This window comes from Nycticebus coucang, chromosome 1 (assembly GCF_027406575.1).
Source record: "Nycticebus coucang isolate mNycCou1 chromosome 1, mNycCou1.pri, whole genome shotgun sequence".
NCBI lineage: Eukaryota > Metazoa > Chordata > Mammalia > Primates > Lorisidae > Nycticebus > Nycticebus coucang.
Window position 1 is genome coordinate 30,575,012 of NC_069780.1, and position 133,525 is coordinate 30,708,536.

At 40.3% G+C, this 133,525-nt stretch overlaps 1 protein-coding gene, 1 non-coding gene and 1 pseudogene across 3 annotated transcripts; all 3 read right to left on the minus strand.

Annotated features, from left to right (window-relative positions):
* Positions 1-557: 557 nt before the first annotated feature.
* MANBA (mannosidase beta) lies at positions 558-112,106 on the minus strand. Of its 2 annotated transcripts, XM_053558184.1 has the most exons (19): positions 112,030-112,106; positions 111,259-111,492; positions 92,734-92,828; positions 89,386-89,491; positions 88,395-88,565; positions 81,834-81,957; positions 63,914-64,036; positions 62,928-63,103; positions 60,736-60,846; positions 44,269-44,420; positions 41,855-41,972; positions 40,518-40,604; positions 37,772-37,939; positions 34,458-34,676; positions 28,070-28,234; positions 13,723-13,867; positions 7,468-7,610; positions 6,193-6,450; positions 558-3,074 (listed from the first exon to the last, which is right to left on the minus strand). In XM_053558184.1, exons 2-19 carry the CDS (start codon positions 111,433-111,435, stop codon positions 2,850-2,852), a joined length of 2,763 nt encoding a protein of 920 aa, XP_053414159.1. In that variant the 5' UTR covers positions 111,436-111,492; positions 112,030-112,106; the 3' UTR covers positions 558-2,849. The 2 variants fall into 2 exon arrangements, with proteins under 2 accessions (XP_053414159.1, XP_053414238.1); XM_053558263.1 differs by lacking the exons at positions 63,914-64,036; positions 112,030-112,106 and having other exon boundaries at positions 111,259-111,535.
* Positions 47,545-47,680, minus strand: LOC128593136 (small nucleolar RNA SNORA64/SNORA10 family). Its single transcript, XR_008382268.1, has one exon. It is a non-coding gene; the product is annotated as a small nucleolar RNA SNORA64/SNORA10 family (small nucleolar RNA).
* LOC128563176 (ADP-ribosylation factor 1-like) lies at positions 105,327-107,258 on the minus strand (annotated as a pseudogene).
* Positions 112,107-133,525: the final 21,419 nt, after the last annotated feature.

A 133,525-nucleotide genomic window follows, 5' to 3' on the forward strand; every position in this document is an offset into this window, starting at 1 on the left:
TCCGTGTGTGCCTTAAGACTCTAGTCCCAAGGTGACCTTGGAATCACGAGGTAGGGCTGGCCCAGGCGGTATAAAAGTAAACCACCTTTGTCTCTTTGCCTTTTCCTTGTCACAACAATGGGAGCCCATTTGTTCTCTATGGCGAACATATCCTGCTCTGTAAGCCTGTATCCTGCTCTTACTCTGTAAACCTACCTCTCTCCCAAAAAACTTTTTTTCATGCCTGTCTCACTTTGGGGTGTCTGGTCATTTTTCGACCAAGCATGCTCTAAGAACCAAGGGTCTGGGCAGCTGCCCAAATCCCAATACAACCACCATTGACTCAGAATTTATTTTGTTCCACACCGTATTTTTTTAATCTTCACAACTACCTACCTTTGAAGGTGAGAGATTATTATCTCCATTGTACAAGTATGGCAACCAAAGTTCAGAAGGTCAAATTGTGGTTCAAGTTCACACAGTAATAAGCTTCAGAATCTGGATTTGAATCCAGAGAAGTGTGGCTGGAATACCACTCTCTCCAGAACACCAACTCAGGATTCAGGATGACAAGTCCATTTACAGAGCATTCACTAAGTGCTGGCATAAGACCCAGCCCTTTAGATAAATTATTTTATTTATTCTTCAAAATCAACTTGCATGGTGGGTACTATTAGTTCCATTTTAGCACAGGAAAACTGAACATAAAAGTTAAATAACTTGATTAAGTTTGCAGAGCTAGTAAAGACAGAATTGCAATGTAAATTCCTTCCCATCGGCTATAAAACCCACTTCACAGGGCAACTGGTAAAACATGCCTAAAAAGAAGAGCAGTGTCCTCCCTGTCCCCAGGAATGGTTTTATGAAACAGGATTTTCAATAGTTACAAGAAAATAATATATAACAAGTAAGAATGTTTTGAGTCACATCACTAAGTTCCAATCCTTGATAAAGCTTCGTGTGTAACACATAAAATGAGGAAACTTAAGATGCTGGAGGAGAGGACTGGCTTGTCTGCCTTTATTTTCCTCTTAAGAGTCACTGGAGCCTAATGTTTTTCATTTTTTAAACCAAAACTTTCATTGAATTGAGAGAGAATACCCGGAAAAAGTAAGGTCTAAGAGAACAGAAGTCTTCTCAAGGAGATCCCAAGGATACACCTGTGAGATCCTCCCCATGGTGACTCAGCTTGGAATTTGTAGAAACTTAACTTTCTGGAACCTAGAAACTAAGGCTTGCTTCCGCTTCTATAAAAACCCGAGCCCTGGGACAGGCCTATCTTGTGGTTCTGATGTCACCTTGGGAAGCTTGATTCAAACTGACCAATGAGAACAGTACCATAGGCCAGAACTTTTTGACTAGAGAGCCTGAGCCAATCTGGGAGGGTGTACATTTTGAATTCTTCTGTGCCGTCAAATTCCACCGCTGAAATAAAGCCCTTCCTCTTGTAAACACGGTGTTTCAATGTTGTTTCTCTCCATTGGGCCTCGTCTTCCTTCAACATTTCAACTCAATGTTAAAGCCGACACTCATGGCTGGCCCATTCCATAATCAATTATGCGATCTTTAGAGAAAGCCTCTCAAATATCTTAGTACAGAGTCTTCAAACACTCCCAGTTTATCAAGGAGAATAATAACCAGAGTTAATTGGAAATCAGTGTCCACACAGCAAATGGCCCAACCAAATGTTCATAGAATGGTTAAGCCAAGTTGTCAATGCAGTTTGTGTTACTTTTATTTCAATATGATTTCAAACTGATAGGAAAACTGGAAAAGGAATACGAAAGAAAACTCACATACCTTTACCCAAATTAGCTAGTTATTGACATTCTGCCCCACTTGCTTTATATCAATGTGATTTTATAAATGTGATAATGTATAATAAAATCATTTCCTAGCAATTTATAATAATATAAATGAAGTGATTTAAAGCCAAGCTAAAGGGAATGCCACTTTGCTGCCGAGATCAACAAGTTTAAATCTAATTCACAGGCTTTAAATTAGAAAGCTCATTGGATTTATCTAAATCTGAAGCCGCACACCATCACAGGTGATGACCAATGGCAGGACACCCCCAAAATTTTCAAAATGACCACAGTGACATCCATTTCAATGTGAGCTTATTTGTCAAAGATGGATCACTCTAACAGACTTTTTCTTTTTTTAAAAAAAAGTTGGTATTGTTAAAACAATATTTTGTGAACAGTGCCTGTGGCTCAAAGGAGTAGGGTGCTGGCTCCATATACTGGAGGTGGTGGGTTCAAACCCAGCTCCAGTCAGAAACTGCAAAACACAATATTTTATATATAAAAAAAAGCCTACAAATGAAAAAGAATCATACCCCCAAAGTAATCAAATGCAACACCGATCCCCTCAACTATCAACATGGCTACCACCAAGAAATCTCTATTATGCAATTTGAACCTCCATTCCCTCTAGATATAGTAACAAAGCACTTCCTTTTTAGTATTCAGTATTTCTCCAGTTCAAAATGAAAGGCCTAAATCACCTTGAAAACCTTCCATTTGGTTCCACAGATCCTGCCATGGTCACATTCCTGTGACTCCCTGAGGGGCCACCTGATGACAGTTGGATCCTGTGCCACTAAAGGTGGGAGGTAAAGGGCTAAAAGGCCGTCTGGCACAAATTCAAGGACACCCAGGCTGAGGCTTAAGGACTTCAGCTGCATTAACAGCCCTTCCCTGAGAGTGATCAGGGGACACACTCTTCACCAGAGTGACTGTCTGAGCAGGGCTCCGGCAGATGTTCCTCTCAGCTTCTGCGACTTGCCTCTGGCTGCCTTCCTCGTCAGCCAGGGCCTCGGACAGGGTTTATTCCCAGTGCCCACTGAAAACACAACCTGGATTCCCTCAGTAAATGTCTATCAGGGAAGTCACATGAAAAGATTGCTCCAATTCACTCTTGCTTGTGGGCTTCCAAGGGTAAAATGATATACTTCGAGTCTTCTCAGTCATGAGAAAGCCATTGTCGCTAAATCTCCCTGGGACGCTTCCTACATCCAGCCAAACAAAGGGAGCGACAGCTGAGGTTTCCAGATCAAAAACAAATGTGTCACCTTGCTGAGAGATGACGGCCTAAAAAAACAAAATCACATTAAAGTACACAGCTATGATTTAATAATAAATAAATAAATAAATAAAATTTAAAAAAAAGTAAGTGAAGTGAAGGCTGAGGAGGAGCCCCACCGTCTGTGTGTGATGCCTGTCAGCGTTTGGGGCTTAGTAAGGAGAGAACTGCCTACAACTTTGCTTCCTCAACTGCTAATGTCATATATTCCGTGCACAATTTCAGACACTGAAACAAACATGCAAAATGATTACAGGGTGTGGAAAATTACCAAGTTGTAATCTCAAGCCTAGGAAATAGGAAGCCTCCAATTATTAAGGAGAACATTTCACAAGAAGCTCAAAACGTTCTATCTTTTACAGTTTTTCTCAGAGTGTCATCAAGAGGGGAACATTTTTGCATAAGGACGGGGTAGTGATTTAAATAACTTTCTGAGTATCTGTCTGGACCTAGCTGCAAAGCACAACTGTGAAACTTACATTCCAGTCTCCTGAAAAGATCCAGCACTGTAGAAAGCAGCCTGCTGGGCTTTTACAAAAGCTCTGCTGTTAGAGCTTCTCTCTTCTTACATAGAACAATCAAGTCACATTATTAGCATTTCTAGCCTGTGTGAATTCCACACAGTATCAGCAAAAAGAGAAAGTGAGGTTTAGATCTGTAGTGTCCATTCCACTTAATTAGCTGAGGGGGAGCTGCTCCCTGGGGGAGGCTTTCCCAGCTGTTCCCAGTGGGAGTGAGGAGCTGGGTACCTCCCGCTTTTCCACCCTCTGTGTGGGTCCTATCCCATGGCTCCGACACACAGACACGCCACCTGTTGGGGCTCACATTATACATACACGATGTGAGGTAAAACCGGGCAAATGATGTAAAATAGGGCAACTTTTACTATATATTTATTTAGCCTTACAGACTTGTGTAATTATCATTCAGGTTTCTGAGTTACAAAGAAGTAAACCTAGATTGTTGGAAGGAGAAAAGAAATGTAAGAATGTATTAAGTAGGTTGTAGGTTTTTTTGTTTGTTTGTTTGTTTTTTAGATTGAGTCTTACTTCATCACACCCTGGTGTCATAGCTCACAGTAACCTCAAACTCCTGGGCTCATGTGATCCTCTTGCCTCAGCCTTCCAAGTACCTGGGACTACAGGCACCCGCCACAACGCCCAGCTGTTTTTAGAGACAGGGTCTCACTCTTGCTCAGGCTGGTCTGGAACTCCTGAGCTCAGGCAGTCCACCTACCTGGGCCTCCCAAAGTGCTATGAGCCACCACACCTGGCTTTAACATGGCTCACCCTAGCCAGCAAAGCAGTTTCAGCTACTGCTTCTCCAAGACCAAGGCCAGAAGGGACAGTGGCACCTGCTCACTCTTGTTGCCTTGATGAACTGGAAATCTCATCTCTATACATCTGACTGCAGAGGGTTCAAGTTTGCATACCCCAGCTTCAGGGAGAACAAGTTTCTGGTATCTTTTTTGGGATAGTATACTAAGCCCAAAATAAATGTCAACTGACATTATTATTACTGTTATTATTATTACAATTATATCTCATTAAGAAGGACAAGTATTAATGAAACCCAAATGAGGGAAAACAGGGAAAGAAGTCATAGTTCCCTCTGACCTCCAATTATCTCAAGGTAATGAAGGCCTAATTAAGGGAAAAATTTGTTTTCAGCCAGGTGTGGTGGCTCACACCTCGCACTTTGGGAAGCCAAGGGCAGGAGGATTGCTTAAAGCCAGGAGTTCAAGACCAGCTTGAACAAGAGTAAAACCCTGTCTTCACAAAAAACAGAAAAACTAGCCAGAGCAGGTGGTGTACACCTATAGCCCCAGCTGCTTGGGGTTCTGAGCCAGGAGGGTTGCTCGAGCCCAAGGGTTCGATGTTGTCCTGAGCTACAGTGACACCGCTTCACTCTATCCTGGGAGACAGAGCAAGACCCTTTCTAAAAAAAACCAAAAAATTGTTTATAAAATCGTAAGTTTAGAGACCATAAATATATCTAGTACATTTTTCTGGAAAAAAAAATACACATAAATGTATATTATTTTCTTCCAATCTGTTCTATATCAGTCTTTATAGATTTTATTTGACTACTTCACTATTAATTTGGAAAAAATGTGTGGTTTCAATTGCTGGGGTTCTTTCAATAAAATGCAATGATTAGGTCCTTTAGATAATTATGTCTAAAGTAAATGTAGAAAGTCTTTACCAATACAGTAAAAGTTTAAAACAAATTTTAAACTTGCTAAAAACAGGGAATGAAGCATTCTAGAAAAATATTCCCATCATTATGTGTAGAGGGAAAAGGAAGGAAAGGTTTTCAATCAAGTAGACAAATTCTAAATTCTCCAGCTGCACGGTTTTTACAATTACATGTCCTAATCATCCCATTTTTTTTTTCTTGGTAATCACAAAGAGACTTGGTGATTGAGCTACTTTAAATCGAAAAGAGTAGGACGAATTTTTTTTTTTTTGAGACAGAGTCTCACTGTGTCGCCATTGGTAAGAGTGCCGTGGTGTCACGGCTCACAGCAATCTCAAACTCTTGGGCTAAAGTGATCCTCTAGCCTCAACCGAGAGAGTAGCTGGGATTACAGGCACCTGCCACAATGCCAGTCTATTTTTTAGAGTTGGGGTCTCACTCGTGCTCAGGCTGGTCTCCAGCTAGTGAGCTTACACAATCCACCTGCCTCAGCCTCCCAGAGTGCTAGGATTACAGGCATGAGCCACCGAGCCCAGCCAAGTAGGATGAATATTAATTAATAAGTCCACTTAAATCAAAATTAAGAGTGCTTCATCTGAGCTCCAATGCTTCCTTGCAACAGAACCACAAGCTCATTAATCTCCTAAACTGGCTTTCTCACTTTTAAGACTCGGATTATGATGCTTCAGGGGTGTTGTGAAAATCAGACACTCTGCAGCAAAGGGCCTGAACAGAGCCTGGAATGCAGGGGAGTAGGTGGTGACGCCTGCTGCCTTCTCTCCTGCCACGGCACCAGCCCTCTAGGGAAGGCTGATGGGACAGACAAGTGGCAGAGACTGACAACTCTGACAAATCCTAGGTTAGAAATAAAAACCATCTGGTGTTTGCTTCTAGTGAAAAGATGACCCCCCCATGACCTGTGCTTACAGTGATATGTGCTGGGCGGAGCCCCACAGCCTCCTTCAGTGAGGACAGGAAGTGATGGTTGATTGGGCTCAAGAGTTCAAGGTCATTTGAAAGGTAAAAGGAAACCACACAGCTTTCCCGAGTACAATTCCCACATCTCCTCAGCAATGAGGACACTGGCTCCTTATAGAGGAGGACGGCCTCTCCTGCTCTGATCACAAAACCTTTAGTCACCAGAGAGCACAAGGGCTCCAGGGAGCTCCACGTGTGGACTCTCACCTGGGGAGAAATAAAACAGGATAAAAACAGACATTCTTGGTTACAATTTTTTTTTTTTTTTTTAGAAAATAATAGTAGGAATAATAACAGACAGAATAGCAGAACTGGTTGAGAGACTATGAAACCTAAGTTTTAACCACGGCCCCACAAAGCACTACAGGTGTCCCAAAAGTCCCCAAACGTAGGGAAAATGTGAAATTGTAGCTAAATTAATCACATATTCTCTACATTGTAGGCCACTTCTTTGTAAAATTTTATAATCAATATTTTCCAAATAAAGGTACATTAGATACAAATTTCCCATCTTCCCTAGAAATGGCAACTTTAGGATACCCTGTTGGATACCCTGTAGTTATGCAACTATGTCACTCAACTTCTCAGTCTCCATTTCTTCATATGTAGAATGAGAATAATAACAGCATTCATTTCATAGGCTGTTGTGAGAATTTAAAAATAATCCCTGGAAGGTGCAGTGCCAGGGACACTGTAATTATCCCCTTAAGGTAACCTATATTCAGTGTTATTAGTGTCCTCCAAACTGTGGCCACCAAACACTGTGGGTTTCTACCCTTCCTTTTAAAGTTGTTTCAAATACAAATTTATTTTTCCACACATTCTAAATAGTTTCACCATCTTTCACATTAACATACCATTTTGAACCACGTCTTTTTGCAAACTTTGGACCACTTCCAGCTTCTCATAATTATAAATAACCTTATATTTAAGTGGCACTTTACACTTTAATTTGCTTTTATCTATTCTGTTCACTATGCATAGAAATCTTTTAAGAAGGTAGATCGGTATCATTTTGCAGAGGCAGAAACTCAATCGCCAAGATGTCAAGGGTTTTGTTTACGTCCACATAATGAATAGCAGAGTTCTCACCTGAATCAATATATTCTGGCTGCAAATTAACTCCTCTTTTATTGTTCCCAAATGAAACACAACCAAACAACTAAAGAAATAATCTAAAAGTCTCCCTCTATTGTAGAGAGAAAAAAATCCCAAGTAACTCACAGTGAGCGTCATCCTATGGTCTGAGTGAAGGTCTGACACACCGTAGACGTGGAACGCATTTTGATCCTCAAAGCCAACTGGCAACAGTGGAGCAAAGAAATGACGAGCAAAGTAATGAAGCATCTTCCACTTTCCTCCGTATTCTGAAAATAATCAAGAGCATTAGCCGACTGACAGGGCCAAGCAGTCAGAGTCAGCGTGGCGCAGTTTCGTCTGTGTGCGGCGGGCCATGATTCTAGGGAGTGAGCACATGAGGGGGAGTCAACAGTGGAGCGTACCCAGATGTGTTACGGTCTCCGAGCATATGGATATTATGTCATTCTGCTCTTATAAGGGTGTGGCAAACATTAACAGCCCACTTGGAGGGAGGAAACGGAGGCGGTTAATTCAAACATACTGGAGACAGTATTTTTAACCCAGATCTGACTCCCAACTAGCCTTTCTCATATGCAATTCTGCTTTCTGGAGCTCAATACACCAATGTCCCTTTCTACATGAAGAAGGAACTCAGTAGCAGTAGCTCTGGCAGTGAACACCTGTTACAGATATCCATTCAGAAGAGCTACTTGGAACTCACACTTTCCTTTTCCCGTAGGCAGAAAACCCTCCCAGCAAACCAAAACAACCACCATGCAAATATGGTTGGCAGGGTCAGAGTGGGGGAAAACATGGAAACTAATGACAATAACATCCCACAAAGATAATTAGAAGTTGTCAAGAATTCTGTGTCTTGCTGACCCATCTAGTATGTTAAACCCATTAACTTAAAAATCTTTCCAATCTTCCTTTCTCCTCCGCATTCTTCTATTTCAAAATGAAAAGTACTTCCTAATAGTACTTCTATTTCAAAATGAAAAGTACTGCATCACCAAATAACTTCCCAGACAGAGACAGGAAGAGAAAGAGAGAGAGAGATGTCAGAACAAATACTGCACGGTGTTGAAATAAAGGAATGTAGCGTTGAAGCTCAGATAAATCCTAATTTCTTTCTTTTTTTTTTTTTTTGTAGAGACAGAGTCTCACTTTATTGCCCTCGGTAGAGTGCCGTGGCCTCACACAGCCCACAGCAACCTCCAACTCCTGGGCTTAAGTGATTCTCTTCCCTCAGCCTCCCGAGTAGCTGGGACTACAGGCGCCCACCACAACGCCCGGCTATTTTTTTTTTTTTGGTTGCAGTTCAGCCGGGGCCGGATTTGAACCCACCACCCTCGGTATATGGGGCCGGCGCCCTACCGACTGAGCCACAGGCGCCACCGGATAAATCCTAATTTCTTAAGGATTTTACAAAATTTCAGCTCAGCATTTAAACCCCACTCTTAGTATTTCTTCGTAACAACAACAATAACAGTGGGGGAGTGGTATGCTGTGGTGTTGAGAGGCCTTTCCTTATAAAGTAAACCAGAACTTATATTTGGAAAGTTTTCTCATTAATAGAAGATGGCTCAGCTCTGGGGTGACTTACACATGCTCTTGTGTGATATCCATTATAGGGGAAGCGTATGGTTCCAGAGGTCAAGGCCACAAACCGAATACACTCAGGAGAACAGGAGTTGAAACAGAAGATCTTACTAATCCATACCTGCTTTGGTTTGAATGCCTCCTCCAAAACTCATGTTGAAATTTAATAGCCATTGTGATGGTATCTTTAAGAGGTAGGAGACCATTAACATGCAATTAGGCCATTAGAGATCCACCCTCATGAGAAAGGATTAACGTCCTTATTGCAAGAGCAGATTCATTATAATGAGAGTGGGTTACTATAAACACAAGTTCCACCCTCTCTCTCCCTCTGACTCCAGGCTGTCTTGCCCTCTGCCCTCTGCCCTCTGCAAGGGATAATGCAGTGGGAGGGCCCTCGCCAGATGCCAGCACCATGTTCTTGGACTTCCCAGATTCTAGAACCGTTAGTCAAATACATTTCCGTTCATTGTGAATTAACCAGTCTGTGGTATTCTGTTACAGCAGTGTAAAACAGACTAGGGCACCAACCTAAGTTAGTAATCAGTAACAAAGTTTGGATACCTACATAATATTCTTCATAAAAGGCTAAAAATGCTATGTGATTTCTGGCTTTTCCGTTAGCTCCATAACTGTCCAAGCTTATGAACCAAGCAAAATAAATGCCCAGATGGATTTCTGTATTTGCAAAATTATAACTGTAAGTTTAGACTAATTTTTAAAAATAAAACACTATCATGTGTCACTTAACAACAGGGATACATTCTGGAAAATGTATTGTTAGGCAAAATTTGTTGTTGTGCAAACATAATAGAGTGGGCTATGGCCTATGGCTCCGAGGCTACAAACCCGTACAGCAGGTTACTGTCCTGCAGGCAACTGTAACACAATGGTAGGTCTTTGTGTGCTTAAACATATTTAAAGTAAACTAGAACTTATATTGGGAAAGGTCTACTGTGCTTAAACATATTTGAAGTAAAACGAATGGTATTATAATTCTAGGACGTCACTGTTGTGGACGCAGTCCCGTATTGACGGAAGTGTTGCTGCGCGGCACATTACTGCTACATGTCTAAGAACTTACGGATTCCAAGTAGCTATTGATCTTTAAGTAGCACCATTTCGGGGGATAAGAGATGACACATACCTTCCCCATTTGCATACACTGAACAGTGGATTTATTCGGCCAATTGAACAGAGTTAAATACGGACTCTGAGGTGCCGAGAGCAGGAGTAGATGCGGCATAACTTGTCACAGCTTCTTCCTGGGTCTGCTCTCTAATCCGTACAAGGAGCTGGTAACCCTCCCCATGCAGGCACGGTCCTGCCAGAGTTTAGAAAATAGCTGAACTCTCCATCGGCCATCACACTCATACACACGGGTGTCACGTGGCTGTGACATCATGATACACGTGTTGTCCAGTGTTCCTGTTCGTAACTCTCATGCCCTTGTTGCAATCTTCTGTTATAATGTTAGGGCACTACAGGGCTCAGAAGCAGGCCTCGGAAAACAGAATCTATCTCTCTGAGCTCCTCCTGCCCTCCTTTCACCTGCCCAGGAGAGGATTCTAATCTTCCCCTGCCTTCCTGATTGCACCTCAGAAGAGGTCTTGCCCTACACCCTGAAGGAACAGGAGCTGCACAGAGAGGCGAGCAGAATCCCAACAAACAGGCTTTGCCGTGTCTCTCCACTCAGCCTGTGAGGATCAGATCATACCCTTCTTGTCCAATCCCATTTCCACACAGCTGTCAATCATGTCTCTCCAAGGAAGTCTCTATAGAAGGCCCACAAGGACAGGGTGCAGAAGCTTCCAGACAGGAGGGTAGTGCACCCGAACTGCACAGGGACAGAAGCTGCTGTGCTCAGGACCTCCTAGTCCTCATACTATGCATCTCTTCATCTGGCTTGTTATTTGTATCTTTTAAAATATCATTTGTGATAAACTAAAAACAAAAGTTCTGCGAACCACTCTAGCAAACAAATGGAACCCAAAAAGGGCATCATGGAAAACCCAACTTGAAGCTGGTCAGTCAGAATTCCCACTGGCCCAATCTTGGAACTGGTGTTGGGAAGAGCGGTGCTATCTAATGGGACAGAGCCCTCAACCTGCAAGATCTGACCTGCCAGACTAAGAGGACACACAAGCTGGTGACACAGCAGAACGGCCTGCCTGGTAGTGGGAGAAAGGCTCACATGGCTGGTCTCAGAGCCCTTCTGTGTTGATTTTGGTTGTGGAATGACAGAACAGAAAAGGCACTTTGAGTTTTAGTGTGATTTTCTTCCCCCTACAGATCTACCCTTCTGAAGAACTCATAGTAATAATCTATATGCAATCATTTAAAGATTTATAAAAGTTGGGCCCTCCCATTTCTTGAATCAAACTCAGCTGCAAAAATTCAGTCTCCTCCACAGACGGAAAGCAGGGTCAGTGTCCAAGCGTCTCTGAACATTCTCTCCTGTTCACCTCTCCGGCATCCCGGAGGCTTTTCCCCACAGTCTACCCTGATTCTCAGTCAAGGCTCTTTGATCTGGTTGGTGCTGATGAAGAGTTTGGTCAGAGAAACTGAGCAAAAATCCAATTCACGTGGTACCAGGGAAGCCTGTCTGCAACGAAGGCCTGCAGACTTGCGTTCACAGTCGGTGCAGGAGCCTCACCCAGCAGAATGGCCTTTTTACTTCATGGCCTTTGCCTAATTTTTGACTCAAAACTATTACTGATATTATTTACTGAATCGTGCTTAAAATCGCCTCTACTAAAGGTCAAAAACTCATCATTATTCCTTAAATTTTTAAAATGTAACAAATAGATGGGTTAATTCAAATGCAAGTTCCCTCATACATTGTTGGTGGGACTGCAAACAGACTTTTTGGAAAGAAGTATGAAGAATCCTCAAAGAGCTTAAAGCAGACCTTCCAATTGATCCTGCAATGCTATTATTAGGCATCATCCCAAAAGGAAAAAAATCATTTTACCAGAAGGACATTTGAACTCAAATGTTTACAGTGCCCAATTCATAATTTCAAAGATAGGCTAACTCCAGTAAGATTAGCCCATATCACAAAATCCCCAAGACCAGAGATGTTGGCATGGATGTGGAAAAGGGAACACTTCAACACTGCTGGTGGGAATGCAAATTAATACATTCCTTTTGGAAAGATGTTTGGAGAACACTTAGAGATCTAAAAATAGATCTGCCATTTAATCCCATAATTCCTCTACTAGGCATATACCCAGAAGACCAAAAATCACATCATAACAAAGATATTTGTACCAGAATGTTTATTGCAGCCCAATTCATAATTGCTAAGTCACGGAAAAAGCCCAAGTGCCTATCGATCCACGAATGGATTAATAAATTGTGGTATATGTACACCATGGAATATTATGCAGTCTTAAAGAAAGATGGAGACTTTACCTCTTTCATGTTTACATGGATGGAGCTGGAACATATTCTTCTTAGTAAAGTATCTCAAGAATGGAAGAAAAAGTATCCAATGTACTCAGCCCTACTATGAAAGTAATTTATGGCTTTCACATGAAAGCTATAACCCAGTTATAACCTAAGAATACGGGGGAGAGGGAGCAGAGGGAGAGGGACGGATGTGCGGAGGGAGGGTGATTGGTGGGAGTACACCTGCGGTGCATCTTATAAGGGTACACGTGAAACTTAGTAAATGTAGAATATAAATGTCTTAACACAATAACTAAGAAAATGCCAGGAAGGCTATGTTAACCAGTGTGATGAAAATGTGTCAAACGGTCTATAAAACCAGTGTATGGTGCCCCATGATCGCATTAATATACACAGCTACGATTTAACAATTAAAAAAAAAAAAAGAAAAAGAAAGATATGGAAACAACCTAAATGCCCATCACCCCAGGAATGGATTAACGGACTGTGGTTAATCCATAAAGATGGAGACTTTACCTCTTTTGTATTTACCTGGTTGGTGTTGAAGAACATTTCCTTAGTGAATTATCACAGGAATGGAAAAGCAAGCCTCCCATGTACTCAGCACTAATTTGAAACTAGCATATGAATAACTACAGGCCCACACATGAGGGAAAACACAATCAAATTCCAGTAGGGGGCTGGGAAAGGGGAGATGGTCCAAGGGGTATGTGGCACACTTCCTGGGTGAAGGACTCAGTGACAACTCGGACTTTTCCTAACAAACACAAACAATGTAACCTAATTAATGCACCCTTATATCAATCCAAAATTTTTTTTAAATGCAAGTTCCATGCTGGTCATCGCACCTGTTGCTGGTTGAGCTGGTAACCTTTCCTGTGTGGAGGTCTGACTCTAACACTTCCCCCTCCCAAAGCTAAGTAGGGCACAGTAAAGATGACGTCATGGACTTTAAGGGCAGTCAGAGAAAGGGGCACTTTAACACGAACCAGGCGAACCTTCCACGGGCGTGAATCCTCCCACACAAAGGAAGGGATGCTTGGAGGTCCTAATCCTTTGGCCTGGGAAGTCTTCTTAAATAAATTCAAAATTCTACACAGTGATCACAGGAGACATGATGGAGACCCTTGTATATGGATCTCTCCCCCTCTTGGCCTGCTGTTTATGACTTCGCACCATGCTCATAATTAGATTGTCTCTCGGGCTCATGAAAAGACTATCGAGGGGAGTGGGGCGGCCGTGGTTGTAGGTGGGCTGCGGTGTGCGGGTCTCTTTTGGTTGTGGTTCCTCTTGGGCTGATGTGACCCCTCGGGCTCTGCGCTTTCTCAGCCTGCTCCCCACAGGTCTTGCCTTCACTCACCCTGCAAATGCTGAGACACTTACCCAGAGAGGCCCAGGAAGGGGCCTGCCAGATGTCATTCAGCTGCCAGTAGAGCGCGCCCATGGTGTGCCCCTCCTGGTTCACTAGCTCACTGCGGCTGCGGCGGTAGAATTCCGTTTCTGTTTTGACGCACTGAGCCTGCATCACCTGAGTTGAGGAGAACATTCACACACAGGAGTTACTGTTTGACAGAGGCTGTCTAGATCTGAGAAAATTATAGGCTGGGATTTTTTTTTTTAAAGAAATCCAATAAATGAGAGAATGTGATTAGCACTAGGAATACCATTATTTACTAGATTTTAACTAGCCCCTTAGCATGACAGCAACTGTGTCCATAACAGCAGGTTTGTCTGGAAGGCTTGTGTTTGATTTCTTGTAACAACGAGTGACAAAGGAAATCGGATGGTGTAGTGTAGGCAATGAAAAAAAACAAAGACTAGTATTCCAGTGTTTGACTATATATAAAAAAAGATACTGTTTTTTTCTTTCTTTTTTTTAATTTTAAGACAGAGTCTCACTATGTCACCCTCAGTAAAGTGCCATGGTATCACAGCTCACAACAACCTCAAAGCGATTCTCTTGCCTCAGCCTCCCAAGTAGTTGGGACCTTAGGCACCCACCACAATGCTTGGCTATTTTGTTCTTCTTGTTGTCATTGTCATTTAGCAGGCTCCAGCCAGGTTCAAACCCACCAGCCCTGGTGCATGTGGCTGGCGCCCTAACCACTGAGCAACTGGCACCAAGCCTATCCAGTTTTTTTCAATGATGGATTTTGCTAACATATTCAAAGTTATTTTTTAAAAAACTTCTATTAGAAAAAGATTCGGCAGGAAAAATGACATTATTATTATGAGTCAGATATCCGATCTCTACCTCTCCTTTTCTAGTCAAACAATTGTTTTTATATCATGCTTTTTGATAATGTAAGATTTCTCGTAAATGCAATTCCTTCATTATAGCAGAACAGATGGTAAACTGCAGAAATGAGATAAGAAAATTTAGTTCTTGTTTAAGAAGCACTAAAGAACTTCACGGAGGACTCTTAATTACTGTCATCACCACCGAAAATCAGTCTCTTTTAATTGCTGCTGTTCTGATGCTGCGGGCACCACATGCTCTTAGCTTGGAGTTGGACTTCAGAGGTGCTCATGATGGGTCACTGGGGAGGACCTGGGGAGGTGGTCAGAGATGCAAAGATCTCAGTCAGAGAACAGGATGGCCTCCAAGCAGGGCCTGAGTAGCCAAGAGGAAGAAAAAGAAGGGTGTATATGTGGTCACTGGAAGACGTAGGCCCACATGCTTTCCTTTAAAAGTGAGATGCTCAGATAAAAGTAGAACCTTTAGCTAAAGTGGCTAACTAGTGAGGAAGTCACAGATGAGGTTACAACTTACCTGAGTCAGTCATAAAATTCCAGAAGGGAAGCAAGAAGAAATGGTGGTCATTCAACAAAGACTTAATAAGTACCTGCAGCACAGGTTACATGCTGGCCATGGTGCATGCCCCTCTCAGCAAAGTCAAGATCACCCACCCTCAAGGAGCATATCAGCTTGTGGAGCAGACAAGCCTTAATCAAAGAATCATACAAATAAAAGTAAACTTGAAACGGTAGTGAGTGCTAAGGAGAAGTGTGTGATATTATGAGCTCATCGGGTGGGCCTAGACGAGGAGTGAAGATTGGCTTAGACAGAAGAGGACAGCAGAAAACGGAGCAGAACCTTCCAGCTAGAGAGGGCAAGGAGCAGTGACCAGAAGCTGGTGAGAAACTCAGGGTGGGACCCTGGGGCCACGTGGGGAGCGTAAAAGGTCTTAGCATGCATCCTAAAGGCACCTGGAAATCACAAAAGGCTTTTCAAGACCCAGCGAGGTGGCTCACAGCTGAAATCCTAGCACACTGAGAGGCCAAGACTGGTGGATTGCTTGACCTCAGGAGTTCAAGACCAGCCTGAGCAAGAACAAGACCCGGTCTCTAAAAATAGAAAAACTAACCAGAAGTTGTGGCAGGTGCCTGTGGTCCCAGCTACTCAGGAGGCTGAGGCAAGAGGATCACTTGAACCAAGGAGTTTGAGGTTGTTGTGAGCTGTGATGCCTCTGGCACTCTACCCAGGGTAACAGAGTCAAAACAAAACAAAAACAAAAAGCTTTTCAGCTAAAGGGTGATGTAACCAAATTTGCATTTCCAAAAGGTGATTTGGGAGACCATTTGAATGCTATTAAAAATCTCCCAGGCAAGACTTGGTGGTAGCTATGAGGAGATAAATGCCCTGCTCCTTCAGGTCACAGCAAGGACCAATAGCTGGACAGCTGGGAAAGTGCACTCTAAAGCAAGTAAGATTCTCACACAGCCGCAGGCAGTGGTGCCAACTCAAAATGACTACAGGATACAGATGGAATATGTCACTCTAAAAACTAAGTAAGAGGGAATGAAAAACAGAACTTTTCTTTATGGCAGTGGAGCTAATTAGACTCAGTCTCTAGCCAAGGTCCTTGTAAAAGGACCAGCCTTGTCTGAATTAAGCTAGAGAAGAAAGACACTGATCTACTTCTAGACCTAGATAGCGAGGCACAGAGAACTGAATCCCTTGAGTAAGAATTCACATTTTATTGAGCTATAACTTCTAGAAACTTCAGTGAACATGAGGCAGCTGAAAAGTGAAACCTCAGTATAGATAGATGTGAGGGCTGCAGTTTCAGCCCGATCCCACTAGAGACTTTCACCTCACATCAGCACAGGAAGTGACCTATTTGTTTATCTTAAAGTTCTGATAATATCTGAACTCATTTAAATCACCCTGAGCCTCCAAATAATGCCTCATCAACTAAGCTAAAGGTCGTCTGTGGGCACAATGATCAGCCACAGTAGCCCCTGAGTGCATGTGCGTGCACACACACACACACACACATATACAATGCCCTGAGTAACTAGACATCTCTGTTCTCATCCCGATTCCGTCCTGAAGAATAAGCCATTGCTTTATGGACTACGTGTGACAAGACTGCTGGAGCACAGGCAGAGGAAGTCTTCATTGAGCCAGTGTGTCAAAACAGGGGGTGAGACAGGGCCAGGACAAACATCAACTGCAGCCAGCATGGACAGCCCACATTGGATGCCAGCCCACAATTCTGGAACCCCCGGGGCCCAAAGTATCCCCAAAGCTGGGCCATCCCTTATACCAAAGAGGCCAAAAGAACCTACAACATTTTATATGACCCCTCAGGACCCTGGTCCAGCTTCGACTCATGAGTGGTGTGGAAGGAGGTGAAGCGTTCAAGCCGTTTGGGACTGAGGTTACTTTCCCTGCATCCAGATTTATAAAGAAGAGTGAATAGGAGGAAAGTAAAAACTGGAATTCTGATGCAGGAACAAAATATCAGTGTATACCAGAGTAGGTCATGAAGTCATCTCTTTCAGGCAAAAATGAAAACTTCTAGGACAAAGCCATAGCCTGGGCTTAGCTGGGTCTAATCCAAAAGATGTATGTTACTGAGGGCCTTGGAGAGGCAACCTGCATTTTCTTTCTCTTCATGGTAAATTTAATTTACCACTTTTCGGGGAGAAAAATATCTGGTGAGCACCAAATTGTTTAATCACTCTAAATTCTTTTCCAATCTTTGTAACATATATTCTAGCTCATTGCTTCTCGGCGTTTTGGCTAGTATCAAGTGCATATACTGTAGCTCATATACATTTATGATTTTGTATTCTGCTCTCAATTTTCACAGATGTACATTTGCATACTCTAGCACCTTCTGTATACCTTTGTGCTTGAAATGGTTACATAGTTAGAGCATAGTTTGATAATCATTCTTCAAATATTAAGCATTCGGAAAACTGGTTTCCAGTTTTTTCTCTAAATACAATAGCTGAGAACATTTTCTGTTCATATTATTTCCCTTCCGTGTTTTGTTTGGTAATAGTATTATATATGACAAAGCTTAAAGTCCTGTTGCATGTTGCCATGTTACGTTATCGCCAAGCAAGCATTTGCCAGAAACTGGTAGCCCCTGGGCTGACTTGGCCCCACGCTGGTTTAAACTGCCCCCCCCCCCCAGTGGATGCTTTTTGTTTCTTGTTGATGTGGTGGTTGTCTATTGGGCCATCCATGTACACTCCATTTTACCAGAATCCCAATTAATCATCTCCTCTCTCTCTCTGTCTCATCGATTTAAATTACTTGCGTGGCCCCTATAAATATTTGAGTTTTCAGTCTCTAAATCAGATCAATTTTCAAAACCACCTGGAAATTTTCAAAACTTACCTGAAATTAGCATTAAGGATACTCAAGACTCTTGCGCACTCCTGGCTCCAGCTCAGCATGGTAGATCCCACATACAGATGTGCCAATCACATGTATCTGATCAACCCAAACCAGTGGGTACTAGTCAAGGCGAATAAATGATACCTTTGTTCGTTAAAGTGCAGAAGGCTATTGTCCACTATAGTTTTTTTTAATTGATTATTTTTTGTCCACTGTGCTTTTTAAAGGGATGTTGTACAATCCTAGTTCCCTGGAAAACCTCTAGAAGTTCCCCTTTTCCTTTAAAAACTGTACCTATATTTACATATGCACTCATCCTTTCCTAAAGAGGGCAATCTCTACATATAGGAGGGATAAATGCTTAGTCATTTGCAGGGTTACTCACTATCACTGTTAGCAGACGCATCTTATTTTAGTTTGAAAAATATGCCTATTCTCAGCAGCTTGCTTGATTACACTTATGAAATCAGTCTCCTTAGAGGAACAGAGGGTATGATGAAAAGAAATTGGACCAGGACACCAAGACCTACGTCCCAATTCCAGCTTTGCCACTGGCAGTGGCTAGCTGTCCCCCCAAGCCTGTAGACCCTTCCTCCAGAGGGATGGCGTGGTCACTGAGTCCAGGGCTTGGCTTCACTTCCCTGTTCCCTGCCCTGCAACTATCTTGTCTGTTGTGGAGTTCTCACTGGGCTACCTTTCCCAGAAACACATTGCACCCTTGGAACTAGGAGTAACCATGAGACTAAGTTCCCTAGTATCTATATATTTTACTTACTTCAATTATCCTGACAATAAGAATCTTCAAATTAAGTCATCTTTTAAACTGAGATAAAATTCATATACCATTCAACTCATCCCTTTAGAGGTTATAATTCATTGATTTTAGTATAATCACAAACTCCTGCAATCCTCTTCACTATCTAATTCCAGAATATTTCCGTTACCCCAGAAAGAAACACCACACTAATTAGCAGTCACTCCCGTTCTCCCCTCCCCAGTTTCTGGAAATCACTAAACTATTTCCTATCCCTGTGGATTTGTCTACTCATGACACTGCATATATGTGGTATATGTGACTGGCTTCCTTCACATTTTTCAAGGTTCCTCCAAGCATGTAGCAGATCCTCATTCTTTTTTATGTCTGAAAAATGTATGGACATGATACATTCTGTTTATTCATTTGTCAATTGATAAACATTTGGGGTTGTTTCCACTTTGGGGGCGACTATGAAAATGTGATGAAATCTGTGCACAAGCTTTTGTGTGAACACATTTTCAATTTTCTTGAGTATATATACCTAAGAATAGAACTGCTGGGTCATGGGACAACTCTAACTTTTTAAGGAAATGGCAAACTGTTTTCCACAGCCACCGAACCACTTTGTATTCCCATCAGCAACATATCAGGGTCCAAATTTCTTCTCCTCCTCCTTGCCAATACTCACTAGTTTTCTTTTTTAAAAAGTGGTGGTATCTTGCTGTGGCTTTGATTTGCATTTTAATGATGTTGAGCATCTTTTCAGGTGTTCATTGGCCCTTTCATTTAAAGACATGTCTATTTAAAGCCTTCACCAATGCTTTGAGTTGTTTGTCTTTTTCATTATTGATTTCTAAGAGCTCTTTATATATTCTGCATAGTAGATGCTGATCAGATGTATGATTTATAAATTTTTCCTTCCATTCTGTGGATTATCTTTTCACTTTCTTGAGAGTGCCCTTTGCCATACAAAAGTTTCTACTTGGTCAAGTATAATTTATCTATTTTTTTCTTTGGTAGCTTGTTCTTTAGGTGTCAAATTTAAGAAAACTGTTGCCCAATAAACAATTATAAGATTTATACCTATGTTTTCTACGAGCTTTATATTAATAGTTTTAGCTCTTACATTTAGATCTTTAATCCATTTTGAGTTAATTTTTGTATATGGTAAGAAGCAGTGTTCCCAATTTATTCTTCTGCATGTGAATATACAGTTATTCTAAGGTCCATTTGTTGAAGACACTGTTCTTTCCCCCATTTTATTGTTTTAACCATTGGTAGTGTAAATTACTTCAGCCATTATGGAAACAGTAAAGGTTCCTCAAAAAATTAAAAATAGAACCACTGCACCAATCCCAGTCCAGCAATCCCAGTAGTGGGTATATATCCAAAGGAAAAGAAATCAGTGCTTTGAAGAGATACCTGCACTTCCATGTACCTTGCAGCATTATCCACGATTGCCAAGATGTGGAAACAACCTGAGTGTCCGTCAACAGATGAACAAAGAAATGTGGTCTATATACACGAGAGAATACTATTCAGTCTTAAAAATGAAGGAAATCCTGTCACTTGCAACAACACGGATGAACCTGGAGGACATTATGTTAAGTGAAGTAATCCAGGCACAAGAAGAAAAATACTAGATGATCTCATCTATCTGAACAATCTACAAAAGTCAAACTCATAGAAGGAGAGAACAACAGCTGTTACCAGGAGCTGGAGGTGGGGGTGGGATATGGATAGGGGCTGAGAAAAGGATACAAAATTCAGTTAGACAGGAGAAACAAGTACAGGATGTCTATTATACAAAATGGTGACTATAATTGAAACAATGTATTGTATACTTGAATATTGCTAACGAAGTAGATTTTAACTGTTCTCAACATATACATAAAAAACTATGTGAGGTAATGCATATATTAAATACTCTGAATGAGTCATTCCACAATGTATACATATGTCAAGATATCATGTTGTAGTTTTCATTTGTCAATTAAAAGAAAATAAATACTTAAAATTTTTTTAAAAGAAGAAGAAAAGCAATTGACTGACAATGTATGTGTTTATTTCTAGACTCTCAAATCCTCTGAATCAATCTGTATGTTTAGCTTTTTGTCAGGACCATACTGTCTTGATTACTATAGCTTTGTAGTAAGTTTTGAAATTGAGAATATGTGTTCTCCAATTTTACTCTCCTTTCTCAGGATTGCTCTGACTATTCTGGGTGTCTTGTATTTCCACATAAATTTTAGAATCAGCTCATTCATTTCTGCAAAAAAATTACAGTAGGAATTTTGTTCAAAATTACATTAAATCTATATATCAATTTAGGGAGTTCTGCTATCTTTAGGTCTTCCATTCCATTTTTTTAATTCCCTTCAACAATGTTTCAGTTTTCAGTGTGAAAGTCTTGCACCTCTTTGGTTATGTATTCCTATTTTATTCTATGGTATTGCTTAATTTCATTTTCAGACTGTTCACTGAAAGTGCATAAAAGTTCATTGAAAGTGTCTGTGACTCAGTGGGTAGGGCACCGGTCCCATATACCGAGGATGACAGATTCAAACCCGACCCCAGCCAAACTGCAACAGAAAATAGCCAGGGCATTGTGGCGGGTGCCTGTAGTCCCAGCTACTCGGGAGGCTGAGGCAAGAGAATCGCCTAAGCCCAGGAGTTGGAGGTTGATGTGAGCTGTGACACCACAGCACTCTACCAAGGACGACAAAGTGAAACTCTGTCTCAGAAAAAAAAAAAAAAAGTGCATAAAAGTACAACTGATATTTTTACATTGATTTGATACCTTGGAACCTTATAAAATTCATTTATTAGCTCTAATTATTGTTTGTGAATTCTTTAAGGTTTTCTATATATAAGATCATGTCATCAGCAGGTAGAGGGCCAGACATGGTGGCTCACGCCTGTAATCCTAGCACTCTGGGAGACCGAGGCAGGTGGATTGCTTGAGCTCACGGGTTCGAGACTAGCCTGAGCATCAGTGAGACCCCATCTCTAAAAACAGCCAGGCATTGTGACGAGTGCCCCCAGCAGCCCAGGAAGCTGAGGCAAGAGAATCACTTGAGCCTAAGAGTTTGAGGTTGCTGTGAGCTATGATGCCACAGCACTCTGCTGAGGGTGACAAAGTGAGACCGTCTCAAAAAAAAAAAAAAAAAAAACAGGTGGAGTTTTACTTCTTCCTTTCCAATCTGAATGTCTTTATTTCATTTCTTACCTAATTACCCTGGCTAGAACGTCCAATACAATATTGAATATAATTTGCAAGAGAGGGGATTCACTATTCATTAATAGTGAATTTAATGTGCATTATATTTAATAGCGAACACTAAATTCACTATTAAATATAATGTTACTTGTGAGTTTTTCAAAAATTCCCTTTATCAGTTTGAGGAATATCCCTTCTATTTTTAGTTTGTTGAGTACTTTTTAACTTATGAAAAGATATTGGATTTTGTCAAATGCTTTCTCATCTATTGAGATGACCATGTGGTTATTTTTCCTTTATCCTACTAATATGGTGTATGACATTGATTGACTTTCATATGTTGAACTCATCTAACATTACTGGGATAAATCCCAGTGGCTTATGGAGTATAATCCTTTTTAGATGCTGCTGGCTTTGGCTTGTTAATATTTTATTGAAGATTTTTTTCCACCTGTATTCATAATGGCTATTGGTTTATGAATTGCTTTTCTTGAAATATCTTTCTTTGGTTTGGGGATCAAAGTAATATTGGCTTCACAGAACAAATTAGGAATTATTTCCTCCTCTTCAATTTTTTTTGAAGAGTTAATGAAGAATTTGTGCTAATTATTTAACATCTTTAAAGTTCACTAGTGAAGCTGTCTGTTCCTGGACTTTCCTTTGCATTACTTTGATTACTAACTTAATCCCTTTACTTGTTATAGGTCTATTCAGATTTTCTATTTTTTTCTTGAGTCAGTTTTTATAGGTTGTCTCTCTAGGAATTCATCCATTTCATCTAGGTTATCTGATTTGTTGCCACACGATTGTCCACGGTATTCCCTTATTTCCTTATTTATTTCTGTAAGGTGAGTAACAATATTCCTTCTTTCATTTCTATTTCAGTAATCTGTCTTCACTTTTTTTCTTGGCCAGTGTAGCGAAAGGTTTGTCACTTCATTGATCTTTTCAAAGAAAACCAGGCTTCAATGGTTTCTCCAGTGTTCCAGTAGGGTTTTGACTGAATGTGCCAAATTTCTGATGTTTCCTTTACTTAGTTGCTGAAAGTTAACGTTATACTTCAACCAAACACCTCAGTAGTTATAGAACTTCTCTTAATTGTGAAGTCACAGAATTCTGTAGTTTAATAGGCAGAAACCCCATCCATTGTCCTGAGTCCTTGGGCAAAACATGTATAAGCCTCTGTACCCTCATGTATAAGACAGAAATAGCAATAAAGATGTCTGGAGAAACCATGAGAATTACACGAGAAGGTATACACAGCACCCCATGGCCCAGGGCCAGGCATTTAGCAGACACTGAAGAATACTGATTGTCTGTTTGACGTCATAGACAAAGTATCTATAAGAGCTTCTGATATCTAATATATGATGTTATCAATCACTCCTTCATTCTCCTCCTTCGCCTGCCCTCCCCCATCTTAAAATCTCATGCTTGAATCTTCCACCACATTTGAGTGCTTCTTACCAAGCAGCTAAGTGCTGCTATCCAGGGCAGCAGGTAGCATCAACACCTGGGCCTACAGCACAGCCTGCCTTTTTCCTGAGTCCTTGTGATCAAGTTGTTTGCAGCAGGGGCAGATGAAGTGGGCCCCTAAACAATGTTTCTCAAGGACTTCCTCAAGCAATGATTAGATGCTCCATAAATATGTTAAGAATAAACAAAAGCACTAGAGAGGGCATCAGCTAAGAGGTTAGTAATGAAGGTCATTAGCCTGGCTTCCTAAGTAGCTAATAAGAGGCCCTGCTGGTGGGACAAGTTAGATGTGAGGTCCTGAAACTAGAGTGAGATCTGTGTAACACAGCCTCAGAGAACAAGCCCATGTGTGCAAGTGGTTGGAAATGCACTTCAGTAGGATAAGGGGGAGAGAAGGAAAGGAGAGGCAAGATTATCCTGGAATATAGGAAGAATTAAAGAGGCAGGAACCTAGGATACCTTTGTGGCTATAAGATAAAGAGGAGACGGGAAAGGGTCTAAATATGAAGAAACTTGATGCACAGCTTTGTCAGCCAAGACTTTTCTGCCAGTTGCAAACATTGCTTAATTAATAAACAGCCCAAGAGTGGCACACGGGCCAAGCACTCTGCTCTTTACAGCAATGTGAGAGACTCTGGTGGGAGTGGGGACAGAGATAATGGACCAGAGAGGGGCTTATTTGTAATACATAGACTAAAGGTGATTGTTCTGATACCAAAGCAACAACAACAACAAAATCTTTTGGACCCTAACACTTCCTGTCTGTATTTCAGTTAAGAAGATCTGACACTAAACACAAAAGAAAATAATCATAATTCTGATTTCTTTTTTCACAGATCCCATCCAGTTAGTTTATTAGAAAGTGCCAAGGTAGAAAATTATAAGCCACATAAGGGCAAGTCCAGCAGTTCTGGGCAAAACCGCCAGTGCAAAATTCTCAGACAAAACCCATCACCCCCAAAACTGGTAACGACGAACTCCACATAAATACTCAGCCCTTGGGCGGCGCCTATGGCTCAAAGGAGTAAGGTACCAGCCCCATATGCTGGAGGTGGTGGGTTCAAAACCAGCCCCGGCCAAAAACTGCAAAAATAAAGTAAAATAAAAATAAATACTCAGCCCTTAACTATAGACCTTGAATTCTAACAAGTTCAGGAAAGAAAAATTATTTCTTTCAGTTCTTTTTTTAAGGAAAAAATAAAGTAATAAAATGAACAGCTGGAAAGAAGAAAGCCAGCATGAAAAACAATAGCTGAAAAGGTTCTCACATACAAACCTGCACACAAATGAATGAGAATCAACATATTTACACGAAGCACTTTAAAGAATAGATGTCAACATTACTTTTAACCTGCGTTCTGCTAAGGTCATGAGTTACACACATCACACTGGCAGAACTTTCATAACTTGTAAGATCATGGTTGAAACATTGAAATTCTCAATCATTTCTTCACCTTTTAAAAAAGATTACCCTTTCAGCTTCAGCCTCTATTCAAGAGTTTTTGTTTTCATACAGAAGAAAAGTGATCAAAGTGAGCATGGGGTGGATAAAAACTGGTACATTTTTAAATGCTAAGACAGGAAAAGTTAAATGCGATCGTGTTTAACAAAAACTTGTGACCTTCTTCAGGTCAACTCATCTGCCCAGAGTTAGGCTTCTCCCTTCTCTTCAAGAACTTGAAACAAGTATGGATAAAACATCAGGTAAATAAGCAATGGCTTTAATATAGTTTGGGGTATGTGAGTAGTCACAGGTTCAGGAAATAAAATGGGCCAAAAAAAGTAAAATGGAAGCTTTAAGATGAAAATATTATCTAAAATTCAGTTTGGCAGTTTCTTTAAAAAATGAACATAAATTTGGCATATAGCCCAGCAATTCCATTTAGTGTATGTTCCTACCCTTGATAAGGAAAATATATGTCTATACAGAGATTCAAGTGAATATTCATAGTAGCGTTATTCAAAACAGTCAAAAAGAACTGGAAACAAAATCAAATGTGGATATTCATACAACAGAATACAATTTGGAAAGAAAAAGGAATAAAGTATAGATATGTGCTGTAACCTGGATAAGCCTCAAAATTTTTATGGTAGGTTAAAAAAAAAAAAAAAAAGCCAGATGCAGGCTGGGCATGGTGGCTTATGCCTGCAATCCCAGCACTTTCAGAAGCTGAGGGAGGGAGGATCACCTGAGCCCAGGAGTTCAAGATCAGTCTGGGCAATACAGTGAGACCCTGTCCCTACAAAAAAAGAAAGAAAGAAAAAAGAGGCCAGACGCAAAAGACTACAGGTTGTAAGGTTCCATTTACATGACTGTCAGGAAAAGTAAAATCTGTAGAGACAAAAAATAGATTTATGTTTTTCTGAGGCTGGAGTCAGGACAGCAGAGTGACTACAGATGGGCATGAGGGATCTTTTAGAGTGACAGAAATATTCTAAAATTGCACTATTATGATAGCTGCACAACTCTATAAATATATTAAAAATCACTTAAATGTGGTTAAGTGACACTTAAAATGTGTGGTTTTTATGGTATGTCAATGATCTCAGTAGAACTACTTTTGAAATACACCCTATAAGGTGCATGCTGCCGCAGGCACGGATCTTTTGACATAAGCCTACACCCATGTCACCACCAAGGTCAAGATGTGAAACAGAGGTTCTCCTAGGCCCTTCCTAACCATCCCTTAGCACCCCCTCCACAAACATGGTTAATACTCATTTGCTTTCTACACCCTGCTTTTTCTTCTCATTTGTGCTATTTTTTTCTATACTGTACTTAAATTCAACGTAAAAGGAATCAATACAGTATGTGCCCATTTATGTCTGATTTCTTTTCTTACTAAACATATTTTTCTTTTCTGACTCATCCAAGTTGATGCCGATATCAATAGTTTATTCTTTCTTATTGCTGCGGAGTATTTCACCGTATAACTAGACCACAATTTGCTTATAAATTCTCCTGTTGAAGGGCATTTAGGTTGTTTCTAGTTTGGGGCTACTATGAATAATGCTACTGTGAACGTTACTTTAAATGTTTGCTGGCAGACGTGTACTTGTTTTCCTTAGGTACATAGCTAGGAATAGAAATGCTGATTCAAAAGGGAAGCAAATTTAGCTTAGGTAGAAACCTCCGTAACATTTTCCAAAGTATTAAACAAATTTACACTCCGACTAAAAATGTCTAAAATGTCCACCTGTCTTACAATACAACCAACAATAGTTGCCGTTGTCCATCTTTTTAATTTTAGCCATTCTGCTGGGTGCAGGAGGGGAATCCTGGTTTGACTTTAACTTGACTTAGTGACCTCAGAAACGAGATTGAGCACATTTTTAAGTATTTATTGAAATAACTCTTCTTTGGTGAGGAGCCTGTTCAAGATTTTTGTCCATTTTTTAACAAGTTTCCTATATTTTTTTCTTATTGCTTTGTAGAAGTGTTGTATTCTGGACACAAATCTTTTATCAGATGTATGAATTACAACTATTTGCTTACCTTTTCTCTCTCTTAATGGCATTTTAGTCATTCAAAAGTCCATAATAAAGGATAATTTGTCTTTAGTTTTCTTTTCTAGTCAGTGCTTTTTATGTTCTGTTAAGAACTCTTTGCCTATCCCAAGATCACGAAGATATTTTCCTAAGTTTTCCACTAGAAGTTTCATAGTAGTACCTTTCAGATTTGAGTCTTTTATCATTGATCAAATTAATTTTTATGTATGGGGTCAGGGTTTGTTTATTTTCTCATTGAGGTATCCACTTTTACAGTACTGTTTATTGATAAAACTACCTTTTTCACACTGAACTATAGTGGCATTATGGCCATATATCAGGTGAGCATATATGCATGAGTCTGTTCTAAACTCTATTATGTTCTGTCATTCTTTATCCAAGGGAAACACCACTGTCTTAATTATTGAACCTTTATAGGAAGCTTTCTTGGGGGAAGGGGACAGAGTCTCACATGGGTAGAATGCCGTGGTGTCACAGCTCACAGCAGCCTCAAACTCCTGGGCTTAAGTGATCCTCCTGCCTCAGCCTCCCTAGTAGCTGAGATTACAGACCGTGGGCCACCATGTTGAACTACTTTTTCTATTTTTAGTAGAGAATTTACTTTACATTACTCTCTCATCAATAAAGACCAGACTTTACTTTTCCTGACAGACATGTAAATGGAACCATACAACATGTAGTCTTTAGCATCTGGCCTCTTTCTTCTTTCTTTTTTGGTAGGGAGAGGATCTCACTGTATCGCCCAGACTGAGACGGGCTCTGGCTCTTGCTCAGGCTGTTCTTGAACTCATGAGCTCAAGTAATCCACCCACTTCAGCCTCCCAGAGTGCTGGGATTACTGGCGTGAGCCACCTCTCATGGCCTCTTTATAGGAATCTTCAAGAACAAAATATTTTCATGCACAATTTGTTTTAGAACTTTTTGAGCTCTTCCCGTAGGAGAAGCAAATACCAAAAATTCACTATTTCAAGTCCTATATGTCATCATACATGTCGTTGGAAGAAAATAAATTTTTGAATCAGTAGAATGAAAACCTGAATATTTTTCACCTTGGAAGGCCTGCAAAATCTTCATGATTGCTTATGTTAACTGCAGGAGCCTCTTTGACTCTGGGATGAAAACAACTTACCTGAGTAAGGTAGATGGTATCTTTAAATGCGCGTAATGGATCCGTGCTTTGCGGGAGTTTGAAATGAAGTCGGGCCTGATGAAGCATTTGGTTGTTACCATCCTCGTGATGTTGTCGATGAAGTGAAAATTTGCTACTGAAAGACCAGTCCTCTTTAGATGAGACCTTTTGAATAAAGAATACCAGTTACAAATTGGAAAGCTGGCGGTAGAACTACGTTTCTATCCATTCCTGACAAAGCTGGAGAGTGCTCCCTGGGAAAGAGCTCAAAACTCGTCCGTGTCCCTAATTCCATAAATGTTTGGTCATCATACTTGTTATTGACAAGAGATGAGACATGAGCAAAGTTAGCACAGAAAACCAGGATTCGGCACCTATTTCCTCCCTTATTAAAACCAAGAAAGCTACATTTTGGTAATTCTCTAAAAAGCCTTGCTTATCGAAACATATTTATCGTTTTGAAACACTCATGTGTATTTTAAAATATGATTTTATCTATCCAGGTGTCATTCCACCTATTATTAGTTGGTCCAAACTGAATGACAGAATGTGATCAGCATTGTTAAAACTGTCACAATTCTTAAATAGGAACCAGACACCACTTGCACGACAGCCAATGTTTTAGAGCTTGCGCACGTGATCATTTGTTTTCTCGGCAATTACTAACATACCTGATAAACGTGTTTAATTTTGATACAGCTGAAGACATGAACCAAATAATAATACTCCTCTCCCCTAAGAATCAATCCTTTTTTTTTGAGCCAGGCACAACTTACAGTCTCTTTATTTCTTTTATCCTAATTTATAACATTTTTTATCATTAGCTCAAAGTTAAAAAAAATAGAGTTAAGAAAAACACACATTGGAGTGGGCCTTTTATTTAAAAAAGGCAGTAATTCTGGCTGCTAGGCCCATAATTTAATACACTGTTAGCATTTGAGAAAGGCGTAAGACAACTGCTGGCTGTCTCTCAAAATATCTGGAGTTTTAATCCAAGGTACACTGAGATTTTGAGAAAACCTACTCTGCACCCCACCCCCAAAATCTGAAAATTAAAAAGCTTAATCCCTGTTCACAAAGCATGATTTATTACCAGTAATCCAGCAACACACAGGCCAATCGCCTTAAAAGGAAATTTTTAGTGAATTGATTCACGCTAAAATAAATGTACATTATCCATGTTTAATTTGGAATTTAATTTGGAAATTTTCTCAAATTATATCTATTTCCCCAAATTGCCACCATCAGAATCATTTAAAGAACACTACTCCTATTATCTGTTTAAAATAGGTATTCACATTAATAATCATTTGGACACATTTTGGATGCACACACCTTCACCAACAATCTTCTTCCTATTTTTTCTCTTTTTATTTATTTTTATTTGTTTATTTTTATTATTTTTAATTGGCACAATAATTGTACATATTTATGGGGCATACTGTGATACTTCAGTACACGTATATAATGTGTAATAACCAAATCAGGCTAATTAGCATATCTGTCACCTCAAACATGTATCATTTCTTCGTGTTGGTAACATTCAAAATCTCGTCTTCCAGCTATTTGAAAATATACCATAAATTATTATTTGCTACAGTCACCCCACGGGGTGTAGAATGCTAACACTTACTCTTCCTAACCAGCTGTAACTTTGTATCTGTTACCCAACCCCTCCCCACCCTCTTCAACCCTTCCCAGGCTCTACAAGCCCCCTTCTACTCTCTATATGAGCTCAACATTTTAAGCTCCCCTCTTTTAAAGTCTGAAACATAACTTTGGGCCTCTTGGCCCTTTGATTGGTAATGATTTGAATTTAAGCCATTATCGGTGAACTTGAACTTTGTTTATATGGGAAGCTTTCTACCTTCCTGTAGCGATGGTTTGGAAGACTGTTAAAATTTTAGCTTTAACAATGTTACCAGAAAGCGATGAAAAGAGCTAGGCAAAGCTCTAATTGCTTTAAGAATATGAACTCATAGTAACTCTGTAAGTAGATACAATAATCTCCCTGTTGTTTTATTAGAGAAGTGAAAACCAGGCACAAAAAAGTTAAGTAACTTGCCCGATATCCCAAGTTACTTACTGCTCTCTAGCTCCGGCCCCTTGTTCATTAAACCTGGAAGCATTTAAAGAAAATACAACTTTCATCCAAATCATATGGCTTGAACGGATTACACATGTATGTGTACACGTATTAATAGCAATAATAATTTACATTTTATAAGTGGTTCAATGTATTATTAATTAATCTTTACACACACATGCATATATGTATAAACTGCGTGCCTGTGCGTGCACACACACCTCCGGAGGCATTTACTACTATTGACCCCAATGTACAGATGAGGAAACTGAAATTCAAAAAGACTAAATAATTTGTTCAGGGCAACATAGCTAGTGAGTCCCCTATTTCCCCATTATGTTCATAACAGTTCCCAGTTCTGTTCATTCCAAAGCCCAAATTTTTAGTTACCACGCAATATTGATAATCTGTTGAAAATATTATTTTACAAAGAAGTAATACATCACAAATTAAAGAGAGACATTTTAATAGAGTTGTTGAAAACATGAAAGAAACTTCTAAATAAAAATGTCAAAATTTTATGTAACATCATTTTTTGGTTTCTTTCATTTCCTAATTACCTATTCAAATTCCCAAGTAAGCAGTGGAGCTTGAAAAGAGGTGATTAAATCAAGATAACAGATGGTTGATAAAGAGCAGCACTTATCTTCCTTCCCCTCCTCCTACTTTAAAATGTAGTGTTTAGTATCCCTGAACATCATCAGGCATTTCACAAAATCATGGAAATTCCATTATTTTAAAGATACGAATAGAAATGTTTATAGATTTAAAGAAAAGGGTGAGCAATTTCTAACACTGAGCTCTCTAAAGTATAGCGAAAAGAAAATCTACCAGCTTTGAGGTCGTTCAGTTTATATCCGAATATGTTCTGCATTACCTGGGGACCAAGGACGGAGCTTACTCCCTCAACCCTTCAGTCTCCTCCCAGGCCTCAAAGTGGAGAGGTGGATTATTGGTAAATAAAGGAACTGGGACCCAGTACAGAGTAAATATTCTTCCTTCCTCCCTCCCCAGTCTCAATACCTGTTCCTACCTGAGGCAGAATACTGAACTTCACCTTCCTTCATCTTGAAAAAAAAACAGAATTTTAAAACATTAGCCCCATCATTTCAGAGCAATAAAACAAAAAAGTGGTATGGGCATTCCACAAGGCTTACATGTTTCAAAACAGCATGCTGTACATGATAAATACATGACTGTATTTGTCCATCATATAAAAAATTTAAATTTTAAAAAACAAAGGACAGAACTAAGGTTATGACATGACTGACTAAAGTTAAAAGTATAATATAACTTCAGTGTGTAGAAGCAAAAGTCGTTTTGTTCAGTTGTTAAAATTAAGGAAGGTTTTTAAATTGTCTTAAAATTTTTTTTTTTCGTTACTTTACACAGTGATGCACAACAGCATCATAAATCATTTCATCATGGGAAGAAAGTCTAACATGCTTTTATGATAGAAGCATTCAGCAACCTAGAAATAAAGGACACTTCTATAACCTTATAAAGGGCATCTAGAAAAAAACTGTAGTTAACATACTATAATTACAAACCTATAATTCACACTAAATATTAAAAAAAAACTAAAAGCTTCTCCCTAAGAAAAAGAACAAATTAAGGATGTCTTTCCTCATCACTTCTTTTCTACATTGTACTGAAGGATCCTGCGGGGGCAGTAAGGCAAGAAAATGAAATAAGTGACATCTAGATGAGATAGCAGGAAGTATACCTAGCTCTGTCTGCAGATGACATAATCTTACATAAAGAAAACTCTAAAGAATCCCCCCAAAAAAATACTGTTAGAGCTAAGAATTGAATTTAGCCACTTTGCAGGATACAAGCTCAATATACATATAAAAATTGATTGTGTTTTTATGATTAGCAATGAACAATATGAAAATGAAATTAAGAAAATAGTTCCCTTCACAATAGCAGCAAAAAGAATAAAACACTTAGGAGAATGTTAAAAAAACACTGTAAACTATAAAACAGGGGTGAAAGAAATTACAGAAGACATCCCATGTTCATCAGTGAGAAGATCATCTGATCAAACAGCCAGTACTCACAAACTGATCTACAAATTAAACTATCTCTATACCCCTGCTAGCTTTTTTGCAGAAACTGGCAAGCTGATTCCATAACTCATTTGGAACTACAAGGTACCCAGACTAATCAAAAAAATCCTGAAAAGAAGAACAAAGTTGTGGACTCACACACACATCTTGGTTTCAAAACTTCCTACAAAGCTACAGTACCCAAGATAGTGTGTAGTCGCATAAAATATGCCACAGAACAGAATTAATAATTCAGAAATAAACCCTAACTTCTGTACTCAATTGATGTGGAGGGCAAAAAAAATTCAATGAGAGAAGGAATAGTGACTTCAATACATGGTATTGGCACAAATGGGTATCCACATACCAAAGGAGTGAAGCTGGACTCTTACCTCAAACGCTGCACACAAAAATAACTCAAAATGACTCATAAACCTAAATGCAAGAGCTAAAACTGTAAAATTCTTATTAGACAACTCCTTTGTCATTTGGAGGAAGGCAATAATTTCTTAGAAACAATACCAAAAACAAAAGAAATAAGCGATTTTCTCAGTAGAACTTCATCAAAATTAAATTTTTGTGTGTGCTGTAGAAGACACCATCGAGTGAATGGGACGATGACCCACAGATTGGGAGAAAATATTTGCATAGCATATATCTAACAAAGTCTTATATCCAGAATATATTAACATCTTACAACTCCATGATAAAAAGACAAATAACTCAATTTAAATTGGAATAGACATTTCCCAAAGGAAGATAAACGAATGGCCAATAAGCACATAAAACATTCTCAACATGGTTGGCCATCAAGGAAATGTAAATTTCCAGGGAAATATTTAAAAAATGGAAAATCACTGAAATAGTCATAAAAACGTACATCTCCAAAATAATTGCTATAAGAGTTGAGAGACACCCAGCCTTCTGCAATGCTTTCCTTGTGTTTGGCAAGGATGGTAGAGAAATTGGAACCTTCAGACATTGCCAGTAGGAATGTAAAATGGTGCTGTCACTGCAGAAAACAATTCAACAGTTCCTCAGAACGTTAAACACAGAGTTACCACATGACCCAGCAATTCTCCTCCCAGGTATATAATGGAAAGCATATGTTGACTCAAAAACATAATTCACAAATGTTCATAGCATCATTATTCATAATAGTCAAAAAGTAGAAATACACAAATGTCCGTCAGCTGATAAATGGATGAACCAAATGCATACCCGTGCAAGAGAACATTATTCAGCAATAAAAAGGACTGGGTTAGTAACACACAGTACGACACAGGTGAACTTTGAAAGCACGCTGAGTCAAAGAAGCCGGTCTCAACAGGCCACCTCTGCTAGTATTCCCATCCTATGACGGGTGCAGGACAGGCCGATCTACAGACACAGGAAGCAAATTAGTGGAGCCCGGGGCTGGGGTAGAAGGGATGGAGAGAGTGGGGTATGAGGTCAGGGTCTCTCCAGAGTGATAAAAATGCTCTGAAAACAGACTTTGATGATGACTGAGCAACCTGGAAGATACGAAGATCACTGAGTTACACCCACAAAATGGGTGCACGGCATGGCGAATGAATCCTCTCTCCGTAAATCTCTTCAAAAGAACAACACAATGCTGAAACAGAATCTTTAGGAATGGAAAGAGTAAAAATCCACACTGAAAATCAAACATACCAGCATGAAGAAAGAGGAGGAGAAGTAGACGGAGAAATGGGAAGAGGAAGAGGAAAGAAAAGGTAAGACATGGTAACATTAGACAAAGATTTATTTCTCTCTCTTACTGTAGTGAAATACCCCGGTCAGACAAGTAGTGAGACAGCGGCAAGTAAGAGTTATTTTCATGAGTGACAATAGGTCAGGCTTAAGCTACTACTTCCTCTCACTTAAATTTTTTTTTTTTTTTTTTTTTTGCAGTTTTTTGCTGGGGCCGGGTTTGAACCCACCACCTCCAGGATATGGGGCTGGCACCCTACTCCTTGAGCCACAGGTGCCGCCCCCTCTCTCACTTAATTTTTAAATGTTCCTGAAGGAATGCAATTAAAAGCAATATAGGAAAGTTATAATCCCCAAAATAACGATTACAAGAACTTAGCTTCCCGAAGTTTAAAGAAAAAGTTCTTTTCTTTTACCTTCTTCTCACATTTTCATTTAAATAAGTAAATTTCACTTGACTTTTTGAACCACTCGTCAGCAGTAACAGATGCCCACAGGTTATCATCCTCAATCACTGGAAAATCAAACAATGGCTTACCTTTTCTACTGTGCTGAAGGAAGGCCAGGACTGATACCCATATTCAGATGCAAAGCGAGCTTTGGGGAAAACTTTCCAATTCCAGCAATCACTGAAATAGTCATAAAAATGTACATCTCCAAAATAATTGCTATAAGGGTTGCACGATACCCAGCCTTCTGCGATGGTTTCAGCCCCATTTGTAGGACTGGATATAATAAAAGGACGACTCTTATCTCCCTGAATTCAGAGATAAAATGATTTAGCAGATAATATTTTCATGCAGTAAAGTACAGATCATTTACTCCTTTAAAAGTACTAACAGAGAGGCTGGGTGCAGTGCTGTAATCCTAGCACTCTGGGAGGCCAAAGTGGATGGATTGCCTGAGTTCACAGGTTCGAGACTGGCCTGAGCCAGAACAAGACCTCATCTCTAAAAATAGCTGGGTGTTGTGGCAGGCACCTGTAGTCCCAGCTGTTCAGGAAGCTTGAGGCAAGACAATCACTTGAGCCCAAGAGTTTGAGGTTGCTGTGAGCTATGACGCCATGGCACTCTGCCAAGGGCAACAAAGTGAGACTCTGTCTCAAAAAAAAAAAAATAGTACTAACAAGGCCTTGAAATGCCAAGAAGTTGTTAGAAAATTAATAGGACTATTTACCTCTATCCTTGTTCAACAATCACCAGCACCTCCTGCTCTTCACTATCCTTTATATCCTGATGAATCCCTAGCTCATCCTCACATCAATTGTTCCTAATCTTTTCAGTCACGTTTTGCCTCCACTCTCATCCGTTATGGGTCGTGTCCAGTCTGGTCCTGGATTTGGCCTTAGGGACATCTGGGGCTGGATATGTTTTGGTGGTGGTAGTCTCATCACCTGAAAAATGTCTAATAGACATGATCAAATGTTCCCTAGGGGCAAAATCACCACCCCTTGAGAGGTCTAGTGGGTAAGAACAGAAGCTACTGAGTCATTTGGGCCTGAGTTTAAATCCCAAGTCAGAACCTTATTATTTAGATATAGTCCTCAGCAGTCTTATCTGTAAAACAGGGATAATAACAGTAACTTCTTCAGAGAGGTACCGTAAATAGCAATAACTCAGATATGGAAGAGATGACTGAGTGTTCACCAACATTCATGTTCTAATTTCCCTAATACAGAGCCGCCCCTATGAAGTGGCTTCCCAGCCACAGAAATGCCGTGGTTTACTTGTTACAGCAGCTAGCAAGTAAATACTTAACGTACTGCCTCGCACACAGGCAGAACTCAAAACGGTGGAGTTATTGTCATCTAAGATGAGCTCACTTTCTCTTTCACTGAGAGGATTCCTTCCTTTAACAAGTATGTGTCAAATGTTCATTGTGTCTAGGCATTTTTCATCACTGAGAAGAGGGAGAGAGAAGTGGATCCGTGACTTCCCCCAAGTACTCCATCGCACATCCAGTCTCTTTGGGGAGCTTTCTGTATGCCAGGCATGCAACTCCTCCTATCTCCTCGTGGTTCAGGAGGGAACAGACACCGTAACCAACCTCTTAAAAGAATAGACTGCAATCCAGCGGTGAAAGCAGACACTGAGCAAGCAATTATAAGTGCGATGAATATTTTTAAGAAAAAATAAAGGGCTCTTTGGGAATGTAAAGCATATTGCAGGAGGCTAGTTAGCCTTCTCTGAGAAACAGACTGTCCAGAAAATAATTTTCTTAACCTTTCCCCATCAGGATTCACTTGTTCTTGATATATCTACTCATATTTTTCTTCTTGTTTCTCTTCTGTCATAGAAAATAAATCCTTCCTCCTTTCCTTTGCCAGCCATTCTGTCTTCTGGTCATCTTTCGGCTTCACTTTGCTACTACGGCCAATAAATTACCTTCCCGTCTTTAAAAAAAAATCTCTCTCCGTTGCCCTTTTCCTTCAGCCGAAGGACTCCCCTCGTTGTTGTTGAGGCGTCACTCCATTGCCTGGGCTGGAGTGCAGTGACATCACCACAGCTCACAGTAACCTTAAATTCCTAGGTTCAAGCGATCCTCTGCCTCAGCTTCATGAGCAGCAGGACTACAGGTAAGTACCACTAGCCCCAAACCAATTTTTCTGTTTGTAGGAGAGATGGGGTATTGCTCGTGCTCAGGCTGGTCTCAGACTCCTGAGCTCAAGAGATCTTCCCATCTCAGCCTCCGTAGTGTTTGGGTTACTGGTGTGACCCACCGAGCCTGGCCTCACTTAACAACTCTTAAAAGTTAGTTCCTACTGTTAACCCAATTTTATAGATGGGAAAATGGAGATTAAGTAATTTGCCCAAGATTACAAAGACAGGAAGTGGCCCAGCCAGGAGTTTGAGTCATGAGCACTTAACCACCATGCTATGAAAATAAAAGCCTCAGATACTAAAATTGATTTCTCAAATCCATCAGATATGAAAATTATAATACACTGAGTAAAAAGATTATAAAATATTCTACAAGTATTAATTAAAGCTTATGCCGTCACATTTTCTAACAGAAAAATTCTTCATGACACCTGACTTAGTATAAGAGGTAAACTGTAGGTCTGAACCTATGTTTTTCTCAGTGAAGTTTTTTTCTCATAAATAGAATAGTGTCATTAACTGGACACATTGAGGTGTTAATAGCAAATACTATTTTAAAATATATATCCCTTTGCAAATTGCTTCCAGATATATCCAGATATTTAAAATATTTAATTATGAATACAAAATTGTAAAAACAACTAGATTATTAACTAACATGTGAAAGTTTTCTAACATTAAATTTTTTAAAAGCATTATTGAAAAGAAAATCCTACTTATTCTTACAAAAAAAGGCCAATTTATATTAATGTATGTCTGATTAATACACTTATTAGACAAACAGTGGCGCAAAGGAAACCAACATAGAGGAAGAACGCTAAGGTGGAGCTGGGAATCGGTTCTTTCTTCTCCCTGGCCCCTTTCGTCACATACCAACATATTCATATTTGATATATATCAAATTCTGCTTCAGCCTTTGAGATTACAGAATTGTAGAAGCAGCGTAGCAATAAACTATCTAATCTAGGGAGTCTCAACCTTTGGGATCCACAGTTGGCCTTCAAGGAGTGTGTGACGACCTGCAACTAGAAGGCCACTACTGGAGAGAGGACAGTGCCAGAGGGAGGGTGGTCCTGCAAGGAGTCCACAGGCCACGAAGCCTCTCACACGCTGCGTGACAATGTCATGCTTTGTATTCAAATCACGTGGCTGAAGACTGCCCTAACAAGGGGCATAAAACACACCAATATTCATACTCCCCATTTTAAAAACATGCTCTTAAATTCTAACTGCATTAAAAACCATTACGTACTGCCAAGACCATCTCTCTGATGTTTTTCACGTAAAGCGTCACATAGTCATTGATGTAGGTTTGTAGGTCGACAGTTCTGATATGATACCAGTTCATCATCAGGGCCGCTTCATTTTCATTATTGCCACTCCATATGATGATAGAGGGATGAGATTTCAGTCTCCTGATCTGAAATTTCCGAAAACATAAAATACTTTTCAAATACTTAACAAAACTCAAGAGCTATAATTATTCAGAAATTCTTATGTGCCCCAAAACTCATTTGAAAATGGCTAATCATGTTAGCTGTGGGAATATATTTTAAGAATTCTCCAAGATTCTTTGTAACTAGATTTTATGAACACCAAAAAGATAGGGATTCTCTTCGTTGCTGTATATGAAAAAGACCTGAAGAATATATAATCCCTTTTTATTAAAAAAAGAAAGAAAAAGAAATCAACCTCATCACTATCTGAATCGCCACAAAGAGATTACAAGAAATACAAAAGGCAGGGGTTAGTTCACAAGAGGAAGTTGAAGTTTAGTGTGAAGAAACAAATGAGGCAGAGCGAATACTCCCCCTGGAAAAGGGACTGAGGTTCGAACCCATGAACTCACCACTGAGATCAAAAAACCAGAAGAAGAATGAGAGACGGGTTTACAGAGCAAGGGAGGACTAGAGGTGTGCTGCAAGCTACAAACATGTGGAATACTCCAAGGAAAACAAGTTACAGAAATCAAAATCATGTCTCCTGAAATAAATTACTAATGTCATCCTGAGGAATCCACTAACACTATGTAAGTTACTGAATATATCTAAACATAAAAGAAAAAATTAGAGACTCAGTCTGCAAACCAGGCCGTGTGAGGCCTACATGAACTCTGCTCACTTGGTCCAATATAAAGGCAAAAGGATCCCGTTCTGTCACGCACTGGACAGACTCAAATGTGTCCCTTTCTTCTGCCACATTAGCATGTGGGCTGCAGCAGAGGAAGTCGTATGACACAGAGAGTGTCGGAGAAGATGACTTTGACAGCTCTGTCGAGTGTGCACTCACCTTGGGAGAAACTAATGCTACGAAGGTCAATCAGAAAACAGATGCAACGGTCGAGGGGAGAGAAAATGAGCATTTGGACTCGGGTAGTCAGAACAGGGATGGGAAGGTGAGAGCAAAGAACAAGAAATACCGGTATCAAAAAACTGGCTGTACTTTAAAATCAACTGGATATGGGAGATGAGAAAGCAGGAAATACCAAAGATGGTGCTCAGATATCCAGTCAAAATGAAAAACGTTGAACAGTACCTTGGGTGAAAGATAAGGATTTACTTTTAAGACATGCCGCATTGGAGGCGCTAATGGGACAGTTAGTATTATTCCATATTTCTTTTATATCGCTTACACACATTATCCTGATACATGTGTACCTTCAAAAGAGTTCTGTAAGACGAATAAGATCTTACCAGTTTTACAGATAAAGAGAATGGGGCGCAAGAGGTAAAGTAAACTGTCTCAGGTGGCAGATTCATAATTTGAGAAGCAATCAAAGTCTTTCTTTTTTTGTATATCAACACTGCAAAAAATCTAGCAGACAGCTGAACAGGAGAAACTAAAATCAGAGTGGCTGATTTCACACAGTGGCTCTACCTGAAGTTACCAAGTGAAGTTACCAAGAAAATGAATCGAAAATGAATACGTGTTGCGGAGCACTATAAAATCAGCTCAGTATTTCTGCATACTCTTGCAAACTCTAGAAGGTAGGGATGATCTTCTGGTCCCAGGATCATTTGTCATGAGTGCTGGTGAATGACCTCAATGAATGTTTCAGTAGTATTTTCCTAACATATGATACCTACTATATTCACAAGCTGGTTCCTAAACTGTATTTTAGGAGTACATTTCAGCAGTTTCTTATATTGCCAAAAATGTCTCCCTGATTGTACATGGAAACCCATGCCATCCACTTAAGATCCGGGGCAGGGGTAATGTACTCCGACCTGTGTTTCCAAGCACAGTCACTCCGTATGTATACAGACCTCGCTGCAACAGCAAGTATACTCAGTTGAGGGCTGATAAGCCTCAGATCTGTGACTCAAGTTATCAGTTGATGGTTTTATAATAAATAGTAACACCATTTAAAAAAAAAAAAAAAAAGATATTCCAGGATCATCTAGTAAAATTCCCATCCCAAATCTAAAATCAGTCATGCTCTAAGAAGTTTTCTCTTTATGGGAAAAATTATTTCAATATAAAGATACTACCAGGTTGGCCATTATTCCCAGGCCTTTCCACTTCCATGCATTTATATATTTATGAATATAAATACTGTAAGTGTGAACATGTGGAATGTACAAGAAATTAAGAAATCAAGAGTCAATTTAAATTTTTGTCCTGAGCAAATTCAAAGAGTGGTGGTGCCTCTTGCTGAGGTGGGGTAAACAACAGGAGAAACAGGATTGGGGGAGGTAACGTAAGTTTGGTTTGTACTTGTGATATTTGAGAAGTACATTAAACCTCCAAGCAGAGGCACCAGGTATCAGTTGGGTATCACAAGGAGGAAGTCAGCAGAGAAGTCAGGACTGGAGATAAATCTGGGGTTGTCAGCACACGACGCTGGGTGGAATCACCTGCAGTGTCAATTACCTGACAGTGCAATTCCATATTTCATGGAATTTATTACAGAACATGAAAAAGAAATATGGAGAGATCTAACAAAAGGCAAAACTAAAACATACCCATTTTCTTTTCTTCTTAGAAGAACAACATACCTGGTAAGCAACTTCTGCTCTCACGGAATCAATGAAGTCTCCATCAGCTGGATAGAGGGCACAGGCAAACATAAAATCCTGCCATATCTATCCAATGGAATAAAAAGCAAGAAAGAACTTCCATAACTTTTATTACACTGAAAGAAAATCTTCATTCTCAGCTCTGGGTCTTTCATGAAAACTCAGGTCAGCTTGATGAGTGTGATCATTTGAGCACCACCACACAAAAAGGTACCAGGGAAAGGTGCTCCCAGACCTCAGAACTTCCCAGAACTGCACAAAACCGCGTGCAAACCAGAGAAGAGACAATGTTAGGTGGGTAGGAAAGAAAGGGAAGCAAAGAGAATTCAAAACAAGCAACAAGTGAGCATGTGGCGGGGAAACAAAAATAAAGCTCCGCAGCCCCTCTTCACTGCTAATTTATTCTAATTGTTACTTGGCATTTGCTATTGAGAGATAAACCAGACTGTTAAAAATCATCCTCATTTATAAAGAAATAAATTTTCATGACCAAAAGGATTACTACATGCATGTTTTAGTGATGAAAACATCCAAGTCCCTTCGCAGCGAGGCTGTGTGATGCAGTGATTAAGAGCACAGCCTCTGAAGCAGCCTGCCTGGGTTGGAATCATGAGTCCCCCATGCAGGGGCCACGTGAGTCTCGAGAAGGTATTGAACCTCTCCTTGTGTCAGCTTCCTTATCTGTCAATGGGGATAGAAGACACAGTAACTACCTCATCAGATGGGCATGGAGATAAAGTAATATATACAGAGCACTTACACTTGGCACTGAATGAATAATATAGATTTAGAATATTATCATTATCATAACCATCGGTATTACCATTATTATAATGACTACTCCTCTGTGGCTTTCTTTATATTTTAGAACCGTGCTATTAGAACTAAAATATCATTCCTTTGCTTAATCCTCAGCATTGCAAAACATGCTGCGAGTACGTAACAGTATTAAACACACTTTTTCTTCACTCCATTTTATTATTTTTCTTCTTTCTAGGTTTTGTCAGAGCTCCTTTTAGTTGCATTTTTTTTTACATATTGTATCTTCTTTTTTCTCCAGACCTATATAACTCAAAGAAAACTATAAAGAAAATGTAGGTGGAAATATACCTAGAGATAACTCATTTATAGTTATCTGATCATTTATGATCATTTAAAACTAATTAAATATTTATAGTCATTGCTATCAACTATGGCTCTGGGTTTACAAGAAGCCATTTATTGCTTTAGCTAAAATTGGGACATCATTCCTGGCTCAGAGAAAAGAAGGAAGGAACAACATCATCCACTCAGAACACTGGAGGTCAACTACTCACCATTATTCCTAGTTCATCACAGAGTTCGTAAAATGCATCCTGCTCATAAATTCCTCCTCCCCACACGCGAAGAGTGTTCATGTTAGCGTCCACAACAGACTGCAGAAGGAGACGTAACCTACCACAGACATTTTGTATATAAATGCTAATTTGAAAATGTTGGGATTTTTTTAAAAGAGTTAAAAAACAGATTGTGATAAACGCATTTCAAATATCTGTTAGAAACACACACTTTAAAACTAAGATGCTTTGGATACGATGCAAGTTAAAGGAAGTGAGATAAAATTATTTATACATTACCTGAAAACACATAAAACAAACAAATAGAAAAATGATGAGTGATATCTTTTTCTCTGCTTTCTAAATTTTCAGTAATGTTATACTATTTTTTCTTAATTTAGTTTTTAAATTATTAGGGATATAATACTATACTATTTCTAAAACTAAATTTTTGTTTTATATTCATTCCTATAAAAAATACAGTGGTGGTTGGGCTCAGTAGCTCATGCCTGTAATCCTAGCACTTTGGGAGGCTGAGGCAAGTGGATTGCTTGAGCTCGAGTTCAAGACCAACCTCAGCAAGAGCAAGTCCTTTCTCTACTAAAAATAGAAAAACTAGCCAGGTGTTGTCGTGGGGACCTGTGGTCCCCACTACTTGAGAGACTGAGGCAAAAGGATTGCTTCAGCCCAAGAGTTGGAGCTATGATGCCAAGGCACTCTACCCAGGGTGACAGAGTGAGACTCTGTCTCAAAAAAGAAAAAAGAAAAGTACAGTGGTAAGCCTTGGAAAGGATGTGCTAATTTTACTTAACCATTTCAAACTATAAAACAAAAATCAAAGCTTGACTATTAGTGAGGAGCTCACCTTATCTCCCTGTTTACAACTCTTCCAGCCCAATACTTCTTTCTCCGTAAATTTCCTTCCTGCTCTTTCCAATTCCTATTCACATTACCCTCAGGAAAGTCTACACACTTAGAGCCAGTTTTAGAACACAGACCTTCCCCTTGTCCCCAAAACACCAGCTAGAAATGAATTAGGAAGCCAAATAATGGGCCGGTGGGGGACCCAGAGTACTGTGGTCCCCACAAAGGCCCCAGGAGCTGCACGGCCACAGCCAACCCAGCTGGGAGGGGAGAAGAGCATTTGAAAAGGAAAAGATGGAGCAATTTATTCTGCAGCTGTGTCTGTAGAATCTCATTTTCTTTTTACAAAATCTAAAATAACATATACATGTTGAAGTAAAAGGAAATCATTACAACTTTTGGCAGAATTAGGCTTTACTTGCTAACCACAGTTATATTTTAGACATCAAATAATATATAATGCATATTTATACATTTATAAATGAGTTAAAATGTTATTTAATTTCAATGGTAAGTTAAAATGTGTTTATTTTCAAATCACAGCTTATTTTCACTATCACAAAGATAGAAGTGTATAGACCCAATTAGTAAATATTATTTTCTTCTCAACTTCTATTCTCAAAGCCTCAGAAAAATACTTTTTCTTCCTGGATCAAGAATTCATAAGAGTTTGTTTTGTTTTTAAAGAAATGTCATTGTGTATATTTAAGGTATATGACATGATGTCATGGGATACAGACAGACAGCAAAAAGGTTACTATGGTGAACCAAATTAACATATTCATCTTTTCACACAGTTACCTTCCTAATTTTTATTTTTTGGCTAAGACAGCTAAAATCTCCTCATTTAGCATGAATCCCATGCACAGTACAATTTCTTTACTTAGAATCCTCACGTTGCACCTTAGATCTCTGGACTGTTCATCCTGCATAGCTGCTCCTTAATAGCCTCAGACCTACTTCTCCCCCATCCAAGTTATTTTTCAGTTCTTTAGTTAAGGTAAAAGCAAAAGACTATGCAAATATATTAGCATAAAAAGGTAAAGATGGGTTCCCATCTTTCAATACCAGGCTCGAAAATATCTAAGGTGCGCTTTGAAACACAGAAAACAGTTGAATTTAATAATCTTTTTTGAATTTAATAATCTTTTTTCTTAGAAACTAATCATCCCAAATATGAATTAGTCATTTTCTACTTTCTTCAGAGTAAATATATAATAGTTTTCTAAAATCTTGGATGGCTTCAGTGATGCAATTCTTCCAAGAAGGGAACATATGGTTTTAAAATTCTGTCCATTGTCAAGTTTCTGTCACCTAGACTTCTATGCCACCTCTTTTCCTGAGACTAAAGAAAGTAAAACCAAGTAACTTTTCCCCCACACTTTTTAAAGTTCAATAGATTTAGGGGGTACAAGTGTTTTTTGTTCTATGGATGAATAGATATATAATGCTGACATCAGGGCTTTTAGTGTACCTGTCCACGTACACCCTCTTAACCTTTGTGGAACTGTTAATAAAAGAGGAACAAGAAAACAGAGACAATAACTTACACGTCAGAGGTCACTTGATCCTGGAAGGCATCTGCTGGGATCCAGTTGGAGCCTTTCAGAAATATGGGAAATCCATTAATTTTGAAATAGAAACTTAGACCAGGAGACCCTTTGATAGGCTCTTCTATAAGTTCCACTGTCCGAAAATAAACCTGTCGTGGACAGAATTAAATACAAAATAAAACATAAGGGTTTAAAAAAAAAGGAAGCAACATTTTCGAAAAACTTGTATCAGCAGAATTTAACATTAATTTCCCTATTCATTATGAAGCACTTATCAGCCTCCCGAGTAGCTAGGAGTACAGGTGCCTGCTGTAATGCCCGGCTATTTTTTTTAGAGACGAGGGTCTCGCTCTAGCTCAGGCTGGTCTTGAACCTGTGTGCAGGCAAACCACCCACCTCGGTCTCCCAAAGGGCTAGGATTACAGGCGTGAGCCACCGCGCCCCACCTAAAACCATCTTGTTTGATAGGCAATTTAATCCCAACTAATGACCACGTTAAATGCAGTGCTTGAGAGAGCCCTGGTTTCTCAACTGGAGATGGCTGTGGTGTACTAATGGAGGAAGGTGGGTGGGAACACATTCAGCACAGCTGTCATGCTTGGTGTGAGGAAGCTGAGACTGTGTCCCTGGGACAATCTAGCCAAGTTTTCCCACAGTTAAGTATAAGCAGTAAGACCCTCAACAGAAAAGCTCTGACGTTCTCAAAATCTTCACTCTTGCCAGCCAAACTGGATGAAGGAATGAGATTCTATACCAATAAAGTCTAGCTTTAAATCAAAAGCATACACTTCTTTAATTAAAAAAAAATCAGAAAATGAATCAGTCAATTTATTTCATGCAATGAAAGTGTCCACCATTCCTCCACTTCCTTACCCTTGCCCTTATCTACATGACACGACAAAGGACACCAGAATTAACCTTCCAAGAAGACACAGATATGGCTTGGATGAGAAGTAGGGTCACGGAACTGTCATTCCTGCTTTAGGGTTGCAAAGTAGAAAGAATGAAGAAGTGATTTTCAGAGGTGACTTTTAGAACACCTTGATGGTGGGTTCAAACATCTAGAACAAAGAGCAGTCCTTCAAGCAAAGCCTGAGGATTCAGGGAGTCCCTGGGAGTCTGTACGTTCAGAACGCTGTCATGGTAAAGCTAAGCACTATTTGCCTTTATCCCTCTCACGGAGGGTCAGTTCAGAGACTCTATGATTGTGATGACTTCATCACTCAGACGGCGAAGGGAATGTGTGATGTGTATTCTGGTATAATGCAGTTCTAAGGCAGAGGTTTCAGGTATAAAGAAGAGCATTTTCATGCTGTGGGACTGCAAACTAATACAACCTTTTTGGAAGGAAGTATAGAGAATCCTCAAAGAACTCAAATTAGACCTTCCATTTGATCCTATAATCCCAGTACTGAGCATCTACCCAGAAGAAAAAAAATCATTTTATCACAAAGACATTAGACTGTTTATCGCAGCTCAATTTACAATCACCAAAATGTGGAAATAGCCTAAATGCCCACCAACCCAGGAATGGATTAACAAGCTGTGGTGTATGTATACCATGGAATACTATTCAGCCATCAAAAAAGATGGAGACTTTACATCTATTGTATTAACCAGGATGGAGGTGGAACACATTCTTCTTAGCAAAGCATCACAATGGAGAAGCAAAAATCCAATGTACTCAATTCTAATATGAAGGCAGTAGATGATCTAATATAAGGTTGTGGGGTAGGGGAATGAGGGATCAGGGACAGGGCGGGGATGGGGGATCACGGTGTATGGCACACCTCTTGGGGGTAAGACACAATTACAAGAGGGGACTTTACCTAACAAATGAAATCAGTGTTACCCTAATTTTTGTACCCTCGGTGAATCCCAAACAATGAAAAAGCTAAGAAGTGCATTTTCAGAGATTAACTCATTATTTGTTCCCAGTACTTTCACTATTTGCTTTTATATTTACTAGCTGTTTTTTATCATTCCTGCTATAATTTTTGTAATATCATTATCATTCCATAAATTCTTATTTTGAATCCCAAAGTTTTCCTTGCAACCTACACAGGAACACAAAAGGACTAGGTTAATTTTCATTTGTTTCTCAGTAATATTTTAAGTTTTCAATTTTTTTTTTTTTCTTTTGAGACAGAACCTCAAGCTACAGCCCTGGGTAGAGTGCTGTGGCATCACAGCTCCCAGCAACCTCAACTCCCGGGCTTACGTGATTCTCTTGCCTCATCCTCCTGAGTAGCTGGGGCTACAGGCACCTGCCACAATGCCTGGCTATTTTTTAGTTGTAGTCCGGCAGGCTCGGGCCAGATTTGAACCCACCAGCTCTGGTGTGATGTAGCTGCCGCCTTAGCTGCTTGAGCTACAGGAGCCACCAAGTTTTCAAATTTTTAAAAATTGAATTTTAATTTATTTTAGAATTGAACATTTTGGGCGGTGCCTGTGGCTCAGTGGGTAGGGCACCAGCCCCCTATACCAAAGGGGCTGGTGGCGGGTTCAAACCCATATACCAAAGGTGGCGGGTTCAAACCCGGCCCTGGCCGAACTGCAACAAAAAATAGCCGGGCATTGTGGTGGGCACCTATAGTCCCAGCTACACAGGAGGCTGAGGAAAGAGAATTGCTTAAGCCCAGGAGTTGGAGGTTGCTGTGAGCTGGGTGACACGATGCCACTCTACTGAGGGCGATAAAGTGAGACTCTGTCTCTACAAAAAAAAAAGGATTGAACATTTTATCTCATTCTAAAAGGAAAATTAACTTATACTTTTTCCTAATTCATGAGGGAACTGTTAAACTGGGATTTAAAGACTGACATTCTCAACATACAACTGCACTGTCTACCTCTAAAAAATGCTGAAAAAAATGAAACTGACATACCAGAGAGTTTTTTGACTCGTGCAAGAGAAGAATCTACTCTAACAAAACATTGATATGCTTGAAAATAACTAAAAGAATGGAAGTAGAAAGTTCCTAACACAAAGAAATGATAAATGCCTGAGGTGAAGGATACTCTGATTATCCTGATTTGGTTAATTAACATTGTATGCCTATATCAAAACATCGTACATACCCCATGAAGTTATACAACAATTATGTACCCATAATATTTAAAAATAAAATTTTTCCAAAAAGAAATTGGGTGAAATTATAAATAAGAAATGAAATTATGATAAAAGCCATCTTTCCCTTACTTTTACAGTTGCTAATATTTTACCTTACCGTGTCTTATGCAATGGAACATTTTCTTTCTTTCTTTTTTTTTTTACTCTGTTGGACCCCTCAAGGAAAGACTGGCCAGCGTAAGGCCAACCTGACATCCTGAAGAGAACTTTTCTCTCTCTCCACTGCAATGGAACATTTTAAAATAATATTAACCGGGCAGCACCTGTGGCTCAAAGGAGTAGGGCGCCAGCCCCGTATGCCGGAGGTGGTGGGTTCAAACCCAGCCCCAACCAAAAAAAAATAAAAAATAAAAAATAAAATAACATTTACGGTGCCACTTTAAGTTGTGAGACCAATCATTCACAGTATAAAGTATAAAATAAATTCAAAGCATAAAATACATTATATTGTGACCAATCATTCACAGTATAAAGAAAAAGGAATTAAGTATTTAAACTTAGACATGATAAGCTCTTGAAAAACCAAATTTTATTACAGCTTTTCAAACCAGAAATGAAAAAGCCACTGAAGCATCCTACAGGGTGAGTTACGGGCACTGACTAGAGAAGTGCAAGTATGAGCTGGGAGAGCCTTGTACCCTTGTCACTGCAGAATGCTTACTGGAGGAAAAGTCAGTAAAAGAAATCATCGCCAATTTGCAATGTCATCCAATTAAAAGATTTAGCTTCGATATAAAGACTGAGTTACTATCTCATCTGAAAACTCACACTTTTGCATTAAAAATGTGTGAATCTCCAAATACTGATGGATTTGATATTTTGCTTATCTTTGTTATCAGCACAATAAATTATCAAAGAAGACGTTATTTTACGTGAGTTTTTGGCCTCAAAATACAAGAGGTGTTAAAATATCCAAAGTACTGAATAATTTTTTGAATCTCAAGATCAGCCTGCAAACACCACATTAACCCATGAAGTTATACATTAACACTGTGTTACAAGGTAGGGGTGGGTAACTGCTGCTGCCTTAGCAGGAACCAAGGCAGTAGCTCCAAACTGTGCTTGCAGCCAATTTCACTTAAGAATGTCCTTAAAAACAATAAAAAAAAAAGAATGCCCTTGATAAACAGTAAAAATTATTAGTTTTATTAAATCCCAACCTCGAGTACACATGATTTCAAGATAGTGTGTGATGAAATGGGCAAAACCCATAAGCACCCTTCATGATAGATGTCTTGGGGAAAAGCCTTGGGGCCATTATTTGAGTTGGAGGCTGAGTCAGCCATCTCTTCATGGAACTCCATTGTTACTTGAGAAACAGACAGACAGACAAACCACAGCTATTCAGACATGGATACGTGAAGACATTTTCTTAAAAATGAATGAAGTGATCCTATCACTTAAAGGAAAACAGCTAATAGTAATTATAGCCAAGGAGAAAATTCAAACTTTCAGGTAAAAATTAGAGTTTAGGAAAACTCGTATCCACCTCCATGAGCTTGAGAGCTTCCTAATCACTAAAAACTTTTCAGGTGACATCAGTGATGATATCAACAGATGTGAATGTGATCTTGTAGAATGAAACCTTTCAGCATTTGGAAGATCTATAACTCTCAGGAAACCAATTATTTTCCAAATAATCAATGTATTATATTACAATATACATGGGTAAAGGATTCAGAGAGAAATAGACCAATGGGTTGTACTGAAACAGAGACCAAAAAAATTCACTGAATGTTTTCAGAGTCCACGCTGCAATTAACTTTTAAGTAAGTACTACTCGTTAAATTCTCGTGTAGTACCGAAGAATATCCACAATTATCTCAAAAGACTATTAAAGTACTCCTCCCTTTTCCAAATACAGTAGAATCTCTGTAAATTGATCACCCAAGGGACTGTAACAAACTGGCCCACACACGGAGGTGGTCAACATAAGGAACGAGGCCTACTGTACTGAGATGGTGCAAGTCCAGGTATAAAAACTCGGTCAACTTCAGGAGTGACCAGTAGAGGGAGGTGGCCAACTTGGAGGTTCTCTGGATTTATCTGTATAAGGTCATATTTTTTTTCATATGTTTCAACCAAAATTAAGATACTACAAATTGAATGCAGAGGCAGATGAGAATCCAGGTACCTTCTACTCAGCAAGACATTAAAGAGATTTGCCAACATGTAAGACAATGTCATTATACCCACTGAATTTGTTATTTTGTAAATATATTTATTTTTTATAAAATAAGTCAAATATACTAACCTGTCATGGCTTTATTATGAGGATTTTAAATGAATAAGTTAATATGAAATTCTCAGTTTTAATATTTAATATGGTCAGTATCAGGACAAATAACCCACATAAGCAAAAGCACATAGTGGTTCTCAATAATTTTTGTGAGTGTAAAGCAGTTATGAAAAAAAAATTAGGAATCACTAATGTAGATAACAGAACTCACTGATTTCTTAATATCTATTAATGCTACCAATAGTATTAACCATAAAATACCACACCATAAAACCAACATGTTTTTCTTTTCTGTGAAAATTTTTTTTTGTGAAAAGACACCCCTCCCTCTTCCCCAACTCCTGCAATAACAATTTTATGACTCGGGTCAAAGTGAACCCTAAATCATCTGACAGTGCCTAGAAGGTAAAGCCACAATTGCGCCATCTCTCCCTCTGGGCATTCTTTGACAGGTTAAAGTCTGGTTCATCTATAGCAAGTGTCAGTAATTCTTCATGTCTCCTGGCAGTCTTGACAGTAACCTAAAAGCCTTCTTCTATATCAGGTATTTTACATCAGAGAAAATAATGGGCCCTGAAAGAGGTTTCTCGAAAAGTCCCCTAAGTAACACATATTTGCATCCAGAGTAAATATGTCATCTACCTATGAGACTGAAATATTTTTTAAAACATCCAACAAAGTATTACTCTGGAAAAGTAGGAAAAAAAGTATAAATACCAAAGAACCTAAAAAAATGCGTAAGTCAAGCAATTTCAAATTTAAATTTTTTAACTTACAAGTGTTGAAGAGCCTATCAAGTTCGTCATTAGCCCGGTTCTTTCAAAATTAGCTTCATAAAGATTTCATTTCTAAAATAGAAGAATTAACTCAAAATGTGCAGGATAGCTAAATGCATTCTTTGCAACAAGAGTCAGGGTTATCTTAGCTAAAGGGCTTACCAGGTGCCTGACTGATAAGTAAATACTGAACTCCTCAAGTTTCCTTCTCTGGCAGGCCAAGATGATATGTAATGAATCATTGATTTATAAACCCAGTGCTGCTTCTCACCTGTCTGTAATCAGACCCTTAAAAAGCTGTCATAGTATTACTAGATTTTCAAACGGGAAATTTTCTTCTTTAAAAAACAAATCCCTACATATTTCTAAACATCAGATGTCAAACCTTCTAAAATCATTTCACATCGACTGTCGTGCATTTTTAGAGGCAACTAAACACATTTCTGTCTTTGCTCTGCAGAAGTATTGAGAAAATAAGGGCTGGGTGTCCAGAAATGGCACTTATCAAACAGGCCTATAAAAAAGTTCTCTTTGTTGCGTGAGGTCACCGTGTGCAGACAGCACAGCCCGAAGTTAACAGATAAACATTTACAGCAGGACATTTATCTGATGTATTTGTAGCCAGGTGTGTATCAAGTATCTGACACCACATAGAATCCCTTTTTTAATACACTTTCTTTTATCTGATAAAATTATTGTCAGTAGCAATAAGGAAATGAATAATGATAATGGCCAGAAAAGAAATGAACTTTGTTTTCACGGCAATTCTTTTAAAAAGTAAATATTAAGGTGCAAAAAAGGAAATGTAATGGGTTCATATTTTAATATATTAATGTGTTTTTGAAAAAAAGAAACAACATACATGATGATTTGTTTCAGTAAGGAATAAAATATTTGCTAAGCCTTACCTTGGAAAAATCTGTCAACAATTTTCTCAAAAATTGATCTTGTCATAACTAATGGAAAAACACCTTTTATTAAGTTTAACTTAGAAATATTCTTCCAGTTGAAGCCAAAGATACACAAATATTTTGAAAAAGCATTTTTGAATGTAAAGGTAAGTGTGGCAGAGATTCATAAAAATCCCACGTTAAATTCAAAACTAAATTCAAAAAATTCTAATAGTATCCAAGCATTTGTTTTTGTGAACCCAAAAATCTTCCAACTCTTGACATGAATAAAGATAAAAGAAAAGTGCACTGGGTTGAACCATGTCCCCTGAAACTTCATGTCTACTCTGAAACTCTAAATGTGACCTTTGAGGTTGAACCTTTGAGGTTGAACCATGTCCCCTGAAACTTCATGTCTACTCTGAAACTCTAAATGGGGTCTTTGCAATATACTTAGTTAAGTTAAAAGGAAGTCATACTGAGCCCTAATCCAATGGCTAGTGTACTTATAAGAAAAGAAAACTGTGAGCAGGCAGCCACATGACGATGGAGACAGACATCTACAAGCCAGGGGACATTAGGGATCGCTGGCAACGACAAGAAGCTGAAAGAGGCAAGGACAAATTCTTCACTAGAGTTTTCCAAGGAAACGTGGCTCTGCCAACACCTTGATTTTGAACTTGTAGCATCCAGAATGGTGAGAGAATAAATCCTTGTTGTTTTAAGCTATTCAGTCATAATTTATTATGATAGCCCTAGGAAACTAAAACAGAGACAATCTCTGCGAATGCTCAGTACAGAAATACATGTTGATTATTCTGAATTCCAAGCACTTTGGCTATGTACTTTTAAGGTCTTTAGAAAAAAATCCAGTAGCATTATGTTCTCTTTTTGCCCTGTGGAATTTGCTAAGATGAAAACAGGAATTTAAGAAACAAAGAAGAAAGGGAATTGAAAAAAAAGAAAGAAAAATTAAAAATTCCAACTCTTTTTCCAATTGGAATAGCTGTGAGCAATCTTTTATTTCTCCTGGCATGGGAACTGTGAAATACAAGTTCTAATAGATCATACAGTACATATTATGACAATCTTTTATCTGTATCTATTTTCCTATAACAATTTAATTGGAGAATCCTGATGCTGGGGTCAAATATAAACAGCAAATGCCTTCTGTCACTTTTAGCAAAATGATTTACCTTCTACAGAAAATACGTGGGAGACCCTTATGAAATAAGTTATGCTAAAGAGAAACATTAACGAATTGATTTCCTATCTTTCCAGAAAGGCAAACTGCAATAGCTATTCAAAATACCTATTATGCCATACTTAGTCAACTTGGTATAATCAATGAATAAGATAAAAATACTTGGTAAAAATGGCACAAACCGTGATTGCATATATTTTTCCTGCATTTACCTAGAGTATCCCTTCCCATTACCACTTATTCACAAAACTCACTTTTTTCCCCAAATTGATAAAGCTGACTCTCTCAGACTTACATCCTAAGGGCCCTCACGCACTGATTTGTTTGGCAGAGTTTATGATATTCCAACCTTATCTTTTATCATGTTATCTATTACTCTTTTAAGTGGCTAGTGATTTTTCCCCTCTTAGTGATTTTTGCCTCTCTGCTTATGCTTAAGCCCTCTAACCCAAAGCCACTCCTTTCAACATAAAAATTTTTTCCAGTCATCAAGATATTCCGCCGCGTTCACAAAGCAACGCGGTCAGCCCTGTGCTCTTCCCCTCCGTGGCCCGTTCTTTTTAGGGTCCCGCACATTTCTGCTGCAATAAGCTGCATTCAAAATTTGCAACTTCCCCAAGGCCTTCTGTCTGAGTCCAATGTGCTGCTGCCTCGTGACATCCTCAGTAAACAAAAAATTAAAACACGCGTGTCTAATCTCAGTGGAAAAGAGGAAAGGAGGACAGAAAAGTGAAGCAAGATGGATCTCATGGGCTATTTTAAAAATAAGAGTATTTCTGCATAAAGCAAGCTGAGGGTAACAATAAAACCATAAGGAAACAAAAGCAATAGAAGCGAGGTGAGGAGGAGCCAACGATGAGAAAACAGCGTTTACAACCCACTGGCAAGAAATCTCCTAGCACTGCTCAGGAAGGCAGTTTAGCCTTATCTGTAGAAGCTGAACCCCAGCATGCCCTGTAATCCAGCAGTTCCGCTCCCAGCAGATATGCTGTTGGGCCACATGCGCTGTGAGTGTTACATCAGTAACGTTCACAGCAGCCCAAACTGGAAACTACCCAAATTTCAACAGCAGAATGTGTAATGCAATAAATACAGCAATGTGAGCAGGAGACAGACGCCAAGACCTCCAGTGGGTGCTGGACAATGTGGATACCGAGCTCTGTACAGACTTGGCTTTTTCCGGCTGATAATGGAGAAGGCTACTAAGCGACTGACTCTTGGGCACCACACACAGCATGGTGTGCTGGGATGATGCAGGTCCCAGGCAGGAGAGAGCAGGGCAGTAGGAGAATTCATCATGCTGCTCAGAACCGTGAGCTACTTAAAACTTAGGACCTGCGTTCCTCACCCTGCGGCTTGTGGGCCCTGGTGGCCAGCGCACCTTCGGGAGCAGGTGCAGGCCTGGTGTAGTCTCCTGTCCGGACAGAGTGAGAAAGGAACAGTGCAGGACACTGGCCTTCTCTGGCTGCGGTGCTGGTGTGGCTTTGGAGGCAGCACTGGCTGCGCCTGGGGATGCGGAAGCCGGCAGTGTGCCGTCCCTGACTGCTGGCCTCCTTTTCCAGGGTTTAGCAGGGCTGGGTGCTTCTCAGTTGTCTCAGGATCTGAGGAACATTTGAGTTCTCCTAGCTATATCTGGGACCTTGGCTGGCATTATGGGAATGAGACTCTACCACTCTGGAAGATTTACACTTGCAGATTTAATTGCAGGTGCCGAATTGCCGATGGTTGCCAAAGTTGGAATTAGTATGTTGAACAGACCTTATCCAGAGTTGTCATGTCCTAACTTGGACTCATAAAGGATTAAAAATCTCTAAACTTCTATTTTCAATGTATTAAGAGAAAAAAGTGGAAGATAGGAAAGAAAAACAAGACATAAAAAGACCAGACATATGTAGTCTGACATTCTAAGTAGGAAAAAAAAAGACACTGAACTTGGTGAACTCATACAATTTCATGCTTATATATTGATGTTACCTCTTCTTTCTGTATCTATAAGTAAAAATTTAAGGGGTAAAATTTTAGGTGTCAACATTGGGGGCCCTGACACCTCATTCAGAAGAACAGTATGAAAATCTCTTAAGAGATTTAGGATATCTATTCTTTTGCTTATATTGGAGCACAGACCTACTCCGAAATTATGTTAAATGAAATATGTAATAGCAATGAAAATAAAGTTTACTACAAATAAAAAAAAGTTTAAAAAATAAAACTTCTAATTTATTTCTGGAATTTTCCATTTACTATTTTCAGACTGTGGTTGACCACTAGTAACCGAAACTATAGATATGGGGGGGACCACACTGTCTAAATGTCACAAGCACAATGTTAAGCCAAAGTAGCCAGACTCAAAAGAATATATACTATATGGTTCCAGGTATATAAAGTTCAAAAACAGGTAGAAATAAATGAGCAAACGACATATGTCAGGATAATGGATCCTTCGGGAAGGAAAAAGGGGTAGTGACAGGGGAGGGGACAGTTCAAGGTATAAGGTACGAGTAACTTTCTCTTTCTTGATCAAAATGATAGTTACGTAAACACTCATCTTCTGATAATTCATAAAGCTTTTCACTTATGGTCTTTGTATTTTCCTGTATATATGTTATATTTCACAACAGATAAAAAATTAAAAAAGAATCCAATCCAGTACATTCCTTGCAAAGAAATAAAGCTAAGAGTCCCGTGCCAGGGCGCAGATAATGATGACAAGATGGTCAGATCTTTTGCTTGCTGAGATACCAACCAGTCTGAAATCTGAAAAATTAGGAACTTTAGGACTGGTAAGAAATTGAATTCCCTGGAGGAATTTTTTTCATCCTGGATAAAAACAAGGGTGAAGTAGGTATCAGATACCAAATTTGGCCTTAGCCTATACTTTTTTAAATTTCAAAAGCTGTATTTCCACAGAAAGAAAATATACTTTAGTCCTAGAGGTCTTGAAAACTACCTCTATTCTCAAGTCGCACCCTTTCCTCTACCTATGTTTTTCTTGTACCCCATTATAGCAGACACAGAGCACCTCCTCCCAGATGGACCCGTCCACCAGCAGAGGAGGACGCCCTCGCCTAGCCCACACGGAGATCTTGCCCTCTCCACCATCTCCTACTTTTTCCTCTTTTCAGTCTCTCTACTCATTTTTTTTTTTGAGAAAGAGTCTCACTGTGTGCCCTGGGTAGAGTGCCGTGGAGTCACAGCTCACAGCAACCTCAAACTCCTGGGCTTAAGAGACCCCCTTGCCTCAGCCTTCCAAGTAGCTAGGCACCTGCCACAACAGCCTGCTAGTTTTTCTATTTTTAGTAGAGAAGGAGTCTCGCTCTTTTTTTTTTTTTTTGTAGAGACAGAGTTTCACTTTGTCGCCCTCGGTAGAGTGCCGTGGCGTCACACAGCTCACAGCAACCTCCAACTCCTGGGCTTAGGCGATTCTCCTGCCTCAGCCTCCAGAGTAGCTGGGACTACAGGCACCCGCCACAACGCCCGGCTATTTTTTTTGTTGCAGTTCGGCCGGGGCTGGGTTTGAACCCGCCACCCTCGGTATGTGGGGCCGGCGCCCTGCTCACTGAGCCACATGCGCTGCCCAACACTACAAGAACTCCTGTATATCCATCACCTCTGCCTCCTCTGCTCAAGTTTCATCAGTTGCCTTAATAACATTATAACAAAAAAGATCACAGGCTGCAACCAGTTGTTACATCTCTTCAGTCTCTTCCAAAGTGAACAGCTCCTCCGTCTTTCACTGACATTCTTAAAGATTACAGAGATTCAAAATGGCAGGAAATTCAAAGACTTTAGCAAAAGGGAATAGTCTGTTGCTTCCTCATAATTAGATCCAGGTCACCTGCTTTTGGCAGCACAAACAGAAATGATGCTACGTTATGTCACTCTGTCTCATTAGTGATGATCATCACCTAATCAAGAAACCATATCTACTAGGTTTCTCCACTGTATTTTTTCTCCATTATAATTAATACGCATTTTGTTGAACAATGCTGCAAGGCTATAGAAATAGCCCATAGTTCATGCTACTTCACCTTCTAGTTTTACTATCTACTCGTATTTCTTGCCTTAATTATTTACATCTATGGTAGTAGTCACATGTTTGTTTTTTTCTAGTTCCATCATTCCTTCTCCATTTATTAGTAAGCATTTCACTTGAGGAATAACTTTCCTTTCTCTCCCATGTTTTATTCATTTATTTGTTTATATCAGTGCACACTCAAAAACATTTCTATCATGTTTAATAGGTTATAAACTTTTACTGTCATTATTTATTTTGATGCTCAAATTTTCCCAGATTTGGCCAGTGGGAGCCCCAGGACACTGGCCCCTGTGTTCTCTTCAAGTGTCAGTCATTCCTGAGTACCTCTTTACTTCCGAGCATAGTGAGATATTCCAGGCTCCAGCCCGGGGATCAGTCATTTTTCCAGAGAGCCCTGATTCCCGTTAGTAGACCCATGGTATTCAGAAACCAAGCTATGGGCTCTAGCTCTGCTCATTGCTACTAGAAGTCACTCTTTCTAAGAGCTCTGGGAAAGAGCTAGGAAATGTGATGAAAGAACAAGGAAGTGTTTGTGTCTGTTATGTGACTATTACTATATCTATACATACTAAAAATCATACGTTCACACTATTAGCTTCCCCATCTGTGAAAAGGCTGGCTCCCACTACTTCAATATATTTACTTACCTGTTCGGTTGCCTATATGTATACAGCCCATCTCCTGAGCCCCACTGGCCAGCATTACCACATGGCTCTGGCATGGTTCCCAGTCACACATTTTTTCTAAAGAGCTACTTGGATTCACCATCCCTAGTTCCTCACCTTCAGCCATCTGCGACCCACGACAATCTGATTTTCAACTTGGTCAAAGTGACCAGTGACCTCCTTGCTGCCAAATCTAAAGGATCTTTCTTAATTCTTTTCTAACTCGAGCTCCCCTGTAGCATTTGGCACTCTTTGAACATGCCCTGCTTCTTAAAATACTCTCTCCCTCTGGCGTCTGTAACTCCCCCACTCAAACTGAGTTTCCCTCCACCTCTTCAACCATCCCTCCTCAGATTCCTCTACAGCTCCTTCCCCTCCTACTCTTACTTATCATGATTCCCTGGGGGTCTGCCCTCGCTCCTGTCTCTGGGTGGCCCCTCAGTTCATGTCCTACCCTGACTACGATTAACTAGGTTCTGCTGACTCTTACATCTATACCCTTAACCCAGATCCGATTCCTAAGCTCCTACATAATGAAATGCCCATCAAATATTATGACTTGGGTGTCTCTCAATCACTCCACACATAATACATCTAACACTGAAATAATTTCCACCCTACCCTATCTCCCAAACCTGTTCTTCTTTGTGAGTAATTCAACCCAAAGAACAGAACTGCCATCTGTTCAGCAGCCAAAACCAGCAACTGAGGAAACATTCTTAACTCCTTCTTTTCTCCCACCCCCATATCATCAAGCCTGATGATATTACCTCTTAAATCTCTATATCCTCGGCGATTCGGTAGACTGAGCAATCATCATTTTGTGCCTGAATTACCACCTCAGTCTTCTCACTGGCCCTCCACTCTTGCCATTCTTTCATTCTGATCTACACAACCTTTGTAAAATCATTCCAAGAACACCATTGCCTTGGGAGAGTGCTGATTCCTTCCCTTGGCTCACTAGGCCTTGAAGGAGCTTGTCTTAGCCTACCTGTACAACATCATAACTTGTTCTTCAACTTCAAACCCAATATAGCTGCCCTGAAATTTCTCACACTTCTACAAACACGCAATATTCCTCCGAGTTTTTGGGCCTTCACATATTCATTTCCCTCTGCCTCTTTCTACGTTGCTTGGCCAAATTCAATGTATCCCTCAAACAGAGAAGTGACCTTCTCTGGAAATCTTCCCAGCCTGCCCCTGCTCTGTGCCTCCCCAGTTCTCTCGCTGTCTCTAGAATGTTTATCCCACCTTATCATGGGGCCTTATTTAATGATTTAACTTTCCAAGCACATTATTATCTCAGAGAGAAATGGAAGCAGTGTCTTATTCACAGCTCTATTCCCAGGGCCCAGCAAAACAGCTGAAACATGGTGCATGTGCCCTAAGTATTCACTGAATGAATGAGCCTCAAAAATAACTCAAACTCAATGGCAGCAACAGCCAAAAAAGCACATTTCACACGTGCATTCACACAAGACGTGGGGTCATACATCTTCCTTCACTCTTGCTGCTGCTCCGTGCAAAGGCTGGCAATATTATGTCTAACGAAAAATGATGCGACCATATTACTCTGAATAAAAATAAAATTATTTTCACAAATAGAAAAGAAAGTTTTTCTGCTTTCTCTATCATAAATGGAAATGGTCATGAATTTTACATTTTCATGAAGACAACACAGGCAATTCAACATGTGAGAGGACACACGTTCTCTGCCAAGCAGGTTAGAGTAAGAGCGAACGTTCTGGCCCTTTAGACAGGCCCACGACATTCTCCCTGTGTACATGCACACTCTCACATGACACATGCACAACACACGCTCACAGAGTCTCGGAAAATATATAGCACGATTGAACAAGAAAGATAGGAGGCTGTGTGCGGTGGCTCATGCCTGTAATCCCAGCACTCTGAGAGGCCAAGGCATGTGGACTGCTTGAGCTCAGGAGTTCCAGTTCAGCCTGAGCAAGAACAAGACCTGGTCTCTACTGAAAATGGAAAAACTAGCCAGGCACAGAAGTGGGTGCCTGTAGTCCCAGCTACTTGAGAGGTTGAGATAGGAGGATTGCTTGAGCCCAAGAGTTTGAGGTTGCTGTGAGCTAGGATGACACCATGGCACTACCCAGGGTGACAGAGTGAGACTCTGTCTCAAAAGAAAAAAAAAAAAAAAAGGAGATGAGCTCCTGAAGGACATAGCTAGCCCCAAACTTATCTTGTTGTCTGGCCCACAGGTGAGGGAATACCAAATGCAAGAGGTGAACACCGAAGGTCGATGCTGAGAAAAGAAGGAAATCTAAGAAATGGGTTAATCTGGGCGGCACCTGTGGCTCAGTGAGTGGGGCGCCGGCCCCATATACCAAGGGTGGCGGGTTCAAACCCGGCCCCGGCTGAACTGCAACCAAAAAATAGCCGGGCGTTGTGGCGGGTGCCTGTAGTCCCAGCTACTTGGGAGGCTGAGGCAAGAGAATCGCTTAAGCCCAGGAGTTGGAGGTTGCTGTGAGCTGTGTGACGCCACGGTACTCTACCCAGGGCCATAAAGTGAGACTCTGTCTCTACAAAAAAAAAAAAAATGGATTAATCTTCTCTCTACTGACTATATGCTATGGGCCAAATCCAAGTTATCTCATTCTTCCTGTCCCTACTTTAGAGATTAAGTAGCCTTTAGTTAATAAATAACAAAGACCGGTCCTTTCCAATTCTTAGTCCTATATCTCAGACTGGGCAGGACTGAAAAATTAGAAAACGCTATGGTAGAAACATCATATTTAGATGATTAGAAAACAATTAGAAAACAAAAAAATTATAAAACAGTATGGTAGAAACATCATATTTAGAAAAAAGACAAGAAATAAGTAAATGTTAAAAATTATTGGTTTGGAGAGTAGGAAGTAAGGATAGGAAATGTTAGGCAAAGGATCTTGCTTTTCATGTGAACCTTCTAGTAATATTAATAATTGAGCTTTAAAATTATACATATGGGCTTGGCGCCTGTAGCTCAAGCAGCTAGAGCGCCAGCCACATACACTGGAGCTGGCAGGTTCAAATCCAGCCAGGTCCCGCCAAACAACAATGACAACTACAACCAAAAAATAGCTGGGTGTTGTGGCAGGTGCCTGTAATCCCAGCTACTTGGGAGGCTGAGGCAAAAGAACCTCTTAAGCCCAAGAGTTGGAGGTTGCTGTGAACTGTGATGCCACGGCACTCTACCCAGGGGGATAGCTTGAGACTCTGTCTCAAAAATAATAATAATAAATAAATAAATAAAATTATACATATGTATTACTTTGATATAAAACATAATTAAAAGCATAGCAGGGGACTATTGACAAAATAATATATAAAGTCTGGTCCATTAAAAAATATAAATACACACATATACAGAGAAGATTTTGAATGTAGTTAATAGAGACTATCTCTGAGTGGTGGGGTTATATGAGTTTTGTTGGTTTCTTCTTTTTCTACAAAGATCTGTATTGCAATTTTAACAAGAAATATAATTTTTTCACTAAATATTTTAAAGAACTTACCTTTGCTGATTTCTCAATAGTTAAGCCTCCATCCAATTCAAAAAGAATTGTCATGTTGTACCCAGTCTGGTTTCCATGTCCGTGAGGCCACCAAGTTTCTACAGTAACATTCTTTAAGATATAACATAAGTCATTTTAACTGATGTATCATATTTTCAGCAAAATAATATAACTCAACCAGAATGTTTATTGCAGCCCAATTCATAATTGCTAAGTCATGAAAGGAGCCCAAGTGCCCAGCAACCCATGACTGGATTAATAAATTGTGGTATATGTACACCTTAAAAAAAAGATGGAGACTTTACCTCTTTCATGTTTACATGGATGGAGCTAGAACATATTCTTCTTAGCAAAGTATCTCAAGAATGGAAGAAAATGTATCCAATGTACTCAGCCCTACTATGAAACCAATTTATAGCTTTCACATGAAGGCTATAACCCAATTATAGCCCAAGAATATGGGAAAGGTGGATAGGAAGGGGAGAGGAGGCAGGAGGATGGGTGGAGGGAGGGTGACTGGTGGGACTACACCTACAGTGCATCTTACAAGGGTACATGTGAAATTTACTAAATGTAGAATACAAATGTCTTAACACAGTAACTAAGAAAATGCCCTGAAGTCTATGTTGACCTGTTTGATGAAAATACTTCAAATTGTATATAAAACCAGCCCATTGTACTCCATAATTGCATTAATGTACAAAGCTATGATTTAATCAAAAAATAAAAAACAAAAAATAATAAATAAATAAATAAGAAAAAATACTATAACTCAGAGCATTATAGTATATATTAATTTCTCATATTGTCAAACAGAAACTCTAGGTTCTAAAACAACATAAGTCTCCCTACTTAAATTATGCCAAATCACACCAATCCATTGGTAATATTTTGAAATCAACATGCAAAGACTTTAGCATAGATTTATGCATCAAAAGGAAAGGAAAGAGCAAAATAACATGTGTATTCAGAAAAGCAACTGTTTAGGCCAAGCACCATGGCTCACACCTGTAATCCTAGCTCTCTGGGCAACCAAAGCAGGTGGATCACTTGTGCTCATGAGTTCGAGACCAGCCTGAGGAACAGCGAACTCCCCATCTCCAAAAACAGTAGCCAGGTATTGTGACAGGCTCCTGTCCTCCTACTACTTGGGAGGCTGAGACAAGAGGATTACTTGAGCCCAAGAGTTAGAGGTTGCTGTGAGCTATGATGCCACAGCATTCTACCAAGTGGCAACAAAGACTCTGTTTCAAAAAAAAAAAAAAAAACACTCTTCCTATCTCTAACACTCAAGCTTACATTTTACTCTACATTCTTAACACTTGGAATAGGACTTTAAAGTTTACTCTTCTATCGAGCCACGTTCTAGAAATCATTTTGAGCTCTTCCTTCATCTGAACAGTTACCGAACATTATTTTGCTCCACTCTTTCCAGCTCATAATCACAATTAGTGGAATAAGAAAAGGAAGAAGAAAAGGTCAAATTCATTCCACTTCAACCTATGAAGGATCATGAATTTAGAATTAGAATTCTACCTATAGGATAAGCACAAATGTTCAAATAATTGACAATAACCAAAAATAATTCCCTCTACTAACTAGAAAGCATAGAATGTATTTTGAATTCAGGATACTATAAATACTGTACAAAAAAATAAAATATAGGGCAGCGCCTGTGGCTCAGTGAGTAGGGCACCGGCCCCATATACCGAGGGTGGTGGGTTCAAACCCGGCCCCGACCGAACTACAGCAAAAAAATAGCCAGGCATTGTGGCGGGCACCTGTAGTTCAGCTACTAAGGAGGCTGAGGCAAAAGAATCGCCTAAGCCCAGGAAATGGAGGTTGCTGTGAGCTGTGTGATGCCTTGGCACTCTACTGAGGGCGATAAAGTGAGACTCTGTCTCTACAAAAAAAATAATAATATAATATAATATAATAATAATGATAAAATGAGTGAAAAAGTTGCCAAATTTATCACAGTCTCCATTTTCTTAATCTTACAATTTGACTAAAGCCATTCTTTATCTCACACTCACACAAAATATATAAGAAGTTTAAAAATAGAGGAGAAAATGAAAAATAGAAATAGTGAAAGCATATTTTTTTCCTTTCACACTCTGTCCATTCTTTCTTTTTCTTTTGAATGGGTACTGCTTTTCATCTAGTGCTACTCAGGAAGTGTTATCATTCACCTTGTTAATTTTCACAAACAGCTCAACAATCCTTTCCCCGGGTTGAAGTTCAATGTTGTACATCTGATTTGTTTGCAATTTAGGAATGGATACGATCACTTTACCACCCACTGACTTTGAGCTAACAACATCAAAAGAAGACTCTATTTCAAGATTCCACTCCTGGGCACTGTTATCTAAAGCATAAAGAGAAAAAGAAAAATATATATAAAATATGATAAGCATTACCCCTGCACTTCTCAGAACTCATCTCTAAACCACGAAGTGCAGGCTGGGCACACCTATAATCCTAGTGCTCTGGAGGCCAAAGCAGGTAGATCACTTGAACTCAAGAGTTCGAGACCAGCCTAAGCAAGAGCAAGACTTCATCTCTACCAAAAATAGAAAAACAAGCCAGGCATGGGGCACACACCTATAGTCCCAGCTACTCAGGAGGCTGAGGCAAGAGGGTTGGTTGCTCAATCCCAGGAGTTTGAGGTTGCTGTGAGCTATGATACCTCAGCACTCTAACCAACGTGACAGAGTGAGACTCTGTCTCCAAAAAAAAAAAAAAAAATCCCACCAAGTGCTCCACCATGCTGTCATAATCAAATGTTTATGAAAAATGTTTAATCTTTAGAGTTTAATCCTTATTCTGAAAAGGAATAACCAAAATTACATATTTTATATGGACTTCCACTCTAAAAACATTGCAAGTCATAAAAACTTTATAAACAGTATATAAACAGAAAATGGCAAATAGAAATTTAACATAAATTTTCCAAGAAGATATACATTTGCTCCTTTTTATAAGGTAACAGGAAAATATTGAAGCTTTTAAAGCTATGTAATAATCTATAAATTTATAGGTATTAGAATTAACCGAATGTGGGCAGCGCCTGTGGCTCAGTGGGTTGGGCGCCAGCCCCATATACCGATGGTGGCGGGTTCAAACCCGGCCCTGGCCAAACTGCAACAAAAAAATAGCCAGGCGTTGTGGCAGGCACCTGTAGTCCCAGCTAATTGGGAGGCTGAGGCAAGAGAATCGCCTAAGCCCAGGAACTGGAGATGGCTGTGAGCTGTGTGATGCCATGGCACTCTACTCAGGGCAATGAAGTGAGACTCTGTCTCTACAAAAAAAAAAAAAAAAAAAGAATTAACTGAATGTGAAAAATTAGAGATGCATTTTAAACATAGCTAATTCATGCAAGAAATATTTACTGTGCCATGTGCCTCCCCAACTGCTGGAAAGTAAACAGCGACCAGGATAGACATGGACCCTTCCCCCATGAACTCAAAGTAAATGGAACATAGATAAGTTCAAAAGTGCGATGATACCGGGATGGAGAAGTAGAAGGCTGTTGAGAAATATACATGTGAACTATGGGAGCACTTCTAACACGGAGGGTAAGGAAGGCTTCCATTCGAAAGCAGCGTCTAGCTGAAACCAGAGAGGGCCTCAGCCAAGCCGGGAGGAAGCTGACAAGTATTCTGGGCACAGAGCAGAGTGTGGAGACCCAGGAGTGAGTGAGAGCAACCCCAGAACAAAGAACCTGGGCAAGGACGAAGCCAGGAAGGGGGGCTGCATGACTGACGCACGAAGCAGGGTCCAGATCACACTGGGTCTTTTAGGCTAAGTGAGAAGCTTGGCAGTTTCACCCTAGATCAATGGGGAGTCACTGAAGATTTTTCATCAAAAAAGAGTAACATGATCAGATGCACATTTTATAAGAATCGCTAAGGGCCCAAGCACAATGATATACCAGTATGCACGCAGAAAGAAGCAGAAAGACACAAAATCTCTATCTGTGCAAAAAGATGTCGAAAGTGACTCTTGGAAAATCCAGAAAGAGAGAAGAGGCAAAGAAGAGGGGCAAAACAGCACAGAAGGGGAGGGTGATAGGGAAAAAGAAAGGTCAGGGAGCTGCCGTGAGGAATGGAGCTTTGGGTATAGAACTGGGCGGCAGGGCAGAATATTCCCTGAGAGCTTTAAAGGAGAGTTTTATATATGTGCAACATAACCCTTTCTTCCACCTCCTGTAAAATTTACATTGTTTGATGTCTCTGGAATTGGATTTGTGTTTGATTTTGATTTTTAAATAAGACAGAGTGCTAAGACAAAATCTGGGCAAAAGCTTTTTTTAGGTTACATTGAAGGAACCATTGATGAGACCAAAAAAAGGCTGGAGAGACAGGGGAGTAGAGCCAGCAGTGAAGGTTCTCATTCTTTACCACCACAGACAGGAAGAAGAGCAGTGACTCATGCAGATACGCTTTAGTTTGGACCATATGGGGCAAGACCTGGAGGGAGTTCCTGTGTAACAACTTCTACCTTCCTGTCTGAAGAAGGGGAGGGAGAAGGTTATCAGCTGATAAATATCTCAGGGACCCTTTTCCTACAAAGAAAGAGAGGATGGATAATTATGGCTTTGCTGCAAAAGAAAGAATCAAAAAGGCTAACATGCTGATTGATGACCTAAGAGTTTATAACTGGCCCTGCTCACAACTGTAGGACCACGCCAGGCCTGTTCTAAAGATGATCACACACAAGCCCATCGTTTGCATCTCCCATCAGCCAAAAGCATAGGTGGATTTGATGCATACCAAAGTAAAATTAACCCTGGACTTAAGAATTATTTTTATCAACTAACTAATTAATTCTAAGAAACACTAGTCAACAAGCCCTGAGTTACGTTTGTTCTGATCCAGCCAGTCTTGCAGGTTACCCACTCACAGCCTCAGGTTTTGAATCTATCAGCTGATGGATCACCTAGTGTTCATCAGAGTCTAGAACAGAGTAGAGAGTGACTCTACTCTCTCATCAGTGTTTGATTCCCTCTGCTTAACAGCAAACTATGGTTATTGGGTCAAAACTTTTAAATAAAGTTTTCTTGGAACATAGCTGCTATGAACTAAATGGTATCCTCCCTCAATTCATATGTTAAAGGCTTAATACCCTGCTTTTCATGAGGTAACTAAGGTTAAGAGATCATAAGAGTGGGGCAGTAATCCAATAGGACTGTGGCTTCCTAAGAGGAACAGCCTTCTCCTCCCACCCCCCACCATGAGGACACAGCAAGAAGGCAGTGGTCTACAAGCTGGAGAGAGAGCCCTCACCAGGAAACTGGCCAAGCACTTTAATCTTGGACTTTCAAGCGTCCAGAACTGTGTGAAATAATTTCTGTTATTCAAGCCACCCTGTCTACGATAACAAAAGTTAGGGCAGCCGAACAGCCTGTTATTTATTTAATAAAACAGCCACGTTCATTTGTTTACATATCGTCTTTGCTTACCTTTGCACTGTAACAGCAGAGTTCTGTAGTTGCAATAGGTGACAAATGGTCCCAAAAGGCTATGTCAGTGTGCTGATCCCTGCCCTAGAATATTCCCCTCAAAAGGCCATTCTAAACATTCTTTAAATATCTCTCAAGACAACAAACATGTGCCTCACAAAATAGCCTTCCCTCTTTTGCTAGACTTAGCTATTCTAAAGACCTTCTTTACACTAATTTGAAATTGACTTCTCTTTAATTTCTACCTAAAGATTTTAATTCTGCCCTCTGAGCACCTACCAAACAAGCAGGCCCCTTTGCTGTCATTTCCTCTTCTGTTAGAGAATCACTTATAAGTGACAGCCTCTGGCAGGAAAACAACTAGTGCAATTCCCAAAGTCATTGGCAAAATTCTTAATTTCCCTTGCTTTGAACATGGAAGGTTCCCAAGTAAACCCACACTCCTTTGGACCACAACTCTTGAGTATCACACAGTAACAAAATTAAAGCTGCAGAATTAAAAACACAACATGAAGATCCAGGGGCCTATAATGTCACCACCATATCCTGCACCAACATATTTTTGTCCTCTTCTTTGAAAGGAGTAAAGCCCTTCCTTCTAGCAGCACATGGAAAGCTAATTAGGGTCACAAAGCACAATGTCTCAAATGACCAGTAATTCTCCTGCTAGTATTTGGTCACTTCTTTTCACTTACTAAGTTTAAAATGTATAAATCCTATTTCTAGTTAAGGAGAGCTCCATCTGATAAATTAAGACCCATTTCCAGAATACAGATCCCCATTCTGTCCATCTTAGCACTAGTGAGGTGTCATTTCCTGAAGAACAACTGTCATCCCCAGCTCTCCCGAAGTGGAATGCAAGATCATTTCAGATTTGGACAATGTGCTGGAGGTGGGAGTAGGAAAGAAGAAGGACTGCTGTATCACCCAGATTCCTCTACACAGCTCACCCTTCCCAATTACACCGACTTTTGCATCCTCTCCTCATCCTAACTAAATAATTCTAGGCCCAAACAGGTCAGAAACTCCTTACCAAAACAGGTGTACAGGTAAGGCTGGCATGCCCTCTCTACAGTGTGAGGCCCTGTCTAGCCTGAAGGATCAGGGATACTCTCACTGGTGTCCTGTGCCCAAGCAGAAGAGATTATTGACTGCAGCTTGTTCATAGAATCTCAACTAGGAAGCCCCTTCCCCCCCACCCCCAAGGATGGCAGAAAATGTGGTTCTGCACACTGATTCATTTTAAGGTTTTACCAGAGCTGACTAAGTGAAGTTTCTTTAAGAAAAAGGTGGGGCAAGAGGCAGACCAGAAGCAGCCTGCACTTGCTGCTCTCAAGAGGAGGGTCAAAGGTTGTGGGGTAGAGGTTCACTTGCAGCTGGGCCATCTTGGAGACAGCATTATGAAACATAGGAGAAGTGAAGACACACACCAAAATGGAGGAGAGAGGTGGGGTGATCTGTTCAGCAAGATCAGAAGGTAGCTGGGGGAAGCAACCACATATGGGGAAGGGTCACGGGAGAGACCCCAGGACTCTTGAGCTTCATCGGGGCTTCCCTAACACAGCAGGCCTCTGAACTGATCAGGGAGCTGCTTAGAGACTATGCAGCACCATTACATTAGAGTGGGCACAGTAGGGTCCCATTGGCTTTTGACATTGGGTCAAAACACCAACAGACACCATTCCGTGCTCTCAGCCCCAGAGTGCTGAAAGGGGCTGCAGAAGGGTCATCTCCACTGCAGCTACCTCCCCATTGCCCTTCCTGGCCAGAGAAGGAGCAGAAAGGACAGGCCCTCCCACGTGCACTGTGACTGGATGCTGTGCACACCCAGGTCCCCACTGACCACCTCCCAGGTATCTGAGCAGAGCAAGTGCCCACCTGCTCTCAGCATCTGCAACTGACATTTTGCTATCTCAACAACATCATCATAGCCACCTGAGTAGTATGACAGCAGCTGCCTCAGTTGGACCTGGGCAAAAGAACAGTTCCAGCCACTGTGACTCCCCAGGAGGGTACAGAGCATCTCTACAGCTCCACTAGCTGCAAATGACCCAGTTGCTGTGGCTCAACAAGCCACCCTGCCACTGGCTACAGTCCCACAACCTGACTAGGCACCAGCCTAGACACCCCCCTTGGTGCCTATCAAGGTCCCACACTTCACACAGGCATTCACCAAGTTCCCATAAGCCTCCCTGCCTCCAGCTGCAGTCCCGCAACATGCCCAAGTCCCACCAAGGTCCCACAACCTTCCCAGGCACCAGCCTACCTCCCACAACCCACCTGTAAACCTGCAACGGTCCCGTATCCTACACAGGCACCACAAAGCTTCTGAAACCTACCTAAGTGCTGCCCGTTACAAGAAGAACTGGTACCTGGCCTACAAAAATAATTTCATAACATTCAGAAGGGCATCCTCCCTAACACAGTCAAAGATGCAACAACAACAAAAAAAGAAAACTACAGATCAATATCCCCTATGAACACAGATGCAAAAATCCTCAACAAAATACTAGCAAACTGAATTCAATACCACAATAAAAAGATAATTCATCATAATGAAGTGGGTTTCATCCTATAGATGCAAAGATGGTTCAACATACCCAAATCAGTAAATGTGATTTACTGCATAAACAGAAGTAAAAGCAAACACCATATGATCATCTCAATAGATCCTAAAAAGCACTCAGCCACAAGAGAAAGAAATAAATATCATCCAAATCAGGAAAGGGAAGTCAAACTATCCTTTTTTGCTTATGATATGATCTTGTATCTAGAAAACCCTAAAGACTCCACCAAGAGATTCCTAGAATTAATAAATAAATTCAGCAAAGTCTCGATTGTGCAATTAAAAAGTATGTCTTAAGGGTGGAGCAAGATGGCAGCCGAGTAACAGCTTCCTTGCATCTGGGAACCGTGAGTCTGGGGATATAGGACTCCAGGCATCTCTGGCTGGTGGGATCTGCCTATCATCACCCCTGAGAGGATACAGGGAGTCAGCGAGAGACTTCTGGACCCCAAGAGGAGGACTAAAACAGTGGAAAACCGGCAAGTGGTCGCGTGTGTTCAATCCGCCTAAACCCGCCCGCAACTGTAAGTTCAGTAGCAGCGAGACTGCAAACCAGAAAGGCCTTACCTGTGAACTGTTTTGGTGTCTTTGGACTTGGCACTCAGCTGAACTGCCTTGGGGAGAGCCTGAGCGGGAGTGCGGAGAACTCTGGCCTTTGTCTAGGGCCCCAGTCTGAGCCGCTGAGCCAGACGGAGCTAATAGAGTTTGGCTGCGGGTCACAGGCAGACATTGTGAGCGATCTGCCCTGGCAAGCTCCGCCCTCAGGGTCCCAGAGCTGGAATTGGGTGGGAGCTGGTAACCCAGCGACCAAGTAGCCTAAGGGCGGGATCTGAGCCGCCTTGCAGCCCTAACCCTCGGGGGCAGAGGGAGACCAGTTTTGACACACAGGGTAAGTGGATAGCCACTTCAGCAGTGATTCCAGCAACAAGCACTTCCCTGAGAAAGCTTCTGCTCAGTAAGTGAACAAGTTCAAAGTGCCTTTTAAGTGGGCTGAAGAGAGATTTAGGGTGTCTACCTGCTGGGGTTCGAGAAACTAGCAGCCTCCAGTCGTATCAGAACTGTGATTAACATCTCATACCCCAGAAGACCACGTGTTGCCCAGACAATATTCAATTCCATATACATACTGCTTTGTTTTTGGTTGCGTGTGTGTTTTTTTTTGTTTCTTTGTTTGGTTTTTTTTTTTGTTTGGTTGTTTTTTTTGTTTATTTTGACGTTCTAGATTGTTGTTTTGTTTTTTAAGTTCAACCTTTTCCATACAGATCCTTTTTCTTTCTCAATTTTTCTAGTTTAATTATAATTTCCCATTGCTGCCTATTTCAATAATCTGAACTTCATTTTTGTTAGTGTTTCTACCACTATTATTTGGTTTTTCCAGCCAATTTTATCCCGTAAAGTTTTCTGTTTGCTTGTTTTGGTTTGATTTATAGCATTTTTGTCTTTCCTCTCTACTTGGTGGAGGTGGGGTACTGTGTCTGATCAGGTTAGCAAAGAGCTGCTGACCTCAAGGGAACCACCCCACTTGGCACCCCCAGAAGGTGTTTTTTTTTTTAAGGTTGTATCAAAGTACCCTACTGTACACCTATATTGCTCTGTCTCCCTCTTTCTGTGCCTCTCTTCTTTTTGTCAATATTCCTTTCACCCAACCACTCTCCTTTCTCTATTTTTCTTTTTTTTCATTTTTTTTTTTTCTTATCACTCAGTCCTCATTTCTTTCATCGCTTTTTTGCTCTTAAACCTTCTCACCCTTCTGGTCCTGTAACCCTTAGTCCACAGGCACAAGAACTTAAAGAGCAAGAGGAATTGAAAGGAAAATTAGGGCAAGTAAACAGATAAAAGAAATCACCCATGAGGAAGAATCAGCAGAAAACTCCAGGCAACATGAAGAACCAGTCCAGAACTACCCCGCCAAGGGACCATGAGGTAGCTACTGCAGAGGATTCCACCTATACAGAAATGTTAGGAATGACAGAAAGGGAATTTAGAATACACATGTTGAAAACAATGAAGGAAATGATGGAAACAATGAAGGAAACTGTTAATAAAGTGGAAAATAACCAAAAGGAAATTCAAAAACAGAATCAAATAAGAGATGAACGATATGAAGAATATAAAAAGGATATAGCAGAGCTGAAGGAAATGAAACAGTCAATCAGGGAACTTAAAGATGCAATGGAAAGTATCAGCAACAGGTTAGACCATGCAGAAGAAAGAATTTCAGAGGTAGAAGACAAAGTTTTTGAGATAACTCAGATAGTAAAAGAGGCAGAAAAGAAGAGAGAGAAAGCAGAACGTTCACTGTCAGAATTATGGGACTTTATGAAGCGTTCCAACATACGAGTTATAGGAATTCCAGAAGGGGAAGAAGAATGCCCCAGAGGAATGGAAGCCATACTAGAGAATATTATAAAAGAAAATTTCCCAAATATCACCAAAGATTCTGACACACTGCTTTCAGAGGGATATCGGACCCCAGGTCGCCTCAACTCTAACCGAGCTTCTCCAAGACACATTGTGATGAACCTCTCCAAAGTCAAGACCAAAGAAAAGATTCTGCAAGCTGCCAGGAGTAAGCGCCAGTTGACCTACAGGGGCAAATCCATCAGATTGACCGCAGACTTCTCTAATGAAACTTTCCAAGCAAGAAGACAATGGTCATCTACCTTTAATCTACTTAAACAGAACAATTTTCAGCCCAGAATTCTGTACCCTGCTAAGCTAAGCTTCAAAATTGATGGAGAAATCAAATCATTTACGGATATACAAACATTGAGGAAATTCGCCACAACAAGACCAGCTCTACAGGAAATACTTCAACCTGTTCTGTGCACTGACCACCACAATGGATCAGCAGCAAAGTAAGAACTCAGAAATTAAAGGACAGAACCTAACCTCCACACTGATGCAAAAGATAAAACTAAGCAATGGACTCTCACAAAATAAGACGAATAGAATACTACCACACTTGTCAATTATCTCAATAAATGTTAATGGCTTGAATTCCCCACTGAAGAGACATAGATTGCTTGACTGGATTAAAAAACACAAGCCATCCATTTGCTGTCTGCAAGAAACACACCTGGCTTCAAAAGACAAATTAAAGCTCCGAGTCAAGGGTTGGAAGACAATTTTTCAGGCAAATGGAATTCAGAAGAAAAGAGGAGTTGCAATCTTATTTTCAGATACATGTGGATTTAAAGCAACTAAAGTCAAAAAAGACAAAGATGGTCACTTTATATTGGTCAAGGGAAAAATACAACAAGAAGACATTTCAATTCTAAATATTTATGCACCCAATTTAAATGCTCCCAGATTCTTGAAGCAGACCTTACTCAGTCTGAGCAATATGATATCTGATAATACCATCATAACAGGGGACTTTAACACTCCTCTTACAGAGCTGGACAGATCCTCTAAACAGAAATTAAACAAGGATATAAGAGACTTAAATGAGACTCTAGAACAACTGTGCTTGATAGACGCATATAGAACACTCCACCCCAAAGATAAAGAATATACATTCTTCTCATCACCCCATGGAACATTCTCCAAAATTGATCATATCCTGGGACACAAAACAAATATCAACAGAATCAAAAGAATTGAAATTTTACCTTGTATCTTCTCAGACCATAAGGCACTAAAGGTGGAACTCAACTCTAACAAAAATGCTCGACCCCACCCAAAGGCATGGAAACTAAACAATCTTCTGTTGAATAACAGATGGGTGCAGGAAGAAATAAAACAGGAAATCATTAACTTCCTTGAGCATAACAACAATGAAGACACAAGCTACCAAAACCTGTGGGATACTGCAAAAGCAGTTTTGAGAGGAAAATTCATCGCTTTAGATGCCTACATTCGAAAAACTGAAAGAGAGCACATCAACAATCTCACAAGAGATCTTATGGAATTGGAAAAAGAAGAACAATCTAAGCCTAAACTCAGTAGAAGAAAAGAAATATCCAAAATCAAATCAGAGATCAATGAAATTGAAAACAAAAGAATCATTCAGAAAATTAATGAAACAAGGAGTTGGTTTTTTGAAAAAATAAATAAAATAGATAAACCATTGGCCAGACTAACGAGGAATAGAAAAGTAAAATCTCTAGTAACCTCAATCAGAAATGATAAAGGGGAAATAACAACTGATCCCACAGAGATACAAGAGATCATCTCTGAATACTACCAGAAACTCTATGCCCAGAAATTTGACAATGTGAAAGAAATGGATCAATATTTGGAATCACACCCTCTCCCTAGACTCAGCCAGGAAGAAATAGAGCTCCTGAACAGACCAATTTCAAGCACTGAGATCAAAGAAACAATAAAAAAGCTTCCAACCAAAAAATGCCCTGGTCCAGATGGCTTCACTCCAGAATTCTATCAAACCTTCAAGTAAGAGCTTATTCCTGTACTGCAGAAATTATTCCAAAAAATTGAGGAAGAAGGAATCTTCCCCAACACATTCTATGAAGCAAACATCACCCTGATACCAAAACCAGGAAAAGACCCAAACAAAAAGGAGAATTTCAGACCAATCTCACTCATGAACATAGACGCAAAAATTCTCAACAAAATCCTAGCCAATAGATTACAGCTTATCATCAAAAAAGTCATTCATCATGATCAAGTAGGCTTCATCCCAGGGATGCAAGGCTGGTTTAACATACGCAAGTCTATAAACGTTATCCACCATATTAACAGAGGCAAAAATAAAGATCACATGATCCTCTCAATAGATGCAGAAAAAGCATTTGATAAAATCCAGCATCCTTTTCTAATTAGAACTCTGAAGAGTATAGGCATAGGTGGCACATTTCTAAAACTGATTGAAGCTATCTATGACAAACCCACAGCCAATATTTTACTGAATGGAGTAAAACTGAAAGCTTTTCCTCTTAGAACTGGAACCAGACAAGGTTGTCCTCTGTCCCCTTTACTATTCAACATAGTGCTGGAAGTTCTAGCCAATACAATTAGGCAAGACAAGGAAATAAAGGGAATCCAAATGGGAGCAGAGGAGGTCAAACTCTCCCTCTTTGCTGACGACATGATCTTATACTTAGAGAACCCCAAAGACTCAACCACAAGACTCCTAGAAGTCATCAAAAAATACAGTAATGTTTCAGGATATAAAATCAATGCCCACAAGTCAGTAGCCTTTGTGTACACCAACAACAGTCAAGATGAGAAGCTAATTAAGGACACAACTCCCTTCACCATAGTCTCAAAGAAAATCAAATACCTAGGAATATACCTAACGAAGGAGGTGAAGGACCTGTATAAAGAAAACTATGAAATCCTCAGAAAGGAAATAGCAGAGGATATTAACAAATGGAAGAACATACCATGCTCATGGATGGGAAGAATCAACATTGTTAAAATGTCCATACTTCCCAAAGCAATCTACCTATTCAATGCCATTCCTATCAAAATACCAACATCATACTTTCAAGATTTGGAAAAAATGATTCTGCGTTTTGTATGGAACTGGAAAAAACCCCGTATAGCTAAGGCAGTTCTCTGTAATAAAAATAAAGCTGGGGGCATCAGCATACCAGATTTTAGTCTGTACTACAAAGCCATAGTGCTCAAGACAGCATGGTAATGGCACAAAAACAGAGACATAGACACTTGGAATCGAATGGAAAACCAAGAAATGAAACTAACATCTTACAACCACCTAATCTTTGATAAACCAAACAAGAACATACCTTGGGGGAAAGACTCCCTATTCAATAAATGGTGTTGGGAGAACTGGATGTCTACATGTAAAAGACTGAAACTGGACCCACACCTTTCCCCACTCACAAAAATTGATTCAAGATGGATAAAGGACTTAAACTTAAGGCATGAAACAATAAAAACCCTCCAAGAAAGCATAGGAAAAACACTAGAAGATATTGGCCTGGGGGAAGACTTCATGAAGAAGACTGCCATGGCAATTGCAACAACAACAAAAATAAACAAATGGGACTTCATTAAACTGAAAAGCTTCTGTACAGCTAAGGAGACAATAACCAAAGCAAAGAGACAACCTACACAATGGGAAAGGATATTTGCATTTTTTCAATCAGACAAAAGCTTGATAACTAGGATCTATAGAGAACTCAAATTAATCCACATGAAAAAAGCCAACAATCCCTTATATCAATGGGCAAGAGACATGAATAGAACTTTCTCTAAAGACGACAGACGAATGGCTAACAAACACATGAAAAAATGTTCATCATCTCTATATATTAGAGAAATGCAAATCAAAACAACCCTGAGATATCATCTAACCCCAGTGAGAATGGCCCACATCACAAAATCTCAAAACTGCAGATGCCGGCGTGGATGTGGAGAGAAGGGAACACTTTTACACTGCTGGTGGGACTGCAAACTAGTACAACCTTTCTGGAAGGAAGTATGGAGAATCCTCAAAGCACTCAAGCTAGACCTCCCATTTGATCCTGCAATCCCATTACTGGGCATCTACCCAGAAGGAAAGAAATCCTTTTATCATAAGGACACTTGTACTAGACTGTTTATTGCAGCTCAATTTACAGTCGCCAAAATGTGGAAACAGCCTAAATGCCCACCAACCCAGGAATGGATTAACAAGCTGTGGTATATGTATACCATGGAATACTATTCAGCCATTAAAAAAAATGGAGACTTTACATCCTTCGTATTAACCTGGATGGACGTGGAAGATATTATTCTTAGTAAAGCATCACAAGAATGGAGAAGCATGAATCCTATGTACTCAATTTTGATATGAGGACAATTAATGACAATTATGGTTATGGGGGGGGAAACAGAAAGAGGGAAGGAGGGAGGTGGGTGGGGCCTTGGTGTGTGTCACACTTTATGGGGGCAAGACATGATTGCAAGAGGGACTTTACCTAACAATTGCAATCAGTGTAACCTGGCTTATTGTACCCTCAATGAATCCCCAACAATAAAAAATAAAAAAAAACAAAAAAAAAAAAATTCAGCAAAGTCTCAAGTTACAAAATCAATGTAGACTAATTAGTAGCATTTTTATATATTTATAACAGTCAATCTGAAAATCAAATCAAGGACTCAATACAATTTACAGAAGCTACAAAGAAAATACTTAGGAATATACTTAACCAAGGAGGTAAAAGATCTCCACAAGGAGAACACCCATGAAAGACACTAGAGATGAAACACAAAAATGTGGAAAACATCCCTTCTTCATGGATTGGCAGAATCAACATCATTAAAGTATCCATGCTACCCAAAGTGATTTACTTATTTAATGCAATTCCCATCAACATATCAGTGTCTCATTTCACAGATCCAGAAAAAATAATCCTAAACTTTATTTGAAACCAAAAAAGAACCTGAACAGCCAAAGCAACCTAAGTAAAAAGAACAAGACTAGAGGAATCACATTATCTGAATTCAATTTATACTACAAGGACATAGTAACCAAAACAGCCTGGTACTAGTATAAAAGTAGAGACACAGACAGAAGAGAACAGAGAACCCAGACACAAAAGCCATATAGCTTCAACAAAGAATGAAACAGGACCCCTATCTCTTCCATCTACAAAAATTAATTCAAGATGGATAAAATAATTAATTATAAGCCATGAATAAAAATTCTAGAAGAAAATGTAAGAAAAACTCTTCTAGACATTGGCCTAGGCAAGGAATTTATGACTAAGACCCCAAAGGCAAATATAGCAGCAACAAAAATAAATAAATGGGACTTAGTTAAATTTTAAAAAGACTTCTGCACAGCAATGGAATAAATCAACAGAATGAATCAGCAACCTACAGAATGGAAAAGAATATTCACAAACTCTGGACTTATAACTAGAATCTTCAAAGAACTCAAGAAATCAGCACAAATAAAACAAACAACCTCATCCAAAAGTGGACAAAAGACGTGAAAAGAAGTTTCTCAAAAGAAGGTAGAGAAATGGCCAGTAAACATGAAAAAAATGCTCAGCATCACTAACCATCAGGGAAATGCAAATTAAAACTTTAATGAGATACCACCTTACCCCTGTCAGAATGACCCTTATTAAAAAGTTAAAAAACAATAGATGATGGTGTGGATGCAGAAAGAAGAGAACACTTATATACTATTGGTGGGATGCAAATGAGTACGACATCTATGGAAAACCATATAGAGATTGCTCAAAAAATAAACTACACCTGCCATTCAATCCAGTAATCCCACTGCCAGGTATCTACCCAATGGAAAAGAAGTCCTTATATCAAAAAGACACTTGCATTTGAATGTTTATCACAGTACAATTCACAATTGCAAAGATGTGGAACCAATCTAAGAGCCCATCAATCAGTAGTTGATAAAAAAAGTTATAAACACACACACATACACACACACACACACCCCCCATGGATTGCTACTCAGCTATAAGAAAGGAATGAAATAATGTTACATGCAGAAACTTAGTTGGAACTGAGACCATTGTCCTGTATCTCAGGAATGGAAAACCAAACACCATAATTCTCACTAGTAAGTGAGAGGTAAAAAATAATAGCTACATATGGACAACAAAAGATGTAAGAGTCACTGGTAAGAGGAGAGGTATGAGATCAACACTTACCTATTGGGTACAATGAACACTACCTGATGATGAATGCACCAAAAACCTTGACTTAAACATTACACAAGATATCCATGTAACAAAAACATCTGTGTCACCTTACTATTTTGAAATAAAACAAAACCAAAAGCTAACAGATAAAAGATTAAAAACAAACAAAAAAAAAAAAGAAAAAAACACCATGTGTCTGACCTGGATAAGAATTTGTGGGAAGGGTGAGAGTTTGTAGGAAGGATAAGCAGCGACACAGTGCAGATTGTACTGTTCCTTCATTCAGAGGATCATCAAGACAACCCTAGTATGTGTCAATGTGTCCACACCTTGAAAATCCTCTTTAAAATGCCAGTTTCTTTTTATATTCCTATGCAGTCTACTCTTCTATCAAGTTGTGGTTGGGGGAAAAAAAAAATGAACAAAAGTTGTCTAGGGGAAAAAGGTAAAAAAGGTATAAGAGGAGACACAGATAGGAGAGAGATGAGAAGATGGCTGAGTTACATTAATTCAGGTGTGTCGATAAGGAACAGGAAGACATACTCTCAAACTATATGCTAAGCCTTGTTTAAATCGATAGAAATAAAGCCTTTTCTTAGTAAAGCATCACAAGAATGGAGAAGCATGAATCCTACTACTCAATTTTGATAAGAAGACAATTCATGACCTAGTACACAGTAGGGGGTGGAGGAAGGGAAGAGCATAAAGAGGGAAGGGGGGAGGGGTGGGAGAAGGGAAGACCAGAATAGAGGGAAGGAAGGAGGGGCTTGGGGGAAAGGAAGACCAGAATAGAGGGAAGGAGGGAAGGGGTGTGACACACCTTTTGGGGGCAAGACACAATTCTAAGAGGGACTTTACCTAACAAATGCAATCAGTGTAACCTGATTTCTTGTACCCTCAATGATCCCCAACAATAAAAAAAAAAATAAAGCCTTGAGAATCAATGTCTTCATCCAGTCATATGATGTCTAGTTTCAAGAAAAACTGGGTCTCCCACACTTATACCTTCATACAAACAGAAGAAAGGGACCATGGAATGTGAGAGTGTGTCACTGTGCAGTGTCTATGAGGCCCTGACTTCAGGACCTGGCCCCCAACCTCCTGAGCCAACAGACAGGACAAGAGCTCAGCTTTCCCAACCCCAGGGCTCTCTACTTTCTACCAGCCTCTTGAGGAAATACCTTCCAAAAAAATGACATTAGAAGGCACACATTGATTGACATCATTAATGAGAAAAAGCAAAAGTACTTTTTACCTCTCAGTGTCCTAAATCCAAATATCAAATATATTCATATATGCAACAAAGCATCCTGGGGGCATTGCAACAATAAAAACGTTAGCCTATTAATAACAGGGGATTGTAAAAAAGGAACAGTGAAATTCACAAACATGGAGACTGTATCTGACCCTCCACTAAACACATAATTATATGGTGCCACATTTCCTCCACTTGTCAAAATACACAATCTTTGTAACCTGAACTACCTGATGAGAGCATTGAAACAGTCATGTGAGCGATTCTGTCAAACAAGTAAAATCTATTTCTTGAATAATTACTGTCTATCAGTATACACCTGGTCAGACACATAAATTATACTCCCACCCAAAAAGGCAAAGATGTTGTTTCTTCTAACTCTCAAAATGTACTTAGAAAACAAAATATACCCAAAGGTCTCAATTAAGAATACGGGCTGCCATCTGGGGGGTTAAGGACTAGCGAGGAAATGGAAGTTCAGAGACAGAGAACATTGAAGTCAGCATGAAATGGCACTGCAAAGGCTGGGAGACTGCTTATGTAAGATGAAAAGATGCTTCATCTCACTGGGGGGAAGAGCTATTCAAAGCTGCTGCCTGGCTCAGCTGCACCCGCTGAGCTCCTCACAGCTCCCCCTTCTGCCCGCTGGCTTTCTCCCTCATCTTAGTAGGAAGCCAAAAGCTGCAGGGAAAAGGTCGTCCAGTGCATTTAAAAACACAGAAATTCTTAGGTTATAACCCTTTTTAAGGTGTATGAGGCCTCTGTTAACTATTCTGAAATGAAACTCACACATAATAAAATCTTCCTACCCACATAGTTTTAATAAAACTACAAAGATGAAACAAAAGGGAAAAAACACACACACAGAAATGACACCATGTTGAAATGACCAAGCTGCGGAATGTATCGATTCAAACATACTTTCCTGTCTTCCTGCTAGAATCACAGGACAGACTTAAGCAGCTGCTTTTCAAAGAGCTATGCCCCGCATTGGCCAGAGAAGCAGGCACACGGTTAGTTACAACAGCCGTTTGTCTTCCTCCTCCTTCACCAAGCAGCAAGATGTCCTTGCCTACTCAGCAGGACAAAATCCTCAAAAATGAAATCCGGGCAAAAAAAGACCAAAGGCAAAATACACCTCCCCCCAAAACAAGGATAAGTTAATAAGGTGCATATAAGAAAATTTACTTAACAATAAGGCAGTTAATCAGAGGAAAGATTATTCAAGCAACCTAACTACTCATAAAGTTATGTTCAAAGATGAATACTGGTATGTTACAGGGAAAATAAGGATGAATGAAAAAATGACTCAAAGTGAATGTACGAAAAAATGAACACGTGTTTACCAGTTAAGGTACTATTTTTTTCTAACTGCGGCAACAAAAGATTGAACAGTGTATTGTTTCAACAGAACATACCTATTATGTATTTTAACTTAATATGTTTATATATATAACCTTATGAAATATTCATAAAATTAGGCAATCATTCCTTCCTAATAAACTCAAGTCCAATGTGAATAATTCACATCAGATTATACATATGAAAGCACTAGAATGGATAAGATGATCAACAAATCATCTCTCTGTCTCTCTCTCTTCCTCTCTCCATTTCTATCTCTCTGTCTCTCTTTTACACACACTCCACCCACCACCACCACCCGCCAGGACCACAGTTAAATGAGTATGTCTCTCTATCTCTCTGCCTCTGTCTGTCTCTCTCTCAAACATACACCCCTACCACCACCACCCAAGGCCTATCAGATGAAACAGACAGTCTGAAATAATCTCCTCAATGACCAACCATTTCTCATTTGCTTTTGTCTCTTACCTTCAGAAAATACAGATTGGCTCAACTGAATAGCAATCTAGGGTCACCAGGGCCCTAATGAGAACAGAACTCTTGTTCTGAGACACCACATTCTTCTTACTGATTTCATCTAGTTAGGCCTCCACTCAACTGAACTGAACATATAGTATGCTATCATTTAAGATCTCTTTTGCACCTGTAATCCTATCACTCTGGGTGGATTGCCTGAGCTCACAGGTTCGAGACCAGCCTGAGCAAGAGCAAGACCCCATCTCTAAAAATAGTCAGGCCTTGTGGCGGGCACCTGTAGTGCCAGCTACTTGGCAGGCTGAGGCAAGAGAATCACTTGAGCCTAAGAGTTTGAGGTTGCTGTGAGCTATGACATCACAGCACTGTACCAAGGTCGACAAAATGAGACTCTGTTTCTTAAAAAAACAAAAGCTCTCACTTGCTTCCAACTTCACCCTTGATTTCTCTAACTTTTCAGAATCTCATTGACCTTTGATTTTCTGGCTCTCATCCTGGAAGACTATCACACACTCTTATTTTGTTTGGTAATTATTTATATCTCCTCTCCCCTCCTCCCAGCAGGTACAGCATGGGTAGGGAGGAAGGGGTGTGCCTGCTCTGCTTCTTTTCTGCACCAAACACAGTGCTAAGCAAAGAACTCAACAGATAGTTGACCAGCTATCAACTAGTTCATTGACATCTGTGGGATTTCTGAGGTTTTATTCCAAAGTTTCTTGACAGTGAATAGTTCTTTCAACTAAAAAACTAGTATTCTTCACCTGGAAAACTGTCTTTATGCCTTGCTGACACTCCAGTTTATTTTCTACTCTTCACAAGGCTTGTGTGTCAGGGCCCTCACAGGAGTGTTCCTAGTTATGAAGAAAACATGTGGGGATAGAAAGTCATTCTAACGAGTTGAGCAAACCAAGAATTCGACACTAAAAGTGACTGCAGATGCAACATAAAGAGGTTCAATCTGGCAAGTCAAATTCTTTTTTTTTTTTTTTTTTTTTGCAGTTTTTGACCAGGGCTAGGTTTGAACCCACCACCTCCCGCATATGGGGCCAGTGCCCTACTCCTTTGAGCCACAGGCGCTGCCCAAGGCAAGTCAAATTCTTTCAAGAAAGAATACTAACCTTAGTAACCTCTCTTTCTTTCTTTCTTTCTTTCTTTTCTTTTTATTTTGCAAAATATCCTAAAATGTATCCACCTACCTACCTGCATTACATTGTCCATTTTCATGACAAATTAGTTTGTCTCTATTTTTCACTTTTATAAGTTGAATGTAAAGAACACTAAATCTCTGAAAAACATATCTGTATATACATATTGTGATTATAAACCCAATCTTTATGACAAGGAGGAGATTTTAAAAAGAAAAATAAGAAATCACATCTCTTAGCTTACCATATGTCGGGAAAAAGGTGAAGTAGTTCAGATGACAAAGATTATAGGCTTCAATTCTAACGTCTTTCCAGATTCCCTGGGTAGGAAAGGAAGGTCCCCAGTCCCAGCTAAAAGAACACTGCTCCTGTCATTTCAAGGGGGGAAAAGAAGATACATTCTGATTACCATGAAATTTAAACATTATGAAAAATGTTTTATTTTAAAATGTTAAATATATATATATATATCAGTCTGCTATAGCCACTATAACAAAATACCACAAACGGAGTGGCTTAAACAATGGAAATTTATTTTCTCACAGTTCTGGAGGCCAAAAGTCCAAGGCCAGAGTATCAGCAGGTTTGGTCCCTTCTGAGGCCTCTCGACTTGGTTTATAAATGACCACCTTCTCCCCTGTGTCTTCACATAATTTTTTTCTGTGCCCAACCAAATATCTCTAGTATCTCTCCCTGTTATCTCTGTTGTCCAAATTTCCTCTCCTTACAAGGGTACCAGTCATATTGGACTGGGGTCTATCTAACTACCTCATTTTAACTTAATCACCTCTTTAAAGACCCTATCTCCAGATAATAAGTTGACTTGTGAGGTCATTTTGAGGTATGGGGGGTTGGGAGTTCAACATACAAATTTTGGAGGGCCACAAGTCAACTCATAACCACACGTATATGACCTGTCCCCATACCGGACTCTAAGACGGCCCACGATGATTCACCTCTGGTATTCATGCCCCTGTGTAATCTCCTCCCTTTGAATATGGGTTGGACCTAGTGAATCACTTCTAACCAACAGAATATAGCAGAAGTGATGTTACTTGGCTGATTCGGTTTTGAAAGGCTAAGCCTTCAGATCTGGGCACTCTCTGTGCCCTCTGTTGGCCAAACGGGAAGCCAGCTGCTGTGTCATGGCAGGACCCAGGCGAGAGAGCTTAGAAACCTGAGGTCCGCCAACAACCAACCACAAGCAGGCTTACAAACCAATAACCAACCGCAAGCGAGCTTACAAACAGACACACTTCACCTGTGTCAAGCCTTGAGATGACGGCCGTCCTGTCCTAAATCCTGAGCACAAACTCACTGAAAGATCTTGAGCCTGAGGCACGAAGATCTCAGAATCCTGACCGACAGAAACTACCATAATAAGTGTTGTTTTGAGTTGACAAGTTTTGGCATAATTTGTTACATAGTGACAAGTAATGAATCTATTCGTTATCAACCCATGCTTCGGCCTATACCAACCTATGCTTCATACTTAAACCTGGTAGGAATGTTCTAAGAGCATAAGACCTAATTATGAAGAGTGGTACATTTATTCTTCAAAAGAAAATTATATTGAAACAACACAATGCTCTTTAAGCTTTTCCAAAATATCTCTGAAACTAACCATTGTATTTAAATGTAATAATTATAAAGAATGAGGAAACATATTGAAAGATAAAAATTTTATAAACAGGTTTTTTAAAAAAATTCCAGCTAGACTTCTTCCAACTAGTTCCTTGAGTATGAATTCAAAAGTCCTTGTTTCTGAACATAGAGCCCCAAAACATTTGATTTAAATTATAAACACTGACACAGGTGGCCAAGGGAGACACTTTAGCAAATCTTATTCAAACTGACTCCTGTTTCTCCCTTCATAACACTCTATATCCATATTAAGTTATAAAGGTTCAAATTCAAAAAATAGGAAATGATTCTCTTAAATCCCTTTCGAGCAGAAATTTGTATAACTCCTACTTCTGGTATCCTGTTCTGTGTTGTTTTGTTTTGAGACAGAATCTCACTCTGTTCCCCAGCATACAGTGCAGTAATGTTATCCTAGCTCATTGCAACCACAAACTTCCAGGCTCAACCAATAATCCTGCCTCAGCCTCCTGAGTAGCTGAGACTACAGGTGTGTAACAGCTTGCCTGGCTATTTTTTTCTATTTTTAGTAAAGATAAGGTCTCACCCTGGCTTAGACTGCTCTGGAACTCCTGACCTCAGGCCACCCTCCAGCCTCGGCTTCACAGAGTACTAGGATTACACAGGTGTGAGCCACTGTGCCCAGCCACTTGCTACTTCTTAAAAGAAAAAAATTATTTTCAAAACACAGTTAATTAAGAGGCTCAGCTTTTCAAAAGAAACCAGCACCAGAGGAAGTACTAAGATCCTTCTGAATGGAGGCATTTGGCCGAACTGTTCTCATTTAAGTACAATATAATTTCCTTAGCTCTGAATTTGTCTAAGAGAGAGAGAAACTTGTTTCCACTACAGAGAAAAATGAAGAACTAAAACTGCTTCGTAGAATCCACATCTGTCTAAATTTACCCCTTAAGTATCAGAGTCTCATATTCAGGATGAAAACCACCTTGGGAACATTTATTGGAGAGTTTGTAGTACACACGTGTATTTCTTTCACTGGAGACAACAAGGAGGAGGAGAGTAAAACATTCAACATCTTATCAGACAGACTATTTTCCCCATCAAGGGCTACATTCATTCTTACTCACACAACCTCTCCAAATGTGAATTTTCACTAATCCAGGAAGTATCTATGAAATGTTTTCTGTGTTTCAGGCTGGAAGTATGTCAATATATGAAAAACAGAGTCCTTCTGCTTATAATGCTCGCTGGTGGAGCAGGAAATTCAGGCATTGAATAAATAATTACAAGCATAATTAGTTTTACAAAGGAAATAGGCAGGGAACATATAGCCAAAGGTTGGGGATGGGAGATGTGAGTGTCAAGACCAATTTCCCTGGAAAAAAGTACCATTTATATGGAGGCCTGAAGATGAGTACCGTTTATCCACTGGGATTAGAAGAAACACATAAGGTATAAGGTCTGGAACTGAAGAAGGTTGGACTGAAGATTCAATAACAGGAGTCTTTGGCAAATCAATTAGTTACTGCAGAGATGAAGGTAAATGGGTAGAGAGGGTATACAATAAAAGTGGCTAGAACGGGTGGCACCTGTGCTCAGTGGGTAGGGTGCCGGCCATGTACACCAAGGCTGGTGGGTTCAAACCCATCCCGGACCAGCTAAAACAACGACAACTGCAACAACAACAATAACAAAATAGCCAGGCATTGTGACAGGCATCTGTAGTCCCAGCTACTTGGGAGGCTGAGGCAAGAGAATCACTTAAGCCTATAAGAGTTTGAAGTTACTGTGAGCTGTGACACCACAGCACTCTACCGAGGGTGACATAGTGAGATTCTGTCTCCAAAAAAAAAAAAAAGTAACTAGAACAGTCAGGCCTGAATAATGTAACTTTTAAGAGGAGGAGGATGTGGATAAAGAGATAAAGAAAGAACAGCCAGAGACTGGAGTGGAAAACAAGAAGGATGGTGCTGACCACTGGCAAGAGGGTAGTTAAAGCAACAGATCCCACCATCTACACTGCACAGAGAAGGAACGGAGGCAAGTGAGGACTTACGTTGATAAGGAGAAAGTGGTGGAATCAAAGAACTGGGGAAGAAGAGTGACATTTTTCTTTTAACAAGATACTTTCCACCTCTATTTCCACTGACTTCACAGAAGCTAAGCAGTAGCATTTTGTTTTTGTTTTGTTTGGGTATCGTTTGTTTTGGTTTTTTTTTTGTTTTTTTTTTTGAGACAGAGTCTCCCTTTGCTGCCTTCAGTACAGTGCCATGGCGTCATAGTCATGGCAACCTCAAACTCTTGGGCTCAAGTGATTCTCTTGCCTCAGTCTCCTGAGTAGCTGGGACTATAGGTATCCTCCATAACACCGGACTACTTTTAGAGATGGGGTCTTGCTCTTGCTCAGGCTGGTTTCAAATTTGTGAGCTCAAGCAATCCACCCAACTCGGCCTCCCAGAGTGCTAGGATTACAGGTGTGAACCAACCCTGCCAGGCCTATCAGAGGCATTTTGTTCTCATTACAAATTTAGAAATCTGTATTTACAGTACAGATTACTGTAAAATACTCCAAAATACATAATATCACACTCTACTTCTTGGATTGTTATATAGCACTTACATTATTCAAAGTGCATTAATTTATATTATTATTTCACTGAATCCTCATATAACAGTATCAGGAGGGAATGACAGGGATTATTAGTTCCATCTACAAATGACAGGCATGCCCAAGGTCACTGGTGTTTATAATGACAGAATTCAGATTTGAGACTCCTGACTTGGTCTCCAACTCAGGTCTCTTCCCACTGGACCTTGTCAATCTAGCCAGAAAACTGAAGATGCAATTTGCAATTGTTCTGGAAGCCTGCCCCAAGGTTAGTGTCCCATATGTTGTGATAGCAGAAAACTGGGTCTGTTTCCTGATTTTGTTGACACAAGTTTTGTTCTGTGTAGATGATTTTAGAGTATGTTTTAAATGGTACAAATTAAATAGAGAGTAGAAGGGAAATACCACTTGAATAAAGGTGTAACATATATATTACCTTTACTGATAACTCGAAAACTTAACTTTTCACATTAGGATCCGGGATAGTCCTGGTTTCAGTAAAGGTTAAAAATGCAAGAGGAAGTGCAACCGCTAGCATTGAGAACACTGTGTAATTTGAAACCCAAGGCAAAAAATAAAGGAAAAAATCAAAAGATGAATCTTACACAGAAGGGTAAGTACACAAGTATACTGCGGGCTACTTCACTGCTAAATACTGTCACAGGAATACTCTAAACTGTTCAGTTACAGTAATACGAACAAATGGTTAATGAGTCACTGACACAAATCCAAGTTGGTTGAATCAAACAACAGGAGATATAACTTTTTTTTTTTTTTTTTTAACAGGAGATATAACTTTAACATTAGTACTACCTTACGGAAACATAATCTAATGGTAAGTCCATCTAGCCTAAAGAGAGCCATTTAATCAGAATTTATTAGCTAATTAACAGTTTTACTTAAAGTGTACTAGAAAAACATGTTTAATGTCTTCACAACGACCCACATAATTACCTTTGTTGTTAAAAATAAATGTCAATGCCTCAGAAAATTAAAAATGGGATTACCATACGGTCCGACAATACCACTTCTGGGTATATATCCAAAAGAATGGATCTTGCAGAGAAATCAATATACCCACGTTCATAGCATTATTCAGAACAGTCAAATGGCGGCAACCCATGGCCAGGCGTGATGGCTCATGCCTGTAATCCTAGCACTCTGGGAGGCCAAGGTGGGTGGATTGCCCTGAGCTCAAAGGTTCAAGACCAGCCTGAGCCAGAGGGAGCCAGAGTGAGACCCTGTCTCTACCAAAAAAGAGCCAAGCATTGTGGCAGGCACCTGTAGTCCCAGCTACTTGGGAGCGTGAGGCAAGAGAATCGCTTAAGCCCAAGAGTTAGAGGTTGCTGTGAGCTGTGAATGGATAACAAAATATGGTATACACATAGAAAGAAATATTACTCAGCCTTAAAAAGGAAAGAAATTCTGATGCATGCTACAACCTGGGTGAACACTGGGGACGTTATGCTAAATGAAATAAGCCAGTCACAAAAAGACAAATGCTGTGTGATTCCACGTATGTGAGATACCTGAAGGAATCAAACTCATAGAAAAGAATAGAAAAAAAAGGTTGCCAGGGGCTGGAGAGGGGGAAACAAGGAGCTGTTAACAGGTATAGAGTCTCAGTTTCTCAAGACAAAAAAATTTCAGAAATGGATTGCACAGCAACACGCACACACTTAACACTATTCAACTGTACACTCAAAAATGGCGAAGATAATAAATTATTTTGTTATGTATATTTTACCATAAAAATTTTTAAATAAAATACAATAAACATTAAAAACCTAAATGTCACATAGAATAATAATTCAATCATGTATTGAAAAAAATCCAAGTCCTCTGAACTGAATTGGACTCAAAAGAAAATTAATCAGGCCAGGCAAGGTAGCTGAAGCCTGTAATCCTCACCCTCTGGAAGGCTGAGGCAGGTGCATTGCCTGAGCTCACACCTTCAAGACCAGCCTGAGCAAAAGTGAGACCCTGTCTGCCTGTCTGTACTAAAACTAGAAAAACTGAGGCAAGAGGCTTGCTTGAGTCCAAGAATTGGAGGTTGCTATGAGCTATGATGCCACAGCACTCTACCCAGGGTGACAGCTTGAGGCACTGTCTCAAAAAAAAAAAAAAATCACCTTTGTGGATTTTATCTTCTTGTTAAATTTTATGAGAACCTAGCAGTAAAATATGAGACTCCGGCAGCAAAAATACTAATATTTTCAGAAAGCTTCACAGTAATCAGAATCACTAATACATTTTTACAATTTGGTGTAATTATGATAACCTTAAATGTTAAAAAAAATAATTTGCCAAGTTACATTATCAGCCACATGCTTTTCTTTTTTTTCTGATGTTACTAAGTTCTGAGGCATGCTTCAGGAAGAAAACTTAGAAAGAGGAAGATCTGCCAGGAAAATTCAGATCATCTTTTGGTCCTTATTTCAAATTTCCAAACCCCATTAAGGGGCCAGGAAAGAGATTCCCAACTTCTGAAATACAACTGGAATCTTCAAACAGCATTTTGCCATTTGCCATTTGCCATATGCTGGCTCACTCCATCATCAAAGATAAAGCTTCATCCATTTCAGAAACTATTACCTTCCGAATAAAATTGACATGGCATTCACCCTTCTGCACAGATGGGGGGCACTCGGGGGGCACCTTGTAGCGAGTGTGAGCTCTGCTCTTCTGTGCCGCATACAACGGCGCTGACTGGAAACGCACCTCGAGGTAGTTCACATCTCTGACCATGCTGGTGATATCAAACTTCTGAGTTAAAGGGAACAAAGACAAACTTATGATGTAGAAGCAGTCTTGGGTGTACAATTTTAAAGGCAAAATATATGAAAGATGCATAAAATAATTTGAATCCAGCCTCCTTGCAAGAGGAGCACCTCTCTGAAATACTATAGTTTTGCTTCCCACTTTTAGTTCTAACTAACTATATTTTCCTACCCAAATGCAGATTTCTAGGTTTCTCCCTATATTTTTCCTGAATGAATGACAGTCTTGGGAAAATAACAGAGCAAAAATATATCTTTACCCCTGAAATGTCTGATCTGGCTATTTACACGTGGCCTTGAATTGCCAAGGATTTCCTAGACACTTCATGACAGCTTGACTCTCTGGCATGAACAGCATGTATTTCTAAGTCATGAGTTATTTTTGCTTTGAAAAGTCTACCCTTGAAAGGGAAGGATAATCAAGACATGATCTCCAAATTTAATTATTCCAGGAATAAAAGAATATATTCTTTTAAAATCATTTGTCAACTGTCACTTCCCATGAAACTCTGGATCACCAAATAACAGAGAAGGGACCAGCACTCACTGAACATTTCAAATGTACCAAGAACTTGCCTACCATTTTATATAATTAGCTTATTAAATCTCCACAAAACCCCATGGGGTTTGTAGTGTTTCCATCATTCTACTAATGTGGCAGCTGAGAAATAAAGTAATTTATCCAGTGCTTCAAACAGCTTGTACTTAATACACGGCCAATTATGCATTAACTTCTCTCTACTCACAAAAACAATTAACATAAACACACAGAATTTTTTTTTAACCTGATGCCATTATATACTTACATATCTATTGAACATGTTGTCTGTTGCCCCAATAGTGATGTCATTGAACAGGATTTTTGAAACTGTATCTACTCCCTCAAAAATCAAATTTACTTTTTGCCATTTGCTAAAAAAAGAAAACATTTTTAAAACAAGATCTATAAAACATTAACCTAGATAAGTATTTTTTAATTAGTTAAGAACTAAAGGAACAAATATTTCAACAAAAATATATATCATTTAAATAGGCAGTTCCCAGTAAGATTTTCCTAAGTATTGGTTTAATACACATTTATGTTCTTTGAGTAACCCAGCTTATCTTTCTCTGTAATATATCAATAACCACCATAAAATCAAGAGCACAACTTACAATTTCCAAATATATTAATTTTTTTCTAGTTACTTCACAAACTTTTATGAGAACCAAGCTAAATAACACATTTAAAAAACATTTTCACAAACTATAATATTTACTAACACTATCTAAGAGGATACATTCACCCAACTGATTGGTATCTATGAGCAAATATTATGTGCCCAGCCTACAAGAAACTCTTTTGGTAAGCCTTACAAGAAACTTAACAGTCTAAGGGCGGTGCCTGTGGCTCAAGGAGTAGGGTGCTGGCCCCATATACCGGAGGTGGTGGGTTCAAACTCAGCCCCAGCCAAAAAAACTGCAAAAAAAAAAGAAACTTAACAGTCTCAAAATTTAAAGAGTCTATAATCTGGCTGGCATTCATTGGCTGGCAATCTTGTTGGACAATTACAGTGCTATCAGTCTTCATCCCAGGTGCCCACCACAAAAAAAAAAGAAAGAAAGAAAACTCTTAAAGCTGGGCGTAGTGGCTCACGCCTGTAATCCTAGCACTTTGGGAGGCCAAGGCAGGTGGATAGCTTGAGCTCACGATTTCAACACCAGCCTGAGCAAGAATGAGACCTCATCTCTACTAAAAATAGAAAAACTAGCTGGACGTTGTGGTGGGTGCCTATAGTCCCAGCTACTTGGAAAGCCGAGGCAAGAAGATCACTTGAGTCCAGGAGTTTGAGGTTGCTGTGAGCGATGATGCCATGCACTGTACCCAGCGTGACAGGGTAAGACTGTATCAAAAAGAAAGAAAAAGGCTTCAAGAAAGAAAGAAGAACTTACACTTTAAGAAAAATAAATAAAATCTGTTATATCCATGCTAAAAAATATTATTCAAAAATAAAAATGAATGAAATACTCATATATACTACAACATAAATTTTGAAAATATTAGTATGCTAAGTGAAATAAAGCTGATCACAAAGGACCACATATTGCATGATTCAAGTTGTATGAGGTATGGAGAACAGGAAAATCCAGAGTCAGAAAGTAAATGAGATGGCTCACACCCATAATCCTGGGAGGACGTTGGAGGCCGAGGCAGAAGATCACTTAAGCTCAGGAGATCAAGACCAACCTGACCAAAAGAGTGAGTCCCTGTCCCTACTAGAAACAGGGGGAAAAAAATTAACCAAGCATTATGGCAGTGTGGCAGGCACCAAGAGTGCCAGCTACTCAGGAGGCTGAGGCAGGAGGATCACTTGAACCCAGGATTTTGAGGTTGCTGTGAGTTAGGATGACACCATGGCACTTCGGCCTGGGTCAACAGAGTGAGAATGAAATGAAATGAATTAAAGTAAAATAATAACCTAGGATATTAAATAAATTAATGATTGCCTGCAGCTGGGATAAGAACTTGGAGGAGGAAAGACTGGGAAAGGGGGAATGATTGTTAATGGGTATGGCTTTCTTTAGGGGGAGTGAGGAAAATGGTCTAAAATCGATTATGGTTTAGTAACTCTGTAAGTATATCAGAAAACAATGAATTGTACATTTTAAATGATTGAATTATACGATATGTGAATTATTTCTAAATAAAGTTGTTTTAAAAAAATGTGTAGAAATTCTGGGTAGATGGCAGACCACCCCCACCACCAAGAAAAAAAAACAAAACTAAATTAAAGAAGTGCTAACAGCATCAATTTCTTTAAGGTAAAAGACTTGACTCGTATGCATAACTGGCTAGGGAACCACGTGGGAAAAAAGCTGGACAAATCAGCAGGGCAGAGGGACATGGGCAATGTGGCAGGGACAGGGAACAGTCAGCAGTCAAGCAGAGTTTATACTTGACTTGCCAGCAGAAGAAAGATACTTGCTATTCTTGAGCAAAAACGTGTTACAGCAAAATCAATATTTTGGAAAGATGAATCTAAACTTTCTATATAGAAAAGATTCGAGAATAAAAGAACAAAGCAAGAAATTTAATTAGGCAGCTTTGACCTTTTTTAGGCACTCACCTTCAAGAAAAGATGGAAAGTTGGAAATAAGCAAGAGACTAACCCAATTAGACAAAAATTAACAAGTCTCAGAAACAGACTGAATACAAGGAGATGAAAATAACAGAGAATGGTGTTACATTGAAACAAACGATGAGGCTGTGAGAATATTAGTTAGTTTTAAGAAGGAAAGTCACTTGGTTAAATTTTGGACAATGAGTCCAAGATGGAATAGGACCATTATAGAAAATATTGTAAGTATTATCTAGAAATAAAAGCCCGGAGTGCAGCAATAACTCCATGATATTGAGCACAAAATTCTGGCTTTTTTTTTTTCTTTGAAACTAGTAAATAATTACCAAAAAGAATTGTATAATAGGGACAGAAGAATTTTTTTTTTTCATTTAGCAAAAGTGGTGGCATACATATTTGGGTTACCTTCTACCTCATATGGAAATATTTGCTTACAATAACATAAAACATTAATGAAAATAAGACCTGTGCTTTTTCTCGTGTCCTCACATGGTCTCAAAGATTGGTTAGCACCACACAGAGCAAATGAAATATCTCTACTTAAAAATATTACAGATATATATACTCTATTGATTACTAGGGGTTATAGAGAAAATCTACATCACAGAATGAACTAGGTTTAGGTAACTCCATTATAAACATTGGAAAAATGACCCCATAGGGCCGGGCAAGGTGGCTCATGCCTATAGTCCTAGTACTTTGGGAGGCCAAAGTGGGTGGATTGCTTGAGCTCAGGAGTTTGAGACCAGCCTGAGCAAGAGCAAGATCCCATCTCTAAAAATAGCCAGGCATTGTGGCAGGTGCCGTAGTCCCAGCTACTTGTGAGGCTGAGACCAGAGAATCATTTGAGCCCAGGAGTTTAAGGTTGCTGTGATGTATGACACCACCGCACTCTACCAAAGAAGGAAGAGCGGGAGGGAGGGAGGAAGAAGAAAGGAAGGAAGGGGGGGAGGAAGGGAGGGAGGGAAAGAAAGAAAGAAAAAGAAAACAAGTTCAAATTATAATAATTACATATGCACATCCATATATACATACCTAATATCAAAGGGGATTTTAAATGTCTTGCTATAGGTCCAGTTATCCAGGGAGATCCATCTGTAGGTAAGGTCATTAAACCTGTAGTAAGGATCCTATTGATAACAAGATAAAAAATATGCTTAAAAATGTAAAAGGAAATCAATAAATAAAGACATAAATTATCAACAATAGCTATTTATCACCTAAAAATGGGTGAATTCTTGTCCGAGTAGTACAAAGAGGTCAGATCATTAATACTGAAAAATGTGGGAGGGAAATTCCAACAAATTACCTGAAATGAAAGAGTTCCATGATATAAATAATATTGTTTCATTATAAAGGAACATGTGTGGAGATTGAGATTGGCTTCCCTTCTCCAAGGTACTGGCAGAGAGACACAGACTGAAGTCTTGTGCGTAGCCCGCAGCGTCCCACGCCCTGCAGTTTCACCCATGCTGTTTGCTGTCAAGCCCTAGCTGACCTATAAGGGGAATACGCCTCCACTGTCCAGTGGTCAGCAAAACTCCCTTCTCCTTGGATTCATGCAGCATTTTCTAGTTTTCACTTAGCACCAAAAGGATCAGCCCAGATACTGACAAACTTCAACTTTCCCACAATTAGTTCAGGTCAGCAAATTGCAACTCACAGGCCAAATACAGATCATTACTTGTTATTGTGTGGCCAGTAAGCTAAGTAAGAATGGACATGTGCCCACAAATAAAGTTCTACTGGAGCACAGCTGTGCCTAGTCCTTTACATATTATCGATAGTTGCTTTTATGCTACAGTGGCAGAGTTGAATAATCATGACAGAGACCACATGTCCCACAAAGCCTGAAATACTGAGTATCTTGCCTTTTACTGAAAACATTTGCTGAGCCCTAGATGACTGGTCTGCTAGGTATGCACAGATGTTGCTCCATCTGAGGGTCCAGTTCTGCCCTTTAATAATCCTTAGGTATTTCTTCTCCTGCCCATGTCCCACCCTTTGTCTCCCAGAGGAAGATGCCCAGACAGGAGGCAGAACAGAACATGGTGAGCAAAGCTTGGCTGTTCATCTGTGAATCTTACATAAGGAAAACCGTGCTGGTACGGAGGGGCTTCCCTCCTCTGTCAGGGACAGGCCACGGGTTATCTCCTTAGGAGCTCCAGGTACAGAAGGAAAACTTTGCCTAAATTCCACAGGGGTTAAGAGCTGCATGACCAAGTCAGGCTGGCAATAGCCAGTTGGGCAGTTGCCCAGGGCATAAATCTGTAAAAGGAAATAGAACATCACTGGGAGTGTATCCAGATCAAAATAAGTATCTGCCAGAAACTGTTCCCAATTGGAAGAAATATTTGATAAACTACCAAGGGGAGAGAGTGACTGACGATGAGATTTTAAAACAACAGATAATCACCCAACTGACTTTTAAAGTCTGGTTAATGGAGAGGTTTTGTTCTGGTGTGTGCCGGGCCCAGCCAACTTGCCGCCTTTTTCTGCTCTTTCCAAGAGATGGAAAGTTGGAAATAAGCAAGAGACTAACCCAATTAGACAAAAATTAACAAGTCTCAGAAACAGACTGAATACAAGGAGAGGCTAATTCAGGACTCAGCCTCTCCAATGAATAAATATGGAACAAACATTTAAGAACACAACTTTGAAGAGACACCTAATTATTAGCATGACCATCATGTCTCTCTGCTCAGTCCTATTTATAACTCTACACTGTGGACTTAGTCCGACATAGTTAAAAATATCATGAGGAGGAAGGTGTGAGGGCCACTCAGCCACAACACATCAACACAGTAAGCCTGGGACTGACTGACCATGCGGCTGGCAGGGCATGAGTCCCGGCCTATCTCCCAGCTTTCTGAAGGGAGCGGTGTATTGGGTTTGTGAGGGTAATCTTCCCAGATATATGTTTTTCTAACCAGAATTTACAATTTAAAATTTTTCTCTTACAGCTGGGTATGGTGACTCAGACCTGTAATCCTAGTACTCTGGGAGACCAAGGTGGTGGATTGCTTGAGCTCAGGAGTTCAAGACCAGCCTGAGTAAGGGTGAGACCGGGTCTCTACTAAAAATAGAAAAACTAGCCGGGCCTTGTGGTGGGAGCCAATAGTCCCAGCTGCTCTGGAGGCTGAGGCAAGAGAATCGCTTGAGCCCAGGAGTTTGAGAATACTGTGAGCTACATGCCACGGCACAAAAAAAATTTTTTTTCTCTTACTTAAAGGAAGCCATTCTGAAAAAACTACACACTGGATGATTTCGACTATACAACATTCTGGATGTTAAACAAAAATTACAGAAGCCCATTGTTTTGGACCCAGCTCTTTCTGCACCAGACCCCCAAAAGATTAGAGCAAAGCATAATGGAACCACTTACGCCATGTATCATTTAATCAGATTGAAACTTAAAGAAAGCAGGTAGATCCTCAAACAGACCAGTTTTTCCTGAAAAGTAGAAATTCCAGTCCACCTGAGTAAGGAAGTCCCCTCTCTTGAACTCTTGCAGAAGAGTACTATCGAGTCACCTGATGTTAATCAGTCTTCTCCTCTTGTTCTGTTTCCTTGCTCCCACCCCAATAATGGATACATGTCACTGTCCATCTGTCCAAACTAGGGTAGGAAACCCGCAGCCTTAGGGCCACATGTAGCCTTCTAGATCCTTAAGTGTGTCCTTTGGCTGAATCCAAATTTTACAGAACAAATCCTTTTCCATTGTACTCTGCATCAGCAAAATCTCTATGCTAAAGGTACTATTTTAAGTAACACTTTGCAACAAGTTACAAGTACTGTTAACTATAGTATATGTTAACTATATAAGCAACAGCCACATCATGAGTTTCATAACATGCTAAAGTGGAACAATGAGGTATTCAGTGTGGATTTGCCTTACCATTCTAAAGTGTGCTGGCTATTGCAGGGGACATGTGTTAGCCAAAATTTTATTCACTGTGAGAACAATTAAATTTTGTGAAGAACAGAATGAACAATATGAATTACAGAAAGAAGATTTCTATTGGAGTGTAGAGTTTCTAGGTGATAGTGTCGAATCAAAACAACTTGAATACTTCTTTGCAAGGTAAAACTGCGTCTATATAAGATAGGTAGCAAAAAATCTAAGCATTTTGAAAAAAGCTATCATATCTTTTTTCAAAAGGAAATTTCAGTGAACATTTTCCCCAGCTAGCAAAGCAGAATGATACATGTGAATCATTTGAAGAATATCCAACTGTTATAGACCTATTAGTTAGAGAATATAATGAAAAGTTCAGTGACTTTGAGAATCATTAACATCACACTCAAATTAGCATTTCAGCCTCACTAGTTGATATCACCAATGCACCTCAAGAACTACAGATGGAATTGATTGAGTTCTCGGTGGATGACATTTTCAAGTCATTGATGCTAAGAAAGATCCAACTGAAATAGGGAAAAATAAAGCAGAATACCTATGCCTTTGGAACATGCCCCAAAAATGTTTTCTTGCTTTTCAACCACTTATTGCTTCAAATCTATTCTACATTCTCCTATCTAGCCTAAATCAAGATGCCCTATGGTCACAGATGACTGATAACCACCCAGAGTATCAACTGACACTGCAGACCTCCATCCTGCAACCAAAGATTCAAATGCTTTCCCACAAAAAAGACACAACAGTCATTAAAAGGTTAGTTAACTGGGCAGCGCCTGTGCCTCGGTTGGTAGGGCGCCAGCCCCATATACCGAGGGTGGCGGGTTCAAGCCCGGCCCAGGCCAAACTGCAACCAAAAAATAGCCGGGCGTTGTGGCGGGTGCCTGTAGTCCCAGCTACTCGGGAGGCTGAGGCAAGAGAATCGCTTAAGCCCAGGAGTTGGAGGTTGCTGTGAGCTGTGTGAGGCCACGGCACTCTACCGAGGGTCATAAAGTGAGACTCTGTCTTTACAAAAAAAAAAGGTTAGTTAACTTTAAAATTAACAAATAGTTTTTTTGGGCGGCGCCTGTGGCTTAGTGAGTGGGGCGCCGGCCCCATGTGCCGAGGGTGGCGGGTTCAAGCCCAGCCCCGGCCAAACTGCAACAAAAAAACAGCCGAGCGCCTGTAGTCCCAGCTACTCGGGAGGCTGAGGCAAGAGAATCGCGTAAGCCCAAGAGTTAGAGGTTGCTGTGAGCCATGTGACGCCACGGCACTCTACCCGAGGGCGGTACGGTGAGACTCTGTCTCTACAAAAAAAAAAAAAAATAGTTTTCATTTTTAATTATTTTTTATTTCAGATTATTATGGGGATACATACATTTTACTTACATATTTTGATTTTGTGCAGATAAAGTCAGAGTTACAGGTGTGTTTTTGTCCCAGAAAGTTTGCGATATACCCTAGGCAATGTAGCCACTGGGTGGGAATTTACACACTCCCTTCTCAACCCTTCCCCCCTACTTGAATTTCATTGAGTTATAGGATTGAGCAACTAGTTCTAATTTAGTATAACTTTTCATTTTTTGAAATTATTAAATACTTAGTAGATTTTTATAAAACATACTTTTTTTTTTGAGACAGAGTCTCACTATGTTGTCCTCGGTAGAGTGCCCTGGCATCACAGCTAACAGCAACCTCTACCTCTAACTCTTGGGCTTAAGCGATTCTCTTGCCTCAGCTTCCCAAGTAGCTGGGACTACAGGCACACACCACAACGCCTGGCTATTTTGTTGTTGTTGTTGTTGTTGTTGTTGTTGTTTAGCAGGCCCTGACCAGGTTCAAACCCATCAGCCCTGGTGCATGTGGCTGGCACCCCAACCATTGAGCTACGGGTACCGAGACACAAAATGCATTTTTAAGTATGGCTAATTGAAGTGTTTTGCAGCTGTATTTGAGCATAGCTAAATTAATATGGTTTTCCAACATGAAAAGTTTCCCTACCCCAGTCCAAACCCATGGAATGTACAACCAAGAGTAAACCCTAATGTAAAGTGTGGACTTGAATGATAATGTTGTGTCGATATTGGTTCATCAATTGTTAACATTCATTCTGATGTAAGATGTTGCTAATTGGGAAGCTCTGCGTGCATGAAGACAGGAGGTATATGAGAAATTCTCTATACTTTTGTTCAATTTTGCTATGAACATACAACTGCTCTAAAAATAATAGTCTATTAAAATTTTTCCTCTTACTAAGGGAAAATACCTTACCATATAAAAAAGTTGCAAGGCTTATTTATATTTATAATTGTAACAGAGGAAATGATCTGAAAAAATGGCAGAAATGGTTTTCTGTCTCTTTAAAACTTCTCCCACTCTTTTTGGAAACTGAGGCCTACATACCTGCCTCCCCAGCACTGGGAAAGGCTGGGAACGTCTTTTGGTTTTTGTGGTACAGGAAATGGTTCAGCTGCACTGTGGAGATGGAGATGGAGGCCCTGAGCATGGCCAGTGGAGGTCTGGGTGGGCCTTTCAGGAAGGTGGAGGTCACAGCTTTATCTTCAGCAAAGATGGGATGATTAGAATCATTAAATATAGCTGAACAACAATAGGCTCTCCCGGGTGCTGCCTGTGGCTCAGTGAGTAGGGTGCCAGCCCCATCTACCGAGGGTGGTGGGTTCAACCCGGCCTTGGCCAAACTGCAACCAAAAAATAGCCGGACGTTGTGGCAGGTGCCTGTAGTCCCAGATGCTCGGGAGGCTGAGGCAGGAGAATCACGTAAGCCCAAGAGCTGGAGGTTGCTGTGAGTCGTGTGACGTCACGGCACTCTACCGAGGGCAGTAAAGTGAGACTCTGTCTCTACAAAAAAAAAAAGCAATAGGCTCTCCCTTTTAAAAGCTAGATGTTTCTGCCTATCTCTGGGAAATTTGGTATTTTCATTCTTTGCTGGCAAAATAATAAACTCCTTTTTCCTTCTCCTCAAACCACTTAATTCTTCATGCTGCCTCAAGGAGGAAACGTACCAAGCTTTCGGTAACATAATGATAACTACTCCAAATGCTAATAAACTTAATTTGCTTCGAGACTGGTCTGACCTCCTTTGATCATATTAAAATTCTGAGTCCTATTTAAATGAAATAGCAGCTCAGGGTTACCTTGTGACTAAGAACCCATGTAAGTTGCTGAGTTGTTAAGCAGACCCTTGAACCCTAGAACCAATAACAGTATCATTTGTAAACAATTTACTATATATCAGCCTCTAAGGTAAGCACTCATACACATTTATATTCATAATAAAACAAAATATCTTTTTTTTTTTTTGTAGAGACAGAGTCTCACTTTATCGCCCTCGGTAGAGTGCTGTGGTATCACAGCTCACAGCAACCTCCAACTCCTGCCCCAGCCTCCCGAGGAGCTGGGACTACAAGCCTCCGCCACACAACACTCGGCTATTTTGTTGTTGTTGTTGTTGTTGCAGTTTGGCTGGGGCAGGGTTTGAAACCGCCACCCTTGGTATGTGGGGCCGGCGCCCTACCCACTGAGCCACAGGTGCCGCTCAAAGCAAATATCATTTTATAGAAGAAACTAAAGCTCCGAGCTGAAGTGACTTTCCTGAAGTCCCATGAGTAAGCAGAAGTCTATACATCCAGGAATAAAACCAACTTAGTCTAACACCAAGGTCTGCATTCTTCCAACTACACAACAATGCCTCATGCTACACATACTGTCACTTTTACACCAGATAACTACAACAACAACATTATGGCTAAAAGTGACTGCCTGTGACTCTACTGGAGTAGGTATTATTGTCATTCCCATTTACTAACAAAGAATCCAAGGCTCAAAGTCGAATGGCAGTTAAGTGGTAGAACACTCACTCAGAACCAGGAAATCTGGTTTCAGAGTCCATATGCTTAATCATTACCTAATAATATTACCATCAGCATCACAACACTATCAATAATTATAACGTCAGTGCTACTTACAAAGCAGGAACCATGAGATAAATATGCCACGTGTGTGCCCCAGCTAGTTATTTATAATTGATACTTAACATACTTGCTGCACATCAACAAACCACGTGTCATCAGAGCATGTAAATGACAGCATCATCAGTCTGGCTGTCTCTGTCAGCTTCTGCACTCGGTCTATTTTATCTGTTATAGATATGCAGACTACTATGCAGGTATAGCTCTTCCATTCCAATGCCTGACTTTACCTAAGACATAACTACCTCAAGTGGACTTAAATGAAAAAGTCTTTATAACTTTTTCATTTGCAGGCATTGTTTTGTTAGACACTTAGGCAAAAATAAATAAATGAATGGATTGGGAGGATTGAAAGAAGAGACATTTGGATATATTGGGTTTCAGACGCCATGACGTCATTTCAGGTAAGAGTGGAGCAGGATTTCCAGCTGGAAATCAGGTGAGATGGTGGTTACAGACAAGCATTTGAGCACATTACGGTACAGATGAAATGAAAAGACTTCCAAGAGATAGAGAACAAAGAAAGATGTGATAGGTGAACTAACCCTGAGGAAATGTTTGCGTGTACTGACAACTTTTAGCAAATGAGATGTTTAGTGGTGTATTTTGAACAATACAAAGTGTCCCAAAGATTACCCATAGAGTCGCCATACATCAGGAAAATGAGAAATCATAGCTAAATATTCCTTTATTTACAATAGTCATTGCAAAATTTCACAAAGAGGTGGCCAAAATACCCAGGGAATATTTTCTAAGTATTTTGTAAAATTTTGTGCTCGTCTCTATTTTCATTAGACATCGCTAAATTAAAACAGTATGTGTTCCCTTTGCTTCCTATTTACTCTCCCCACCAAGAAGAGTCTGTGTAGGATGGTGAAAGAATATCTAGGTTTGAATCCTTGCCCCACTGTTTATGAGACTCATGACTTCTCTGAGCCTCAGTCAATGTGAGTAATTATGCCTTTTCCATGGGGTTGTGGGGGAAATTATATGAACAAGTGCATATGACAGGACTGAGAACAATGCATTGCAAATGGAAGGTTTTATAATCTAGGTCAACTATATGTACTTGCGTATGATCAGGACTAGACAGCACCCACCTAAAAATTCAACCCTCAGATGGTCCTTTGATTCTCAGTACTGGGCCATGTGAAGCAAATCCTTCCATTCCTTAGATACACCTTACGTGTCATCAAACAAGAAAGAATATGTCCAGGTTTAACAATCAGGATGTTGTGAACATCTTTTATTTTTAATGAGGATTTTAAAACTTCATGGTTCTCTCCTCTCAGAAATTAAGAAACATTATTCATAGATGACCATTTCTGTTTAAATTTAAATTTCAAATGCAGAATCATTAGCTAATGTCACACTTGGTTTACTCGAGAAGAATACATTCAGATCTTTAAATGGGTCCTTTCCTAAAAGCTTTTAAGATCATTTCACATCATAAAATGATCACATAAAGCTAAACATTCCACTCTTAAAAGTCTTCAGACCTCTGTGAAAGGTGAGTCTAACAACCACAAAGTCCCTTCTAAGTATAAATTTATGTTTAGTCATTTTGAACTATAAGGATGGGATTTCCTTCTATGAAAAATAAAGTATTTCATGAGTGATGGTGGTATTGTGGTTATATTTTAAAAAAGAAAATCTTTATCTTTTAGAAAGCCATATTGTAATGTCATACCTGGGATTACTTTAAAATAAGAAGGTGTGGCAGTGTGATTGAGAGGAGAAACAGAATTAGCCATAAATTGATAAATGGTGAAGCTAGGTGATGAGTAAAGGAGATTCCATTTTGCTATTCTCTTTATTTCAGTATTTGTTTGAAATTCACCACAATAAGTTTCCACCACATAGAAACTGCTTCTTCGCTATTTAAAAGAGTTCAAAAATGCAATGCACCCTGATGCACATTTGTTACTAGAATGTACTTAAGAGTGATTACCTGCAAATTAGGGACTCCACAGACTCACTGATCCTTGAACAAAATGATTAAGACTCGCTTGTTAATTACACATATAGTCACTACAATATAATCTTAGAGTTCATATTTTATAAATTTATACATCTAAAATACATCCTTCTCTGGCTATTTGCCTCAATTGCATGTGAAGAATATAAAGTAATAATAAAATCTAGGGGCTGGATGCGATGGCTCACTCTTGTAATCCTAGCAATCTGGGAGGCCAAAGTGGGCAGATTGCTTAAGCTCATGAGTTCAAGACCAGCCTATGCAAAAGAAAAAAGGAAAAAAGTGGGCTGGGCACAGTGGTTCATGCCTATAATCCTAGCACTGTGGGAGGCCATGGCAGGTGGACTGCCTGTGCTCAGGAGTTCAAGACCAGTCTGAGCAAGATCGAGACTGTCAATACTAAAAATAGAAAACTAGCCAAGCATTGTGGTAGGAACCTGCAGGGCTAGTACTTGGAAGGCCGAGGCAAAAGGATTGCCTGCACCCAAGGTTTAAGGTTGCTGTAAGGTATGAGGCCACGGAACTCAATCCCAGGGCAACAGAGTGAAACTCTGTCTCAACAACAACAAAAAATTTTAGAGAAAAAAGTACTAAGCATCTGATGCCTACCACTTTTCTTTTCTTTCTTTCTTGTTTTTTTTTTTTGCAGTTTTTGGCCCGAGGCTGGGTTTGAACCAGCCACCTCCAGCATATGGGGCCAGTGCCCTACTCCTTTCAGCCACAGGCGCTGCCAACCACTTTTTAATATATGTATATATGTACGTAGTTATGTTTTCTTTTTAAATGTACACTTTAAGAACACATCTTTATAATGGTATCTATGTAGCTATTTAGAAATTATTCCAGATCTATATTTACAGATCCAGACCAGAAAGATATTCACCATAAATTTTAAATGAAAAAGTAGCTTACAAAACCATCTTAGGGAATGATTTCATTTTCATATTTTTGTATTTGTGTATACTTAGGGGGAAAAATCTGGAGAGATAAATACTAAAAAATTTAGTTACTTCTCCTACCCGCTAGTGACTGCCTTGCCTTGCCCTCCCAAAGTGCTAGGATGACAGGCATGAGCCACTATGCCTGGCCTACTTGTTATACAGAGTGTGCCAAAAAAGGTATACACATTTTAAGAGATCTTGTTGGAAATAAAATAAATCGTTCCCTAAAAAAGCATATAAATTGCAGGTAAAATGGATGTGCACAGCATGTCTGGGTACTGGCCTTTCCCTCTACTTTACATTCTCTGCATTGTCTATTTTTACCATAAGTATTAAATAAGGTTTTAAACTTTTTATAATTAATTTTATAATTCTTTTTAAAAGATTAAAAAAGAATGAATAAGAAAATGTCAGTATATGAAAACTTAGTGCATGATAAAAGTAATACTTTGGGTGGCGCCTGTGGCTCAGTTGGTAAAAAAAAAAAAAAGTAATATTTTATATCAGTAGACAAAAGAAAAACTGTTCAAATCATGAGATGTAAATAATTATTTGGAAAAAACTCAAATGATTCAAAAATTTGTAAATGTAAAAAAGAAAGCATACAGATACTTGGGGGATACAGGAAGGTGGACTTCTTTTCTTTTTTTTTTTTATTTTTTTTTATTTATTTATTTATTTTTTTTTTGTAGAGATAGAGTTTCACTCTATTTGCCCTCAGTAGAGTGCTGTGGTGTCACACAGCTCACAGCAACCTCCAACTCCTGGGCTTAGACGATTCTCCTGCCTCAGCCTCCAGAGTAGCTGGGACTACAGGCACCCGCCACAACACCCGGCTATTTTTTTGTTGCAGTTTGGCCGGGGCTGGGTTTGAACCCGCCACCCTCGGTATATGGGGCCGGTGCCCTGCTCACTGAGCCCCAGAGTATCACTTTGTTGCCGTCAGTAGAGTGCTATGGCATCATAGCTCACAGCAACCTCAAATCTTGGGCTCAAGTGATCCTCTTGCCTCAGTCTCCCAAGTAGCTGGGACTACAGGCACCTACCGTAGCACTCGCCTATTTTTAGGAGTGGGGTCTTACTCCAGCTCAGGCTGGTCTCAAATTCCTAAGCTCAGTCGATCTACCTGCCTCGGCCTCCCAGAGTGCTAGGATTATGAGCATAAGCCACTGCACCTGGCCTTGGAATTACTTTCTAAGCAAACTATCAAAGACAAATAACCATAAAAGAAAACACTTAAAAGATTTCAATATATAAAAACTTAAAATACCTACTTGACAAAATACATCATTAATAAATGGGAAATTTTTGAAAATATACAGAGGGTGCCAAAAAATTATACACATTTTAAGGAATGTTATCTATGTATTACCTTTCAAAGTTCAATTGAAGGTACTGTTACTGGTCAAATGAACCCAGACATGCTATGCACATCCATTTTACCTGCAATTGATATGTTTTGGGGGAATGATTTATTTAATTTCCAACAAGATCTCTTAAAATATGTATACCTTTTTTTTTGGCACATTCTGTATAACAAATAGGCCAGGCATAGTGGCTCATGCCTGTCATCCTAGCATTTTGAGAGGGCAAGGCAAGGCAGTCGCTAGAGGGTAGGAGTTCTGACCAGTATAGGCAACACAGTGAGACCTCAGCTCTAACAACAACAAAAAAAATTAGCCAGGTCCCGTGGCCTGTGCCTATCATCCCAGCTACTAGGGAGGCTAAGGTAGAAGGATCACACAAGCCCAAGAGTTGAGCCTATATAGTTAAGTTATGATTATGCTGTTGCTGCACTCCAGCCTGGGCAACAGAGCAAAATGGTGCCTAGAAAAACAAAAGAAAGGGCTCAGTGCCTTAGCCACTTGAGCTACAGCCACATACACCAGAGCTGGCGAGTTCAAATCCAGCCCAGGCCTGCCAAACAACAATAACAACTGCAACAAAAGAATAGCCAGGCGTTGTAGTCCCAGGTACTTGGGAGGCTGAGGCAAGAGAATTGCTTAAGCCCAGGAGTTGGAGGTTGCTGTGAGGTGTGATGCCACGGAACTCTACCCAGGGCAACAGCTTGAGGCTCTGTCTCAAAAAAAGAAAAATAAAAGAAAGAAAATATATAACAAGTAAAGAGATCTTACAAATCTATATTAAAGATGAATAGCCAATGGAAAAATAGATAAAGATGAATAAGAAACTACACATCACATAGGAAATAAATATTTATAAAAGATATTTAATCTCATTAGAAAGTGAAATTGGTTTTGGTTTTAAATAATATTCAAACCTAGCACCTAAAATAAACATCTGATGAAATGATGATAGCAGTGTACAACTGGTACAATTTTTGCAGAGAGTGGCTTACACTTTATGGGGGCAAGACATGATTGCAAGAGGGACTTTACCTAACAATTGCAATCAGTGTAACCTGGCTTATTGTATCCTCAATGAATCCCCAACAATAAAAAAAAAGAAGTGCATATTAATAAAAGACTAAAAAAGTGTGTATCCTTTGAAACAGCTATTAAACTTCTAAATAATTTGTCTAAGAAAATAAGGATGTACACTAAAATTTAGTTAAAAGGATACTTATCCCAAAACAGAAAAAAGTATAGTTAGATCTAATAATAAATTATCAATTACAAGTGATGGTAAATATGTATAATGGAATTTAAACGAGCCAGTAAATGAGGTTTGTAGAAATATGTTTACTGCAATGTAAGAGCATTACAAAATATTAAATACAAAAAGTTGTTCAACTGCATATTTAAATATTTATAAGTGAATGTGCATACAAAAATTCTGAAGGGATATACTGTTTTTTCTTTTACTTTAATGGTGGTTATGTGCGAAAGCCAGGTTTCAACCCTTCTTCTTCTTACATACCTACCCTTACTAGTTTTGGCACACTGAGACTATCTTTTAAAAGAAGAAGAAGAAGGCTTTTTGTTTTCTGTTTATTACTAATGGTGTATTGAAATCGGTAAGAGGTTTCATTTCACGACACCAAATAGACCAGTTCTGAGGTTTTCACTCAGATAAATTTAACAGCTCCACTTTCTTCAGTGTTTATCAAAATATAAAAGAAAAGAGTAAAGGGCGTCTTTTTGATGGCAAATCTGACCCTTGTAGGCTGAGAGAGAGAAAGCAATTTCACACACGGGAGGTGCTTCTGGGCCAGGGCTGGCTCACACTCCTGCTGGTGAGGCCCCAGACATCCCACGGTGTCTGAGCGGGCGTGAGTACAGGGAATGGATGGGGTCCCTGTGTCCCTTGAGCAGGTGGGAGGGGGCAGCTGGGGCTCTCGGCAGGGCCCCAGGAGCTGAGGGAGCAGGGGAACAAGCAAGCCTAAGGAATGAAGGGTGACCCAGGGACAAGCTAAGTCAGAGGGTCTCTATGGTGACCAACCAGAATTAATGGAGGTCTACAAGCCACTGCCTCATGTCCCCAAGAGTAACATTAAGCCAATGGCCCGCATTCAGGTGGTCGCCACAAGCCTAAACCAAGCAGGTGGTGTGTTCAAGTGTTCCTGACTTGGATTTTAGCTCTTTTAAAAAATGCACTGTGGCTCAAAGGGGTAAGGCGCTGGCCCCGTATGCCGGAGGAGGCGGGTTCAAACCCAGCCCTGGCCAAAAACTACAAAAAAAAAAAAAAAAAAAAGTAAAATAAAATAAGATTGTGATTGTGTCCTTATCACAAAATAATGAATAATAAATAGAGAATGGCAGCAAGTTTTGTTATGGGTATGGTTGTAAGAAAAAAAAAATGCACTGAGGGGCGGTGCCTGTGGCTCAACGGAGTAGGGCGCCGGCTCCATATGCCGGAGGTGGCGGGTTCAAACCCAGCCCCGGCCAAAAAAAAAATGCACCGAGTATGGTAGATCGCCACACGGCCCTCCAGATGGGAGGGTCTGGCTCCCACAGTGGCTCTAAACCCCTCTCAGCACTGAACAGTAAGTTGATTTTCCTTTCTACAATTTAACAAAAAAAAAGTGAGTAATACAGGGTAGGAGTACCAGAAACTGCCTCATTGTTAACCAAAACTATTTACATTAAATAAAGAACCTGGCTGCAGGCCGCGTCTGCCACATTGGCAGGACGGCCCCCTGCACAGTGTGACCAGACCCTGGAGACTGCTTCTGGCACTCAAGCGACCAGAGTCGCACGTCTGCCGCTCGAGAGGGAAGCTGAGAGGGGTCGGGGGCAGGGAGGCCGCGGTGTTCACTTCTGGCTCTCAGCTGATTGGACAGCCAGTCCAGTCCTTCGTAGAGCCCAGCCCCACTGGTGGCGCAGGTGGCCTGAATGTTCCAGTTCCTGTGGCGAAGGCTGTGCAGCCCCAGCTTGTCTGTGACCTCGGCTGCGCTCACGGCGTTGGGCAGGTCCTGCTTGTTGGCGAGCACCAGGAGGGCCGCGTCCCTCAGCTCGTCCTCGGCTGCATCCGCAGAGCTCCTGCCGGGCCTCCTTCACACGCTCCCGGGCATTGCTGTCCACCACGAAGATCAGGCCTTGCGCGTTCTGAAAGCAGTGGGGCCCCAGAGGCCGGATCTTGTCCTGGCCGTCCACGTCCCACGCGGCGAAGCTCACGTTCCTGTACTGCACGCCCTCCACCTTGAAGCCCATGGTGGGAAGGGTGGTCACGGCCTCCCCCAGCTCCAGCTTGTACAGGATCGTCGTCTTCCCTGCAGCGTCCAGGCCCACCATGAGGATGCACATTTCTTTTCTGCCAAAAAGGTTCCTGAAGAGGTTGGCGAAGATGTTCCCCATGTTCGCGAGGGGTGGCAGCGACACCAGCCGGGGACACCGCAGCAGCTGCTGCTCGGAGCCTGGAGTCGGTTTCGCCGCTGACGGTGGCCGTGTCAGGGCTGGTGGCCCAAGAAGAAGGTTTTAAAGCTTACACCAGTGAGAAATTGCACAGAAGAGCTGAGAACATGCCTAAGAAGACTTCCTTTATCTATGCACTTAACACATCCTGTGGTAATTAATTAGGTTTCTGCCTCAGTAAATGTGACTTCCCACAAAATAGGAACTCAGGTCTTACTCATTTCTTTTATTCCTAGTGCCTTTTGTAGTGTGTGGCATAATAGTAGGCTGGTTGAATAATCTTTAGCAGAATGTCCAAAGGGCTGTCCAAGCCACCTAAGGTTCAAATTCTGCATAGGAAACCCAGATAGTCACCTGTGAAATAGCCAAGACCGGCCACACAGCCTCTCAGTAAACACAAATTCTTTTTTACCAATACCTCAGATCAAAAATCCTGAAGCTTTCCTTTACTCTCCTTTCTCTCACCCAATTCATAAACAAATCCAACTGAACAAATCCTGTTGCTTCTGCATTTAAAATGTGTTCTTACATCCATTCTCACCATGGTCCAAGCCAGAAATCATCTCTTGTCAGTAGAACTGCAGTGGCCCCCTGGTTCTGTAGTCCCCAACCCCAACTCCCAGGCCAAGGACCAGTACCAGTCCATGGCCTGTCAGGAACCAGACCACACAGCAGGAAGGGTACATCGGGCCAGCTACCAAAGTATCTGTATTTACAGCCACCCACCTTCCCTTGCTCAAACCACCTGCACTCCACCTCCTGTCAGATAAGCAGCAGCATTCGATTCTCATAGGAGTGAGAACCCCATAGTAAACTGCCCATGCCAGGAATCTAGATTGCAGGCATCTTATGAGAATCCAATCCCTGAGGCTCTGAGGTGGAGATGTAACGCATTTGAAACCATCATCCCCACCCAACCCCTCACTATCAGGGAAAAACTGTCTTCCACAAATCCTGTCACTGCTGCCAAAAAGGTTGCTTCCACCTTCCCACACTGTCATCTGCACAGCAGCCAGAGTGATGTTTGATAAAGCAAACATAGTCATGCCACGCTAAGCCCAGAACCCTCAATACCTTCCTATGGCATGTAGAATAGAAGTTTTTTTTATTTGCCAAAGCATTTCTTATGGCTCACAAGCCCTTCATAATCTGCCCTAGGAACCTGCTTTGAATTCCTCTCCTTCCCTCTGGCTCACAGGGCTTCAGCTGTGCTGGCCTGCTTACTATTCTGGAACTTAGTCAAGCTCATTCCACCAGGGGCCTCTCCCCTGCCAAGTCCCACCTTTTTTTCCCTCTTTGCTGGGAATGCACTCATCCTTAAAAGTGACCTTATCAAAAAAGGTCTACTTAAAAGTCACCTTATCAAAATGGCTATCTTCAACCAGTTTTTTAAAAAATAATCCTTTCCAACATTCCTTTAACTTGCTTAATTTATCTTTGGTGCACTACTTGTCACCATGTTATTTATTAATTTGACAATTATATATCTCTTCCACTAGCCTGTCCATTAATTTTCATTTAGAATGCAAAACATTGTTTTCTTCACCACTTGATTTCAAGCACTTAAAATGGTGCCTGCCACATCATAAGTACTGATAAATTCCTACAGGGCAATGAATAAGGTAAATGAATAAATGAATGAATATCACCAAGGTATATTTCAAGTTTTTAGATAAACTTGTTCCGATATCTATTCTAACCAATAGAATATTTCCTAAGGGCAATGCCAAAAGGGCTATTACAATAAAGTAAGTGAGATATCAAATCACATTACTCAGTAATACTGACCATGATGATTATTTTCAATAAGTTTTATGGGTTTTTTTGTTTGTTTGTTTGTTTGTTTTGCAGTTTTTGGCTGGGGCTGGGATTGAACCTGCCACCTGCGGCATATGAGGCCAGCACCCTACTCTTTTGAGCCACAAGTGCCACCCAATAAGCTTTATGTTTTAACCACCCAAAGCCTCCCAACTATCATCCCACTACCATGCAAAACACATATCCACCTTATTTAAACTTGAAGTTTTTTTGTCAAGAGATTTAACAGACATCATAAATTATTCCCACAATGAAAAGAGTTAGTTGAACAACCCATTTTCATTAAGCACTGCAGTATCCAAGTTTATTTTTTTGTTTGTTTTTTGAGATAGTCTTACTTTGTCACCCCACAGTAGAGGGCCATGGCATCACAGCTCAAAGCAACCTCTAACTCTTGGGCTTACATGATTCTCTTGCCTCAGCCTCCCAAGTAGCTGGGACTACAGGCACTTGCGTATGCCTGGCTAATTTTAGAGACAGGGTCTTGGTCTTGCTCAGGCTGCTCTTGAACTCATGAGCTCGCCTCCCAGAGTGCTAGGATTACAAGCATGCACCCCTGTGCCTGGCCCCAAACATTGTTTCTTGATAGCTAACCTTGTAACATGGGACAATAATCTCATTTGCTGAAGTCACTAATTTTTTCCATTGGCTTAATGCTATCAGTAAAATGAGACCAGGAGAGACTCTGCAAAATAAACATAGGCATTCTCAAAGCAGGTGTAAGTGAAGCCTCAGAGTACCAATGTCAGCTATGGTCTATGTCACAAGCAGATTGATTTAATTTTAAAATGTACTCAAGGCCAGCCACACAGACTCACACCCATAATCCCAGTACTTTGGGAGGCCAAGGCAGGAGATGGATTGAAGATGAGGAGCTGGAGGTTGCAGTGAGCTACAGTCACACCACTGTACTCCAGCCTGGGTGACAGAGAGAGGCTCTCTTAAAAAAAAAATACTTAAGTTTGAGAAAGATTTACTTTAAAAAATAGGTAGTCAGTGTTATCAAAAATATTCACTTATTGATACATATCTTGGTGAAAAAAAAAAAAACTGAGTATCAGACCAGAATTTTGCATAACCTTAGCTGACCCCAGCCTGTCAGTTAAGTAAAACTTAGAATGATACTTCTGAAGTCAACCACGGTGCTTCAAAGACTCACAATTTTTTTAAAATCCAAAGTAAGCACAACATAATACAGAATCCACACTGTGCAGCTGGGCCTACCTGGGAGAGAATTCCATTTCTTCCAACCTAGTTGCTGTGTGATCTTGGTCACACTCTCTAACTTTTCTGGAGCTCCAAAATTTTATCAATAAAATCCAGGTAAGAAAACCTATCCTACACATTCTCCTCTTATGAGGAGAATTAGGACAATACATGCAACCGACAAGTACAAGTACATCTTGCCCCAAGCAAAGAGAGATGTGAGAAAACGATGTGCAGCTAATGGAACCGCAGAAGCAGTGGAGGATGGAAGTCAGTTTGCAAACCCAGGTGCACAGGCTGCCAATCAGGAAAACGGCCCTCACAGGGAGTCTGTAAATTGAAGACTGGAACACACATCCCACACGCCCTGAGAGAAAACAGCACTTTTCTTTATATCCTATTCAGCCCTAAAAATTCTTGAGCCATTACACTAGCACTGACAAACCCAACTTTGCTCTTGTAGGTATTCCCAACCTATGTACTGCATCAATCCCAAATCCGTCCCCCTGAGGCTTAAAAGCAAAAATGAAAAACTGGGACATTACTCCCTAGAGTTAACCCTTACGTAGCAAAAGCTATTGTCCTCTGTTGCGTCCAGATAGTTGAAACACTAATCCCCCACCTTATGCTTGTGAGCGATGACAAGCCCTTTGTATACAAGCTCCAGTTGAGAAGTACCGCAAGAAGCACGCTGCTGGTAGGCACAGTGGGCTCCATCTAAACTTCCGCTTTCCAGAGTAACTGATGTAGCCCGTACCCCAATGCCTGGGCATTTCCCTCGACAGGCCACAAGATGCAAAAGGGAAGTTAGTGCCAAACCACGAGATCAGGCGGGGCTCGCGGCTGCCGGGCGGCTGCCGCCCACCCCCCACTAGAGGACCGCAGGCGCAGGCTCGTGCGGGTCGCCCGCACTCCGTACCTGGATCAGGCCTTGCTGGAACAAGGCACTGTGCACACAGCCGGGGACCTCTCCCGACAGCTCCAGCGAGCCGTTGCCGCTGCGGATGCTCCAGCGTCCCCCCAAGCCGTAGCTGCGCTCCTCCGCAGTGGAGCCCTCAAGCCACAACGCGAGCAGCGGGAGAAGGTAGAGGTGCATGTCGGGGGCCGGCGCCGCGGAGACACAGAGCGATCGCGTCCCGGGGCAGCAGGGAACCTGCGGGGAAGCCACACGTCAGCTTACAAGCAGCCGGGGGCTGCGGCTGTCCCCGCCCACGGGCCCCCGGGCTCCCGGCCCCGGGCCCCGCCCCTGAAACCCGGCCCCGCCCCCAGGTCAGCCGCGCTCCCTTGCGCGGCGCAGCCGGCGGGTGTAGAACCGCGGTCGGCTCGGGCGCCGCCGGGAATCGGGCGTCGCGGGGGCGGGAGCTGCAGCCGGCGTGCACCGCCTGTGCCCTCCCTCAACGCTCCTCAGACGCAGTGGGAGGCAGGAAGCCTGCACCGTCACTGGGACTCACAGATAGATCCCTGGGCGCGAAGGGGCGCCAAAGCCTCCGGAGATCGGGCCCCACTGTATGTGGACATCGCCACTAGAAAGGATCCACACTCACTCAACCCAAAAGGGAAACAACTCACTACTTCCGTTCCCCAAAACGTATACAGAAGCTCGTCCACGCTTCAGGGGTTCGCCTGCGAGGGAGGGTAACTCCCATCTCCTGCTGAGAGCCCTTAAAGAGTGAACAAGTGCTAACAGTACCTGGTTCCTAGGCCGGCTGTGGGGGCTGAGAAAACGGTCTACGGCGGGTAACAGCGGGCTTGGCCCCGGGGAGGCACAGCACGATAGCTGTTGTTAGCAGCTGCTTACGTCCTTACGTTTCATAAAGCCCCACCCAGGAGGGTTCAGGCGTTCCAGAACCTTCCCTAGTTGCTCAGGTGAATTTTAAATCCTCCGCGCTGGCTAACTCACTAGCTGTGGGACCTCGCGCAAGCTGCAAGATCTCCGACACCTGTTTTCTGAACTCGAAAATGTAGACAGTTACTCCTTTTAAAGGTTATTATAAATATAAAATGAGTTAACATATATGATCGTCCCTAACAGTGTCCAAGTACCCGAGAAATACCAGACTTACAGTCAGTCTGAGTCTCATTCTTTTTTTTTTTTTTTGGTTTTTGGCCGGGGCTAGGTTTGAACCCGCCACCTCCAGCATATGGGACCGGTGCCCTACTCCTTGAGCCACAGGCACCACCCTGAGTCCCATTCTTGGAATAGGATGTAGTAACAGTGGTCCTAGGAAGTTCAGAGGGAATTTCACATTTGGTAAAATAGGCTGATTTATTCCGTGTTGATATTTGCCTAATTTTTTTTTTTTTTTTTTTTTTTTTTGTAGAGACAGAGTCTCACTGTACCGCCCTCGGGTAGAGTGCCGTGGTGTCACACGGCTCACAGCAATCTCTAACTCTTGGGCTTACGCGATTCTCTTGCCTCAGCCTCCCGAGCAGCTGGGACTACAGGCGCCCGCCACAACGCCCGGCTATTTTTTTTTTATTGCCGTTTGGCCGGGGCTGGGTTTGAACCCGCCACCCTCGGCATATGGGGCCGGCGCCCTACTCACTGAGCTACTGGCGCCGCCCAATATTTGCCTGATTTTTATACTTAGGAAGAAGTCCTTGAAGAGAAGTTCTCCCTCTCATGAATCCAGGGTTTGTTTTTTGCCTTATAATGGCCCTGAAATTATCTAAGTTGTAGGCCCAGAATAACGTTTTGCTTCCACACAGTCGGCATTGCTTACAAATCCAGCATCTGGGCTTTTGGGACAGTATCCAACCCAAGCCCCTGGTTTTAGGCTGAGGGAAATGGGTCTAAAGAGGTTAAGTGACTTGCCCGTCACACAGTGGCAGACATGATCAGAACCCTCCTCTCCTGACTTCTACTCTCCTTTTAGCAGATATTACAGGGGTAAAAAAACGTGGCTTAGAAAACATGGCCTACTCTCCTTCCTTACGCCTGGAGCATTTTTGCTTTTGGTAAGGACAAAGCTCTCAGTTCAAGTAATACGCCATAATTCATGGCATTTACTGGGCAGCCACGGTCTGTGCACCACCACCAACAAGGCTTATGGCTACAAGAATGGGAAAGGAATTTTTTTTTACATCCAAGAAATTCTGTTAAACCAAATCACAAAAAAAAAATTCACCCTAGAATGAATGAAAAATTCATCCTAGAATGAACAGATTATATGTCTGTTGTTCTATTAAGAAATATTGAGGAGGTGGGCGGCGCCTGTGGCTCAGTCGGTGGGGCACCGGCCCCATATGCCGAGGGTGGCGGGTTCAAACCCGGCCCCGGCCAGACTGCAACCAAAAAATAGCCGGGCGTTGTGGCGGGCGTCTGGCGGGTCCCAGCTGCTCGGGAGGCTGAGGCAGGAGAATCGCTTAAGCCCAGGAGTTGGAGGTTGCTGTGAGCTGCGTGAGGCCACGGCACTCTGCCGAGGGCCATAAAGTGAGACTCTGTCTCTACAAAAAAAAAAAGAAATATTGAGGAGAAATCATTTTTAAGGTAAAAAGAATATAGACTTATCATTTCTTCTTTCATGTCAGGATAGAAGCTTAACATATTAAGATTACTTCACTTTGAGAACAGCGTGCATCCAAGAGAAATCAAAGTCCTAAGAAGTGCCCTTTCTAAAATTGAGATCAGCACAGATGACATGATGAAGTTTTGATTTTGTTATAGGATAATTTTTGTTTGTTGTTTCCTGGAAGAATAAACTATATTTTGAGATATTCATAGAACTTCTCAGCTGGGCACAGTTGCTCATACCTGTAATCCCTGCTCTTTGGGAGGTGAAAGTAGGATAACTGGCTGAGGCCAGGAATTCCTCATCAGCCTGAGGAACATAGCAACATCCTGTCTCTATTAAAAAAAAATTAAAAATCAGCTCAGCAGGGTTGCACATGCCTATAATCCCAGCTAGTCTAGAGGTTGAGGCAGGAGGATCACTTGAACCCAGGAGTTGGAGGTTATTGTGAGTTATGACCTTGCCACTGAATTCCAGCCTGAGTGCCAGAGAGAAACCCTGTCTCCAAAACAAAACAAAACGAATTTCTCAACTTATGAAACTTACAGTCATAATACCAAATACAATTTTTTAAATAGTCATAGTTATCTTTAACCATGCACTATATAAACGAATTTCATTTTGATCATCGCATTTGATATGTCTCAAATTTTGAATTATTTGGGTCAAGTGATAGTTTCCTGGTTTAAAAAGATAAATAAGCCCTCCAGAGTTTAATGTCAGTATTCTGCCACAGCAGACCAGTGGGTGCGTGTTGGCCTCTGACATGTGACAATGTTTTCTTCATCTCTAAAGTAACTATATAAAGTTGGTAAATTCATTAGAACACCATGGTATACAAAGGTGAAGTATGTTTTAATCCTATGAGGTAACTGGACGTTATAATAAGAGAAAAGAAATGAAAAAAAAAGTGAGATGTTGAGTGGGTGTCTTCTTTTAGACTTAGATATCTGATTGATCCCCAAAGCTGGGGAAAATAGGCCATAAGTATCCCACCCAAAAGTTTTAGTAAGAAGTGGCCAAATAGTCTTTTGGTCCTGGATCTCACCAAGCCCTGGAGCCTAAATCAGAAGTAAGTCTTAGAGGGAGAATACCATGTTTTTTCACACGCTAGCAGGAGAGGAGAGATCAGTAGAACTGTTCATGAGGCTAGGGAGCATCTATAAGTGGAGGAGTCTAATACCTCACCCCCCCAGCCAGAGGCTACAACAGTGAAAATTCCCAACCCCACAAAGAGTGGCAAAAACAAGACTCGGGAAAACTTGCCATACTCCCCTAGAGTTTGAACCCCAAATGTTAGAGCAAGATGAGAAGATAGTAGGAACTATGTGTCCTACTAGAATGTGGTGTGTCAAGGATGCATGACTTTCCTATAGGCTGAGAGGGCCCTGTAAGAGATAACCATGCTTATGCCATTGAGTCCAAGACGTCAGCCAGAGGACACATGGCCTATGTTAGCAAACCCTGCAGTATAGTATTCCCCTGCAGGAGCCTCCAAAGAACCCCCACCATCTTTCACCAAGCATTACAACCTGCCTAAGAAGGAAGGGAGACCCAGAAGCGTTAGAGGGAAGAAAAATCAGTAAAACCAAAGACAAGCGTAAAAAAGGAACAGCCCCTCTTCACTGCAATTGCCAAGCAACAGATGAATTCTGAGCTGGGTGAGCAGAGATGGAAAATGTTTGAGCTGGATGTCAGACTAAAATTTTAAATTGAATCAAACCGGACTTTCCACTTTCCTATACCCCACACCTGAGTATAGGCTCAGTGCCTGTAGCTCAGTGGCTAGGGCTCCAGCCACATACCCCAGGGCTGGTGGGTTCAAACCTAGCCCGGGCCTGCCAAACAACAATGGCAACTACAACAACAACAACGAAAAATAGCCAGGCATTGTGGCAGGCGCCTGTAGTCCCAGCTACTTGGGAGGCTGAGGCAAGAGAATCGCTTAAGCCCAAGAGTTTGAAGTTGCTGTGAGCTGTGATGCTACGGCACTCTCCCAAGGGCTAAATAGTGAGACTCTGTCTCAAAAAAAAAACAAAAAAAAAACCTGAATATAAGGAAAACATTGTGAAGTTTTCCACATGCCAACAGGCAGGAAAGAGAAATCAAACACATGTATGAACTGAAGGAAATAGATCAAGAAACTAATTATAGTAAACTGGTTATAAAAGCATAAATAAGACTTTTTATGTTGAACTCCCTTATGAGAACTTTGCCTGTGTGCTACAAGGTAACATTTCTGGTAACATAAGGGAAGCTATCTCAAATGGGAAAAGAATATATTTTAATAGTAAACTCTCAATGTTCTTGAGGATAAAGAGCAGAGATCAGGTTGTGGGCCACAGACCTTGACATATGAACCATATAATTTCAAACTCTTATATAAATAGGTATAAAGACCTTACTACACCTGACACAATTTCTTTTAGGTTTTTTTTTAGGTCAACATTGAAAAAAGCTGGCCACATACCAAGCCACAGACAAAATATCAACAAATTCCAAAAACATTTTGGAAGCATTCCAAAGCAGCATTCCAAAGCAGCATTCACTGACCATATTGTAATAAAAGTATAATTAAAAATATAAAAATATATTATTTATTTAGAATATTTAAAAAGCATAGTTCTAAAAACTCGACGGGTGAAAGAAATAATAGACATCAGTTTCTGGTCTGGTATACAAGGAGCTTGGAAGTCATCACTCTATTCTATAAATAAGTAAAAATCTGAACAGACTAAAAATAGACAATGCTTCTTAATCTGCCAGAGAAGTAAGGTTGCAGGGCAAACCACTGCTCCCAAAATTGGAGAGAGAGACAGGTGGATACAGGCAATCATGATTTACCTGAGCAGAAACCAGCCCTCTACAAACCAGCTGAAATCTCTGTGGGAGCCAGCAAGGGGCTGGAAAATCTGGACTATAATTGATAAATTATTAGAGGATCACTGTGGACAAGTCTGAGAATTAAAAATTTCAATGGGAGGGAGGTGCCTGTGGCTCAAAGGGTAGGGCGCCGGCCCCATATGCTGGAGGTGGCGGGTTCAAACCCAGCCTTGGCCAAAAACTGCAAAAAAAAAAAAAATTCAATGGGGCTCAGTCTTAGGGGGTCATCAACCTTTTTGTAAGTTTGCCTCCAGGAGCACTACAAAGTTCTCACAGTGAAGACTGAAGAAAAATCCCCTCATATTTCCTGCAAGGAAGGGGGAAAGTAACCATTTTAAATATAGTAGAGATTCTGTTCTTCTTTTCTACTTTTTCTTCTTCTTTTGTTTTTTTTTTTGAAATGAATATTTTCAGACTTTATTTTACAGCTATTTGTGTTTGACACATGTGTAGAATTTTTTTCAGTAATCATTTTCTTCAGGGCGGCGGCTATGGCTCAGTGAGTAGGGTGCCGGCCCCATATACCAAGGGTGGCAGGTTCAAACCCAGCCCAGGCCAAATTGTAACAAAAAAATAGCCAGGCATTGTGACAGGCACCTGTAATCCCAGCTACTCGGGAGGCTGAGGCAAGAGAATCGCCTAAGTCCAAGAACCGGAGGTTGCTGTGAGCTGTGAAGTGTCAGCACACTTCCTAGGGTGACAAAGCAGAACTGTCTCTAAAAAAAAAAGAATTTTCTTCAAATATGGGGTGGGCATATTCAGTTGCTCTGGTTTATACAGGTTTATCTAATTTTGTTCTAAACCACATACTTATAAGTCTTCATTTGTCCTAGATACCATAAAAAACACAAGCTTTATGAACATTCAGTAAATGACATTTAAATCACTTTTTCTCTCTCTCTCCCCTCAATAAATTTTTAAAAGTATTATTATCATAACCTAATAGTGTCTTTGTCTTCCCTGCAGTAGATTTCCAATCAAAAATTTCCCTTTATTTTAATACTTTAGAGAATTTTCATCTTTTTTTTTTTTTTTTTTTGGAGACAGTGTCGCTTTCGTAGAGTGTTGTTATGTCAGCTCACAGCAACCTCTAACTCTTGGGCTTAGGCGATTCTCTTGCCTCAACCTCCCGAGTAGCTAGGTCTACAGGTGCCTGCCACAACACCCGGCTATTTTTTGTGGCAGTTGTCACTGCTGTTTCAGCTGCCTGGGGCCAGGTTCAAACCGGCCAACCTTGGTATATGGAGCCTGCGCTCTACCCACTGAGCCACAGGCACTGCCAATTTAGGGAATTTTCAAATGTTGCAATGTTTGGCTATAATGCCCCAAGATTTGTTCTCCCTGCAAAACTCTTTTGGTCAGGCCTGTTTTCTGGGAAATCTACTTGAGGTCCTTGGCACCTGGGTTGTGGTTGATGGGAAAGTAAGATTTTGTGGTCCAAAGCTGGTGGTGCTTTAAGAAGGTTGGCATGCATCTGGTCTTCGGAGAGAATGGAGAAGGCTGCTGGTCTTGGTCCAAGTGGTCTGCCTCATTTTCATTACAACGTGAGCTGTAATTGATGATATCCACTCCCAGTGCCAATTCTGTTCTTCTTAGCAAGGTCTGCCCTTCAAAGAAACTGTTCCAAAGCTGAAACCAATTGAGGTTTTATCAGAGCATAACCAACTTGGTGAGGGAAAGTAAAGTACCCAACTCCAGCCCTGACAGACATTCTGTCCCACCTAAGGGGTAAAAAAACTGAGAAGCACTGTCAAGTTCACAACCCAAGAGAAGGGGCTCACTAAAGACTAAAGCCTAATTATAAGGCGACATGTTTCCCTTCCCTTGCCCTAACATAGCTTCTCAACACATACTGCTAAAGGCCTATTTATTGCAGTTCTTTTCAACCAGGACATCATGTATGGCTTTCAACAAAAAATTATAAGGTAAGAGACACGATTTGAAATGACAGAGCAAGTGTCAGAACCAGACTCAGATATGGAAGCGATTCTGGACTTATTAGGGTAGGAATTTAAAATAACTATGATAAATGTGTTAAAGACTCTAATGGAAAATGTCAACACCATACAAGAACAGATGGTTAATGTAAGCAGAGACAAGGAAATTCTAAGAATGAATCAAAAAGAAATACTAGAGATGAAAAGCATTGTAAGAGAAATAAAGAATGCTTTTGATTGGCTCATTAGTAGATGGGACATAGCTAAAGAAAAGAATCTACGAGTTTTAGAATATGTCAACAGTAACTTCCGAACATATATCACATAAAAACCTGCTTATGAATGTTTATAGCAGCGTTAGTCATAATTGCCAAAATTTGGAAGCAACAAAGATGTCCTTTGGGGAGGGGGTGTGAACGGATAAATAAACTGTGGGTACATCCAGACAGTAGAATATTACATATGTGTTCAATACTAAAAAGAAATGAGCTATCAAACCATGAATGACATAGAGGAAACTTAAATGAATATTACTAAGTGGAAGAAGCTGATATGAAATAACTATATTCTGTGTGATTCTAACTATATGGCACTCTGGAAAGGCAAAATGATGAACACGGTAAAAAGATTGGTGGTTATCAGGTACTAGGGGGAGGGAGGGATGAACAGGCTGAGCACAGAGGATTTTTAGGACAGTACAGTTATTCCCTGTGATACTGCAATGAAGGATACAGGTCCAAACCCACAGGATATACAACCCTTCTGTAAAGTCTGGACTCTGCATGATAGTAATGTGTCAGTGTAGGTGTATCAGTTGTAACAAACGTGCCACTGCAGTAAGATGCCAATTAGGGAGCAGAGGATGGTCTGTGTACTGGAACTCTGAACTTTCCACTCAGTTTTTTTTTTTTAATTGACATTCCTGATTTGTTTTTTTTTTCTTTTTTTTTTTTATTAAATCATAGCTGTGTACATTGATATGATCATGGGGCATCATTCACTAGCTTCATGGACCATTTACCAAGTTTCACATATACCCTTGTAAGATGCACCGCTGGTGTAATCCCACCAAGCCCCTTCCCTCTACCCACCTCCCCCCTCCCTCCCCTCCCTTTCCCCCTTCCCCCTATTCTTAGGTTGTAACTGGGTTATAGCTTTCATGTGAAAACCCTAAACTAGTTTCATAGTAGAGCTGAGTACATTGGGTACTTTTTCTTCCATTCTTGAGATACTTTACTAAGAAGAATATGTTCCAGCTCCATCCATGTAAACATGAAAGAGGTAGTCTCCCTCTTTCTTTAAGGCTGCATAATATTCTATAGTGTACATATACCACAATTTATTAATCCATTCGTGGATCGATGGGCACTTGGGCTTCTTCCATGACTTAACAATTATAAATTGGGCTGCAATAAACATTCTGGTACAAATATCTTTGTTATGATGTGATTTTTGGTCTTCTGGGTATATGCCCAGTAGAGGGATTACAGGATTGAATGGCAGATCTATTTTTAGATCTCTAAGTGTTCTCCATATCTCGTTTCAAAAGGAATGTATTAATTTGCATTCCCACCAGCAGTGCAAAAGTGTTCCCTTTTCTCCACATCCACGCCAACATCTCTGGTCTTGGGATTTTGTGATATAGGCTAGTCTCACTGGAGTTAGATGGTATCTCAAAGTAGTTTTGATTTGCATTTCTCTGATGATTAAAGATGATGAGCATTTTTTCATATGTCTGAAGGCCGCGCGCCTGTCTTCTTCAGAGAAGTTTCTCTTCAAATCCCTTGCCCAGCCTGTGATGGGATCCCTTGTTCTATTCTTGCTAATGCGTTTGAGTTCTCTGTGGATTCTGGTTATTAAACCTTTGTCGGAGACATAACCTGCAAATATTTTCTCCCATTCTGATGGCTGTTTGCTCGCTTTACTTACTGTGTTCTTGGCTGTGCAGAAGCTTTTTAGTTTGATCAAGTCCCAGTAGATTATTTTTGAAGCTGCTTCAATTGCCCGGGGGGGTCCTCCTCATGAAATACCCACCCAGACCAATTTCTTCAAGGGTTTTCCCTGCACTCTCCTCTAGTATTTTTATAGTTTCAGGTCTTAAGTTTAAATCTTTGATCCAGTGAGAGTCTATCTTAGTTAATGGTGAAAAGTGTGGGTCCAGTTTCAGTCTTCTATAGGTTGCCAGCCAGTTCACCCAGCACCATTTGTTAAATAGGGAATCTTTCCCCCACTGAATGTTTTTAATTGGCTTGTCAAAGATTAAATAATGGTAAGTAGCTGGATTCACATCTTGGTTCTCTATTCTGTTCCAGACATCTACTTCTCTGTTTTTGTGCCAATACCATGCTGTTTTCATCACTATCGATTTGTAATATAGTCTGAGGTCTGGTTGCGTAATTCCTCCTGCTTTGTTTTTATTTCTGAGTAATGTCTTGGCTATTTGAGGTTTTTTCTGATTCCATATAAAACGAAGTATTGTTTTTTCAAGATCTTTAAAGTATGACAGTGGAGCTTTAATAGGGATTGCATTGAAATTATATATTGCTTTGGGTAGAATGGACGTTTTAACAATGTTGATTCTTCCCAGCCATGAGCATGGTATGTTTTTCCATTTGTTAATATTTTCAGCTATTTCTTTTCTTAGAGTTTCATAGTTCTCTTTATAGAGATCTTTCACGTCCTTTGTTAGATAAATTCCCAAATATTTCATCTTCTTTGGCACTACTGTGAATGGGATAGAGTCCTTGACTGTTTTTTCAACTTGACTATTGTTTGTATATATAAAAGCTACCGATTTATGAATGTTGATTTTGTAACCTGAGACTCTGCTGTATTCCTTGATCACTTCTAAGAGTTTTGTAGTAGAGTCCCTAGTGTTTTCCAGATATACTATCATATCATCTGCGAAGAGCGAAAGTTTGATCTCTTCTGACCCTATATGGATACCCTTGATCACCTTTTCTTCCCTAATTGCAGCGGCTAAAACTTCCATTACAATGTTAAAGAGCAGTACAGACAATGGGCAGCCTTGTCTGGTTCCTGATCTGAGTGGAAATGATTCCAATTTAACTCCATTCAATATGATATTGGCTGTGGGTTTGCTGTAGATGGTCTCTATCAGTTTAAGAAATGTCCCTTCTATACCGATGTTCTTAAGTGTTCTGATCATGAAGGGATGCTGGATATTATCAAAACCCACTCAGTTTTGCTGTAAACCTAAAATTGTCCGAAATAGTATAAAGTCTATTTTATTTTTTTTTTTGAGACAGAGTCTCACTTTTTCACCCCCAGTAGAGTGCCGTGGCATCATAGCTCACTGCAACTTCAAACTCTTGGGCTTAAGCGATTCTCTTGCCTCAGCCTCCCAAGTAGCTGGGACTACAGGTGCCCACCACAACACCTGGCTATTTTTTTTGGTTGTTTGTTGTTTGGCAGGCCCTAGCTGGATTCGAACCCACCAGCTCCAGTGTATATAGCTGGCACTATGGCTGCTGAACTAAAGGCGCCAAGCTGAAAAGTCTATTTTTTTTAATGAGCAAAACATTTGAATAGACATTTCTACAAAAAAAAAAGATACATAAATGGCTAGCCAGACCATGGTACTCAACATCACTAGTTATTAGGTGTCTCAGTCCGTGGGGGCTGCTACAACAAAATACCATACACTGGGTCACTTATAGACAACACAAATGTATTTCTTACAGTTCTGGCAGGTTCAGTGTGTGGTTAAGGCCCACTTTCTTGTTCATAGATGGCACCTTCTTAGCATGGCCTCTCATGGCAGAAGGTTCTCAGGAACACCCTCAGACCTCCTCCGTAAGGGCACTAATGCCATTCATGCCTCTTCTCTCATGACCTAATCATATCCCAAAGGCCTCACCACCCTCTAATACCATTACCTTGGGGGGAGGGTAGGATTTCAACATATGAATGTTAGGGAGATACAAATATTCAGACCACATCATCAGGAAAATGTAAATCAAAATGAAAATAATGTGCTATTTCACACCCAGCTGGAAGGCAATAAAAAATATGGCTAGGCGTGGTGGCTCACTCCTGTTATCCTCACACTTGGGAGGCTGAGGTGGGTGGATTGCCTGAGCTCACAGGCTCAAGACCAGCCTGAGCCAGAGTGAGACCTCGTCTCTAAAAATAGCCGGTGTTGTGGGGTTACCGGTAGTCCCAGCTGCTACGGAGGCTGAGGCAAGAGAATCACTTGAACCCAAGAATTTGAGGGTGCTCTGAGCTATGACTCCAGAGCACTCTACTGAGGGCGACAAAGTGAGGCTCTGTCTCAAAAAAAAATCTGAACAATTACAAGTGTTAGTGAGTCTGTAGAGAAATTGCAATCCTTGTACATTGCTGTGGAAAAGAGTTTGGTGGTTCCTCCAATACTTCCAATCCGAGAGAGGTTCACAAAACAAGTAGTGCACAGATCTTCATAGCAGCATTATTCACAATAGCCAAGAAGTAGAAACAGCCAACTGTTGAATGTATAAACAAAATGTGATATATATGCACACAATGTAACGTTACTCAGCCATAAAAAGGAACAGAAACCCATAGGTGACAACATACTGTATGGTTCTATTTAGAGGAATTGGATGGGATGACCAAATCCATAGAGGTGGAGAAGAGGTGAGTACTTGCCAATGGTTGGGTAGGGCAAGAACAGAGAATGACTACTAACAGATACGGTGTTTTTAAGATGTTGAAAATGTTTTAGAAAAAGACAGTGAAGATGGTTACTCAACCTCGTGACTGTACTAAAACACACTGAATTGTACGCTTTAAAATGCCAAATTTCATATTACCAGAATTATATTTCAATTTGAGAAAAAATTTTAAGATACAACTGAGGTATATTTCAGGAATTCCTACATGTCTTAAAATAAATTCATTTCCCCCCACACGTTATTGATAGTTTAGCTGAGTATAATTTCTAGGTACAAAGGAATTTTCCCTTAAAATCAGAGTTTTGAAGGTTTTTGATCCATTTCTTCTGGCGTTCACTATTTCTGAAGAGAAGATGTCTCCTATTTTCCTTCCTTCTTTCTTTCTTTTCTTGTCTTTTGCAGAAGGAAAAGGAGGAAGAAGATGAGAAGGGAGAATGAAGAACTGGAATTCACAGCTCACAGCAACCTCAAACTCTTGGGCTCAAGCAATTCTCTTGCCTCAGCCTCGTGAGTAGCTGGGACTACAGGAGCCTGCCACAATGCCTGGTATTTTTATAGAGGGGTGGTCTTGCTCTGGCTCAGGCTGGTCTGGAACCTGTGAGCTTAGGCAATCCACCTGCCTCGGGCTTCCACAGTGCTAAGATTATAGGCATGAGCCACTGTGCCTGTCCTCTATCTTTGTTTTTCTGAATCTCACAGTTATGATTCTAATAGTGTTTGTTGGAAAGGAAATAGGTGATCTTTTTCAACATGAAGATTGCATCTCCATCCAACTTCTAAAAATATTTTTCTTTTAATTTTTATTAAGGTATAGTTTATATATGTTCAAATGCACACATAAGTGTATGGTTTGATGAATTTAAAATGTATGCGTTAATACTGTGTAGCTACCATTTCAGTCAAAATATGCCACCCCAGGAAATTTCTTGTACTGTTTTCTCAGCTTTATTCCAGGAGATGATTGTTCCCTTTTGGGCCTTCTCAGAAATCATTTTATATATTCGCTTTTGTGTCTGACTTCTCTTACTGTGGATAGTTTTTGTGAGATTCTTCTGTGTGTTTACAAGTATCAGGAGTCTGTTCCTTTTCATAACAAACTGAGAAGCTTCAGTTTCATTCCTTCTTTCTTCTTGAACCCTAAAATAGTCTAGGTCCAATCAGGAGAGAGAATAATACAATAAGTTAAATAGGAGAAACTTAATATAAAGAATGATTAACTATGTCCTGGGCACAGTGGCTCACACCTGTAATCCTAGCACTCTAGGAGGCTGAGGCAGGTGGATTGTTTAAGCTCAGGGTTTCAAAACCAACCCGAGCAAGAGTGAGACTCAGACTTTACTAAAAATAGGAAGAAATTAGCTGGCCGTCATGATGGGCACTTGGAGTCCCAGATACGAGGGAAGCTGAGGCAAGGGGATCGCTCAAACTCAGGAGTTTGAGGCTGCTGTGAACCTCAAACCATAGTACTCTACTGAGACTCTAGTGAGACTCTGTCTCAAAAAATAAAGAAAGAAAGAAAGAATGATTAACTATGATAAAAGAAAAATTGTATGACATAAGGGAACTCTTATTTGGTAATCTATAGCTGAGGGAGAATATCCAAGGAAAAACAAGCTTGGAAGGGGTTTGGATCTTATTGGAAAAGGTATTGTTCAGTCTACTGGATAGCAGAGAATTTTGCCAAATTGGCTAGGACCAAGCTAGTCTAAAGTTGCTGTGCAAGAAATAGGCCAGCCTCTAGAGCAGTGACTGGTGTGCCATGAGAGGATCTTAGGGGTGCCGTGAAAATATTTGAAGATCATTAATCAAATTATTTTTAAAAGAAGTTCAAAGCACAGTAAGTATATTCTTTTTTTTTAACTCTTTCTTTTTTGATCAGCATAATTTAAGTGTCCCAGAAGAGTAACTATAGGTTCAAGCATGCCGAGAGATTAAAAAGGTTGAAAAACACTGGTGATTAGCAACTGGTAAGGTAGACCTGCAGTAGCTGTCCAGTAATTCATGGAATGGAAGGCCTGTGGAGCATTTAGGCAGCTGAGGAACTTGCAGAGGGAGTGGCAGCTCTGTGAGGATCCATGGGCCGTGAGTGAGCTAGGCACCAGTTGTGCAGAATCTTGTAGAAGGGACAATGGTAGATGTGTGACTCTGCAGACCACAGCCAGTTCTGTGCAGACCATGAAGGAGCTAGGTTTCCTTGTCAATAGGGGTGTAAAAAGGTAATCATTGTGCCAAGGCTGCAAGGTAAAAGATGGATTGCCTTCTGAGCCTGTGGATATTTACTGGTTGTCTTCACACCCACACCAGCCATTCCTCAGCCCACACAAGGAATAGCAGGAGAATCTCTTCAAGCTCCTACAGTATCCCTCCAATGCCCTTTACTGAGAAAGCTTCCTATCAGACCTAGTTTAAAGAAGAAATTCTTAAAATAATTCAGTTGTTTATCACAGAATGTATACAGTGCAAATGTTCCTCAACTTATGATGGGGTTACATCTCATAAAACCATCATAAGTTGAAAATATCATAAGTCAAAAATGCATTTAATAAAATAAAATAAAAATGAAATGCATTTAATAGCTGGGCATGGAGGCTTATGCCTATAATCCTAGCATTTTGGGAGGCTGAGACGGGTGGATTTCTTGAGCGCAGGCATTCCAGACCAGCCTGAGCAACAGTGAGACCCCATCTATATAAAAACAAACAGACAAACAAAAAAACTAGCTTGGCATTGTGGTGGGCACTTGTAGTCCCAGCTACTTGGGAGGCTAAAGCAAGAGGATCGCTTGAGATCCAAGAGTTTGAGGTTGCTGTGAGCTATGATGCCTCAGCACTCTAACCAGGGTGACAGTGAGACTCCGTCTCAAAAACAACAAAAAGCATTTAGTACTTAACCTACTAAACATTATAGCTTAGACTAACCTACCTGAAATGTGATCTGAACACTTATAGTTGGGCAAAATCATCTAATAAATACAATACTGAAAGTGAAAAACAGAACAGATGTACAGGTGTTCAAAGTATGGCTTCTCCTCAATGGATATCATTTTTGCACCATCATAAAGTTGAAAAATCCCAAATCAAATCATCGTAATTCAGGGACCAACTGCAGTTCTCCCTTATCTGAGATTTCTATTACCCATGGTCAACCGTAGTTTGAAAACATTACACCTCTACTCTTGTGCATTGGGGCCATTATTAAGTAAAATGTTACTTGAACACAGCCCTGTGGTATGTGTACCATGACAGTCCCTCTGAGAATCAAGACAGCTACTAAATGACTAAAGGTAATCTGGGCAGGAAGGTGGAGGAAGGCGTGGGGTTTCATCACACTACTGAGAATGGTGTGCAACATAACATTTAGGGATTGTTTATTTCTGGAATTTTTCAATTATGTCACAATGCCCACGTCATTCACTTCATTTTATCTCATCACATAGGCATTTTATCATCTCATATAATCACAAGAAGAACAGTAAGTACAGTACAATACTATGTTTTGAGAGTCCATAGTCATTTAACTTTTATTCATATATGATTATTCTATTTTATCATTATATATTATTGTTAATATCTAACTGTGCCTAATTTAGAAATTAAACTTTAATAGAAGTATGTATGTATAGGCTAAAGCATAGTATATATAGAGTCTGGTACTATTCATGGTTTCAGGCATCCACTGGGGGTCTTGGAATGTGTCCCCCAAGGATAATGGGGAATTAATGTATTGTAAGGTACATTTGGAGAACAGAAGCTGTAAAGTGAACTCCAGCTCCAATTAGACCCGTGTCAATCAAGTCGTTTCTCTGTGTTTCTTAAACTTTTCTATTTTTCAACTTTTTGTACTACATTCAGAATTTCTACCTATCTTTCATTTCTCTTAATTCTTTATTCAGCTAGATCTACTAGGCTATTAAACTTATCTTCTAAATTTCAATAGTCTTTTTTTTTTTTTAGTTTCTGGAAATACTGATTTTGGCGTTTTTTTCAAAACGGATTGATCATTTTTATAGTCTCTTGCTCTTTATTCGTATTTTAACACATTGTTGACTGGCAATTTTACGCAGAAGCTATCCCTTGTCACCGGCTATTATTCTGTAATTAAATATGAAAGTGAAACGAAGCTGATACCTCCTCTGTCTGGTACCATTGCTTCATCTAGGGATAACGCCCGCTTAGGTGTATACAAATATTGAAATTTTAGAATAAAGTAACCCAAAAGAGGCCTAATTTTATAAACTCGGCTTCACTAGATGTAGCTTGTGAATTATCACTAAGATGGAAAAATGTAAGGATTTGCTTGAATCTCAATCTGGTCATAGTTTTAGAAAATATTGGTATTTCGGGTGGCGCCTGTGGCTCAGTGAGTAGGGCGCCGGCCCCATATGCCAAAGGTGGCGGGTTCAAACCCAGCCCCGGCCAAACTGCAACAAAAACAAAAAAATAGCTGGGCATTGTGGTGGGCGCCTGTAGTCCCAGCTGCTCGGGAGGCTGAGGCAAGAGAATCACGTAAGCCCAAGAGTTAGAGGTTGCTGTGAGCCGTGTGACGCCACGGCACTCTACCGAGGGCGGTACAGTGAGACTCTGTCTCTACAAAAAAAAAAAAAAAAGAAAAGAAAATATTGGTATTTCAAGTAAAGGGTCCATTCACCAGAAATCCCTCCAATGTGATTTTGTTTGTTTGTTTGTTCCATTAATATCAATAAACCAAGAAACTTCTTTATATCATTAATGGTAACTTTCGTCCATGGTAAAGTTTAAGCAAAGTTTTTATAAAAGTATTTCATTTAGTGGTGGCATAAATTGGTTTGAGAAGCAACTAAATAAAAGAAATCATTATCAAAATGTAAATCCATCACTTCACTGATACTCTGTGGATCACTAAGTTCAACAGTTTACACCTGAAATGTCTGTATAATCCTCCTCTGTATAATCATTTTCAACCTACTCTTTTTCAAACTCACTTTCACTATCAGATTCTATTACATTTTCTTTTTGCCATTTTGGTGGTCTGATATCAGATTCATAACTATCTTCTGATAAACTATCATTTCCCAGATCACTACAAAATGTTTCAAAATCATGCAATTAGATAAATTATCTGAATATCATTCATTGAAAAATTCTTCACTGTCACAGTCCATCATAGTTGAAATTTTTGCAATACTAGAATTGTGATAAAAACCCAAATATCTAGAAAAATAATTTTTTTATAACAAAGTGAACATGACTGAATATGATCAAGGAAGCTTCTACAATATCCTACATTATGCTGTGTTTTAAAAATTGCAATAGTTAGGTTCAGCGCCCGTAGCTCAGTGAGTAGGGCGCCACGTATACTGAGGCTGGTTTGAACCCAGCCTGAGGCCTGCTAAACAACAACGACAACTGCAACAAAAAAATAACTGGGTGTTGTGGTGGGCGCTGGTAGTCCCAGCTACTTGGGAGGCTGAAGCAAGAGAATCACTTAAGCCCAAGAATTTGAGGTTGCTGTGAGTTGTGACGTCACAGCACTCTACCAAGGGTGACGTAGTGAAACTCTGTCTCAAAAAAAAAAAAAAATTGCAATAGTTAATGCAAGTGCAAACACACCTTAACTCATGTTCACTCAACATTTGCGTATGAAAACAAGAGTTAAATCATGACTGGAAACCAATCACTTAGACTCAAATCCCAACCTTTGCCATTAGATGAGTAACTTTGAGCAAATCATTTAACCCCTTATCCCTCTGTTTCCTCATCTTTAAAGCAGAGACAATAATGTAAGCATATTGAGTTAATATATGTACTTTTTTGTTTGTTTGTTTTGATTTGGGTTTTTTTGTTCTGTTTTGTTTTTTGAGACAGAGTCTCACTTTGTCACCCTCGGTAGAGTTCCATGGCATCATAGTTCACAGCAACCTCAAACTCTTGGGCTCAAGGGATTCTCTTGCCTCAGCCTCTTGAGTAGCTGGGACTACAGGTGCCCATCACAATGCCTGGCTATTTTTAGAAATGACGTCTCACTCTGGTCTCCAACCTGTGAGCTCAGGCATTCCACCGACCTTGGCCTCTGAGAGTGCTGGGATTACAGTGTGAGCCACTGCGCCTGGCCTCAGAACAGCTCTTAATACCTAAAAAGTATCACATAAGGGTGATTATTATTGTCTTTTGTGACTGATATTTTTTATGGAGGTGAAATTCATAGAACATATAATTAATCATTTAAAAATGTATAATTCAGGGTGGCACCTGTGGCTCAGTGGGTAGGGCACCAGCCCCATATACCGAGGGTGGCCGGTTTGCTGGCCTAACTGCAGCAAAAAAATGGCCGGGCATTGTGGCAGGCAACTGTAGTCTCAGCTACTTGGGAGGCTGAGGCAAGAGAATTGCCTGAGCCCATGAGTTGGAGGTTGCTGTAAGCTGTGTGATGCTATGGCACTTTACCGAGGGCGATGGGGTGAGACTCTGTCTCTACAAAAAAAAAAAAGTATAATTCAGTGTCATTTAGTGTGTTCATAACGTTGCACTACCATCACCTCCACGTAGTTCCAAGACATTTCTCACCCTAAGTGAGACCACCTAGTTAGACTAATCGTCACTCCCCATTCTCCTGTGCTCCTGGTCCGTGGCATACACCAATCTGCTTCTGTCTCTATAGATTTAACTATTCTGATATACACAAACATATACATGAAATCATACGATATGTGACCTTTTGAGTTTGGCATCTTTCATTTAGCATGGCATTTTCAAGGTGTACCCTTTTTATGGCTGAATAATAAGCTATTGTATGCAAATCCCTAATTCATCCATCCATTCATTCTTGCTTCCATGTTTTGGCTATTGTGACTAGTATCTCTAGGAATATTTATTCACAATTTTTTTTGAATACCTGTTTTCAATTCTTTAGGATTATACCTATGAATCAAATTGCTGAGTCATATGAGGATTCTGTTTCAATTTTTGAAGAACCGCCAAACCACTTTCAACAGAAATTACATCATCTTAACATTCCCACCAGCAATGTACAAATGTTCCAGTTTCTCCAAATCCTCACCAATGCTTACTATTTTCTATTTTCAAACATTATAATCATCCTAATGGGTATGAAGTGATATCTCATTGTGATTTTGATTTGTATTTCTGTAATAGCTAATAATGTCAAGAATCTTTTCATGTACTTGCTGGAAATTGGTCTTCTTTGGGGAAATGTTTATTAAAATCTTTTGCCTGGGGGCAGCGCCTGTGGCTCAAAGGGGTGGGGCGCTGGTCCCATATGCCGGAGGTGGTGGGTTCAAACCCAGGCCCGGCCAAAAACCACACAAAAAAAAATCTTTTGCCTGTGTTTTAATAGGGTATTTTTTTTTGCTATGAATTTTAAGAATTCTATATATATTCTGGATACTAGATTTTTGTCAGATATATGATTTGCATATATTTTTTCTTAGTTTTTTTTCTGTAGGTTGCTTTTTCACTTTTAAAATGTCCTTTGACACAGAAAAGTTTATAATTTTAATGAAGTATAATTTATTTTATTCATTGTGTGTGCTTTTGGTATCATTTCTAAGAATTGCTAAATCCAAGGACATAAAAATATTCTCTTGTTTCTAAGGATTTTATGGTCTTAGCTGTTAATAGTGATATTGATAACTTTGATCCATTTTGACCTAACTTTTTTCTTTTTGCAGTTTTTGGCTGGGGCCGGGTTTGAACCCACCATCTCCAGTATATGGGGCCGGCACCCTACTCCTATTAGCCACAGGCGCTGCCCACTTTTTTTTTTAGAGACAGTCTCACTTTGTTTCCCTCAGTAGAGTGCTGTGGCGTCACAGCTTACAGCATCCTCCAGCTCTTGGGCTTAGGCGATTCTCTTGCCTCAGCCTCCTGGACTACAGGTGCCCGCCACAATGCCTGGCTATTATTTTTTGTTGTAGTTTGGTTGGGGCTGGGTTCAAACCCGCCACCCTTGGTATGTGGGGCCAGTGCCCTTCTCACTGAGCCACAGGCGCTGCCCTAGTTTAGCATCTCTTTTCACAGGATAGGACTCACATGGACATAAACTGAAATGTGTTTTTAGCCACTGTAAATATTTTTGCTTACAATAGTGAAAGAGTAAAGTTTAACCAGTAACTTTTTAATAGCATATTGCGGTTTGTTTTTGTTCTTGTTCTTTTGGAGTTAGCCATTTTTTTTGTTGTTGCAGTTTTTGGCCAGGGCCGGCCACCTCTGGTATATGGGGCCGGTGCCCTGCTCCTTGGGCCACAGGCGCCGCTCCTGGAGTTAGCCATTTTTTTTATAAAAGGGATACTTTTGGTAAAGACTCCCATTGGCTCATGGTTGTGTACTACATATTTGACCACTTGCAATGTTATCAAGTAGCCATCAAATCATTGATAAATGGAACAAAAAGTAGGTAAAATCCCTGTCTTCATAGAGGTAGAGTGGGGAGACAAAATCCACTAATATCACATGTAAGACGGTGACACTGAATGCTATTGATGTAATGATATTGTGCTGTCATTGTAAGAATGGTCAAGAAAAATCAAATAATGTTAATATTTGTATATAGATTTACAGTTAGGGAGGAGGAAGTCATATAGTATGTAGGGTCAGATCAGTTTAGGCAAAGGAAAAAACAAGGGCAAATATTTTGGGAGTTCTACGTACTTGTCTCATCAGAGTTCTGTGACTGAACTAAGGGAATTGGGATGGATGGTGGTGAGGCAAGTTAACAGTGATTAGAGATGAGGTAAAGGCGAAGAAGTCATTCACAGCCTTGTAGATTACTTTTAATACTTTGACTTACTCTGAATGAGATGGGAAACCAACAGGAGTTTCAGAGGAAAGCTGGATCATGACCTGAGATGGTTTAAAATGGTTATGTTAAGGGAGTGTGGGGATAGACTGCTCTAAGATTGAAAGCAGCAAGATCACTCGGGAGACTACTGCAATGATCCAAGAGACAGGGCTTTAGAGCATGGTGATAGCAGTGAATATGGTGAACAGGCAGATTCTGAACAAAATTTTAAGAATTGAAAGGACTGTTGTTAAAGTTGATTGGAATGTGAGGAGTGGAGTGTGGATCATTGCAACTAAAAGAATGTTTACATTTACTGAGGCTAAGAAGAGTTATACATGGCCAGTTTTAGACTTAGAACCCAGGTAGAGTGCCTTGGCATCACAGCTCACAGCAATCTCAAACTCTTGGGGCCAAGCAATGTTCCTGCCTCAGCCTCCCAAGTAGCTGGGACCACAGGTGCCTGCCACAACACCCAGCTTTTTTTTGGTTGCAGTTGTCACTGTTGTTTAGAAGACCCCGGCCAGGTTCAAACTCACCACCCTAGGTATACGTGGCCAGCGCCCTTGCTGACAGCCACAGGCGCTGCCACTTTCAGGCATTTTTAAAGATGCCCTCCAAATAGCCATTTGGATAATAGGAAGCTATATGGTAGTTTGGAAGGTCAGCAAATGATGGTAATCCTAAGAACCTATAGCATGAAAATACTCCATTGTTCAGTTATACTTTACACTATTCAAATTTGATAAATTATATTGAGGATCAGCCAAAGTATGTAAAAATGAAATTTCACAAAAATGTTTTCTACAGGACAGAAACTAAGAGGGCTCTTAAAGTTAAAAAAAATATCAATCTCATATAGAAAAAGTGTACAACTTGGGAAGAAATATCGACAATGGGGCTGTAACTAAAGCATAATCCAAATAATAAAGAAAGAAGCATTGTGTATCTAAGTTAATCACAAAATATTAAAAAATGAGGTCAGAAACAAACCAGTAGTTACAGGGCAGCAGAAAATTAATGCACAGTAGCTTTACTGCCCTTGGCAGAGTACCATGCCATCACAGCTCACAGCAACCTCCAGCTCCTGGGCCTAGGCGATCCTCTTGCCTCAGCCTCCCCAGTAGCTGGGACCACACGCGCCCGCCACAACGCCCAGCTATGTTTTGTTAGTTTGGCTGGGTCCGGCCTTGAACCCACCACCTTTGGTATATGGGGTCTGCGCCCTACCCACCGAGCCACAGGTGCCACCCTATTTTTTGCCTGTCATTTAAAAATCCTGTTTCCAAACACCTTTACCATTTATTTTTCCATTACAGTGGGACAGTACAAAAAATTTCAGTAGCTTCCTCAGAGTATATTTAGTTAAGTGGAAATACTGCGAACACCCTTAACATGACACG

Excerpts from the sequence above, each read along its gene's own strand:
- MANBA (XM_053558184.1), bottom strand. The coding sequence starts at position 111,435 with ATGCACCTCTACCTTCTCCCGCTGCTCGCGTTGTGGCTTGAGGGCTCC. Across the intron at positions 41,973-44,268 it reads GATCAAGTGACCTCTGACGT|GTTACGTCTCCTTCTGCAGT; the intron begins GTAAGTTATTGT and ends TGTCTGTGGTAG. Across the intron at positions 37,940-40,517 it reads GAGCAGAAGTTGCTTACCAG|ATCAGGAGACTGAAATCTCA; the intron begins GTATGTTGTTCT and ends CGGAAATTTCAG.